At 33.8% G+C, this 122397-nt stretch overlaps 9 protein-coding genes and 1 long non-coding RNA gene across 35 annotated transcripts; 6 read left to right on the forward strand and 4 right to left on the reverse strand.

The window, feature by feature from the left end:
• Positions 1-15813: 15813 nt before the first annotated feature.
• On the reverse strand, positions 15814-18040 carry LOC123906804 (ankyrin repeat-containing protein BDA1-like). 2 transcript variants are annotated; one of them, XM_045956800.1, is made up of 3 exons: positions 17351-18037; positions 16533-16741; positions 16266-16437 (listed from the first exon to the last, which is right to left on the reverse strand). In XM_045956800.1, the coding sequence occupies exons 1-3, from the start codon at positions 17948-17950 to the stop codon at positions 16404-16406; spliced, it is 843 nt and encodes a 280-aa protein (XP_045812756.1). In that variant the 5' UTR covers positions 17951-18037; the 3' UTR covers positions 16266-16403. The 2 variants fall into 2 exon arrangements, with proteins under 2 accessions (XP_045812755.1, XP_045812756.1); XM_045956799.1 differs by having other exon boundaries at positions 15814-16741; positions 17351-18040.
• Positions 18041-21228: 3188 nt separating this feature from the next.
• Positions 21229-22464, forward strand: LOC123904377 (zinc finger MYM-type protein 5-like). The gene has a single exon (XM_045954051.1). The coding sequence runs from the start codon at positions 21229-21231 to the stop codon at positions 22462-22464; it is 1236 nt and encodes a 411-aa protein (XP_045810007.1).
• Positions 22465-32516: 10052 nt separating this feature from the next.
• On the reverse strand, positions 32517-34099 carry LOC123906805 (protein JINGUBANG). The gene has a single exon (XM_045956801.1). It carries the CDS (start codon positions 33939-33941, stop codon positions 32610-32612), a length of 1332 nt encoding a protein of 443 aa, XP_045812757.1. The 5' UTR covers positions 33942-34099; the 3' UTR covers positions 32517-32609.
• A 5715-nt stretch (positions 34100-39814) lies between these two features.
• On the forward strand, positions 39815-42340 carry LOC123906807 (L-type lectin-domain containing receptor kinase S.4-like). 2 transcript variants are annotated; one of them, XM_045956803.1, is made up of 2 exons: positions 39815-40006; positions 40166-42340. In XM_045956803.1, exon 2 carries the CDS (start codon positions 40390-40392, stop codon positions 42124-42126), a length of 1737 nt encoding a protein of 578 aa, XP_045812759.1. In that variant the 5' UTR covers positions 39815-40006; positions 40166-40389; the 3' UTR covers positions 42127-42340. The 2 variants fall into 2 exon arrangements, with proteins under 2 accessions (XP_045812759.1, XP_045812758.1); XM_045956802.1 differs by having other exon boundaries at positions 39815-42340.
• Positions 42341-42527: 187 nt separating this feature from the next.
• On the reverse strand, positions 42528-50553 carry LOC123906808. 17 transcript variants are annotated; one of them, XM_045956820.1, is made up of 15 exons: positions 50361-50544; positions 47775-47890; positions 47363-47579; positions 47057-47166; positions 46932-46973; positions 46679-46763; positions 46193-46299; positions 45969-46106; positions 45305-45673; positions 44970-45220; positions 44668-44880; positions 44500-44592; positions 44319-44420; positions 43884-44225; positions 42528-42772 (listed from the first exon to the last, which is right to left on the reverse strand). In XM_045956820.1, the coding sequence occupies exons 2-15, from the start codon at positions 47851-47853 to the stop codon at positions 42770-42772; spliced, it is 2151 nt and encodes a 716-aa protein (XP_045812776.1). In that variant the 5' UTR covers positions 47854-47890; positions 50361-50544; the 3' UTR covers positions 42528-42769. The 17 variants fall into 17 exon arrangements, with proteins under 17 accessions (XP_045812776.1, XP_045812778.1, XP_045812775.1 ...); XM_045956822.1 differs by having other exon boundaries at positions 47775-47932; positions 50361-50533; XM_045956819.1 differs by having other exon boundaries at positions 46679-46820; positions 50361-50528.
• Positions 50554-58828: 8275 nt separating this feature from the next.
• Positions 58829-61301, forward strand: LOC123906811. Of its 2 annotated transcripts, XM_045956823.1 has the most exons (5): positions 58829-59187; positions 59688-59729; positions 59862-59930; positions 60029-60094; positions 61181-61301. In XM_045956823.1, exons 1-5 carry the CDS (start codon positions 58891-58893, stop codon positions 61193-61195), a joined length of 489 nt encoding a protein of 162 aa, XP_045812779.1. In that variant the 5' UTR covers positions 58829-58890; the 3' UTR covers positions 61196-61301. The 2 variants fall into 2 exon arrangements, with proteins under 2 accessions (XP_045812779.1, XP_045812780.1); XM_045956824.1 differs by lacking the exon at positions 59688-59729 and having other exon boundaries at positions 58830-59187.
• Positions 61302-65423: 4122 nt separating this feature from the next.
• Positions 65424-68423, forward strand: LOC123906812. 3 transcript variants are annotated; one of them, XM_045956825.1, is made up of 5 exons: positions 65424-65700; positions 66009-66062; positions 66360-66428; positions 66521-66586; positions 68155-68423. In XM_045956825.1, exons 1-5 carry the CDS (start codon positions 65455-65457, stop codon positions 68167-68169), a joined length of 450 nt encoding a protein of 149 aa, XP_045812781.1. In that variant the 5' UTR covers positions 65424-65454; the 3' UTR covers positions 68170-68423. The 3 variants fall into 3 exon arrangements, with proteins under 3 accessions (XP_045812781.1, XP_045812782.1, XP_045812783.1); XM_045956826.1 differs by having other exon boundaries at positions 66363-66428; XM_045956827.1 differs by lacking the exon at positions 66360-66428.
• Positions 68424-70483: 2060 nt separating this feature from the next.
• On the reverse strand, positions 70484-80649 carry LOC123906813. Of its 3 annotated transcripts, XM_045956828.1 has the most exons (18): positions 80348-80649; positions 79174-79289; positions 78655-78979; positions 78347-78456; positions 77918-78248; positions 77426-77535; positions 77000-77330; positions 76525-76628; positions 76123-76447; positions 75827-75933; positions 75420-75750; positions 75123-75229; positions 74719-74781; positions 74120-74519; positions 71956-72085; positions 71560-71883; positions 71344-71445; positions 70484-71187 (listed from the first exon to the last, which is right to left on the reverse strand). In XM_045956828.1, exons 2-18 carry the CDS (start codon positions 79250-79252, stop codon positions 70786-70788), a joined length of 3681 nt encoding a protein of 1226 aa, XP_045812784.1. In that variant the 5' UTR covers positions 79253-79289; positions 80348-80649; the 3' UTR covers positions 70484-70785. The 3 variants fall into 3 exon arrangements, with proteins under 3 accessions (XP_045812784.1, XP_045812785.1, XP_045812786.1); XM_045956829.1 differs by lacking the exon at positions 79174-79289 and having other exon boundaries at positions 80348-80592; XM_045956830.1 differs by lacking the exons at positions 75420-75750; positions 75827-75933 and having other exon boundaries at positions 80348-80593.
• A 7505-nt stretch (positions 80650-88154) lies between these two features.
• Positions 88155-90891, forward strand: LOC123906815. 3 transcript variants are annotated; one of them, XR_006809031.1, is made up of 5 exons: positions 88157-88585; positions 89077-89140; positions 89454-89591; positions 89688-90003; positions 90453-90890. It is a non-coding gene; the product is annotated as an uncharacterized LOC123906815 (long non-coding RNA). The 3 variants fall into 3 exon arrangements; XR_006809032.1 differs by having other exon boundaries at positions 88155-88585; positions 89077-89134; positions 89454-90003; positions 90453-90891; XR_006809030.1 differs by having other exon boundaries at positions 88156-88585; positions 89454-90003; positions 90453-90891.
• Positions 90892-104850: 13959 nt separating this feature from the next.
• On the forward strand, positions 104851-106112 carry LOC123906816 (metalloendoproteinase 2-MMP-like). The gene has a single exon (XM_045956831.1). It carries the CDS (start codon positions 104914-104916, stop codon positions 105949-105951), a length of 1038 nt encoding a protein of 345 aa, XP_045812787.1. The 5' UTR covers positions 104851-104913; the 3' UTR covers positions 105952-106112.
• The last annotated feature ends 16285 nt before the right edge of the window (positions 106113-122397 follow it).

Raw genomic sequence — 122397 nt, forward strand, 5'->3', positions numbered from 1 at the left:
GATATTAAAAACTTAATTAAAAAGACTCTAAAAATAGCGACGGATGAAGACTCATCATGATGATTTGTGCTACCTTGTACTTGCAGTTTAATATTAGTTAAATTTTTTAGTTTCTATTGTCTTTCTTAATCTTTATTGTGTTATCTTATGAGGGGGTAAAATTTGAACTAAGGCTTATTCTAGGATGGAAGATCATGAAATGTCTCTCATTAATAAGACATGTGTTTTGTGGACCAGATTGAATGTGTACGTGATATTATGGTGTATTATCAGTATTATATTATTTTTTAGTTTTGAAAAAAAGATCCCGATTTTTTTGGAAAAAAGTTTTCGATCTCTTTTGGGAAAAAAATTTTCGATTTTTTTTTTCGGAAAAAAGTTCCCGATTTTCAGGGGAAAATTTTCGATTTTAGATAAAAACAATTCTGTTCTGAACAAAAAAGTTTCCGTTCTTTTTTCGGGAAAAAAATTCCGATATTTTATTCGGAAAAAATTTTCGGATATTTTCCGGAAAAAAAAAGTTTCCGATATTTTTCTGGAAAAGTTCTAATATTTTATTCGGAAAAAAAGTTTTAAATATTTTCTGTTTTTTCACTCTTTTTTGTATAAGCAATACTTTTTCAGATGAACATTTCGAAATTATTTTCTCCAAAAATTCGGGAACTTTTTTCCGGAAAACATCGGAACTTTTTCCAGAAAAAATCGAAATCTTTTTTTCGGAAAAAATCCGAAACTTTTTTCCCGAAAAAAGAACGGAAACTTTTTTTTCCAGAAAAACTCCGGAATTGTTTTTATCTGAAATCGAAACTTTTTCCCTAAAAAATTAGGAACTTTTTTCTGAAAAAAAAATCGATAATATCCACCACATCAAACATCATAGTCAACACTCATAAAATAGACATTTTTCCTTTGTTTGCACAATATGACTTCACACAATTCTGTTAATCTTTACAAAAATCCAGTTTCTCATAGAACTTATCTCTGTTAAAACACAAACTTTCACTTCTAAACACTTTCTTCAAAATGAAAGAAACATTATCTAAGATGGCAGAAGAGTTACTAAACCCCAACTTTCTTCCTGTCAAGTGACATGATGTTTAGCACGTCATCCTCAACATCAAGCTCAGAGTCACACACACATATGAATATAAACCAGTTTCAGCATCAAGAAGCACATACCAAAACCATTTTCAATAGATATATTGTCATCACAACAGATCATCAAGCGAGAGGTTTCAGTAACGAATTCGAAACAGTCAGATATAATAGTAATAATCACCTTTTTGAACATCACATATCTGAGCATTATCACATCTGATCACAACACATCTTATCATATATAGTACTTCTCAGCAGAGTGCACATCCACACAAACAGTCATATCATGACCAGTTCTCTTTCAGTCACACTTTGAGCAACAGCTTGGTCAAGTGGAAGATCATCAGGATCAATTTCTTCCACCACATTCAAAACATAAATGCTCAAAACCACCATCAGGTTGATCTTCAACCTCATCAAGTTGAGGACTCTCAGAACAATATCAGCCTCGGTTTGGGGAATCACAGAACAGATTTAAACAATACTAACGGGTTGGTCTAGGATGGTTCAACATCCGATATGACATCAGACTCAGGTGAGGTTTCTTTGGGGGACACAACCACAACTTTAGTGGGGATGACAGAATGTCAAAACCAACAACTTTGGAAGATGACACATGAACAATTTAAAAAAAAAAAAAACAATGTCATCAACAACCACAACATTCATGATAGATTGACCTATGATTTTTAAGTGATCTAGGTTTATCTAGAATTACAATTTCAGAGACAGATCTCACAGATGTTCCAACACTACCCACAACATTTGAACCGATAGAACCTTTAACAGAGGTAATCACATTTGATTCAACATTAGGGGTGACAACTAAATCAATGAGGTTATAAAAAAAGCTTGGTAGGTTCATTAACATCATCAACAGTAACATAAATAGACTTTTATAGGTTCTTTTGAAAGATAGGATTAACCTGGATAATAGATTTAGAAACAGGTTTCCTAGATGATGCAACATTGTGTTCAACATTGTGTTCAACATTGTATTCTTTCAGCACCTGCTTCATCCACAAGAGTTGTGAATAACTACTCTCAGCTGCTATGTAATCAACCACTGCACTAGACAAGGATACACTATTTTGCTTCTTGATAAACCAGGAAATCAGATTATTCTCCAAAAAGAAACAACCTCCATAAGTACTTTTCTTATCATCACCACTTCTTATCCAATCAACAAGACAATACCCCACCAGTATAGAATTTGTATCATGAGAGAACAGAATATCATAGTCACAAGTACCAATAACTTACTTCATATCAAACTCAGATTGCATCTGCTGGCCAATGTTGGACCATCTGGTTCGACACTTCTCCAAACACAATCTTACCAACAATAAAGACTCTTGGAGAGTCCTTCCAAAAATCTGTAGAGAAAAATAAATTCTCTCAAACTCAACCATTTAACCACTTGAGAAATATGTGAATAACTGATATAATTATCCAGCTTGACATGGCTAGAATCAACCATTCCTTGTAGAACTACATTCTCTATCATGACCTTTTGAATAGGCAAGATGTCATGCATAGCTAGAATATACTACAAGATCAGAACCTCCACATTCTGATTCACATAGTCAAAAACGCCTTTTCTGACCGTACTGCTTGAGCACTCTTATGCACAATCCCAAACACCTTCCACAAAACACCCATCAATAATTATGATGTTCCAACATCATTTGGGTCATCAGCCTCTGATTTCAGAACCCAGTTCGTTGGTTCTTAAATCATCATTCAAATGACTCATTGTGCATAAACATCCTTCAAGAAGCTCCTAACAGAGTACCACCAGTGCAGATCATATTGGTTTTTCAAAAACACCTGAATACAATGGAGAGAAATAAACTCTCATAAAAGAATCACTGGGAAAAATAAATTCCCTCAAGGCTGAGAAAAATAAATTATCGGGTATCATGATGCCGCAACATTCATTAGCACATTGTATCATACAAATAAACGATATTGCTCCCCTCAATATCAGAGATGAGTAAAAATTTTAATCAATTAATTTTACTCCCCCTTAGAACGTGCATATCAGATAATTACATCCATATCATGTCAGAGCTTTTACTCCCCCTCAACATATGACAAATAGAATTACTACATGTATTCTGATGATCCAACATCAAATAGCACATCCACCACTAACGCGTCTGGTAGCACACCAAAATCAAATAAGCACTTGATGCTTCAGCATATAGTAAAGCATTGAGCCACATCAGACAAACAGTACTACTCCCAGAAAAATACTCAGTCTCTCGTCAAAGTATTCACCATTAGTCTTATGCATAACATCAACAGAGGAGAGACAGATATCAGCTCCCATTAAAGAAATTATAATTTATCAGATAGGATTACCTTCTCATACAAGGTAGGACATTTGATTTGACATCCTTCTTCTACACATATCTGACACCAGCAGATGACACTCAGTCATTACAGCTTACCACAAGTCATTCAGATTAGGTCAGTGGCTTGACCTTGTACCCCACCTTGAGTAGAACCAACATCCTTGGCTGAAGAGGCAGATCCTTGAGATATAATCCCTCTTCAGCTGCAGGTCTAACTATATCAACAAGATTGCTCATTTGGATTATATTTTAACTGCAAACTCTTGGCTAGGCTATTTGATATTTCAAGCATCTACTGCTCATATATAATAAATATAGGGAGATTATATGGTGCAGTCCCTTTTTGGACTGTTTCGGTGCATTCCTTTTTTTTTTTTACTACTAGAATTTAATTTAATTCCCACATCAGCGCAGGTCCATGGTGAATCTTTTTTTTTAACAAACTTTTCTTTATTGCATATGAGTCCCCTATCAAGTAAATATTCATTTACAAATTAAAAAAAAAAACAAATTTTATTAATCTCGTCATCCAATTCATCATACTCGTCCTTATCATACGCGGGAGTCAACTCATTCCTCCACCTCTCAATCTTCGTATTCATCCCTTCCGACCAATTACTCTCCGACCAATCATCAACAGCGATTTCCACCTTCTTTTGCGATGGTGCTGGTATAGGATATAATCCCTTTACTATCGCCGCCGCAACAACAGACGGTGAAGGTCCAACATTAGAATTACACAATGAATCGTCATTTCCCCAATTTCTCTGCACCGGCACACTCACTTCTGATTCCTCATAACTGTTATAATTGTCATAACTGATTTTTCCGGCGTTGCATAATCATTAATCGTCGAATCTTTTCTCTCACTCTGGCAACGTTGAAGTGCCACCATCTTTGAATCCGATATTGTTGAATCCGTTATTGAATGATTATCATTGTAATTGTAATTATAATTATAATTATTAATTTTCTTCGGATCCGTTGAATCCCAATATCCAGCCTTCGATGTACTTAATTTCGAATATAAACGGCATGCTTCTCATCGAGCTATCGAGAATTGCAGCGCCAATGTTAAGAATCCCTTCAGGACGACCGGAAGGTCTACGAATATGAAAACCGACGAATCAGAGTTTAGGTTTCCGATTACCGGAGTTTAGATTCAATTTTAGTGACTTTGATGAACGCATATAATGAACATAAGTTTCAATTTTAGTGATTTTGTTGTTTTTTGTTTCAACTTTAGTTGTAATTTTGTTTTGATTGATTTACAATCACAATTAAAAACAATTTAAACATTGAGGTAATTTTGTAACTTTTAATATGGTAAACACTTAGTTGAAATATCAATAGATATAAAGAAACATGATAAGTACCATATAACTGCTATGTACCATATAATTCAAAGTGAGTTAACACTGCATTCTCATTAACCAGATTAGACCTGCACCAAAATAATCCAAATAAGGGCCGCACCATAAATATAACATCGATGGCTAATTAGTTTCTTTGGTTTTGAAAGTGTTTTGTTTTTACAGCAGGGGCATTTTTGTCATTCCAACAATAAAATTAAGGGTAATTTAGTAATAACAAAAGTCGTTTCTTCTTCCTTCACTTTCTCTCTCTTCATTGCAACACCACTCGTCAGTCATCCGCCGCCGTCACTCCGTTCATCCTCGCCACCACGCCATCACCCAATCATGTCGTTCACAGTTCCATTCTCATCCCCACCGAATCACTGGATCGTCCACCACCACCACCATTTTTCTTTCCGATCAGCTGCAACCAACGACGACTTTACCGTAGAACTTCACCTTCACGATGTTGCTCTTATCGGTCCGTCGTTGATGACCATGCCGTCGAGCTTATGTGTGTTAGAGAGAGAGGGGGAAGCACGGCGAGAGAGATCTAGATCTGAGAAATTATTAACACCGATTAACATGACACGGTAAGTTCTTAGAAATTATTCCTTCTTTGTTTTCTTTAATTACAGTCTTTCTTTGTGCAAACTATAGAAATATATTCCAATCTATTCTCATAGTCACTTGTCAAGTGAAATTTGAACATTCAAGATTGTGCGTTCATACATTTCAAAATTGGTTTCTCACTAAGGTGGTTAATTAATTTCATGTAGATCTGTTGGGTTATTGACTTGTCAGGCGCACGACATGATGGCATTGGTCCCATGTATTATGTAATACATGAGACTATAGTGGAGGAATTTATGCAAGGAAAGAATGTAAATGTAAAGCTGCAAAGTCAATGCTCTTTAGCTGACTTGTGCAACACATGCTTCCATATTTCTTTTTCAATATCAATTCCACAAGACAAAATAGCTTGTCACACTGGTTATGCATGGCCCAACCCGAGAAATGTTTATGGAGAAAATTATCACTTCAATTATTGATAGTCGATTTGATTTAATAGTGATTGACGCTGAATTTGATAGGAAGTACCGCAGTTCGATCCCTCACAACTGTGATTGAGAGGAAACTGAAACAATCAACCCCAAACCAGATTTAACTGGTAATGAAAGCCAAAAATTAAATTTAGAATATTTTTTTGATATTTATTGAGAGAATATTTTAATTGAGAATGATAAATAAATGTCAATTATTGATGTATACTTAATTTTGAGAATATTATAATAATATAGATTAAATTTGAAAAATTCATATAAACCCTAAAAAATCTCCCTCAAATATCTATAAAAAAAAATCTCCCTCAAATATATAGTTCCAACAAATCATAAGAATTTTATATTATGAAAAACAAATGAACCATCTAAAATTCTTATCTCCAAACTCCTCCATTTCTTCTACTTGTTACTTCCATTTTATCAAAACTAGGGGTAAACCCGTGCGTTGCACGGGTTCGATTAAAATACATAATTAAAATATTTTTATAAATTAATAATAATAATTGTGATAAGTATAATCACACATTCGATTAAAATACATTGTTAAATACTTTTTACGATATGGTTATATTCAATATTATATATGTGTAAAAACAAAAAAAGTTGTTCAGAATTAAAATAATTTTTATTGAAATGATGTATCATAGTTTATTTTAATTGTGTTATTGTATAAAATCTTAGTTTTCATTATATGAGTTACAATTTTAGTCACAAATCACTTTGCTTTTTTATTTTTAATATATCCCTTATTTATTTATTTTCAATAAGAGTTAGATGTCATACATACTTATACTTGGTGAAAATATTGCTCATGAGTAATGTTGAACTAAGAAGTATGGTGGTTTTGACATTTTTTATCATGTGATCTCGTGTTCTGAAAATTACCTATCAAATAGCAACGTTACTACTTACTCCTTTTTCTCCAATTTAATATGCCAAATAACTTATCTACTTACCTCCCTCTCGTTCTCTTGAAGTTTCTTATCAATTATTCACTTGGTGAAATTTTATCCCGATTTTATTAGTCTCGATTTTCAGGAGAATATATCAACCCAAAATTTAATTATGGGCTCGATTAAAATACACATTTAAAATATTTTCATAAATGAAAAATAATAATTATGATAAGTATCATTATATATAATTAAATGATTGATAATATTTTAAAATATAGTGAAATAGTAGGTTTAATATTAATTTATATTAAAAATAAGAGGGTTTATATGAAATTTTGTATTGGTTTATATAATTGATTTTTTATTTTTATATATATTTTTGCTCAAAAATATATTTTAAAGACAATTAATATAGTTTTTAATGATCTCTTATAATATTCCGTAAAATGATCTCTTATATTATTTATAATTGTGAAAAGATGTATTATATTGTATCTTAATTGTGTAATTTTAATTTAATTTTTTTAAGGGTCTCATTAGTGCACTCACAAGTTGTTTTGTTTTTTATTTTGGTATATTTTTTATTCTTTTCAATAAGAATTATAGCAGCAGTCATTCTTGCTAAAAATATTGTTTATGAGAAAGAAAAAACCAAACTAAACTTATAGAATGTGATATATATATATATATATATATATATATGGGGGCTGCTAACTTAGACCCTGGGTCTAAGTTAGCAAGGTGCACCTTTTCAGTTGGACAAAAATACCCATTTTTTTAATTTTTGAAAGAATAGAGCAACAGGGGCATTTCTGTAATTTTACCCAACAATACACGCTCCCCCAACTTCTTCCCCCCCCCCCCCCCCAGGACGCGTGGCAGCGTGTGATTGCACAAAATCCGCGCGCGTGCATCACACGCGCCGACAGGCGCGCGTGGGTGGAAGGATGACGCGGAGAGAGAAAACTTTTTGAAAAGGCAGGCCATGTGTCACGCTATTATTGGCTGCGTTAATTTTTTTCCATTTAATACTTTAAACTCGATTATTTCGTCGTAAATTAATTTTTTATTTTTTATACCAAAATTCATAATTTTTTTTCTCTACAAATAGAGACTTGGTTCGTTTGATTTGGACACAGAAAAAAAAAACCCAATTTTTCACTACCTTAATCTCATTTTTCACTACCTTACATCAACTCACTGAAACCATTCTACCAGGAAAATGGTTTCAGAGTACAAATCTCTGAAACCATTCTACAAGCTAAATGGTTTCAGAAGCAAATAACTAATAATCAACTTACTGAAACCATTCTACCTGCAAAATGGTTTCAGATTACAACTCTCTGAAACCATTGTACCAGATAAATGGTTTCAGAAGCAAACACAATTAATAAATTACTCACTGAAACCATTCTACCAGTAAAATGGTTTCAGAATACAACTATGTGCAACCATTCTACAAGCTAAATGGTTTCAGAAGCAAATAACTAATAATCAACTTACTGAAACCATTCTACCAGCAAAATGGTTTCAGATTACAACTCTCTGAAACCATTGTACCAGATAAATGGTTTCAGAAGCAAACACAATTAATAAATTACTCATTGAAACCATTCTACCAGTAAAATGGTTTCAGAATACAACTATGTGCAACCATTCTACCAGTAAAATGGTTTCAGAAGCAAACATTAGTTTTTAATTACCGTTTTATCTCATTTAATTAACTAAAAATAGTTTCAGGTCTCCAAAAATTTCATAAAATATGTTCCAGAATATTATCTACTATTTTCCTGGTATAATGGTTTCAGTGAGTTGGTTGAGTGGTGCGTGTTAAATTACAACACACAAGTAACGTATTTAGTAGACAAAAAATGAGATTAAGGTAGTGAAAAATTGTGTTTTTTTTCCGGTGTCCAAATCAAACGAACCAAGTCTCTATTTGTAGACAAAAAAAAATTATGAATTTTGGTATAAAAATAAAAAATTAATTTACAACGAAATAATTGAGTTCAAAGTATTAAATGAACAAAAATCACGCCCAGCCAACCATTGTGTGACACGTGTCCTACTTTTAAAAAGCAAATTTTTCTCTCTCCAGGTTGTAATCCAGTGTGGCGCAGCCGCTGGAATCTGATGAATCAGTATGATATGGGCTGTCTGATTGATCAGACAGTCTTGATGAGATCAGATCTTGGCTGTCTGATGGAAATCAACGGTCTGTAACCATGGTCCTTCGGTACACGCGCGACACTGGATCCGCGTCTATTAATGGGTATTTTGGGAAAATAAGGTGGGGGCGCGTGTATTGTTGGGTAAAATTACAGAAATGCCCCTGTTGCTCTATTCTTTCAAAAATTAAAAGAATGAGTATTTTGGTCCAATTGAAAAGGTGCACCTTGCTAACTTAGACCTAACTAGGGTCTAAGTTAGAAAACCTCTATATATATATATATATATATATATGGTAGTTTTGTCTTTTTCATCTTTTGCTTATATTCCATGAAATTATGTATAAAATAGCAAAACGACTTATTATCTTCCATCCAATTTATGTTTTCTTATATTTTATGAAAATAAAATTCTTGTGCTGATATATTGACTTCTTTTAAAATTTTACGTCAAACTTTCACTTGGTTGAGTTTATTTTAACTACCAAAGAAATTGCAAATGAATGCATGCAGGTTTGATTAGAACATACTTAAAATATATTATTACAAATGAAAAATAATAATTATGATAAGTATAATGACATATATATTTAAATTATAGTAACATGATTTAGTTGTAATTCTGTTATATTAAAAATAAGAAAGTTGTTTAGGAAAATGAGATTTTATATTGTAGATTAAGGACACAAAGAATATAATTTTTAGCGATTCTCTTATAATATCTCATAAGTTTGAAGAGATGTATCATATTTTATTCTAATAGTGTAATGGTATAAAATAAAATTAAAAATTTAAGTGTGTTCGTATAAAATAATAAATAAAAGGAAAAACTAATATATCTCATAAGTTTGAAGAGATGCATATTTTCTTTTTATGGATCGTATTGGAGCAGTCGTAAGTTGTTTTACTTTTTTACTACGGTGTATTTCTTATTATTTTCAAAAAGAGTTAGAGGCGGTTTGCTATCAATATTGCTCGTGAGAAAGATTGAAATAAGTTTCAATTATAGAATATAATGCGATTCATAGATATTAATTTTTCCTTTTTCATCATTTGATCACATTCTTTGAAAGTATGTACCAAATAACATAGCCGCACACTTATTATACTCTATGTAATTAAACATAACTTATATTTAACAATAATACAATTTTTGTGTTGATATATTAACTTTTTTTCCTCTCAAACTTTTACTTGGTGAAATTTTATCTCAACTTTTATTTGTGAGGATTTTTTAGTTTATTGTCCAGTTTACCTTTTTTTAATTGCATAATATTTTTTTTAGTTTTTTTTTTCTTTGCGAGGTTTACCTTCATCCAATTTTGTTTATGTAATTGAAGTGTGGATTGTTTAAATAATTACGAAGAAATTTATTAGTGTAATTCAATAATAATCATCAAATTACCAAGAAATATATATATTTCATCAATCAACATCACCATTGTTAGTGCAAATCAATAATAACCATCAATTACTAATATATAAATCGTTATATTTAACAACGGAAAATGAGCACACAAAATAAAAAGAAATACATATATAATTAGTATAAAATGTTAAGAGTTGGTAGACTAATTTATACTTATAGAGTAATTTTTACCACAAATTTTTTAATGATTTATTATCGTTATAAGAAAATTGATCTTCTCATACATTCATTTTTCTTATTGTAACTAATTTACAAATGAATTAAGGTGGATTTGTGGTTTTATTTTCACGGTTACTTCAAAAGGCAAATTTAATTGAATATAAATGAATAACTGCTCTATCACAAAGAATAGGTAATATCAAAATTAAAATGGTTTTTTTCCTGTTACAATTAAAATGATGGTTTTGTTGTTTTAATAATTTTAGTGATATTTTCCTTGAAAAAATAAGTGATATTGTTGTAGGGTTGTAAGTAAAAATTGTCTTCAAACTTGTTTGATACTTTACTACAGATGAATAAAAAAAAATAATTAGTTTGTAAAAAAAAAATTTAGTACATATAAATATGGTATAATGAAATGTACAAAAAAAAATTGGTATTATGAATAATAACATAACATATAGAGGAAATGCACTCAAAGATATATATACTCATATAAATTGTCGCTTTTCATCGACTTTCTGGAGCATCAATATGAGTATATATATCTTTTATCCTAATTCACATGAAAAAATTGTCATATCTACGTTAAAAAATAAAAAAAATAAAAAATAAGAAAAAAGTTAGAAAACAAACATTATATCAATAAAAATAAGGATGTTTAAAATTTTCACACAATATGTAAGAGTAAGATAATTAATAAGTTCATGGAGAGGACGAGCCTTATCGAAAGCTGGAAAAGAGATTATGATAAAGTCAGTGCTTCAAGCCATCCCAGCTTATGTTATGAGTATGTTTATCCTCCCTTCTTCTTTTATTGATGATATTGAAAAAATGATAAATGCCTTTTGGTGGGGAGGTGGTAATGGTAATAGTAGAGGTATTCATTGGTTAGCATGGGAGAGACTTGCTTGCCCCAAAGATAAAGGGGGTTTGGGTTTTCGGAATTTTGAAGCCTTTAATATAGCTATGGTAGCGAAACAAGCATGGAAAATTTTACAAAATCCAGATACATTGGTGGCTAGACTTATGAAAGCAAGGTATTTTCCACGATCTACTGTGTTGGAGGCGTCCTTGGGCTATAATCCTAGTTTTGCATGGCGTAGTATCTGGAAAGCTAGACAGGTTCTTTTACTTGGGTGTAGGTGGAGGATTGGTGGTGGGGACAAGATTCACGTCATGACGAATCCTTGGTTACGTGGGAATGGAGAACGCTGGATTCCTTCGCCTCAACCTGAAGGAATGTATAAGTTATTTGTTAGGGATCTGATGATAGATGATTATAAAGCTTGGAATGTGACTAAAATTCGCATGTTATTCTCAGTCCAGGTGGCAGAGAGGATTATTGCGACACCTCTCATTGGGTCGGTTTATGTGGATAAAATGGTTTGGGAGGAGGAACGAGATGGGTGTTACTCTGTCAAATCCGGGTACAAGCTTGCTATGAAGTGTATTTTCCGTACTGATAAATACCATGTGAAAGGTAACTGGAAAGAAATATGGAAAGCCCATGCTCCACATAAAGCGCGTCATCTTCTTTGGCGATTATGTAGGGGATGTATTCCAACAAGGCGTCGGTTATTAGAACGTCATGTTGACTGTGATGTTCATTGTCCATTGTGTGAAGATGAGGTAGAAGATGATGTACACGCTTTTTTCACCTGCGCTTCTGCTCAATCCAGTTGGCAAGCAGCTGGACTGTCATCTGTCTTGGGTTCCGCAGCTTGTCAGCAAGGTAGTGCGGCAGATAGAGTGTTTGCCTTGTGTCGGAATGAGGATTACGCTACCATAGGTAGAGTGGCTATGCTGTTATGGAGTATATGGCATAACCGGAATGATAAAATTTGGAACGATAATGTTAGAAGCCCAAACCAAATTGGCCGGGCTGCGTTTGATCAGTGGAACGAGTGGATTGCCGTCCATAAATTGCGAAGTAACGATGATCATGATGTTCCGCCTGTCAGCACCATTCGGTGGGAAAAACCTCGTATAGGATGGTTAAAGTGCAATGTAGATGCAGCATTTTTTGTCGGTGCAGGTAGGACCGCGATGGGTGCTTGTTTTCGTAATAGTTCTGGTGAGTTTATGGCTGGAATTACGCAGTGGCAGCAACTGACTTTATCAACAGAGGAGGGTGAAGCATGGGCACTATTGCAAGCAATGAATGAAGCTAAGAGTAGAGGTTTTGAAAGCGTCCAGTTTGAAAGTGACTCTCAAGTGCTGGTTGATGCTATTCGTACCAAACGGCGAGGCAATTCAGAGTTTCTTTCAATCGTTAACGAAATTATCCTTGTTATGTTATCATGTGTGAACTTTGAAGTTAAGTTTATTAGGAGACAAGTGAATTCGGTTGCTCACACTTTAGCTAGGGCGGCCAATTCCTGGACTAGTTTCCGTAGATTTGAGATTATTCCTTCATGTATTGAACTTTTGATATTTAATGAAATGCAGTAAGTTTGTTTGGTTCAAAAAAAAAAAAAGATAATTAATAAGTTGCTATATATATATAGAAACTAATAAATTGTGAAGAGATGAAGAACCTATTGAAGAGCTGCCATCCAATAGTTGATTGGGGAAAAGTGATGATGAAAACTCAAATTTGCACTACAAATTAACATTTAGCATTTGTGCACAAAATCATATATTTATACACACAATGGTTAGGGATGATAAAAAATGAAGGTTTAAAGAATTGTATGATAAATTTATTTGTCATAATTAAGGAATAAGAGTTAAGGAATATGAAAGAATGGTAGTTTAAAAGTTTGTGTGACAAAGTTAATTCTTTTTTTAAAATAATAGCACAATAGTAATTAATTAATAAACAATATAACTAAAGTATTTTTTTTTCATAAAATTTATTTATTTATTTTGTCAAGCATGAAATTTTTTTTAGGAGTAATTTTTTTATTTGGTTTATTTATTTAAAGTAAAATTTTGCAAATTGCAAATCATATTTACGCATGCATGATTTATATTTTATATTTGGTAGTGTAAAATATGAAAGAGCATATATCTATTCATTGTTCTTTTGTAATTTGGTAGTTTAAAAGTTGGTGTGACAAAGTTAATTTTTTTTTAAAATAATAGCACAATAGTAATTAATTAATAAACAATATAACTAAAGTGTTTTTTTTTCATAAAATTTATTTTGTCAAGCATGAAATTTTTTTGAGGAGTAATTTTTTTATTTGGTTTATTTATTTAAAGTAAAATTTTGCAAATTGCAAATCATATTTACGCATGCATGATTTATATTTTATGTTTGGTAGTGTAAAATATGAAAGAGCATATATCTATTCATTGTTCTTTTTGTAATTTGTCTTTTTTTTCTTTTCTTTCTTTCATTATTATTGAGAGCCATTATTATTGTAACATATAGATAATTACTTTGGAGGATGAATGGACACACAAAATAAATTGTGGGACAAATTTTAAATAGATATGAGAAGCTCTCTAAAGCATGTCACATCATCACAATGAAGGCCTATGAGCAATTCAACCTTTTTTAATAGAGATTGTAAACTTTTTTTATAGAGTGCCACATCATCACAATGTTTGATTGTGAGCAACTCAACATTCTTTTTACTAGTAAAAGATTCTTCCGTGTCATTCCATCCAAACTACCAAACAAAACCTACATCTGCAAAAATGAGAAATCTCGAGTTCAAACACAAACCATTACAAATTTGATCGATACAAATTTGATCGATATAACTACTAACTGGGCTATAGTTACATGACCTTCCAATTGTATTCATATCTCCACATTTTTTTGATATAAAAGAAATTCCATTTTGCCTTTTTGTTTTTAAAAATATTTGTTTTACAATAACCAACCAAGAATATTTCTTATTCAAGGTTTATAGATTGTTATGTTCTGGACTAAGTCGAGGCTAACTCTCATATTGGGTCGAGTCACTCTTAGTTACTACCTAGTTTCAAGTGGGACTGCTCGATGAAAATAAAATGGCAAATCGATCCAAAAAAACTAAAAACATGTAAAATAGTTTCTGCACACAATTAATGTAATGCAGGATCAATGAGCTAATAAATACATGTTGATGGATTCAAGCTTCAAAACATATACAGAGAAAACAGAAAATCAATCAATCATCATTTTATTTTAATTTAAAAGACAGACACCAATGAGCTAATAAATACATGACATTATTTTGATGGCAGTGAGTCATCCCTTAACTTTGTTGACTCTAATGGAATTCAAAGTGATATCCCTTAACTTTGCTGACTCAAATTAAAAAGTCTCTAAACTATTCTTTCATCCAACTTATTGATACAAACAAAAAAATTGAGTTATTGATGAATATGTTATAAGTTTCCATGTTGCCATAACCTTTCCTTTATTCAGCTTAAATACATAATGTATTATAGCTTATAAGGTGTATAAATAGAGAAATTTTTATTCACAAATCAAACATGCACAATGTGATGGATCACATATTTATACATTTCATAGTGATAAAACTAATCTAATTGTAAGTGGTTACAAATCTAAACCAACTCAGTGAGACAAAACAGTTAGTAACTAACATTGAGTTAGTTAGCTAGCTTGTTATACAAGTAATTGTTAAATCCTTCTCAATTTTGGAAAACAAGTTTGAACATTTAAAGGCAATGTTTGGTAGAAAGTGAATATAAGAAAGATTAGGAAAACCAGAACGGAATGAAATTTTGCGTTGTTACAATCTGTTTCTTGTGTTAGGTGCCAAGAATATATAATAGATCTTACATAGTCTATTTCCTGTAATGATTTTTTCTCGTTTTCGGAATTCATTTTTCTTATTCCTTTTGGTTGAAAAATTTATGGAAGATACTAATCTCTGACATTATAACAAATCAGTAACAAAGCATTCTGATTTCTGAAATTACTTTGTAATATAGGTCCCATGCAACAAGGCTCGAGGAATTTGATTTACACCAAAAAAAAATGACCAAGACTAATAAAAAGCATTTGAAAGAAATATTTTCATGAAGTTAATCTACTATGAAGAATATATAAGCCACTAAGTTTGGTCTAGTGGTGAGTTTGGGTTAATATGCATGAGGTTCTAGGTTCGATCCTGATCATCTACAGCCATTGTAAACCAGATAAATGTTCCATTATAAACCAAATTAAATGAAGAACATATAGCCATAGTATAAAAGAAATTTAAACAATTAATGCTGAAAATTAGTCTTTCTTTTGAAGGATCGGAGTTATAGAATCAATCTTTGCAAAAGACCATCACACTCACACATCATGCTGCTGAGTAATCAATTTTCATCCAAACAACAATTATGCACTTACATTCTATAAAAATACAAGATATGATTAAATTATTTGAATACAATGACTTATAATTTGCTAAGGAAAACAATGAGAAGGAGAAAATTGCAAATCCAATCCACGTTGAGGTATATTGTTGTTTGTGAACCTGCCTGACATTGGTTTGAGTTGCAGATGTACGTCAAGAGTGACCGTGCCATCATATTTATCTCGTGACAATAACCTTCCTCCTATTGAGCATCAATTTAAGTCTATAATACTGTGAAATAATGATGACAACAAGCATGACAAACAGATATGTCAAAACGACTACGGTATTGGAATGTGTAGGGGATATCATCCACATAGAATATAGATAACTAATGGCAAAACAACTCATTGGAAGCATGAGCAATGGTGAAGATACCATCATCCCTCTTGGGGCCATAACAAGTATTATTATCATTGATATCGAAAAGGAAATCATATTCAAATATGAAAACCAAAAGAACACACTTTTTGACATGACCGATTTCCCAGCACTTGGTAGTGTAGAAGAGATAGTAGAATTGGAGGAAATGATGTTTGCATTGTTGTCACTAGCAGCATCAGATTGATGTAATCCACCAGGGGGACTCAGTACTGTTTGATAGGTAGCCGTTACAATAAGAGTGAAAATTATCAATAAAATGTTATGTTGCTCATCCGATACAGTACTTCTAAAACGATTTAAGTACCTGGAGCAAAAACCTATAATGGTGATCGGTGAACTAATCCTTTCTGCTTGTGTTCGAGAATTGATGACTTCTGAGCCAGGTTTTACTCCAGAACGAGACAATAATTTTTTTATTTCTTCACTTATTGCCATGTCTAATGTTGTTTTGTCCTTCAAGTTCTTTGCGTTCAGATATATTACTGGAGAACGTATCAACAACAAAATCGTTTTCTGTACGCCATCAAGTAATTAAAGAACAATACATTTGTTAGAGATCATTCTTAATATTAGCAACTAAAAATACTGCTAGTAGCTACCGTTGGTATTTAGAACATTTCTTTTTTTTTTTTTTTGGTATAAAAGAGGGTCGAAGCCCAAGCTTCATGAGAACATATTGAAGGAGATGAAGAAAGTTAAGAACTAACAGTCAGTTAACGTTTTTCATAAAACTAACAGAAAGATAACGGAAAGGATGAATATATATGATATGACCAACATAACTATACTTAAGGGACCAAAATGGAGCAAAAATTAGTTAAGGAATCAAAATAAAACAAAAAAATAAGTTAAGGGACTAAAATAACAATTTAATTTTTTTTATTAACAACTTAAAATAACAAGTAACAGTCCATCGAAGATAACTCAATTGGTATGTAAAAAGTAGAAATCCAGACTCGAATCCTCATACTCCCACTATTTCATCTTAACAAATGAAATTCTAACCATTATACTGTTCGACAAAAAAAGAAGTAACAAACATGATATATATATATATATATATATATATCAATTATAAGAGATTGAAATAATATAGTACAAATTAAGGGAATACTAAATTACCTTTGGATGGTTATTTTGTACTGAAATGTGTAAAATGGTGTTGTCATCCTCATCCTTCCAATTTAATATTTTTTTTTCTAAGCTCTCAGCATTTTTGCCAGCATAATTCCTAAGGAAGGAAACAAGGAGATGAAGAGCATCATAGTTGTTATTTTTGGCAGCTATATGCAGAGCAGTCTCACCCCACACAGTCACGTCTTGAAGGGAATCCGGACAAGCACGGATGAGCACAGCTAAAATATCAACATCTCCAATTTGACTAGCAAGATGAAGAGGAGTCAACCCTCCCTTCCCTTTGACTCTAACAAGTTCCTTATTCATGTCAACAAACCACAACATCATCCTCTTGTTTTGTATCGCAAGGGGGATAGGGCTCAATCCTTCTGGATTTAGTTTCAAAGCAAATGAAGGTTTCCAATTCATAATCTCAATGACAAAAGGGATATGCCCCTTAGATGCCGCGATATGCAAAGGAGTTTCAACTAATTGTTCTGAATCTATGTCCGCTAAAATTGATGGGTTATTTTTAAGTACACTGTAGAGGAGGTCTATATTACCCTCTTCAGCTGCAGGTCTAACTATATCAACAAGATTGCTCATTTAGATTATATTTGAACTGCAAACTCTTGGCTAGCTATTTGATATTTCGAGCATCTACTGCTCATATATATAATAAATATAGAAAAGTATTATTTAAACACATCTTTTTAACAAAAATACAATAAAAATACATTTTTATCTTTTTTTAAATATTATTTATATGTTTCGATAACCGTGCTATGAGTAAATAGAATACCATGTTGTATTTTTGTTTATCTTTTTGACGTTGATATAACATTACTCTTTTACATAAATGTTATCTAGACATTCTATATCCAACAAAAATACAACAAGCAGGGGCATTTTTGCCATTCCAACAATAAAATTAAGGGTAATTTAGTAATAACAAAAGTCCTTTCTTCTTGTTCAAAAAAACAAAATCCTTTCTTCTTGCTTCACTTTCTCTCTCTTCATTGCAACACCACTCGTCCGTCATCCGCCGCCTTCACTCCGTTCATCCTCGCCACCACGCCATCACCCAATCAAGTCGTTCACCAATTCCAGTTCTCATCACCACCAAATCACTGACTCGTCCACCACCACCACCGTTTTTCTTTCCGATCAGCTGCAACCAACGACGATTTTACCTTAGAACTTCACCTTCACGACGTTGCTCTTATCGGTCCGTCGTACTGCAACTACTGATGACCATGCCGTCGAGCTTATGTGTGTTAGAGAGAGAGAGAGAGGAGGAAGCACGGTGAGAGAGAGATCTAGATCTGAGAGTTGCAAAGAAATTTGTTGCAACGAAGGCAATAATAGTTGAGCTAAATTATGCTATGGAACCTGAACAATTATATTGATGGTGCTATCAATGATACTTTTAAATTCAGAAGTACATTGATCAAACATTATAAAGTTAGGAGAAAGACATCACATTTATGGTAGATAGGGAATAGGGACCTGATATATAAGTCAATCTTATGGACATAATCAGAGCGATCGTTAAGATGATTTCCAAAGCAAAAAAGAGAGATGTTCTGGTGTATTTGCTGGAGATGACAGATAGGGTATAATAATAATTCTGCACACATAGAGTATCAAGTGACTAACAACAATATAATAAGAGATAGATCTTTATTAATTGTTATTCGATGAGTTGTTGTATACATAAATACATTATTTCTAATATTTTTGATGTATATATGTTACACATGCAATCATTCGACAATTAGCCCAAAGTGTACCAGACAAGTGTTTATTCTATATTTTACTGATTGCTGCAAATCTGGACAGATAGTTGAAAAACTATCCGAACAAATATGACCAATACAAGACACGTTATAAAAACCCTCAAAAAGGTTGAACTATGATTCAACTATTAGACTCGTTAGAATCAGACAAAGTATATGATATTCCAAATGTCATACAATGCCGAAGATGTATGGTAGTTGGAATATCATATACTTAATGAGTCTAACTAGTTGAACCTAGGTTTAATCCCGTTGAGAATTTTAATATGGTGTCTTGTACCGGTCCCTATTTGTTTGGATAACCCTTCAATAATCCCTCTGGATCTGCACCAATCAGATAAAATATATAAATAAACACTCATCTGATACACTTTTGGCTGACTGTCGAATAATTGTCTCCAAAAATATTAAAAATAATACATTTATATATGTCAACTCATCAAATAACTATGAATAAGAAAACCTAGCTACCTCTTATTATATCATTGTTATTTGTTAGTCACTTAATACTGCATGTGTACATAATTATTATTGTACTTTTCTGCTCATCTCCAGGAAAAAAAATGCACCGGAATATCTCCCTTTTTTGCTTTGAAAATCATCTTAGAGATTGCTTTGATTATGTCTGTAGGAGTGACTTGTATATCACGTTCTTATTCCTTTATCTACCATTTTGGAGATGTCTCTTCTCCTAATATTATAATATCTGATCAATGAATATAAAATCATCATTGATAGCGCCATCAACACAACTTTCAGGTTCCATAGCATAATTTAGCCCAACTATTACTGCCTTCATTGGAACCCTTCTTGCATTCCTCATTGGTCGACAAACCATTGTTGAGAACCTATTTCAAACACACACAAAAAGTTTCATTTTTAATACGATGATTTTACAAAAAAACTAAATTTGACTTTGAGTGACATGACACCAGTATCCAGTGTCAACCAACTTTAAGGAGTGATATGCTACGCTTTTCAACCATAAAGCTTTTCCAACTGTGGCAACACATATTTACAACTTGTAGCTACAATTTTTGTTCGTATTGTATTTTGACTTGTTTAGCCGCATATGCATGCTTTCTTTATGTTTTTGCCTTTTGGGGTGAGTACCGCTTATACTTCAACCCGGCTTGTGGGTAAAGTACTATTTGTATTTTCTTCCATTGAAAAAAAAAAAAAAATATCGCAGCCGATGCTTTGCTTCCCCATGAGATTATAGGGTCTTTGGAAGATGGAGATGGTGGGGAAGATGCTGAGTTGCAATGGAAGAGAATGGTTGATGATTTGCTCAAGAAAGGAAAAATAGGAATTGTCAGGGCCGGCCATTGGGCCAAGCTGCCAATGCTAGGGCTTTAGGCCCCATATATATTTTTTATTTTAACAAGGCCTCAAAAAAAAAAAAAAAGCCTCCAAAATAGGAGTAATAAGTTGCACGCGTGTGAAAAGGAAGGAGAGAAACCTAACGCACGCGTGACTTCCATCGTTTCAAATTTTGGCCGCTTTTCTTGGCTCTAGAAACTCTTCTTCTTCCACAATTACTCACTAACGTCTCTATTGCATCAATTTCTCCAAAAAAATCTCATATCATTTAATTTTCCCATCAAACTTTCACTTTAAAAGAAGGAGATGTCTTCCAACTTTCACCAAGGTTCTTCAACTCTCTTCCAACAATTCTGCAAATTTATACAAACTCAGTTCTTAAAGGCTTTTCAATTTCTGCAATTCTGCAATTCTAGTTCTGTTGTGATACTTCAATTCTGCAATTCTAATTCTGTTGTGATACTTCAAGGCTTCAATTCTGCAATTCTAGTTCTGGTGTGATACTTCAAGGCTTCAATTCTGCAATTCTGGTTCTGCACTTCTTCAATTTCTGCAAATTTATTGTTGTTTCTGTGTTTTCTGTGATTCTGTCGGCAACAAAAATTTCTACAAACAGGTTCCTTCTTTCTTTTAATCTCTTTTATTTTCTTTAATATATTTGTTTAGTCTATTGTAGTTGTAGGTAAACAAGTTATTTGCTTTAGCCTGTTTGTTTAATCTTTGATTGAGTTGTTAATTGTTTACTTATTTTAAAATCTATAAATGTCAACTCGAAAATATGAATCGGGCTATTCAAAACTCCTAAAAAAGAGAAAAGTTGAAGCTTTGATTGAATCACAAAAGGGGGCTTTATTAAAATTTGTTAAAAAAAGTAAAAATGAAAATATCGGTGATTGTTCGGTGACTGGACAAGTTAATAGTGTAAACCAAGCTGAAAATGTAAACCGAGAAGATATAGTTGACGAACAAGTTAACAATATAGATCGTAATGAAAACCGAGATGAGATAGCTGACGAACAAGTTAACAATATAGCCGCTAATGAAAACCGAGAAGAGATAGTTGACGAACAAGTTAACAATATAGATGCTAATGAAAATAGGGAAGGAATAGCTTGTGAAAATGAAACTACAGTACCGATTAATAGGCAAGATTCTATTGATTCTGACACCCATGTAGATAGAGAAGAACTATTAGAAGAATCATCTCAAAAAAATATATATGACCCAAGTCAATGGATAACTATTGACACAAAATTGAGAGATTTATTAGTAGAAAATGGTCCTGTAAAAGTTACCGATATAGATTTTCCTAAAGATGCATATGCAAGACGCTTTTGTTCATCACTTTACATTCAACAACTGTCTAATGGAGAAAAGCGTGAAAGAAAATGGTTAGTTTATTCTCAAAGTTTAGATAAAGTGTTTTGCTTTTGTTGTAAATTGTTTAAAACTCTTCCTAGTACAAGTAAATTAGCTCATGAAGGTAGTAATGATTGGAGAAATATTAGTGCTAAGTTGAAGAGTCATGAGATGAGTAATGAACATATTATTAATATGAGTTCATGGATTGATTTAGAAATGAGATTATTAAAAAATAAAACAATTGACAAGCATGTTCAAGAAAGAATTGATAGAGAAAGAGAACACTGGAGAAATTTATTATTTAGAATCATTGCGGTTGTTAAAACTCTTGGAAAAAATAACTTAGCATTTCGTGGAACAAACGAAAAGATTTATCAAGAAAATAATGGGAATTCCTGTAATGCATTTGTCGCTTATAGAATAATGTTAACGATTCCTGTAACTGTTGCTTCAGCAGAAAGAAGTTTTTCAAAAATAAAATTAATAAAATCTTATCTAAGATCAACAATGTCTCAACAAAGATTAAATGGATTGGCGTTATTATCCATTGAAAAAGAAATGTTAACTCAAATTGATTATAATAGTTTAATAAATGATTTTGCATCTCAAAAAGCTCGAAAAATAAAATTTAAATAAATATTATAATAATATTTTTTTATTAATATATAAAAGGCCTCAATTTGAAATTTGCTTTAGGCCTCGTATAGTGTTGGGCCGGCCCTGGGAATTGTCTTGCTGATGCTTTGCTTCCCCATGAGATTATAGGGTCTTTGGTGTGATGCGAGTATGTGTGGGATCCCCATGGAATTGTCTGTGGTATTGGGATTGTCGGTGTCTTAATTGAGTAAAGAACCTCGGAAAGGGAAGATTATTACTTTTAAGGCCGAGCCTAAGATTATTACAAGTACTGTAGCAAAGTAGTAGCTTTTGGTTTTTCACCAAAATAGGTTGGTGAAGACCGACCGGGAAGCCAGAGAATGTGAAACAGAAAACAACGTGGCAAGGGAAAGGTACATTTTTTGTTCCTGTTAGATTTTTTTTTCAACATGGGCCTCATGTATATTGGCCCGTTTATTGAAATGGTGTATTTTTTTGTGTTGAAAGCTATTTTAGGTTACCAATTGTCGGTCGTTTCAATTGTGATTGATGCTGAACTTGATACAGAGGATCACGGTTCGATCTCCAGCAAATATGATTGGGAGGAGACTGGAACCACTTGATGTTAGAACTGACCCTCGAACCAGATTAAACTGGTGGTGAAAGAAAAAAAAAATAGGTTAAATTTAAGTTTTTTTTTTAATAGTTTGAGGTTTTAATTTTTTAGTTTGAAAGAAGATTGAGGAGAATATAAGAAGATTGAGTTTAAAATAACTTTCTACATATCTTTTAACCCCTATCCCCCATTACAAGTATGAAACTCATATAAGTCTTTTTCCTCACGTTAGGCATGAAAGAAGAAAATGTTTAGATCCATTATTTGTGGTCCAAGAAAAATATTTTACACGTTGTTTTACTTACTTTTTAAGTCATGGTTTTTTATTGAATTTCCCCTGTAAATTTCACACCACAAGAGTTTGAAAGAAAATTTTGTAGACCAATGTTTACGAACCTGGATTCCATGCAGTTAGGGAGTGGTGTATTCATGCAGTCAATTCATTATCTACCATTTGATTGAAATCAAATGATCCCGATTTAATATTATAATATATACCAAAATATGTTGATCAGATCTAATGGCTATGATTCACCTGTAGTCACTTTTTGACTGCAGAGAATCCATATTCAATGTTTACTCGTCAAATAGTTGTCTATTTTCTTCATCAAAACTAAAATGAAGAATCGTGGCTAAACACTTATACTATAGGTGTTATTCTATCTCAGAAAAATAGGAAATTGATACAAGGTTAACGATCCAACTTTACTTAAAAGTATAAAATCTCAAGTTTCTTTGTCATAGGAAAGTTTAGATTCTGTTTCACACGTGGGGCAAATGAAATGCTGAAAAATGGTGAATTACGTGATTTTAGGTACCGGTCCACGTGCGAGGCGGATGGAAGTGAGTGTGGGGCGGGTGTACTCTTGTTCTTGTACTTTGTGCGGGGAGCATCAGCCACATATTTGGTATATATATTTGCGAACTCTGACATAATTTTGTATTTGTATCATCTTCAATTTTCTCTCACGTTTTCTCTCATTTTTTCTTAATTCAAGGGTTGATTTTCTCTCATTTTTCTCGCAATGTATAGAGTATATGTTATTGCAACTCCAATTTAGAACCAAAACATATCAAAACCAATAAAAAGAAAGGACAAAGATGATCTTCCATAACAAAATAAAGGAAACATCTCATTCTACATAACAAACTAAAAGTAATGAATAGAATCAAATCAAAGGAACACATATTTGCCAAACTTTAATGTCACAATCAAGACTACCACTATAATCTAACATCAAGGCCTAGAAAATAAATCAAAATAACAGCAAATTTCCATAGCATAAGAGGTTACTTTGATAATTTCAGGAGACGCGGGAAGATTTTTAGGAAGCACGTAAAGTAAATTTTTGTTTATAATAACCTTCTATCTCATTTTTTCCTCCAAACTACTCATATAGAACTTCTTAAATAAATACCCACTTTAACACAGATTAACCTTTACCATTTTTTCATTTCTATTTACTTCTATCCACTTAGTTTGTTTTGCGACTTATTCTCCCACCTCAATCTCTATATATTTAGGTCATTTTGGTATAAAATAGAGTACAACTTATAATGGATACTACATCCGTCCCAAATTGAGTGACACAGTTGACTATATTGCACTATTCACACATATTGTTTTGACCATATTTTTCTACTAACAAATAAAAATAAATATTAGCATATAAGCTGTTGTTGGATTCGTCTCGATCAGTATTTTCAAAATATCAAATTTTTATAATTTTTACTATAATATAATTAAAAATATTAATCGTCAAAGTTATGTATCGGCTTGCGTGAAACAGTCAAATGTGTCACTCAATTTAAGACGGAGGGAGTAGTTTATACTAAGTTATTATAGAAATATTCCTTCTTTGTTTTCCTAGATTATTTCTTTGAGCAAATTATAGAAATATTCCAATCAATTCTCTTAGTCACTTTGAAGTGAAATGTGAACATTCAAGATTGTATGGACATACTTCACACAATTCCATGTAGACCCATTGGGTTATTGACTTATGTGTAGTATGACACTGACACATTATGGAGGAATGAGATGTGCTATATAGACACAAAAAGGTTGGACAAAAATACGATATCATATTTTATTCAGTCACAGTACGGATATTGAGATGTGCGACAAATATTAAAAAAAGTAAAATGTGTAGTTTTATTGTATTTTTGTCAAAAAATTGTGTTTGAATAACATTTATCATGGAGGAATTTACGCAAGGAAAAAAATGTAATGTAAAGCTCCAAAGTCAATGCACTTTAGTTTGACTTGTGCAATACATTCCACATTTCTTTTTCAATATGTTTTCAACAAGACAAAATAAGTGCTTGTCAACATTGGTTTTGCTTCTTTTGCCTGGCCCAACCCAGCTCAAGTGCTCAACAAAATAAAATAAAATCACGATAGGTCGGCTGATGGAGAAAATTATCCCTTTAATCTCTACCTTTTAAATTCTACTCACTCTAATCCTTAATATATAAAAGAAAATTATTTTTTAAATTCATAGATTAATTGATGTATTTAATTTATTTTCTAGACCAAATAAATCAATTATTTTATAAATCTAAAAAGTAAATATTTTTCTTATATTATATACTAGAGAAATTAGTAGTATTTTTTAGTATTTTGGTGAATATACTCACGCGTCTTAATATTTTGTTTGCGAGTTTGAAGATAAGAGAAGGAGGGGGATTTTCGAGAAAAGGCAGTTTTTGAAAGAAAAAAAATTAGAGAAATGTTATATATTTATTGATAGATTTTTTGACTTGTGATCCGTTTGTTTAAACTATTTGTACTTCAATAAAAAGAAATTCCATTTTTCCCTTTTTGTTTTTAAAAACATTTTTTTTTAACAATAACCAACCAAGACTGTTTCTTACTCAATATTGATACATCGATCGATCTATTATGAACTAGGTTGAAGCTCACTCTCATATGAAAAATGTTGGATTTGTTAGGTGTGTATTGATCATATGTAAGCTAGTTAGATGCAATGCTCATGAGCAAGCTTGCCAAGCCTATGAGCCAGGCCTGCTGTCAAGGCACGCGCGTGCTGCAGCTGAAGCTTAAGGCGCAAGTTAGCTTAGTTTGAGTTTGTTAAGTTTGTTAAGTTTGTTAAGTTTGTTGTAACTAACTTGTATCTTGTACATTGGCTATATAAGGCCTTGCTATGATCAATGAAAGTCAAGAAGTACCATTTGCCTTATCAATTGGTATCAGTTTACCTTCTAAAGATCCAGCCTTTGCAATAACCGTAGTTAGTTACAAAGTTTTTCATCGCGTTCTTGCTTGAAGATTCCATGGCGGATTCAAGCAACTACCTGCAACCATCAATTCCCAAGTTTGATGGTCACTATGATCACTGGTCGATGTTAATGGAGAATCTCTTGAGATCCAAAGAGTATTGGAGTCTCATCGAGGATGGAGTAATTGAGGCTCCTGCAGGAGCAACTCAAGATCAAATTGAAGCTGCAAGAGAGAGCAAGTTGAAAGATTTGAAAGCAAAGAATTTCTTGTTTCAAGCAATAGAAAGATCCATTCTTGAAACAATCCTCACTCGCGGTATTGCAAAAGAGATATGGGATTCAATGCGCCAGAAGTATTGTGGATCCACCAAGGTCAAGAGAGCTCAGCTGCAAGCTCTGAGGAAAGAATTTGAGATGCTGAACATGCGAATTGGTGAGTCTATTGATGAATACTTTTCAAGAACACTGAGTATTGCCAACAAGATGACAAGCCATGGTGACACCATCACTCAGAGCACAATAGTTGAAAAGATCTTGAGATCTTTAACCTCAAGGTTCAACTATGTGGTGTGCTCAATTGAAGAGTCTAATGATACCACCACAATGACTGTGGATCAGCTGCAAAGCAGTCTGCTGGTTCAAGAACAAAGAATGAAACATCAGAAAGATGAACAAGAGCAAATTCTGAAGGTTTCTAATGGTGGAAGAGGCTCAGGAGGTAGAGGAGATAACTCTAATGCAAGGGGTCGTGGTAGAGGCCGTGGTAGAGGAGGAAGAGGAGCAAAATTCAACAAAGAACTGGTTGAATGTTATAAGTGTCACAAGTTAGGTCATTTTCAGTCAGAATGTCCTAGTTGGGAGGAAGACAATGCAAACTATGCTGAGTATGCTGAGTTTGATGATAGGGGAGAAATCTTGCTAATGGCTCAAGGAACAAAGTCTAATGAATCTCAAGATTCAATCATTTCTGATGCAAAGAATGAGCTGTGGTTCTTGGATTCTGGCTGCAGCAATCATATGGTGGGAAATAAGAACTGGCTCTTTGAATATGATGGCACTTTCAAAGATTCAGTTAAGCTTGGTGATGATTCAAAGATGGCAGTTGAAGGAAAAGGTAACCTAAAATTGCATATTGAAGGTTTTACTCAAGTACTTACAAATGTTTACTATTTGCCTGGCCTGAAGAATAATTTGTTAAGCATAGGCCAATTACAGCAAAAGAACCTAACTGTTATCTTTAAGAATGATACTTGCAAAGTTTTTCATGAGGAAAAAGGGTTGATCATGGCCACACACATGACAATGAATAGAATGTTTGTTATCAAAGCACCAGTTATAGTCCCTCACTGCATGAATGCTTCAAGTGATGGCAATGACAATGCCAACTTATGGCATCAGAGGTATGGCCATCTCAGTTTCAAGGGTATGAATGTGCTGGCTCATAAGGAAATGGTGATTGGTTTGCCAAAATTGAAACAGCCAAAAGAGGAGTGTTCCAATTGTATGAAGGGTAAACAGCAGAGACAAAATGTGCCAAAGAAAAGTTCATGGAGAGCTAGTACCAAGCTTGAACTTGTTCACTCAGATATATGTGGTCCTATTAACCCTGAGTCAAATGGAAGAAAGAGGTATTTCATGACTTTCACAGATGATCTAAGCAGAAGAACATGGATCTACTTCATGAATGAAAAGTCAGAAGCTCTAGCAATGTTCAAGAAATTCAAAGTGATGGTTGAAAATGAGGCAAAAGAGTCCATTCAGTGCTTAAGAACAGACAGAGGTGGTGAATATACCTCAAATGAGTTCAGTGAATTCTGTGATCTTCATGGAATTAAGAGGCAACTCACAGCTGCTTATACTCCTCATCAAAATGGAGTATCAGAAAGGAAAAATAGAACCATTATGAATATGGTTAGGTGTATGCTTAGTGAAAGAAGTGTACCAAAAACTTTTTGGCCTGAAGCAGTGAATTGGTCTGTATATCTGCTTAATAGATCCCCTACTTTTGCAGTGAAAGATGTCACACCTGAAGAAGCTTGGAGTGGGATCAAGCCATCTGTAAGCCACTTCAAAATTTTTGGCTGCATTGCCTATGTGCATATACCAGATAATCTGAGGAAAAAGCTAGATGACAAAAGCATAATATGTGTTCACTTAGGTATAAGTGAAGAATCAAAAGCATACAAGCTGTTTGATCCTGTAAAGAAAAGAATTCTTGTTAGCAAAGATGTTAGATTTGATGAGAAAAAGCAGTGGAATTGGGAGAACAAGGTAACTGAGAAATCAAATTCAAGTCAGCAAGTGATTGACTGTGAAATTGATGTAGAAACTTGTTCAACAAGTAGTCATCATGATCATTCAAATGATGCACAAGTTCATGCACCTGATGATGCTAGTAATGCCAGCAATCCCCTCAGTGAAGAAATGGATCTAACTGTATCTGATTCAGAAGAGGAGGGAAACAATGAGGTAAATGAACTAGGCAAAAGAGTTTCAAGGAAACCTAGTTATTTGAATGACTATGAGGTTGGAGATTATGAAGCAGGAGAAAGTAGTGACAGTCAAGCCTTTTTCAGCCCTAGTGAAGATCCAATGACATACAATGATGCAGCTAAACATGATGTATGGAAAAAGGCTATGGACACAGAAATAGCAGCAATTGAAAGCAATGACACCTGGGAACTAACACATTTACCTGCTGGAGCAAAGAAAATTGGTGTTAAATGGGTTTATAAGACTAAGTACAATGAGGAAGGAAAGATTGAGAAACATAAAGCTAGATTAGTTGCAAAAGGGTATTCTCAGCAGCATGGCATTGATTACAATGAGGTATTTGCACCTGTGGCCAGATGGGACACCATAAGAACAATACTAGCTATAGCTGCAACAAACCACTGGTATGTGTTTCAGCTTGATGTGAAAAGTGCCTTTTTACATGGTGAATTAGATGAAACTGTATATGTGGAGCAACCATTAGGCTATCAGAAGAAAGAAAAGGAGATGGTGTATAGACTGAAGAAGTCTCTCTATGGTCTGAAGCAGGCTCCAAGAGCTTGGTATAGCAAGATTGAAGCCTACTTCTGCAGAGAAGGTTTTGTCAAGTGTACTCATGAACACACATTGTTTGTAAAGAAAGAATCAGATGGGAGAATCATTATTGTGAGCTTGTATGTAGATGATCTCATCTTTACAGGCAATGATCAAAACCTATTTGATAAATTCAAAACATCAATGGAAAGAAACTTTGCTATGACTGACTTGGGCAAGATGAGATACTTCCTTGGGATTGAAGTAAAACAAACAAAAGAAGGGATCTTCATGTTTCAGCAGAAGTATGCTTGTGAGGTTCTAAAAAGGTTCAATATGGAAAGCTGCAATAGTGTATGCAACCCTATTGTGCCTGGAAACAAATTGAAGAAAGATGAAGATGGAATAGCTTGTGACTCAACCAGCTATAAACAAATGGTGGGTTGTCTGATGTATCTGCTTGCCACTAGACCTGATTTAGCATTTTCAGTTTGTTTAGTAGCTAGATTTATGGAGAGGCCTACAGAACTTCATGTTGCAGCAGTGAAAAGAATACTTAGGTATGTGAAAGGGACTGTGAGCTATGGTTTGTGGTTTGAAAAGGGAAAGGATGATGAGCTGGTTGGATGGTCAGATTCAGATTATGCTGGAGACCTTGATGATAGAAAGAGTACATCAGGGTATGTGTTCATGATTGGTTCAAAAGTTGTGTCCTGGTGTTCCAAAAAGCAGCCAATTGTGACCCTGTCAACAACTGAAGCTGAATTCATAGCAGCAGCCAACTGTGCTTGTCAAGCCATTTGGTTGAATAGAATACTTGATCACATCAGCAGCAGGAAAAAGGATTGTATTACATTGTATTGTGACAACAGCTCCACAATCAAACTGTCAAAGAATCCAGTGATGCATGGAAGGAGTAAACATATTGATGTTAGGTTTCATTTTCTCAGAGATTTGACCAAAGATGGAAAGGTACAGCTGCTACATTGCTCATCCTTTGAGCAAACTGCAGATATTATGACTAAGGCCTTATCCCTTGAGAGTTTTTGCAAGTTCAGAGATATGCTTGGATTGTGTAAGCTTGAAGACATAAACTGAAGCCTTGACATGGTTCAGTTTAGGAGAGGCAATGTTAGGTGTGTATTGATCATATGTAAGCTAGTTAGATGCAATGCTCATGAGCAAGCTTGCCAAGCCTATGAGCCAGGCCTGCTGTCAAGGCACGCGCGTGCTGCAGCTGAAGCTTAAGGCGCAAGTTAGCTTAGTTTGAGTTTGTTAAGTTTGTTAAGTTTGTTGTAACTAACTTGTATCTTGTACATTGGCTATATAAGGCCTTGCTATGATCAATGAAAGTCAAGAAGTACCATTTGCCTTATCAGGATTATATATATGAATAGTATGATTTGGCCTCCATATTACTATTCTTACCCCAACTACACACGATACCTCTCGCAACGCGTTTAATTGAAAGCCCAGTTCATTGCTCATGATCACCCCAAAAATTATTATCTTCTTGATTGGGGCACATCCTTTCACATTCCCGGTTCCTTTAATATACCGATTACCTATTTTAAAGTCTCATATTAGTTGCGAGATTATGTATTTATAAATAAGGTCAATTTTCACTTTACAAGTCAATTTTATAGAGTTGAGCTAGTCTCAACTTTTAATTCTAAGATGGTATCAGAGTCTCTCCACCTCATCCGTCTGCTATTAGATTTCTGATCGGTCCGTCCACCATTTATATTTGCGTCCCAAGTCCAATAGTGTTGGGCGAGAGGAATTGTGTTAAGAAGTCCTACATTAGTTGCGAGATGACATGAATATGTGTTTATAAGTGAGGATAATTCTTACCTTACAAACTGATTTTGTATGGTTAAATTAGAGTTAACTCTCAATTGTAAGATTATCATGCATTTTATTTCTCTCCAATTTGTTTTTATGTTGGTTATATCATAATGCTCCTCTAATATGAGCAACCACTCAGATATTGAAATCAATTAAGCTGGATTAAAATTTTTTTTACAAGTAAATACTTCCTCCTAATAGGCATGAAAGAAGAAAAATATTTAGATCCATTATTGTGGTCCAAGAAAATATTTTACACGTTGGTTTACTTGCTTATTAAGCCATAATTTTCTATTGAATTTCCCTGTAAATTTCACACCACAAGAATTTGAAAGAAAAGTTTGCCTTTAAGTTTCTAGATAATGTGTCCTTTGTCCCAACTTGCAATTTGAAGTCTCATACACACAAGAAAGGACCAATGTTTACTCATATAATTTTGTCTCTTTTCTTGGTAAAAAAAAGAAGAAGGGAGGTTATAGGCAAATAGATTGAGTGTAGTTATTAATCCATATACAGTCAAGCTGTAATCATCGGATTAAAATCTTCTGACTAAAATTAGACGGTTTGCATAAAAGTTATGATTTTGAATTCAGAACATTTCAATCAAAATTCGATGAAACTACATGCAATCATGAATGACAATTGTACCTAATCTGGGAACAGATTGTCTGCAATGTAAAGCTTCTGCAGTACAATCCTAGCCATATGTCTAATGCTACATTCAATTAGTCAAATATGATTAAAGATATAGATTAACACCGTACACTCTCCAAGTGATAATTTAACCGGAGAGAATCCACTCCCACCTAATCTTCATACACTTTAGATACTATTGTATCTTGGGAAATTAAAAAATTGATACATAGTTACTTAAAAAGCATGAAAACAAACTTCAAAATATCTATCTATAAACTATGGTTAACAATTGGAACTGAAGTTGCAGTTGTACAATTTTTTAAAACTTTGAAAGCTACATTGATCATTGGATTAAGATGTGTAATACATGTTCCTAATTCAACCTAAATTTTTTTGATCCACTCTTTAGATTTTAACCGGAGAATGAATTTGAGTTAGAGACGAGTTTGTTTGAATATATAGATAGGTTTGACTCACTCTTTAGATTATACTCAATCTTAACCTACTTACAAATTTTGGTCGATCTAATTACTTAGACTCTACCTATCTATATATTCAAACAAAATCGATATTTTTTAAGTTAAATGAGATAGAATCAAGACGAGTCTTACGTTTGGGTTGAGTCATCTTCGCCCCAAACAACAATTCACTTCATCAACCACATTTTCTCGCAATATATAAAGTATATGTTATTCCAACTCCAATTTAGAACCAAAGCATATAAAAACCAAAAAAAAAGGACAAAGATGATCTTCCATAACAAAATAAGGGAAACATCTCATTCTACATGACAAACTAAAAGTAATGAATAGAATCAAATCAAAGGAACACATATTTGCCAAACTTTAATGTCACAATCAAGACTACCACTATATACAAGATAAGAACTACAATCATCATCGTCATCATCCCCACCATTCTTACCTCTTTTAGAATCATCTATCATTGCCAAACACTTAACTGGTTTTCTATGACCTTGCAAAACAGCCAAACAACTATAACTTTTTTCATCAATTCCTCTTTTCCATATCCTAATACTATTATCAGCTGATCCACTACAAACCAAATTATCCATCGCAACCAAACACAATATAGCCTTAGTATGCCCTCGTAGGGCGCCAACCAGATTCATCGGACCTTGACCCAGTTCAGAACAATTTTCAACATTGTTGTCGATTTTCTCCCAAACTAAAATTGATCTATCACAAGCACCAGAATACAAAATTGACCCATTTTTATTAAGTGCTAAAGCATTCACAGATGATTTATGCTTCTCCAATGTTCCTATCAAAAAGTGCTTTTTTTCACCTTCATGATTTTTTTTCTTCCAAATTTTGATCTTTTTATCAGCTGAGCCAGTATAAACAATTCCATCAGATGAAACAACAATTGCATTGATTGCATCTTCATGTGCATTTTTCACTGACTCTAAACACTTAAAATCAGAAACTCTCCAAATCTTGAATGTTCTATCCCACGAAGCAGAGTACAGAAAAAAACCATCTTTTGAAATAGCAAGAGAAGAAACAGCATCAACATGATTCACCCATGTACATTTCTTATGTCTTCGAACTTCGACATAATTTTTCGATGAAAAAAGCTTCGAAAATCTATCATTGAATGTTGGAAGTGTTGCTATACATTTGAATAGTCTCTGATCATGATTAGTACTATCACTAGTTGCTGTTATTTTCGTTGTTGTTTCGATTTTCCAAACTCGGATTTTATGATCTTGATGAGCACTAAATAACATATCATTAACAACAATCATTGACTTAATGGTTGATTTTGATCCATGACTAATTGAAACCAAGTTGTTTGTGTTATTTGAGGATTGAAGGGCAAAAGGGTCTTTATCAAATCTTCTTATTTCACTATTGGAAGAGCCACTATAGAGAAATTTGCTATGAAGAGTGAGGGAGAAGATGGGAGAAGAATGACCGTTGATTGTTGTAAGAAGTTTGTGATGTGTGGTTTGAGATTGTTGTGAGGAAAGAGAAGGAACAGAAGGAAGACTTGGTTGTGAAGAAATTGATGAAGAAGTTGATGATTCTGAATGAATATGATCATGGGAGTGAGGTTCTGTTTTTTCATGCTGTTGTTGGTTTTGTGAGTAGCAACATAAAGGACATTGAAGAAGTCCCATTTATTTTGATGATGTTGTTCTTTGAGATTGTTTGGTTGGATTTTGGGTTTTGTTGGAGTTTGGAAGAGTGGTTGGGTTTTATAGAGACAAGTTTGTGTAGAAAATTGAAATTAATTAAAGTAAGTAACTGTTCATGTTAGCAATTTGTGTTTAGAAAAATGGTCAATCAAGGTGTTGCCGGTGACACAATAATAGAGAATGGATTATACTCTCTATACCAAATTATACATCACTCTGAAGAAAAAATTTATATCAAATTATAAGTCGTTTTACGATATCAATGAAGTATTGAATGTTATTTTTCTTATTGGAGAATGTTAACTTGTACCCTTAAGGCACATGTTAAGGAAGTAAAAATAAAAATTATTAAATGTTAATTTGTGCATTTTGACTTTTAAAGCATTAAATTTCTTATATCATTAAATGTTGAATTTCTATTTTGGTGTATCTTAACATGTGCCCTTTAGGGCACATGTTAACAAAACCCTTTATTATTATATCCATAATTATTTATTACTTTATCTTCTTTTAATTTTTCAATTTATCTTTCTCATACAATTAATATATATATATATATATACACGTAGGATAATTACACTTGAATGGAAGGCAAACGGGCAACAAGCTGCGCCGCTAACCCTTTTTGAATGGCAAAACCAATCCTTTTAAATACTACATCTAGAGACCTCGGAGACACCACATTGCTAATATTGCTATGCATGACTCTTTGAACTCTTTTCAAAATATTCACAATTTTATAAACTGACTCATAATTTTTTTTCATACAACATTAATTGTATTTCTTAATATGCGTAAAAGCGTCAAAGTAACATACATTACGATACAGAATGAGTAGTATTAAGGATTAAAAGTTCACAAGACAATATTAAAATTATGAGTAACATATACCTTGTGTTAGTACGGTTACAAATTTGAAATGAGTTAATGAGAATTATACAAGGCAATTACTTGATTAAAAGTTTAGTGCAAAGCAATGAGAACGTACATTTTGTCTTGTAATGCAGAGGTTAAAGATAATTCTGAAACCTGATTAAAAAAAAAAATTGAAAAATTTAATGTAAATTATTAATTTATGTAAACAAAAAAATATTGATAGAGTACATCAATACAATATAAATTTAAAATCCGTAAAATCAAGAAGCATAAATCTCCGAATAAACTAGAAATATCCATGTTAATAACATTAAACAACAAATTGCATAAGTCTACATATTTGACTATATTGAAGTGTCCGGAATATCCATATCACCAGATCCGTAGCATTATTGAAACCAAAGTCATTGATTGAATTTACACTAGATCAAACTTAATTCTTCAACCTGAAACAAATAAACACCACACTAAGGTGAAAAAATAAAATACACTACACTAAAACGAGAAAACAAAATATTATGTCAGTTAGAGTTAGAAGAAAAAAATTAGTTAGGTTTCATAATTTTTGTGAATTAGTGTTATATGGAGAGAGTAATTTGATGTTAGAATCCTTCCTATGATTTTTTTTTTTTCTTTTGTATTTTTTTTGTATTAATTTTTTTTTTTAGGGATATGAAACTCCAATTATCTAGAGTTCGATCACAAGGTTAGAAACATATAATTAAAAATGGTTCCTATCAAAAATTGAATTTAAATGTTGCCAAACAATTCATTCTAAAGAGAGCTTATTTCAATCGGATATCTTAATTTTCTTCCGATGAATAGTAACGTGTATTTGGCTTATTGACACCTTTTAAGTCAAATCAGATTTGGACAATAAAGAATTTACATTATTTGGGTCAACAAGTTAGACTACATACAAAGTGGAGATCAAAATCATATAGAAAGGGCTCCAGCGTGGAATTTGACATGAAATTCTTTCTTTCTTTCTTTTTTGTTGTATTAGTTTTTAGTTTAGCCCGTTTTCGATGTAGCCCCTTGATTGAAAAGTTACTTTGCAATTTAGAAGTACTTAGTTTGAAACTTGACATTAGAAAAAAAAAAAAAAAACTTTTTAGTTTCTCATAGAAAGGGATGTTAATGTAGATTGAAATGTGATATTATTTTCATTTTAATTTTTATGTATTAACTTTCTAAGTTTTGGGTATTCGGCCCTCTTTTATATAAATAAATAAATAAATAAAATTCTGAGTGGAAATAATTTCAAATTGAATTGGAAGATAAATAAAATCTAGCTAACTGAAAAATATTCTACCTACCAATTAAATTCGAATTATTTTGAACAATTTTTTAGTACTCATATTAACCATTTAATTTATGCACTTTATTAATATAAAATTATTTTCATGAAAGAGAATTTGATGTGGAATTTTGAAGAAAATGCACAATACTTCCAAATTAATTATTGGACCCATTGACAAGTTGGAAAAAGCTTTCCAGCACAAAAGATTAGTGATACAGATACTATGCAGTTTTTTTGGTGCCACTAGCTGGTTTTGCTTAGATAAAGCCAGATGATTCCACAAAATAGGTAAGATATATACAAGTTGGGAAATTTCCTAACCTTTACTTTTTTGGTGAAAAATATGGAAGCTACTAATTAAAGATAATCATATCCAATAGAAATCAGGTATGTTTGGTGTATGATCAAACACCATGTTTTTATATTGACTTATGATAGTTATGTATATCTTGTTTGGGACCCAAATGCATTATTCTAATCATTTTCTTACCACTTGCACAACAATAGCTAATATGCATATTTAATTTATAAGCCAATCCAATTCCATCATTCAGCATAGATATAGGATCACTTTTGAATATATTTATTAGAAATAACTAGTGGTTAATTTGTAGATTAGGCCATGAATTTTTGTTTATATATTGTCTAGATTGCTATTGTCTATAAAAAGTGTATAATTTTAACTGTTCTTTCTGTTTTAAAATAATTGATTCATTTTAATTTTTTATAAAACATTAAAATTTTTTAGTTATAGTTTAAATTTATATTATTTGTATCACTCTCAATTCAATATTTTTTACTTTATTAAAAATATTTTTCTCATTTTCATTTTTTAATCTGTGTAAAATTATCAAGAGAATTACAATATTCTAAAAATATCTTTGGGAGATGTTTGTAAGAATTAAGAAATTTGTTTTACTTCAAGAATATGACAAAGCACATATAGATATTAGTAAAACTTTAGTCAAAAGTAAAAAAACCCGTTCTCTTGTCTTTTGGCTTCACTTCAAGAACACTGCAACATTTTTGTTAATGAAAAAAAAAAAAAATCTCCCCACACCCATGTGTTTCTTTTCTATTCATGGGTGTTCATTTTTGTCCTTGGATAAATATTTCGGAATGCATTTTTTAAAATTTTTTTGTCTTGTAAAAAAACTTTGGAATATAATTTCCGAAATTTTTCCGAATTTAAACTAGAAAAACTTAATAAAATTTTGGAAAACGCGTTCCGAAGTTTTTATGCAAGAGAAAAAAGAAAAATGGGGTAGAAAGGAAACACGGGAAGAGAAAAATTCAAAAAATGATTCATTGATTAGAAAACCCAGCTCCAAAATGGATTGGGCCAAAAAAATAGAAGGGATTTCTGCTATCCACACCCTATTGTGTTTATTTTATTTTGGTTGTAAACCAAGTAACAATTATTAGAAGAAATTCACACACACAATCATAAGATCTTGGATTCGAATGATAATAAGGTGGCCAAATGTATTTAGTGGTCTTTTAAGTTTTTAAGTTTTACTATGTAGCAGTTAAATCTTTTTGAGTTTTTTAGATAACAACTAGGTCCTTGAAGATTTTAGATAACAAATATGTCCTTTACATTTTTAAATTGTTGCACCGCTACTATTTCGGTTAACCTCTGTTACCTTATTGCATTGTAGTCGTTAATGTTGTCTTCCACCATGGTATTGGTGGATATTTTGATAAACTAGAATGGTAATCATGCAACAAGTTTTTGTAACAGAAGATAACTGAAAGAGTAATTGTGCAACAAGTTAGAAACTTAAAATATCTATGTTTATTAGAACCTAAAAGAAAAACTTAATGACTCTTAGATGCATTTGGCCTAATAAGATTAAAAACATGTTACATGCACATGAAATATAAGTACCGAACCCAAAACTGCTTAAGGTTGTGATTGGTAGAGGTGAAAAAGAAGAAAGAGATATGATCCCCTTTAACTAGGTTTGAGATATTAATATGTTTTTGCAAATCCTGAAGCCAAAATCTTTGGCAACATATTCTTGCATAAGGTGAATTATATGTAAGATGTCTTCAAATTCAAATATCTAACTTTATATGACTTTCAACAAATCATTTGTAAAATAATATCACATATAGAACAAGATTCCACAATAGTTGTTATTAAGAAATATTCGTGAGTTATACTAACTCCTTCCGTAACACTTTATAAATAAAATTGTATTTTAGGTTTATCATATATTTAATGCATCTAATATATAATGACCAAATACATTAACAATCTTTCGATTTCTAAGTTCTAGCCAAATGCATTCACAAGAAAACAACATATTTGATGTATCCCACGTAGTGTTGTCGTGCACAATTACACACAAAACAAAGCTATTTATTTATTAATTTTTTTGACAACAAGCTATTTATTTCTTGGATATAAACTAATAAACCATACCATTACTGAAAACAAAGTTCCAATTCAAGCGAAAATTAAAGAATTTGCTCAAGATAATTATATCCACTACAAACTACATGAGATGGCGCGGGTCTCTTTTAGCTTAACTAAGGTCTTAAGTTCGATCTCTGTCTTGGGCATGCAGCAGTGTTAAAACTCTTAGGAAGAATTTGCCACCCATTTGGGTCCACAAGTCTCGAGAGATTAGTCTCTGCAGTTGCGCAGAGAGATACCCGGTTTACACCAAAACTAAGCAAAATGACATTTTGCTTTTTGTACTCGGTACCGTATTCGTACCTATGCATATTCCCATGTGGACATATAGTTAAGTAGCTTCTTCCCACTTAAGTCGTGAAGGAGAGATTTATTGGCCGAGTCCCTTCACACGCTTGTTTTTAGAAAGAAAAAAGATACTCCCTCCGTCCCAAAAAGAATGACCCATTTTGAATATATGCACTATTCATATATATTGTTTTGACCATATTTTTCTACTAATAAATAAAAATAAATATTAACATATAAGATGTTGTTAGATTCGTCTCGATGAGTATTTTCAAAATATCAATTTTTTATAATTTTTACTATTATACAATTAAAGATATTAGTCGCCAAAGTTATGCATTGGCATGCGTGTTTTGGTCAACTGGGTCATTCTTTTTGGGACGGAGGGAGTAGTCATTTAATGAACTTGGCCTATAGCTAGAAAATGATGGTACCATCTACTTATTAATAAGTGAAGAAAAAATAAGTAGAAGCCAATTCAATGCTGGCCTATTTACTTTTGTCATGTGTTTTGGGTTTTTCAAATTCTTCATTTTTCATTTCTAGTCATCATCCTGTCTTAATAGGGTGTAGGGTCATACAAAACTTCAAATATATCAAAACTTTCACACTTGATTTAGTGTATACAATTTGAATTTTCGACCGTATACTCATTCTTGAAAGCTACCATTACCTTGAAAGCTCCCAAAAGTCCACGCATGGGAAACTAGAGGGCTGGCTCAACACGTGTAGAGGCCTAAAGCAAAAAATTTAGTAATAAGACGTTAAAATGTAAAATTTTACAGGTCTAAAGATCGAACCTTGACGTCCACAAGTCTTAGCTCAACTGACAAAAAATGCCAAAATTATTAGGCTGAACGTCATGTTCGGAGTCTGAACCCCGACTTTCTCACTTGTGTGTGTGAGTTTATAATGGTTTTGCCATTTCGTCTATCTACCAAAAACAAAAAATCGAACCTTGACTAAAATATATGAGGCCTTAATCCTAATCAACTAAGCTAGACAAATATTTATGAAAATTTATCATATTATATATCTATAATTAAATTGGACTTTTTGGGCCTTTTCTCCCCCCCAAAGTTGAGGCTTAAAGCTCTTGGTTGGATTGTTTGGCCCTTGACTGGCCCTACAATATACTCATTCCACATTTTGCAAGTAAACCAACCCTCTATATTTCTCTCTACCATACATGCAATTTCCTTATCTGAATTATCTTGTTCATCATGCCAACCCTTGTTCAATTCTTGATATCAGTTTTGATACAGTTGCTTTTTGTGCAAGTTTCATCCCAAGTTAACCAGTTCTTGTATGCAGGATTCAAGGATATTGGTCCCAACAATCTAACCTTGGATGGATTTGCAAAGATAGAGAAAAATGGGATAATAAGATTAACAAATCATACAAACAATATAACAGGTCATGCTTTTTATCCATTACCTTTTCAGCTAAAGAACTCAACAACTGGTAACGCTTTCTCTTTTTCTTCATCTTTTGTTCTTGCTGTTGTCCCTCAATATCCTAACATAGGTGGTCATGGCATGGCTTTCACAATAGCAACTACTAAGGATCTTAAAGGTTTACCTATTCAATATCTTGGTCTATTCAATTCAAGTAATGTTGGTAATTTCTCTAACCATATTTTTGCTGTTGAGTTTGACACTGTCCAAGACTTTGGATTTGATGATATCAATGATAACCATGTTGGAATAGACATCGATGGTTTGAAATCCAATGCATCTGTTATTACTAGCTATTACACTGACAATGATGATTCCACCAAACAATATTTTAATATCAAAAGTGGTAAACCAATTCTAGCTTGGGTTGATTATGATTCTTCATTGAATCTTGTTAGTGTTACACTTTCTTCAACTTCAAGCAAACCCAAAAAACCAACTTTGTCATTTCATGTGGATTTATCACATGTTTTTCATGATACTATGTATGTTGGATTCTCTGCATCAACTGGTTTGCAGCTTGCTAGCTCTCATTACATCTTGGGATGGAGTTTTAGAATCAATGGACAAGCACCGTCACTTGATTTGTCTTCACTTCCACAACTTCCACAACCAAAGAAGAAGAAAACTTCTATGATAACTGGTGTTTCGGTCACGGTTTCGGTTGTTGTATTGTGTTCTATAACAATTGGTATTTACATTTTCAGAAAAATCAAGAATGCTGATGTAATAGAATCGTGGGAGCTTGAAGTTGGGCCACATAGATACTCCTATCAAGAGCTCAACAAAGCTACAAAAGGTTTCAAGGAGAAAGAGTTACTTGGGCAAGGTGGTTTCGGCAGAGTTTACAAGGGGACATTACCAAATTCAGATATTCAAGTAGCTGTTAAGAGAGTTTCACATGAATCAAATCAAGGGCTAAGAGAATTTGTCTCCGAAATCGCTAGCATAGGCCGGCTTCGCCATAGGAATTTGGTTCAGTTACTCGGATGGTGTCGCCGCAAAGGCGACCTCTTACTTGTGTATGACTTCATGGCTAATGGAAGCTTAGATAAGTACTTATTTGAAAAGACAGAAATTGTGTTAACTTGGGAACAAAGGTTTAAGATAATAAAGGGTGTTGCTTCAGCTCTTTTGTATCTACATGAAGGCTATGAGCAAGTGGTAATACATAGAGATGTTAAGGCTAGCAATGTTCTTTTAGATTTTGAACTTAATGGAAGATTAGGTGATTTTGGTTTGGCAAGGTTATGTGAACATGGTGATAATCCAGGTACCACTAGAGTGGTAGGAACCTTAGGCTATTTGGCACCAGAGTTACTTAGAACAGGAAAAGCATCTACAAGTTCTGATGTTTTTGCATTTGGTGCATTTCTTCTTGAGGTTGCTTGTGGGAGAAGGCCTATTGAGCCTAAGGCATTACAAGAAGAGTTAGTGTTAGTGGATTGGGTGTGGGAAAGGTACAAAGAAGGAAGAATACTTGAAGTAGTGGATCCTAAATTGAATGAAATTTTTGATGAAAGTGAGGTAGTGATGGTGTTGAAATTGGGATTGATATGTTCAAATGATGTTCCTATTGTAAGGCCTAGTATGAGGCATGTAATGAGGATTTTGGATGGAGAAGTTGAGTTGCTTGATGACTTGAGAAAGCCAGGAGCTATTGATCCACAAGAAGGGTTTGATGAATTTTTGAACTCTCTTACATATTCATCAATTGATATCTTAAGTTCAAGCTCTTATCTTGAAAATAGATACACTAATACTTGTTATGCCTCATTCGAAAATTCACCTCAATCACTTCTCAATACTAGAGAATAAACAAGAAATATGAAAATTTGTATAAATATTATTAAGATATAGTGTAAAATATTGAAGTGTAATGTTTTCTTTGATGTGTAATTATTGACCCCTGCAGTTTATTTTACATGTGCATGGATTGTTTTCTTTGCACTTATATGTAAAGTATTCAGATTTTTGACAGAGGGTTTTTAATCTCCTTAGATGCAATAATATAAGATTCCAAGATATAAGATATAGTTATTTAAAATAGTAGGAGAATTTTTATCTAATACTGTTAAATATTTCAATTACAAATATTTTTTTTATACTTTATAGAATTTGCAAGTATATAATAAATTTTATTCATTACACTCAAAATTCTAAAAACATATATAAATTATAATAACATACATGTAGTTCAAAATATTAATAGTCTAATGTCAAATGTGATAATAGGACTCCAAATTCATAATATCATAAAATTCGTCTTCTTCTGAAGAGGGTTCAATCTCTCAATCAAAACGCACATTATACAACCAAGTGTTGTTTGATGTTTGATATAAAATTAGAATATATAATCTTAATTATAAATTTATAATCCTAAAAAGCATCATACATTGCTACTACCACCACATGATCCTCTTGTGTTCAAAAGCAAATTAGGCTCACTTGCAACGTCAACCTACTGAAATTACAAAAAGAAAATACTTAATTAGTTAAAATATTTGACGAAGCTTCCACAAGCAAAAAAAAAATCCAAAATTACATCAACAAACAAATTAAAACAAGTACCAAAGCGAAGAAACAAAATTACAAGAAAAACATTGCCTTCTAATTTATAGAATAGATTCTGTTGCTTTATTTTGAAAAGGCGAAGCACTTCTATTAAACTAACAGAAGCATTGGCACAAGAAGTGCACAATGACGATAAGATCCAACGACATTACAAACAAAGTCCAACACAAGATATGAACAATATAGAAGACCTTGATTGAAAATTGAGGAGCATACTGACAGTGACATTAGGTAACAATATTAGTGATGGATATATGAATATTATGTGGATAAGAGAATAATAATGGAAGTAATAAAGATGGAAAGCTTATGATTAATAATACTGGAAAAAAGCCGTTCAAAAAACAATAATACTGGAAAATGAATTACAATGGAGAAATTGATAGAAAGAGTAAACAAACTGTTGGCCTCAGGCAACTAACAGCCCAATAAGCACGGAGAGTGCTCCCAAAGTCACAACATGTGACCCCACCCAAATAACATAAAACTTGGATAAAGATTATTCTTTTACTGACACCACTTTTTTTTTTTGACGATACTGACACCACTTTTATAACCTCAATTCCGTGCATTCCGTGCCATACTTAGCCACACATCATTTGCATTTGCAATTCCTTTTCCTTTCTTTCTGTGATACATTCTCCAAACTCTGGGTTTGGGCCCCAAGTCAAGGCCCACTTCCTGATCCACATTTCTATCAATTAGGTTTCACACGATTTATTTCCTCATCCAACAAAGGAACAACATTAGGTGTTGTATTAAACAGGCACTTTGAACATTTTCTTGATATGCAGGATGCTATTGAGAAACTATTTATTTTGGGTGAATAAATTGAGGAGTATACTGACATTAGGTAACAACATTGGGTTTCACAATTTATTTGGGTGCTAAGTAAATTTAAACTACGTGCTTATTTTTACCTTTTGTTTGTTTTTTTATAAATCAAGAATATATTATTTAGTCAAAGAAAGGAACAAAGATAGGCTCATAAAAGAACTTACATTTGATGAACCAAAGATGCTGGCCACTTGATCAGGAATCCTTCCTTCTTTCATAATAATGTAAGCTTTGAATGCTTCCATGGTGTTTTGAACTTGAGATTCCAAGTGCGTGTACTTCTCTTGCCAAAAGTTAGAAGATGATGTTGCAGCAGCGGTCGAAGAATTACCCAAAATTGAAAGTCGAACTCCATTATTTTTAAATGTATTAGTAGGAGCTGCTCCCATACCCATGCATCGCACTCTTCCAGGGTGCTCAGGCCCTAACACTTTACCGAGAACATCATTAGGAGAAATTTCAGATTCATGAACACTGCTTTGAGTCAAACCCACTTCAATTTGTTCCTATTAGTATACAAGATCATTAGGTTAAAAACTAGTATGGTTAAACTCCATGCAAGCAACCTTAAAACAATAACTTTTTCATAATAAACTTACCACTATATCCTTTGCTGCATCATTTACAAATGACCCGTCCTTTTTTTTATGGGTTTCAATGAACAATTTTCCACGACAAGGTTGTTCTCCAGTTTGCAAAAACTAAAATGAAAAAAGATGTCAAAATAGATAGTAAATTATATTAAATGGTAAAACATATGAAGTTAATTAGTAAAACCACCATCTCATGTCTTTTTCTCGAAAGAGGTTTAGAACCACCAGTATGAGGAATCAATTGCTTGCTTCGATTTTCTTTATTTTTTCGACAACGCTCCTAATAAAAAAAAGTTAATTTATTAATCATATAATTAACCAAAACAATAAATCAATCAAAGTAGTCAAGTTTTACCAGTGTTTCTGGTTTCAAACGATAGTCAACAAAATGAGCCCATTGAATTGGGTCAACACCAAGTGGAATGTTACTTGTGATTTGATCTCGGGTTTTGGATGGATCATAGAAACGAGTCCACAAATTTTGTCTATGTGCAGCCCACTTTTTTGCAATGCTAAGTTTGCAATATCTCTTTGCAAGGGCTTCAGTAGTCCTAAATTGAAATCGAGGCTTTAAAAAAACAAAGTCAGATTTTAGGCATTTCAATAATTATTTTAAATTAAAGTAAAGGAAAAGCTATAAATGTATGATATTAATACCTCTATGTTTTTTTCAAAGCAATTATCAAGGTAACTTTTGGGCATGCCCAATTTTCCCAACCACCTTTCGTAATTAATTGGAAATAAGTTGGGATTGGTTGCTAATGTTCCACAATATCCCGCAAGCAAGCCTTGTGCTTCACCATATGCAGCACCTTGGTCATTAAAGTGCACAATTACATGTTCCCCGATAGGTAGGTCATTGACTTGCCAATACTTGAGTTTTATCCTCTTAATAGCTCCTTGTGGGTCTTTAACAATAAAATAATTTATTTTGTTACGAGTATCATATAAAAAATATAACAAATAAAGAAAATATATAACACATCATATACCTATTGCTTCAACAGTCCAACAATCTGCAGACTCGCGCCCAACACATTGCCTAGATGTGTGAGATTGTTGTGGAATTTCATAAGTTGAGGACGAATTTACGGGTGTTGTATCATTCAGTGTAGCATATGATGATCCTTCAACTAGCGGTGAAGAGTAAGTTGGAGCTTGAGTTGGAGAATGTCCAACATGATGAGTTTGAGGTAAAGAATGGGCTGAAGTTGGAGTTTGAGGTGAAGTATGAATTTCAGATGGAACATGAGGTGCTTGAGGTGATGTATGAACTTGAGCGGGAGCTTGAGGATTTGTTGCACACTGAGTTTGCTGTGCTGATTTTAATGTATTTTTTAAACGCTTTTGCTTTGCCCTGACTGCATATTCATGAAAAGGAGAAAACATAAGAGGTGAAATGCAAAATGAACATTCACTATATTGGAACCATTTACATTTAAATAAATAACAAAATAAACTATAGTTATCTAATCAGACATGTGTATTTGTTTCAAAGACGACAACCATATTTGAGTCAACTACATCATTGAAATGGTTTGCAGCCAATTGCACATGCTAATCATCAATGATATTATTTAAAATGCAACAAGCACAATATGCGCCATTACAGCATGCAGCAAGCACCATATGCAAGCATTTTATAAAGTTAAATACCTGGGGAAACCGAAGTATGTGCTGCCGGTGGTGGTGGAACAATGCATGATAGAGGCTCTGGTGGATCACTACGACCTCTCCCTCGACCATGTTTAACCAGTCCTTTCCTTCCAACTCTGTTATTGTCATTCTTGACAACTGTAGAACAAGAAATGATGAGATCCACATATATGCATCATATGCAATTACACCATACAACAAGTACAATATGCAAAGTGAAATACCTGGGGAAACCAAAGTATGTGCAGGTGTTGGTGGATCAATGTACGATTGAGAAGGCCCTGGTGCAATACAACGACCTCTCCCTCGACCACGTCTAACTCCTCTACCTCTGATTTTCATGTTAAAGACATTTATATACAACATGGTCTTAATTTTTAGTATATTATGAAATATATCAATATACAACTACAGTTTCTACTGGTGCATGGTAAGAACTCTGAGTTCTTTGTTATTTTTAGGGTGTTGCTGACAAGGGCCCTCATGACACATGTTAAAGAACAAAATATAGGAACGTTGTCTAGAAAAGAACAGTATTTTAACTTTCAAGGAATCGAATACCCCACACTTCCGAGACAATATTTCTATTTTTCTATTCCTTAACTTGTGCCGCTAGAGCACTTGTCAGCATTTGCATTTTATTATTTCTTGGTAAACCAAACCATATATGATCAAACAGAAATGAAAACAGCAAGTGACCAGTGACTTACGGGTTAGAGATGCCCTCTACATGATATCCTACGCTTGATGATCTCGCATTGTTGGAAAGTCCAAAATTGGATCCAATATACTTTTCTGTATTAATTGCATTAGTTACTTGCTGCTTGTGTAATTGTGATTGACAAATTTTATCTACGATGAGTTGCAATTCTTCATCATCATTATTGTCGCAGTGTTCATCATTATGTTCAGAACTAAAAGAAGTAGATTTCTGCTTATTATTAAATGTATCAATCCCCTTACCCCGTCTTTTCTTTTGAATTCTATTCTTGTCACTCTTGACACCTGTAGAACAAGAAATAGGGAGATCAACCAATATGCATCATTGCAACAAGCACCATATGTAAGGTATTTATAAAATTAAATACCTGGGGAAACCCGAGTATGTCCTGGTTGTGGTGGTGGATCAATGCACAATGGAGAAGCCCCTGGTGGATCACTACAGCCTTTCCCATGACTACGGGTAATTCGTCTACCTCTGATTTCAATGTTAAAGATATTATATACACAACTTGGTCTTATTTTTATGAGTAGATTACGAAAGATCAACATATACAAACTACAGCTTCTACAAATGCATGGCAAAAAATTTATAAATCTTTTTCTATTTCTTGGTAATTCAAACCATAAATGATCAAACAGAAAAGAAAAACAGCAAGTAACAAGTGACTTACGAGCTAGAAGAGATGCCCTCTAAAGATATAACTTTTCGCCTATCAGTTTCATCAGCTGCTTGCTCAAGTAGTTGCATCTCTTCATCTTCACTATCATTGTAGTTGTTATCTTCATTCTGTTCAAAATTAAAAGGAGCAGATTTCTGCTTATTATTTAATGCATCAAACCCCTTTACCGGTCCTTTCTTTTGAATTCTGTTCTTGTCAATCTTGACACCTGTATAACAAGAAATAGTCAGTTCCACATAGTAGCTGCAAAGACAAGACTTCACAAAGTTGAGAATTTGTTTTTGAACCACTAGTAATGCTAAAAGGATGACATACATAATAAACTACTACAAATGCAAAGACAAGAGTTCACAAGTTTGAGAAAATTTGTTATTTCAAACCAAGCATTTACAGAAGTGCATACCTAGAGAAGTAGAAGGTTTTGGTGGATTACTGCTGCCTCTCCCTCGAGCACGTTTAGTTCTTCTACCTCGGGTTGCCATGTTATGATATCTTGAAGCAACTTGGTCTTATTTTCCTCTATATGTTAAAAAATCATCATTGTTGAAAGATGCCCATTTACTACAACAAAATGAATTTGATAAAAGGAAAAAAAAATGGCAGTACTAAGAGATAAACTTAAATTGCATGTATAATTTCAATAGGCAATGTTACAAACTACTATTGGAATCTGTATCATATAATTTTTATATGTATCATTGATTATGTCCACTTCTTTCATTGGGGGTATTTGTATCAACAAAGAAATCTCCTTCGTCTTCTAGAAGACATTGTGGACTCTTAAGGATTCATGATCTTGGTAATAATTATAAGCATCCTTCTCATTCAATTCATCTTGCTCAACATTATAGCTCTCAACTACAAAGAGTTTTTGTCTAAATTTGCAAGCTGTCCATTAGCCACTAGCTTTACCTTTGTGTTGTGGTTACAGATATTGTATAGTACACTTGTGCCTCTATAGCTAATACAAAAGGCTCATTTAAGTGCAGCCCTGATTTGGCCTTAACGTCAACTAACTAATATCTCTGCTCTACTTTAACTCAATTGATTGGGTCAAACCAGTGATACCATAAAAGAAGTACCTTGTTTTTGAATTAATAAATATGATATTTCCAATATCTCTTCAATAATGGGGCATAATAGTCCAGGTCATTCTCACCATTTCTGTTTAACTATGAAACACGGACAGGTCGAAACTGCTTTTGTCTAAAATTTAGGACACATCTAGATAAAATTAAATATAGGCATAATTTACTATTTATAATGGATATAAACCAAGAATCAAGATGACCACCAAATGAACACTAGGATGAAATGAAGATGAAGACCATAATAGATGAAATAGGAGACTGATAAGGGTGAATTGGGCAAGAAAGATGAATACCAGATAAGTTGAAATGTGTGTATGCAGGTAGTCATGGGAACCTTTATTTTTATGAAGACATGGAAAATTTCTATAGAACTAATTGAAGTACTATTATATTACTTTCAAAAGCTTTTTTATTTCTGATTTTTTTACCGTGGGAGTGCCTATGGAGTGAGAAGCGTGTCAAAAGGAAGATCAAAAAGATTATTTGGGGACAGTTGTCTAAGGTGTCTGATAAGTGTCGTACGAGTATCAGTATCTATTTCGTGTCACACGCAGACACGACTAAACCCAAGAGTTTTGATGCTTCATAGCTGTTTAACAACAGAGAACTCATCTATTATAGTTGTTTCCTTCATAAACAATTAGATACCATTTGATCCAAGTATGCATAAATGTTCTGCTTGCACATAACCAAAAACAAGTTTTACATTGGCAAATATATCTATAAATTTAAAGCACACCGCATGCGAAAATTTTAGCAAACCACAAACTACAACCCTGATGTGCATCCATGGTCACACACTCTTAAAAGCTAACAAACTCAATAAAACATCCATGACTTGAATTAGCTGTGATAGTAGCCCAATTTGCAAAATGGCTCCGGAAGAACGAACTAGGCTCAAAAGGGTTGTTCATAAATCCTTGTAGTCAAAAGACTTTGTAATTTGGGCCTTTTGTTTTCAACTGTGATTCTTGTATCCACTGCTGCCCACTACACTCTCTGTCTCTTACATTACTTCCCCAACCCCGGCTCACTTTCATTTTCCCCTAAATCTCTTTCATTTGATTTACTCTTAATCTCTTCAAAAACCCTAAATCTCTTTCATTTGATTTACTCTTAATCTCTTCAAAAACCCTAAATCCCTTTCATTCTACTGTACAAGGCTTCTGTTCAATCGAACCCTGAATCCATTTCATTCTTTTTTTTGGGTTAGCAAATCCATTTCATTCTATTACACGAATCCTAAAACCTTATCAATTTAAATCGACCCAAAATGAGGCTTTCATCTCCACTAGGCTCTCTGTCTCTGACAGCCACCAATCTGAATTATCACATTTTCCTCTCACAATATTCTTCAACCTTTGTTTGTCATCCCACAATCCCATTCCTTTAAAGTGCCCACACATTCTGTCAAGAGAGCTACTTATATATTGTAGTTCCCTCGATTTTTTTTAGTTTTTTTGTCTAGTAGCCCAGTGGCTAAACTCACACTATAAGTGTAGTGAATTGGAGAATCCAAGGTTCAAACCCGGCCCCTCCAATAATATGTCCCTACTAGTAACTACTAACTGAACTACACTTACGCTAGAATCTGCAATTGTTATTTATGTTAGACTAATATTTAGTCTTTGTATATATATTGAAGATAATTACACATGAATGAAATTGAAAAAAGAGTTACTACTCTGTTCTTTTATCTTCCTTAACCCTAACCCTAAAATAGTGTAGCAGCAGCCTAACAAACTGGTTTTATCAAAGATCCATCCATTACATCACATATCTCTTAACCTACTCAAGAAACACTATTTTTTTTCACTTTAAACCTTTGAAGAGGGAAAATTGTTAAACAGATGAAATGTAAATAAATAACGAAGAATGTTGGAAACAGAGATGAATACCAGATGAGGAACTCTGAATCGAATTTCCGGCTTTGACGAAATTTCAAAATCTGAAATTGCACAAAAGAGAACGCAGATTGATCGGAGACGGGTCGGGTCGGAGAATACAGATCGGAGATTCGAAAGGAAAGTTCAGAGAGGAAGAGCCCCGCGAAAAGAAAGAAGGATGAAAATGTAAAAAGATGTGAGATTTATTTATATTTATTTATAAAATAAAATAAACGATTGAGATTTTTTGACACAATAAACGATTGTGATTAAAAGAAGTAAAATTAATTAAAGATAATACATTTTTTGAGCTAGAAATAATTGCAAGTTTTTATTTTATTTTTTTGAAGTAGAAGTAATTGCAAGATTAGATTATTTTATTTTATTTTTTGGTATAAATTTCAAGTTTAGATTTAGAAGAAAAAGAAATAGACTTGTAAAATTTAGGGTTTAAAATTGGAGAAAATATAGTCGTTTCAAATTTATGAACTTTATGAACGATAGAAAAATTATACGTTCGAATTTCAAAATCAATCAAATTTATCCTTGGACACGTGGTTGATGACGTGGAAGGACGCATAACCAGTTAATGTGACACATCAACACCGTTAACAATAAAGTTTATGGAGGGACTCATTTGATGTAACTTTCACAAAATCAAGAATATTTTACCTATCTCAAGTAATTCAAGAACAAATCTGGTTGACGCCGGTAAATTTAGGGTTGAATTTGCCTATATAATCATATTAGAATTAGAATTTAACTGCACCATGTAACCAAAAAAAAATATTTAACCGCACATTCTCTTATTACTATTGTAATCAATGTCGAAAGTTGTTTTTGTATTTTTACAAGAAACTTATTTTAAGAAATAAAAAAAAAAAGGTTAAATAATTGTAATAAATAAACTTATTTTGCGGTGAAATTGATTTTTTTTTTTATTTGGTCTTAGTTGAAGCGGTAAAGCCACTGAAAATAAACTCACATAATTGTGAGATTCCGGTTTCGAACCCGGATCACGACGTTCGGCTTAACAATTTCGACATTTTTTGCCAATTGAGTTAGGACTTATGGGACTGAAATCGATTTTTAATTGAGCTAACAAATGATATATTGACATATGTCAATATAAGTATTTATCATAAAAGGCAAAAAAAAATTGTAATAAATAAACAATTTTAGTATTTTCTTGATTACAAGAAAGCATAAAAATGTGTCGGCGGTCATGCTCTCGAAGTTGAAGCGAGTTTATGCTGGCGAAACATGAAGGAAGTTTGGTATCGTTAAAATATGCCGCTTGTAACTCCCACCGTACCTGCCACCGGAAGAAGACGGCGAATATTATATATCGGGGTTGGTGACCCCTTACTTGACATCAGAGGAACGTTTGCTCTTCCGTCGACTTCGGGTGGTGATGGAGGGACTCAGAGTACAAGTGAGAAGCAATAAGATGTTTCGGATGGTGGACGGGGACATTTGTTTTTTATTTTTGAAAACTTGGTATCTGGCCTTAGGACCGACTAATACAAGGGGACCAATCTCACCGCCCACTTGTGGGGGCCCCATTTAAAGCCAGAGTTTTTTTTCATCTGTGTGGACGTAGCCCACCGAAATTGGCACCAGTGAGAATCAAACCTAAGACCTTGAGAGGAGCATACTCCAATGGCCCAAGCCAACACTACTAGACCAACCCCGAATGGGTTATTTTTTTATTTTTTTATTAAAGTTTACAAATTACAATGATAGTTTATTTTTATTTTTTGGACTAAATAATAATAGTTTACTTAACATCTGATTAATTAGATGATTTAATTATTAATCATAACATTTTGAAACATTTTAAATTAATTAGGTGATTAATCATAGTAACTTGTTTGAGGTGGGATTGATAGCTCAACTGGTTGAGTTAAGAGTTAAAGAGTTCGAAGTTCAAGTATTGCGTTTTTTTTACAGTTAGCTTTCCGTCTAAAAAACATTTTTTTAAGCAAAAAGTGGGCAGAAGGAAACCCTCTGCACCACCCCAAATAGATTGAGAAAAAAATTATTACAAAAAAATTGCGGAACATCGACTAACTCAGTTAAACCGCACAATATGGCATTTAAAAGTAACTAGGGATAAACCCGTGCGTTGCACGGGTTCGATTAAAATATATAATTAAAATATTTTTATAAATAAAAAATAATAATTGTGATAAGTATAATCATATATAGTTAAAAGATAGATATTAATTTAAAATATGATTATATTTAATATTAGTATATAAGTATAAATTAAAAAAAAAACAAGTTGTTTAGAAATATGAGTTTTTTCATTAATTTATATCGTAGTTTTGTTTATAATTTAATGTAATAGATCTCTTATAATATTTTAGAATCATATTTTATTTTAATAGTGTAATCGTATAAGATTTTAGTTTTCTTTATATGAATTGCAACTGTATAGTCACATGTACCACTTTGCTTTTTATTTTTGATGTATTTTTTTTCCAATAAGATCTTAGTTTGAATGTTGATTTTCTTTATAAGATCTTAGTTTATTTTTGTTATAAATGTGAATATTTTTTGTTGCCAATATATAAGTTTGGATGATGATTTCATATATATGAATTTAGGCTTAGTTATTTGGCTCAGGTAAATAAAGTTTATTATTTTAGACACTACAAGAAAAACTGGATTTATTGGCAGAAATTATCCCTCACTAAGAATTTCACATGTCATCTTATTATTTGCTTAAAAAAATGTTATATTTTTCTTACAAACATCTCACTATTTTATTTTGAGCCGTAACCTAAACATTTTTTTAACACTTTATAGAATATGTACTTATTTTATTTAAATATTTGCATTATTATTTAAATCAAATCAATAATTTTGAAATTTTTAGTGAATTTCAGATCACATGCACACACTATATGTAAAGAATGAGATTATCTAAATCACCTTATTATTTTGCATGTAATTATGTTTTAATATCTACAGTTTCTACAATTTCTAAAATTTATTTTGACGTATGAGCATCAACAATTTATATAGTTGATGATTTTTCATCTTAATCTTGAAAAATTATAACTATTTACTCTACCCCTTCACACAATTTAAGGTCTCTCAGATTTATAAAAAAGACGATTCTTGTTCTGATAATAAATTGTTTCTATTGAAGTTTCTTCTCAAACATTCACCTGGTAGAATATTTATATCCCATATTTTATTGGTCAAAAATTTTCATAATGTTTTTAGCTAGCGGTTTTATTTATCTTCTTTTTACTATGCTTAATTCATTTTTTTTATCTTTCATTTTTTTTAATGATTTTTTTGTCCCCTCATTTTTTTTTGTCTTTTGCTATTGAATAATTTTTATTAGGGTTTTCAGTATAGTTTAGTAGTGCTTATTAGAATGCAATACTCTTTTTTTATAGAGGGGTACTTTTTTTTTTTATAATATAGAGCAGTACTCTTAAATCATATTCTCAAAATATTATGCACAAAAAATTATTAGATCGAATTGTAATCTTGCAAGATCATAAAAGCAATATAAATGATACAATTTATAAATCCAGTAACCTGGTTACACATGCAAATTATTAGAGTTGATGTCTTGAAAGATTTTGAGAACGTATAAAAAATTGAAATTTATAAACAATAAAAGACATATATGTAAACTAATATAATTTTTTAATCATTGAATAACATAACTGATATTCAAGAGATTGACTCATCAACTACCACAAAAACCAATACTTGAAATGTAACCATCAACCCATAAGGTATTCAATGCAAAAAGTTATTTCATTCTAATAGAAGGTGAATAATATGTAACCTTTGAATAATGAATAAGAATAGTAAATGTCATTATATATACATAATATATTTTTTATGTTGAGCATACATATAATTTATATATACATACTTTAGTGACGTATTTTCATTTTTTTTCTTTTATAATTTTGATCCTCTTTTTTTATTTTAGCACCATTAATTTACATTATTTGTTACTTATTAATTTCCAATACTTCCAAGGTATGCATAGATATAATATATCATATATAAACGTAATATTATGTTACTTGCATTTTATTTTTTACAATATTTGCATTTGTTTTAAACCCATTATAATCTGCCTAGATATAATTTATGTTAGTCTCAAGACCAATGATTTGGATGATGAAATGGACACAAAATAAATTTTAGAGTAATGTTTAAATATAGCTAGAGAAATTTTTCTCTAAAGCATGCTACATAGGCAAAAATATGGAGGCTTCAAAATAACCAAGAGTAAAATACACAGCTTGTTGAAGACGAACCGTCACATACATGTTATTGGTCATATATCTAGCTCCAAAAAATGCATGTTGATTTTGACCGCACACATAACTCCATTATAGAAAAACGTAATCCACAATTATTAGAAGACATAATTCATAATGATTATGAATGAAAAATGTAGAACATAAAGACGGTTGTAGTTAGCACTTTTTTTTTTACCGGAAAGTTTTAGCACATATACAATGTAATATCCACAATATTATGAAATAAAATAATGGAAAAAGATTTGGTTAATCTAAATATATAGTGACTTCAGCTTCAATCCTATAAGAAAAGCCAATGAAAAATTTGAAGAGTATCATCAAATAGTTGTTTGAATAAAGCGATGATGATCCAAAATCAATTTTTTTTATTATAGATAGATAGATAGATAGAAAGTTGTAGAATTGTAAAAGTTATATTATTTATTTATTCACCTAGAATAAGAAGTTGCATGAAATTTTTTAGAAGTGTCAAATCATCACAATGCTTGCTTAATAGATAGAAGATAGATAAATAGATATGAAAATTGAAAATAAATACAATATTCTAACAATTACTTAAAGCTTGCAACCGTGGAACAAAACACTAAATGATCATTTTCAACCTGAAAAAAGATAGAGGTAATTAAAAAAGTTATTAGATATGATGTCTTATAAGATCATAAGAGCAATCAAACAATTATAATTTACAAACTTAAATGAAAGACAATTATCTCATACCTATGTATATCAATTTCTTAAACATTGAGTCGCATGCTTGGGAATGTAACTATATATATATATATATATATATATATATATATATATATATATATATATATATATATATATAGAAACACACACTAATAAATTTATGTAATCTTTAAAATATACTCATAACGCAAAAAAATGAGAGTTTGAAACGATGATACTTAGCTTGTTGAAGTTCCTTTGAGCAAGAAACACATTTCAGTACAAAGAGGTTGATAGATTAAAGAATGAACACACAAAATGAGTATTACAATTGCATGATGTGAGAAAGTGGATATATTATTGCACATTTATACAGGATACTACTCAACTACAAATATGTTTAATTTTGTAAACGTTTTTTATATATGAAAAGTTGTGCTCTTTCAAGTTCTAGAGGATTAACACAATCATAAATTATATGAAAAATTTTCCGTTTTGTTTTAGGAGTATTTAATTTTAGTTGGTCCCTTTTAATTTAATTTTTCATTTTTTCATTTTTTAGTATTGATATATCCTTTTGTAAGCAATTTTATTAGAGGTGCCACATCATCACAATGAAGGCTTTGGAGCAACTCAACCTTCCTTTTACTAGTAAAAGATATAGTTTTGTCTTTTTACACAATTAAAAGTAATATAGTTAAATCCAACTACAAGTGGTATTAAAGCCAACCGACCAACCCTAACAGGTAAGAAAACAACCAAATCAAACACCAACTCATCGAACGCTAACCAACGAACCTGCGTACGGGCACGAAACCAAATAGTAAAAAAAAGGGGTGTGAGCATTTGTTAAGGTATGAAAAGGTGATTGAACCGACCGCCAACATGGTGATATTCACGTACCACAACCCCTATGATAAATCACAGCAAGTATAAACAGCCCTTTCGAGCCGAACAAACTCAAGCCAAATCTAGACGAAAACGGAACACGAACATTGCGATAGGGTAACCATAATAAGAAACAAACCAAACAAGGTAGAAAATTTTATCTTGACCTTGTTTTACATAAACCATCATCACAAATCTTTCACCGGTGCAAAACCCCCCGTGACACCATTATGACAATCAATTATACGATGTTTTTAGTACTATTTTAGAGTAGTTTTAGTAGCAATTGAAGACTAAATACAAACAAATACCTAAAGTTACGAAGTTACTTATTCAAGAATCAAGAAAAGTGGAAAATGCATAAAAAAGGGCAAAAAAGGAAGGAATTGAAGAATCCATCGTACACACGATGGATAGCCATCGTAGAACGATGAAGAAATACTACATCGTATAAAAACACCATAACTTGAGCTACGATTGTCGGATCGAGACCCGTGACCATGCATTGGAAAGCTAAGAAAAAGAGCTACAACTTTCATGTTGGAGAAAAAAAAAATTATGGACGCTATCGTAGCCAGCAGCGGAACTAGGGGGTGGCTGACATGGGCCACGGCCCACCCCCACCCCCCAAAAAAAATATTTTTATAAGTATAGAGTATTAGTTTAAGTGTATTATTAATGATTTTAATTTATTCGGTATAGATATTAGTACAAATATTAATGAAAATATTAGTTTAAAGTTTATTATTGATGATTGTAAGTCACTTGATACGCATATTAGTTCAAGTGCAAATAAAAAAATTAGTTCGTAAATTATATATAAAGTAGTAAGCTATAAGCTCATAAAAAAATGTTACCAATTTTTTTTCAGTACAAACTCATAAATTATAAGCCATAAATTTTTTAGCGGCCCACCCAATAAATTTTTCCTGGTTCCGCCACTGATCGTAGCTACGATGAATTACATCGTGACCACGATGAGAAGAACAAACTGCGCAACAAACTTGATTCCATCGTACCATGATGAGATTGATCGCAACACGATGAAAGGCGGTTTAACAACAAAGAATATCTGAAGCAAATCTTTCATCGTGCCACGATAAGATCCATCGTGGCCACGATGAGGCGAATTTGAACGCCATCGTGGCTACGATGGGTCGCAAGAAAAAGCCCAAACCAAGCTGAAAAACTATAAATAAAGCTCTTCTCCTTCACAATTATTCGTTCAAAAGTTTAGAGAGCTATAAGCCTTTAAGGAGCAAAGGAGGAGGAGCAAGGAGGGCTAAGGAGCTCTCAAGGGAAGGAGACTCTCCCCCACCATCGGGAGACGAAACTTCCTCCGCAAGGAATCGATGTTGTTTTTATGAATGTTTTCTTTATTTGTTCAATATGCTTAATAGTAGCTAAGTCGCTTCAGGTTAGGTCGAAAAGATGAACTCCCTTATGAACGCTCAGGCATGTAATTTGGTTCAAACAAGACTATATATAATTACTATTTAGTTATTATCTGTTATTGTCTCTGCTTATTTATATACTTTCATATATGAATGACCACATATTTTGTTAGTAACTAGAGTTGAAGTGGATCCCGTGACACATATGAGACTCCGAACTAAAGAGATAATATAAACAACCAACATGAGACCATTAAATTCAGTATCCGAGGTTAGGTTTGTGATTAAGATTAGCAAGGTATGAGAACACGTGACAACTTGTTAAACGTTGAACTCGAGGGTAAAGATACTATAAAAACATAATTTGTTAAACGTTGAACTTAAGAGTAGAGATACTATAAAAACAATGGGGAAACCTACCAGCGGTTGATTTCACTTAGTCAATTGCAATAGATGTAAGGAATGGTAACACTGAACTTATCTTAATAGAAATTAATCTACCAGATAATAAAGTAAGCATATATAGTGTCAGTTACCGAGCAGGAATAAGGGAGGGATTCGAAAGCACTTAACCTACTTTTATCATCTTGAACTCTTTCTTTTATCTTTAGTCTTATATTATCTAACTTCTGTCTCAAAACTTTTTTCAAACAAACAAAGCGAAAACAAAACTATCTTAATTCTCAAACGAAACTAGTCGCCTTGACACGATCCCTGTGGATACGAGCTCATTCTAAATACTAAAATGTGAATTATTACTCAACGACAGACTAGTACACTTGCCAGACTGCAGTCACACCACCACGACGACAAACCAAAACCCAAACTTTCTGCTCCAAAATAAAAACAAACGATTCTTAAAACACTGGAATAAAAAGTGATCTCAAAGCAAACCGACAACCACCACTATGACAGTGGTGATGCCAGATGATGAACCAAATCTAAAATCGGAGAGGAATGAAACCAGGCGTTCTAGATCAAATCTAAAAAGTCGCCAAAACCTACCAAACATAATGTTAGTGAGACTTGTTTCTATGGTAGATAATTTTCTAAAGTTTTTTCTTTCTTTGTTTTGCCAATTTGTACAAAAAAAAAAATTTACAAAACATAAATGTTTGTGCATTTTTTCTTGAAACTTAGTATGTTTTTTTAAAAAAATTACTCAATAATAGCACATTATTATTTTTTTAATTAAATGTTAGTATTATCTTTATTTAATTATTTTATCTCAAAACTCTATTGCTAGCGGGTAGTGATAGTAAGTAGAGTAGCTTAACATACAGAATGTCCGGCGCCGACTCCAACCCTGACATAAAACCCTCTCTCACCGACGCCGAGATTTCTCGCTTCATCGCTCTCATCGATGTCGATAGATTACGCTCTTATAACTACACAGAGGATGAGAAATCTCGCCTTACAGCTCTCTTCGATTTTAATAATATCACAGAGGATGAGATATTTCGCATTGTCACTCTCTTCGACCCCGACCTTGTAAACCCAGCTACTCTTACCGTCTTCATGATTTTCTTTTCTTCTATGTTCTTGTTTTCTGTGGGTGCTGTCCTCCATGTCACGTATGAGGTATATATCAACTGCATCGTGTGGTTTTTTTTTGGAATTTGAAGTCATAATTTATTTATTAGGGTTTCGTTGATTATTACTAGGTTTAAATGTGACTGTAGTCCCTACGATTATAGTGTTTTTCAGTTTTATTCCTGTAATTATTTTTGTTTGGATTCATTCCTGCTGGGCATCACGTGGTTTCAGTCCCCTCCCGATCAAATCCGAACAAAAAAGAAAAAAACTTATAGGGCTAAAATAAGAAAACACTATAATTGCAGAGACTAAAATTATATTTAAACCGGGTTCGATTCCTGGGTGGAACAATTTCTTGGCCAGACTTTACTCACCTCGCGGCCGAACTCTAGACTACTAGTTCCCTTTCCCCTAGGAACCGGAGGGTTATAAACAAAAAAAAAAATTATATTTAAACCTTGTTAATATTATTTTGCTATTAGGATATATTTTGTGTGAACTAATGGTTTTATTTTCTTTATTATATTTGTTTTGGTCCAAAGTAGAATCTCAAAAAATTGGTATCTTTTGCATACAATGCTGCTCAGGTAACAAATTGATTGTAGATGTATCAAATTTTTGTTTCCAAAACACTCCATACATTTGTTAAAAATTAAAATTAGTATGCCGGTCTGTGATAATAGTCTGATAATGGTTTGATGTTATTAATAAATATTCAGAAGAAGAAGGTGCAACTTTCAGAGAGGTGCATTAGTTTGTCTAGATATTCAAGAACTCTGGATTTGAAGGTGTTGTATATGCAAAAATATCCTGTTTTCCTAATTAGTAATTTGATATTTAACACGTATTGTAATTGTATGCTTAATGATCTCGTTTTCACCTCCAGGGTCTTAAAGACATTGGAGAAACCTACTTTGCAGAAACCTGCACGGTCTTTAGACAGGAGTCACAGGTCAGCTTCAGATTCTATCATATCAGTTTTTGTTCTTTGACTAAGTAATAGCGGTTTTATTTCAACAAAAAAAGAAAAAATAATAGCGGTTTTGTAGCACCAACGCGTGGTTGAGTGGCCATGCACCCATGGCCGTTACAGGTTGGGCAGCAGTGGCACATTTTAGTAGCTTAAGAGTGGGGTAAAGGGTGAAAAGATTCTAGGTGGCTTGGACAAGTTTTATAATGTAAGGATGTACCATGGCAGACAATAAGCGAGTACCCTGACCAGTCACCCAACAATATCAAACTAGATGCTATTGCATTCACCAAATGGATGTTACTTTTCTCTGTGACACAAAGCATATACTCTTGGCATGTGTTCCTCGGTTATCGAGTTTGGTACTACATGCATAAGTAGTGTATGTGAGCATTCCATATTGTCATGCATTTGCTATAAGTTTGATTCAATATCTTAACTCCTAATGTCAAAGAATATACTGATATGAGTTGTTGGTGATGCTATATCCTCTTAGGTGTTGTGTTTGTTTAATCTTCTTATACTTGATTTATGATGCGCTCACTTCATCTTTGTATGTGTCTCTGTTTTATACTACACCAATTATGTGTCACAATCATATGCTAATGTGATGAAATATGACTTGAGGATTTCTTAGTTCTTTCTGATAAGTTTTTGATGAAAGGATTCTGATCAGGATTTTGGTCAAAATTTTAATATCACCTTTTTCTTCACATGCTGATTCATATCATGAGAAGCTTTTGTTGATATTTCTGATTAGTCTGTAAGTTCTATATAAGATGTTTTTGCATAGGTAACTGAATACACTAGTTTTTTTTTGTTTTGTTTACCAACTAGTTACATTAGTTGACAAAATGAAACCATGCTGAAGTCAAATTTCCTCAGTATTCTTTATGTTCAATCAGTTTATCACAAAAATAATTATAACTAAGAGACTGAATTGAGAATACTAGTTGATCCCAAGAACTTGATATTTGTTACTGTTTCTTTCCCTGTGCTCATGGTTCATGACAACTCTATCTGCTTCTGCTTGCATTATTTTGATTCAGTGATGCTTTGGTTTTGCAGGACAACTTCAAATAGGTGTTGATGGCATTGGCAAGGTCTTTTCTTATATACCATGATTACCTAGCTTTTTGGAACACTTGTCAAATCATAATTTACATGTTAGAAGTGATTAATTTTCTCATATTATTCTTAATTTCTAGAGTCAATAGAGCAAAGATAAATGTTTGGTGAACACCCATAGAGGTGTACATGTGTTGAATTATGTTTTTAATATGGGTGTTATTGACGTTTGTCTTTAGAACATTTGTGATTGATTACGCAACTTTCAACTCAGTATTTCTATATTTGATTTAAGTGTCTCAAAAACACTTATTCAAAAGCACTTGTTGTTTGTGTAAAAAAAAAAAAGCCCCCCAAAAATTCTGAATAGAATTAAAAGGCTAAAATATTCTGAATATAATTAAAAAAGGAAAGAGTAAAGCCCCCCAAAAATTACATAAACTGGGTTCAAACAGAAAAATAAGAACAAGGCATAAACTGTCCTTTCGAGCCAAACAAATCCAAACCACTACAAACTTCTTGCCAAATCCAGATGAAAACGGGACAAGAAGGTTGCGACAGGGTAACCAAAATAAGAAACAAACCAAACAAATAGAAAATTCTATCTTGAACTTGGTTTTACATAAACCATCATCACAAATCTTGCACCAGCTTCAGCACTCCCAAACAGCAATGAACCAAAACCTAACTTTCTGCTTTGGAATAAAAAGGAACAATTCTTAAATCGTCGGAATAGAAGTGATCACGGTGGTGGTGCCTGATGAATGAAATTTGAAACCGAAGAGGAATGAAACCAGGTGAGCTAGATAAAATCTAGAAAGTCACAAAAACAAACTCCATCGTTCAGATCCGAACAAGGATGGTGCAGAGGGCGGAAGTCACTCCTCGCACCACCGCTGATGAATGTTACATGGTGAAGAGAAGGGTTGTTTGGATGTAGGGGTTGAGTGCGATAGGGTTTCATAAGAGAGAGGCCGAAACAAAATTTTTAGAGGGAGAGAAAAAATTTCCCAAATAAATTTAAATTTCGTCTGAAAAACAATCAAAGGGACTAAATTTAGTAACATGAGTAAACTATAAAATTTTTAAAAATATTGTTTGAAATGCAGAGACTATTGTTAAAAAACAAGCAAAAATATAAGGATCAAATATATATTTCACCATGTTTAAAAAAAAAACTCAATCATATGAGAATAAGTAAGAGCAAATTTTGATGATTTCTTTTTTTTTTTTTTTTGTAATTTGGGATAAAAAAAATTGTTTTTTTATTTATAAATTGAGACATACTAGTGTGTGTCTATATATATATATATATATGGAACCTAAGGGTAGTTTTGATCTGCTAAAAAACAGGGGACTTGATTGGACAACTTTTGTTGTACTCTGTTTGATTTTAAACTTGTTATGAGACTGGACAAATTAGGTAGTAAGGGACAGGACAAAAACAATCAAAGGGAGAGAGGCCGGAACAAAATTTTTAGAGAGAGAGAGAGAAAATATTTCCCAAATAAATTAAAATTTCGTCTAAAAAACAATCAAAGGCACTAAATTTAGTAACATGAGTAAACTATAAAATTTTTAAAAATATTTTTTGAAATGCAGAGACTATTGTTAAAAAAGAAGCAAAAATATAAGGATCAAATATATATTTCACCATGTTTTAAAAAAAAAAAAACCCAATCATATGGGAATAAGCAAGAGTAAATTTTGATGATATTTTTTTTTTGTTGTAATTTGGGATAAAAAAATTGATTTTTTACTTATAAATTGAGACATACTAGTACACACACACACACACACACACATATATATATATATATATATATATATATATATATATATATATATATATATATATATATATATATATATATATATATATATATATATATATATAGAACCTAAGGGTATTTTTGATCTGCTAAAAGACAGGAGACTTGACTGGACAACTTTTGTTGCACTCTTTTTGATTTTAAACTTGTTATGGGACCGGACAAATTAGGTAGCAAGGGACAGGACAAAAACAAGTTTTTCTGTCTCTCACTATACCACATGACAACTTTTTGTCCACAATACAACTATAAAAAGTACGAAAATATTCAATTTATTTTCGAATACAAAAATATTATCGCCATATATCTCTCCGGTACAATTTTTTCCTGTTCTCTATTATCTTGTTCCGTCCAGTTTTTGCTGTTTTACGAATCAAACGCACCATAAGTTTCTATTTTATGTTGCTTTCTGCAGTTGATGAAAATTAATAATACAAAAAAAATTTCTATGTAAGATCATAAATTTTTGTATGATAAATGTGCAAGAATTTTATCTTCAGCTTCATTGTTGGTTAGCCACAATATTTGTTATTAAAGTGAAAAATTAACAATCTTGCTTGACAAATCTCGTAACACTTAAAGTTGTATCTTTGAGTGTAAGACAAGTAGGTACTCATGTTATACCATACTATGAGAAAAAGGAATATCCACTAACACTAGTTACAATGGAGTGTTGAATCTCTCTTTCAACAGTTGAAACCATTGCATTTGATATGTTGAATCTGATATGGAAGAAAGAGGTGATGAAAAGTTTAAACTGTGTTGAACTCTGCAAACCGGGACAGCTGGCGCGTTTTAATTGATCCAGACAGGCGCGTGTGGCACACGCGCCGACAGCACGCGTGTGGAGTGGTTACGCGGAGAGAGAAACTGTCCTAAAGATAAAAGGCAGCGATGTGGCAGCTGCTGATTGGTCCAGTGGATTTTTATGATTTTTATCCTTTAAACTCAATTATCTCATTGCAAATTAATTTTTTATTTTTTTATTTTTTTACCAAAATTCGTGATTTTTTTTTCTCTACAAATAGAGACTTGGTTCATTTCATTTGGACACAGAAAAAAAAACCAAATTTTTCACTATCTTAATCTATTATTATCTTTCTAATTAGTCTTTATTTTGAAGTTTTAATCTTTTTTAGTGAAATGGATCCCAACAATTCTTCTAATTATCCCAACAATTCTCAAAATCCCAACAATTCTCAAAATCCCAACAATTATCAAAACTCCAACAATTATCAAAACCCCAACAATTATCAAAATCCCAACAATTATCAAAATTCAAATCAATTTTTCAATCAACATCCTCAAAACACACCTAATTTTGGTTTAACACCAAATTTCAACCAATTATCCTTTGTTCCAAACTTTCATCCATATTATGGAACTATGCTGAGAAATCCATCTCAAACACCCCCGTTTAATGGTTATATGCCGATGGTTAATGAAAATTTTTCGAGTGGTGGTACAACTAACTACGTTATTTGTGTGATGTATTGCATTTTAAATTAAGAAAATAAAAAAAAATATTTAAATAAATTTTGTTAAGTGTATTATTTTAATTTAATTTTAATCGATAATTATAATGTTATTTAATCATAAAAACAAAAATTAAAATTTAAATAAGAATATGAAATAGAAAGTGGTGGGGTAGAGAAAGTGGTGGGGTATGATGTTGAATATAAAAACCATTGGAGAGGGTAAAAGTTGAATGTGTGTTGAATGATTAGGTGGAAGAAAGAGAAAATGATGTGGAGTGAAAAAGTGGGTGTTGAATATTTTTTGGTGTTGAAACCATTGTAGATGGTCTAAATTTTACACCGTTAGTATTAAATATCAACCATGTTTTTCTTATAAAAAACAAATATTAACATGTTTTCTGTCATGTTATCCTATCACCCCACTTTCTTAATATAACATGATAAAATAATATTGTTGCTTGTTGCTTATTGGATGATCGTGTAAAACTATTTTATACGGTTGTTAATCTCCATCAAACTCATACTATGTACACAACATAAACTTTTGTGAATTTTTTTTCTTCATAAAACCTGTTTTAAAAAAGACAAGAAAAAGAAATACTCAAAATAATTACATTATTATTATTATTACTATATGGACAAAACTTATATGCATTTCTTTAGATGCAGTTTTTCTGTTCTATCACAAAAATGTAGTTATTTATATTTTTTAATTAAAAAAAGAAAAAAAATTGTTTTTAAATAAAAATAACTTCCCCATGTATTTACCACAAGTCATTATTATTATTATTATTATTATTATTATTATTATTATTATTATTATTATTATTATTATTATTATTATTATTATTATTATTATTATTATTATTATTATTATTATTATTATTATTATTATTATTATTTATTTATTTATAATTTCAAAACTCAGCGGGTAGTGATAGTAGCGTATAGCATAGCATACAGAATGTCCGGCGCCGACTCCGACCCTGACATAAAACCCTCTCTCACCGACGCCGAGATTTCTCGCTTCATCGGTCTCGTCGACATCGATAGATTACGCTCTTATAACTTCACAGAGGATGATAAATCTCGCATTGTTGCTCTCTTCGACCCCGACTCAGCAATCCCAGAAAAGCGTATCGCCCTCATGATTGGCATGTCTATTATGTCCCCATTTTATGCGGGTTTTGGCCTCCATTGCATATATAAGGTATATATCAACTGCATTGTGTGGATTTTTTTTTTTTGGAATCTCAAAGCCTAATTGAATTCAAATCAAAGAATAATTCAATTGAAATCATAATTTATTATTAGGGTTTCACTGATCATTGCTAGGTTTAAATGTCTGATTGGTAAGTCCAACAAGCTTGCAGAGACTAAAATTATATTTAAACCTTATTATTATTATTATTATTATTATTATTATTATTATTATTATTATTATTTTGCTATTAGGATATATTTTGTGTGAACTAATGGTTTTATTTTCTTTATTATGTTTGTTTTGGTCCAAGGTAGGTTCTCAAAGATTTCCTACCTTTTGCATACAATGGCATTAACATTGCTGCTCAGGTAACAAATTGATTGTAGACGTATCAAATTTTTGTTTCCAAAACACTCCATAAATTTGTTAAAAATTAAAATTAGTATGCCGGTCTATGATATACTAAAAACAGGAAACGGAAATAAAAAACAGAAGAGGAAACCAAACATGTTCTTATATTTAGAGCTGATTTTTAAATTACAATCCCCAAGACCCCAACACATTTCCTCGTTCATCTGGTGGCGTAGTTATTGATGTTATCTTTTGCATTTTCCTATTTTAGATAATAGTCTGATAATGGTTGATGTTAATTAATAAATATTTAGAAGAAGCAGGCGCAACTTTCAGAGAGGTGCATTAGTTTGTCTAGATATTCAAGAACTCCGGATTTGAAGGTGTTGTATATGCAACGATATCCTGTTTTGCTAATTAGTAATTTGATGTTTAACATGTATTGTATGCTTAATGATCTCGTTTTCACCTACAGGGTCTTAAAGACATTGGAGAAACCTACTTTGCAGAAACCTACACGGTCTTTAGACAGGAGTCACAGGTCAGCTTCAGCTTCTATCATATCAGTTTTGGTTCTTCGACTAAGTAATAGTGGTTTTATAGCACCAAAGCGTGCTTGAGCGGCCATGCAGCCCATGGCCGTTACAGGTTGGGCAGTAGTGGCGCATTTTAGTAGCTTAAGGGTTGGGTAATGGGCGAAAATATTCTAGGTGGCTTGGACAAGTTTTATAATGTAAGGATGTACCATGGCAACACAAATCAAACTAGACACGAGTATGATCTATTGCATTCACCAATGGACGTTACTTTGCTCTGTGACACAAAGCATGTACTATGTGCATATGAATGTATACATAGTAGAGAATGTTAACATTGCATTCTCATGCTTTTATTATGAGTTTGAGTTAATAACTCCAAATGTCAAAGGAATATACTGATCTAAGTTGTTGGTGATCCTATATGATGTTAGGTGTTGTGTTTGTTTAATATACTTTTAGTTAGATTTATGATGTACTCACCTGATCTTTGTATGTGTCTGTGTTTGGGTACTTGTGATAGGGTACTGCACCAATGATATGTCACAATCATATGCTAATGTAATGAAAAATGACTTGAGGATTTCTTAGTTATTTCTGATAAGTTTTTTATGAAAGGATTTTCTGATTAGGATTTTGGTCAAAATTTTAATATCACCTTTTCCTTCACATGCTGATTCTCATCATGAGAAGCTTTCTATAAGATGTAGCATCATTAATTGCATGTTGTTATGCTTTTATGGGTTATAACCACCACTTTGAATTTTTTATATGAGCCTTTTCTTGATGATTTTGTGGAACATTTTGTCGATATTTCTGATTAGTCTTTAAGTTCTATGTAAGAATCTTTGAGATGCTTTAGCCTAGGTAACTAAATACACTAGTTTTTTTTTGTTTGCTAACTAATTACATTAGTTAACAAAATGAAACCATGCTGAAGGAAAATTTCCTCAGTATTCTTTATGTTCAGGCAGTTTGTCACAATATAATTATAATGAGGCTAACGTATCCAGGGGTCTTTTAAGTTTCGCGTTAGTAACCGTTAGATTTTTTAAGTTTTTTAGGTAATATTTAGGTTCTTTAATTTTTAAGTAACAAATACGTCATTTACGATTCTAACTTGTTTCAATCAATTAGGTAACTCTTAGCAAGTGCTACGAGTGCTTCGTACTATATAGAAGTATTTGTTAGCATGTTGAACCGTGGCTGTTAACATTGACATTCACTATGGTGGGTATTTTGATGAAAAATGCACCTATGTTGGAGAAGATTAACAAAAGAGGTAACGGCTTTGTAACGGAGCATAACTAAAAGAATAAAGGTGCAACAAGTTAGAAACTTAAAAACCTGTTTGTTAGCTAAAAAAAACTTAAATGACCTAATGTTACAAATATGAAACTTAAAAGATCCTCAGAGGTATTTGACCTTATAACTAAGTGACTGAATTGAGAATACTAGTTGATCCCAAGAACTTGATATTTGTTACTGTTTCTTTCCCTGTGCTCATGGTTCATGACAAGTCTATCTGCTTCTGCTTGCATTATTTTGATTCGGTGATGCTTTGATTTTCCAGGACAACTTCAAATAGGTGTTGATGGCATTGGCAAGGTCTTTTCTTATATACCATGATTACCTAGCTTTTTGGAACACTTATCAAATCATAATATACATGTCGTAGCAGAAGTGATTAATTTTCTAGAGTCAATAGAGCAAATATAAATGTTTGGTGAACAACCATAGAGGTGTATCATTGTTGAATGTACCCATAGAGGTGTTATTGAAGCTTGTCTTTAGAACACTTGTGAATCATAACTTTTAACGAATTGATTATGCAACTTTCAATACGGTATTTCTATATTTGATTAAGTGTCTCAAAAACACTTGTCCAAAGGCACTTGTTAACATTGATCTTTTAATTTTAATATTCGACGGGAGATTATGAGTATATGTTGTAACATTCTATATCTTTTTACTTTTAATTTTAACATTGATATTTTCATTTTAATATTTGGCACAGAATTAAAAAGCTAAAATATTCTGAATATATTGAAAAAGGGAAAGAGTACAAGATGTACAAAGACCCCCAAAAATTACATAAACTAGGTTCAAACAGAAAATAATAAGAACAAAGGAAAACAGTGCAGCCCAAACACACACAGAGTACAAGAGAATTAGCCTATTATTCATTATTTAACAAACTAGGTTACATAGCTGTGCGTATGCACGGGACTCCCCTTCGGCGTGTCATATTTCCACAGACGCTAGTTTAACATAGTCACAAAAGCAAATCCAAGGAACAAAGAGGTAATGAGACTGGAACCATAATTAGCACTGGCAGCATTGATTCCGTCTATTGGTACCTTGGATGCACTGTCCATGATCTTCTCCGTAGGCAATTTCTCGGCTCTAGAAGTAGCAGTAGGAATAACTTCAGAAGTAGGAATAAACCCAGAAGTAGGAATATGCGGAAGCGGAAGGGAAAGGGTTTTACTTGTATTGACAGTGATTAGGAGAAGAATTAAGAGCAGTTGAAGTTTATATGAATAAGACTTCATCGTGTTAGTTAATGCAAAGATAATTGTAGTACGTACTTACATACTATATATAGATTGATGAATTAAGCATAAGGTTGGTTGTTGCTACAAATTGCTCCAATTGACTGATTCATAAGCTTTTTAAGTCCACTTTAAAGATAAAGCAGACTCTCTTTCAATTTCATAGCTAGTTCAATCATCTCATTTATTCCAATCACCCCATCTACTCAATGTCTGCCATTAGTGATATGACAATTGATAACAGGCGTGCCATGGCGGACCATTTATCATTAGTGGTCTATCGTGGATTAATGCTTAAAATTATCAGAAATTCTAACGATTGTCGATAATATTTTTTAAGATAAAAAATCGCACAACTCTTGTAATGTTTATGGCTAAAAGAATGACATGATTGAAGTCAATTTAATACGAGTTACATTTTTATTTTTCGTTGTTTTAGTCAAATCGATATTAATCAAGTCATTATTTTATTCGTAAAAATGAGAATAACCATTAACTTATACTTTTAAACAACAATATATGTTCGTCGTTGAAATTTTAAATATTTTTTAAGAGTGATTCATATTAGAATTTTCCTTCGCAACAACATTAATTCTTTAGCATCCATATAAATGTATTGTGTAAATTGTAAATATTAAATATCAATAGTTAATGAAAAATCACACACATAATTTGAAGAGCCGAAATTCTGGTTATGGTATCGGCTCTAGCCATTTCACCATTTTTATCATTTGAGTTAGAATTTGTAAACAAAAAAATTACACTCCTACTACTTTCGTTCTTAAATATAATATCTCTTTGAGAAAATCATGAAGATTAAGAAAGTTGATTTGAATTGTGAACAAATTGTGAAAAAATTTATAATCACAATATTTGAATTCAAACTCTAAGCCCTAGGATTTTTCTTGACTTTGGTGACCCTCCACAACATAACTCACCTTAACTTTTCCTTTATAAAAATAAAATAAATAAAAGCAGTAGTTCATTTCCATATTTGGCAAAGCTCTAGTTGATGTACGAATTGAGCTGATAAATGTAGTAGTAGGAAATATAAGGACTACTACGTCAAATTTGGTAGCTAATTAACAGGTAATCTCTAAAAAAAATAGCTACAAATTAATTACAAAAGTAGTCAAAACATGAAATGAGCAACAAATTAGTTGCTAGCTAATTTCTAGCTACTCAATAGTAAAATGTTTTTAAAAATTATTAATCTTAAGAACATAGTTAAGATATTGTCATATTATAGCTTTGATTTATAATTAAATTTTTGTAGCTACCTTTATTTAGAAAACATTTCAACCGACATGATACAAACTACAAAATGTTATCAAAATGAGGCGGGTGAAATGGTGAGTGCAACTTCTGCATTTCACATATCCATAAAGTACATTCAGATGCAGTGCTTAAAAAAGAAACATAGTATGTTCAGTTGCAGCTAATAAATTTATATGTAAAATATACATAGCATAATATGCATTAGCCTTAATCAGTAATACCATAGGTAATCAATGTTCACATGCCCTGTAGAAGCAGTTGATTATCCTTGATTCCCAAAACAGCCAAAAACCAAAACTACATCAGGCATAAAACAGGAGCAACAAAAGATACTCGAGTTAGATAATGCATCTATCTCAACAACTCAATCATCATCGTTCAGCCTCACCGTCTTTCTCAGCTACTTTGCCTTGCGATAGTGCTTCTCGCATGGAGCTACCAATCATAGAAAGGATGGGCTGCAACATAGGCGCCAATTGCGTTTGCATAAAAGAAGTCATTGCTGTATTTACAGCTTCCTTAATATATTCTTCTGTTGGAGCTGCAGTGTGAGTGCGGGGAGCTACAGTGTGAGTGCGGGAGGGACCAGCGGCCTCTGGATCTGAAGTAGACATAGGTCCAAAAGTGCCAGTATCTAAGTTACGACCCTCATAACCATAAGTTCTCCTCTTCTTATTCATACCTGACACCTCTGCCCACACTTCTGAATCAAACTCTGGATGCATGGACATGTCTTCTCCATACTTTTCCAACATTATGGTGTCATATAACTCCTAAAAAACATATCAAGAATAATTTTATCACATATAGAGATATGTAGCATCCATATAATACATTTTTTTTATAAGGCGAAGAGCATCTAGACATGGACCAAGCAGACTTCGCCCTCATATAATACATTAACTTTAGCCAATTTTATTTTAACTTACAATTAATTTCTTCGAGCGCCGAGATATATATCCCCCATCTTTCCTCTTATGAACATGATCGTAAACATCTCTATAGGAAACTTCTTGCTTTATCTCTTCCTCCTATAATTAGCATTTATTGGAATTAGAATATAATACATTTTTTTTTAGTTGAATAGAGGGGCAAAGCCCAGAATATAATGCATATAAGTATATGAAAATATTATACATATTTACCATCCTCTTCTTATGTTCTCTAAAGCTTATTGAGCCTCCAGTGTGCAACGCTGAATCAGGTTTGGAGGCTCTATTACATCGATTAGCATCAGACATCTTCGTCCACTCTGGTTTCAACCAAATGTCAACCAAACCATTCCATATTTCTGGCTTCAGTCCTTTGGGCCCATGCCCCTTAGTATCGGCCAAGTTTGTTGAGTTCACACGTCGTAAGGCCGTTTTTCTTGCATTTTTTAAATGATCAGGATAGCGGTCCATGCATGTTCTTTCCCACACCATTCTTGCAATATTGCATTCAGAATCTGATGCAAACTTATATTTACCCTGCACCAATATAATATAAATAAATTTATCTGCAGACAAAAAAAGATGAAGCTAGAAAACATAACTACTGACCATGAATTCTTTAAATAACTCATCCTTCTTTTCAATTGGATAAGCTTTCCACTTCGCAGCTGGAATAGGCATCTGCCCGATCACAGTAGATATAATATCACGGGTAACACTTTGGGGAACAAACCTCCTCCTGCAAGCGGGATTTAAACTCTAAGTAAGAAATTGGTTTAGCAAATTAGATATGGCATGACACCACTAATATGACAAGGTTCTCAAAGGAGTTGTGCACTGCCATCAGCTAAGTTGGCTATTGACAAAGTCTACTGGTCAGTAAGTGGATGTGCAGACATGGACATGATTAATTTGATGTCATGTTGCTATACAGGATGGTGTGGATGTCATATCCATTTCCATCATGGAGGTAGTGCTGATTATGTTTACCACTCGTTATCTACTCTAGCTGATAGTTCCATCTTGTCATACAATTTATCACTGAAAGAGGTAACAGACCATAATGATAATTGAAGTCAATAATTTTATGATATTATATTTGTATATTCAATGTTGTCAGATAGCAGCTATAGCGCTATAGCCTAACGGAATTTGAACAAATCACACTATTATTCTGTGATACGCTATTTAGTACAAAGTGTTGTCAAATAGAGGCAGTATAGCATTGTATTGTAGGAAAATTTGAAAAAATTGTTATTTTCCGTGATTGACAACACTGGATATATTTTTTACTGCTAGTACTGACTGAGAACTTTTGACTTCCAACAACCAGATTAGTAACACCAGCGATTAGCACTGGCCAGGAAGTATCACAGTATTGAATTCTGCAAATCCCTGATTTTGAGTGCAGAATTTCCTGTTCTGTAAACTAAACATCCATAATGAGAATACGAGATTTTTCCTAATTCACCTTACTAGCAATAAATGTCATATGAAGAACAATTACTAGCACAAAAGTGTAGAAATCAGGTGTAAGCACAATATCATTGTATTCTGCATCACTTACATTTCATCAACCTCTCAAGTCAGAGAGGACAGATAAAAAAAGTAAAAAGAAGTCAGATCTCTTCAGTCCAACGTCGGCAACAAAAATTATTCCAGCAATACAAATTTTCGAGTTCCTCTCTAATCACATGTACTTGGAACAGTATTTTTGGCAATAAAACAAGTTTCTCAAACAAGCAAGCATGAGTTGTAAAATGACATTTAAGATACAATTTGAGATGGCGCATCTGAAGCAAGTATATGGTCTTGAGCAAATAGTAATACATTAGTACAATTAAAATGATTTTGGTCCAAGAGACTTATGGGTTAGAGTTGTCCTCAATTTTTATTTTTTAACTGTATCTAATTTGTATTCTGTGTTTCTTCAATCGGTTTCATTCTAATACTTTACTTTTTTAGACTTTACCAAATGAATTCTCAAGGTATGTTCGCGATTTCAACTTTAAAAACATCATCCTTGAAGTCCCAAGAAAAAACAGCTCAAAAGTTCACTTGAAGTATCCAAACAATCCTTCAGAAAATATTCAAATTGTTGCAGGATGGAAAAACTTTTGCTTTGACAACGGAATCAAATTCGGAGATAGGCTCCGAGTTCAGTTCAATCGTTTTTATCCGAATGTTGGTCAGGTTTTTAAGGTTACAAACTAATTTCAAACTTATTTCTTATATGTGCTACCTAATGTTTCATTATCGGTTTCTATTTTCCCTTTACATTGTTCAAAACTTAGACAACTACAAGTTGTAATTCATTTGAATTTTCATCTGTTGAGTGAAGTTTAAGTTGTAATGGAGTTGTTGACAATGATATTTGATCAAAAATGTTGTGCGCATCTTAGTTTACTTTGATGCCTAATTTTAGGTTATCTAAGCAAATGTATGATTGACATTTGAATTTTGTATTAACCATGCTTTGTGTCTATGTTGTGATTCGTATTAATATGTTATGTTACTTTTTATGTTAATCTTCTTTGACATAATCATATTACTTAATGTATTAATGAATATATAATTTGATTTTTTTGGAATGTCGACTTATCAAAGTCTAACTTAAAAAAAATAACCCGTAACGTTACGACCCGTGCGATAGCACAGGTCTATTACTAGTTTAAGATACAATTTGAGATGGCGCATCTGAAGCAAGTATATGGTCTTGAGCAAATAGTAATACATTAGTACAATTAAAATGATTTTGGTCCAAGAGACTTACGGGTTAGAGTTGTCCTCAATAGATATAACTTTTCTTCTATCAATTCCTACACGAGATCTTCCACTCAGAGGCAGTGAAGTTGGGTCGTTAGCTGGTGAATAATCAGTAGAGTTTGAGACAGAATCTGAAGAAGCACTGTCCATGCTCCCATGGTTGGAAACTCCGGAATCGCCTCTATTACATTGCTTCACATTATTTGTGTCATCTACTTGATGCCTGAGTGGTTGTTCAATACTTTTCTCCCCAATGAGCTGCATCTCTTCATCTTCACCATCATTGTAGTCAGAGTATTTATCATTCTCTCCAGAACTAACAGCAGCAAATTGCTGCGTATTATTTAATGCATCAAGCCCCTTAACCAGTCCTTTTGATTGCATTTTGTTCTTGTCATTCTTCATACCTGTAGAAAAATGCAAGTTGTTAAATAACACATGCCAAGTGCTGCAGATTATGCCTACCATATATATACAGACAAGATTTTATATAAATGACATGTTGGATGTTTCCAGGCCACACAACTCACATCACACTTTGACATATATTATTGTTAGCAGAAGACTACATCAAAATCAAGAAATAAAAGGCTATGCAGAACTCACCCATTGCGGCAGAAGTATCACCTCTGTCATAGACTGTGGCGTGACCATTGTCAGCTGCGGCACCTTGCAGTTTCATGATAATAAAGAAAACCATTACATCATTAGTGCAATGGAAAATTACTGCTGTGCAATTCTAAGCTTATGAGCCATTATGATAAAACAAAAATAAAGGAGAAAACAGGGGAAATATCTAGAGAACAATAAATAAGACAGTGATATATTTGATTAAATGTTCCACTGTCTCAGTATAATGGGTTTTCCTTATGTTATTGGCCAGATTACAATACAAGCAAGAAGGCAAAAATGTTCACATCATCATATGCCATTATAGCATGCAACAAGCACCATATGCCGTTACAGCACGCAACAAGCACCATATGCAAACATTTTACAAAGTGAAATACCTGGAGAAACCGAAGTACGTGCTGTTGCTGGTGGATCAATGCATGATTGAGAAGGCCCTGGTGGATCGCTACGACCTCTCCCTCGACCATGTTTAATTCCTCTACCTCTGATTGTCATGTTAAAGATATTTATATACAACTTGGTCTTATTTTTATGAATAATATTATGAAATATATCAAATATATAGACACTACAGATTCTACAAATGAATGGCAAGAACTGTATAAGTTTTTTGTTTATTTATTTCTTGGTAAATCAAACCATAATGGTCGTGTAGAAAGTGACAAATGACTTACAGGTTAGAGATGCCCTCTACAGACAAGATGTTTCTCCTATCAGCTTCTATGTGGGATCCTCCACTTGATGGCCTCACATTGTGGGAAAGTCCAAAATTGTCCCCAATACGTTTTTTCACATTATTTGCAATAGCTGCTTGCTGCTTGCGCAATTGTCGTTGGTAAATTTTCTCCATGATGAGTTGCATCTCTTCATCTTCATCATCACTATAATCATTGTATTCATCATCATGTTCAGGATTAACAGCAGTTTCTTTCTGCTTATTATTTAATGCGCTAAACCCCTTAACCAATCCTTTCCTTTGAACTCTGTTATTGTCATTCTGGACACCTGTAGAACAAGAAATAATGAGATCCACATATATGCATTTACATCATGCAACAGCACCATATGAAAAGTGAAATACCTGGAGCAACCAAAGTATGTGCTGTTGGTGGTGGAACAGTGCACGATTGAGAAGGCCCTGGTGGATCGCTACGACCTCTCCCTCGACCACGTTTAATTCCTCTACCTCTGATTGTCATGTTAAAGATATTTATATACAACTTGGTCTTATTTTTATGAATAATATTATGAAATATATCAATATATAGACACTACAGATTCTACCAATGAATGGCAAGAACTGTATAATTTTTTTGTTTATTTATTTCTTGGTAAATCAAACCATAATGGTCGAATAGAAAGTGAAAAATGACTTACAGGTTAGAGATGCCCTCTACAGAAACGACGTTTCTCCTATCAGCTTCTATGTGGGATCCTCCACTTGACGGCCTCACATCGTGGGAAAGTCCAAAACTGTCCCCAATACATTTTTTCACATTATTTGCAATAGCTGCTTGCTGCTTGAGTAATTGTCGTTGGTAAATTTTCTCCATGATGAGTTGCATCTCTTCATCATTACTATAATCATTGTATTCATCATTATGTTCAGGATAAACAGCAGTTGCTTTCTGCTTACTATTTAATGCACTAAACCCCTTAACCAATCCTTTCCTTTGAACTCTGTTATTGTCATTATGGACACCTGTAGAACAAGAAATAATGAGATACACATATATGCAATTACATCATGCAACAAGCACCATATGAAAAGTGAAATACCTGGGGCAACCAAAATTGTTGTTAGTGGTGGAACAGTGCACGATTGAGAAGGCCTTGGTGGATCACTACAACCTCTCCGTTGACCACGTTTAATTCCTCTACCTCTGATTGCCACATTAATATATTTATAAAAAACTTGGTCTTATTTCGACGAATATATATTATGAAATATATCAATATATACAAATTACAGTTTCTACAAATGCTTGGCAAGAACACTAAATGTTATTTTTTTTGCTAACAAGTATCCTAAGGGCACATGTTAAGTAACCAAGTACAGGAATATTGTCTTGAAAAGAACAATATTGTAACTTTAAGGAATTACACACACCACTTTCAAGACAATATTTCTATTTTTTGATTTCTTATCATGTGCCTCTAGAGCACTTGTTAGCATTTTCCTTTTTCTATTTCTTGGAAAACAAAACCATAAATGATCAAACAAAAATGAAAAGGCAAGCGAACAGTGGCTTACGGGTTAGAGATGCCCTCAACAGATATAACTTTTCTCGTATCCGTTTCTACATGATATCCCACGCTTGACGACCTCACATTGGGGGAAAGTCCAAAATTAGATCCAATATACTTCTCCACATTATTTGCATCGGTTGTTTGCTTCCTGTGTAATTGTGGTTGAATACTTTTCTCTGTTACGAGTCCCAATTCTTCATCTACCCCAGCATTATTGTCATAGTATTCATCATTTTGTTCAGAATCAAAAGCAGAAGATTTCCTTTTATTATTTAGTGTATCAACCCCCTTACCCCGTCCTTTCTTTTGAATTCTACTTTTGTCACTTTTGACACCTGTAGAACAAGAAATAGGGAGATCAACCAATATGCATCATAGGCAATTACAACATGCAACTAGAACCACATGCAAGCATTTATAAAATAAATACCTGGGATAACCGTAGTATGTGCTGGTTGTGGTGGTGGAACAATGCACGATTGAGAAGGCCCTGGTGGATCACTACGACCTCTCCCTCGACCACGGGTAATTCGCCTACCTCTGGTTTCCATGTTAAAGATATTTATATACAACATGGTGTTATTTTTATGAGTAAATTACGAAATATATCAATATATACGAACCACAGTTTCTTCAACTTCATGGTAACAACTCCAAGGGTCTTTTTTTAGGGTCTTGCTAACAAGGCTCCTCATGACACGCGTTAAGGAATGAAATATAGGAATATCGTCTAGAAAAAAAACAATATTTTAACTTTTAAAGAATTGAATACACTACACTTCCAAGACAATATTTCTATTTTTTTATTCATTAACATGTGCCGCTAGAGCACTTGTCAGCATTTGCCTTTATTAATTTCTTGGTAAACCAAACCATAAATGATCAAACAGAAATGAAAAACAGCAAGTGACCAGTGACTTACGGGTTAGAGATGTCCTCTACAGATATAACTTTTCTTGTATCAGTTTCTACATGATATCCTACACTCGATGATCTTGCATTGTTGGAAAGTCCAAAATTGGATCCTATATACTTTTCCACATTATTCGCAACAGTAGCTTGCTGCTTGTGTAATTGAGAATGACAAATTTTATCTATGATGAGTTGCAGTTCTTCATCTTCAGCACCATTATTGTCGCAGTGTTCAACATTCTGTTCAGAATTAAAAGCAGTAGATTTCTGCTTATTATTTAATGTATCAGCCCCCTTACCCTGTCTTTTCTTTTGAATTCTCTTCTTGTCATTCTTGACACCTGTAGAATAAGAAATAGGGAGACCAATCAATATGTGTCATATCATATGCAATTACGTGCAACAAGCACCATATTCAAGTATTTATAAAATTATATACCTGGGGAAACCAAAGTATGTACTGGTTGTGGTGGTGGATCAATGCACAACTGAGAAGGCCCCGGTGGATTACTGCAACCTCTCCCTTGACTACGAGTAATTCGCCTACCTCTGGTTTCCATGTTAAAGATATTTATATACAACTTGATCTTATTTTTATGAGTATATTACGAAACATATCAATATATACAAACTACAGTTTCTAGAAATGCACGAAAAGAACTCTATAAGTCCTCATTTTTATTTCTTGGTAAATCAAACAACAAATGATCAAACATTAAAGAAAAAAGCAAGTGACAAGTGACTTACGAGCTAAAAATGCCCTCTAAAGATATAAGTTTTTGCCAATCAGTTTCTGCAGGGGACCCTCCACTTGATGGCCTCACATTGCTGGGAAGTCCAAAACTAGCTTCAATACAATTTTTCGCATTATTTGCATCAGCTGCTTGCTTCTTGACTAATTGTCGTTGATAAATTTCATCCATGATGAGTTGCATCTCTTCATCATCATTGTAGTTGTTGTCTTCATCATTCTGTTCAGAATTAAAAGGAGCGGATTTTTGCTTATTATTTAATGCATCAAATCCCTTTGCCGGTCCTTCCTTTTGAATTTCTTCATTGTCAACCTTGACACCTGTATAACAAGAAAGTGAGTTCCACATACTGGCTGCAAAAACAAGAGTTCACAAAGTTGATAAGATTTGTTTAGATCCACCAGTAATGCTAAAAGGATGACATACATAATAAACCTCTACATATGCAGAAACAAAAGTTCACAAATTTGAGAAAAAAATTTATTCCAAGCCAAGCATTTATAAAAGTGAATACCTAGGGAATTGGAAGGTTGTGGTGGATCACTGCGACCTCTCCCTCGAGCACGTTTAGTTCTTCTACCTCGGGTTGCCATGTTATGATATCTTGAAGCAACTTGGTCTTATTTTCCTCTATATGTTAAAAAAAACATTATTGTTGAATGATGCTCATTTACTAGAGTAAAACGAATTTGATATATATATATATATATATATATAAACCTAAATTGGTAGTAATAATAAATAAATTTAAATTGCATGTATAATTTCAAAAGGCTAGGTTACAAACTACTATTTGAATCTGAATCATATAATTCTCATATGTATTATTTATTATGTCCACTTCTTTCATAGGGGCATTTGTATAAACTAAGAAATCTGATTGATCTGCTAATAATTCATCTTGTTCATCATTGAAGCTCTAAGCTACAAAGAGTTTTTGTCTAAATTGGCAAGCTACCCAATTTAAGCTACAAAGAGTTGCTCATAAACCCTTTATAGTTAAACAACTTCGTGTAATTTGATCCTTTTGTTTTCAATTCCAATTCTTGTGATTTCAGCAAGGTACTTATATATTGCAGTTGCCTCTATTTGACTTTTATAAAGAATCATAATTTAAGTTATTTCTCTCTTCATTTATCTTCCTAAACCCTAACCCTAAACACTGTAGTAGCAGCCTAACAAGCAGGGTTTAGTCAAAGATCAAGAAGGAAATCCCTCCATTACATCAGGGCCGGTCCAACAAGTTTAGGGGCCTAAAACAAATTTTATAACGAGGTCTTCGAAAAACATCTCTAACCTTAAAATTTAAATTTTTTTAGTATAGATTTGAACTGATGTCCTATAATCTAAGCTCAGTTGGTAGGGACATCGCATTTTATATGTAAGGTACGGGATTCGAACCCGAACACCTCACTTATCCACCTAAGGATGGAATTTCTAGCCACCAGGCTACGTTACCGGAAACTAAAATTTTTTGGGGGGTTTTTTTAGCCCAAAATTTTGAGTTGCTTGAGTCGCTTGGCCCTTGGGCCAGCCCTGCATTACATCACATCACATGTCTCTTAACCCCTAACCCTAACCCTAGAATTCTATAGAAATGAAATTTCTAATCAGTATATGTTAAGCAAATGAAATGTAAAGAAGTAAATAAGAATGTTGAAAACAGAGCAGTGTATAGAGATGAATACCAAATTTGAAACTCGAAATCGAGTTCTTCAAAGCTCCACGAATCTTCAAATCTGAAACTGAAGAGCTTCCATGAGAGAGTGAAGAATTGAGAACGCGGATTGAACGGATACGGAGAGATGGTGAGAGATCTATCGGAGAAGGGACAGATTGGAGAATACAGATCGAATAATCGAATGCGATGGCAAAAGCTTGTCGTTCAGAGAGGAGCAACGCAAAAAGAAGAACGATAAATTAATTATTAAAAGATACTGTAGTTAATCCGTAGTTAAAATAATTTTAAAAAATAAAAATAAAAAACTCGTAGCTAACTTCTACCAAAAATTCCATAGCCAATTAAGCCACTAATAAAATTGGCAGCAACTAGCAAGTTGTCGCAAAGAGTTAAATTTGGTTAACCGATCTTAGTTGGTTCAGTGGTGATTGACGTTGAACTTGGTAGGAAGGACCCCGGTTCGATCCGCTGCAACTGCGATTGAGAGGGGGCTGAAACCACTTGATGCCAGAACTGACCCTCGAACCAGATTAAACCGGTGGTTAAAAACGAAAAGAGTTAAATTCGGTTGTAAGGAATAAGGATACTGCATTAGACTTGGGCATCATCAGTTTTGGTTGGGTTCGGGCCGAAAATCACAAAATCGATAAAAACCACAATCATTTAATTTGGACCTAATTCCGACCGTCTATATATTTGGTTTGTTCGGTTGGCGGGTCGTATGTGTGGTGGATAGAACGGATCGGTTATTATGGGTTAAGCTGAAACTTTATATACATTTAAAACTCCATTATCCACTTGATGCCAGAAATGACCCCCGAACAAGATTAAACTGGTGGTGAAAACAAAACAAAAAAAAACTCCACTATCCAAAAATTCCTAATTTTCAAATAGAGTTCAATATCTTGTACACAATGTAACAAAGGATAAAATAACTAAATGAAAAAACAAAGAGGGTGATATATATGTTGTTACTTTGTTTCAAATTTGTAAATCTAAAAACAATAATGATCAAATATAATAGAAATATAAATGTATATTTTGCACCTCCTTCGTCAAGATATTATAAGCTAGTAAAATATAATATTTATCTCTTATATCAAAGATGAATAAAATCAGTAAAGCGTAGAGTATACGAGATTGAGAGAGGGAGAGAAGGAAAATAATTAATTCGCATCTGGTTGTTCGGTCTGTTTTGGTTACGAAGAGATAGATTTTTAGAGGCTTGCACCCGCCCGTATATGCAACCATTCATGTCCCGAGACCCGAGCCACACCCGACCAGATACTTTAATGTGTTGCGATTATATTAGTTTCGAATCGGGTCGCGGATCCCTGCTCGACCCTATACTGCATTATGATAGCATTTTTTAGAGACCTGGATTGTGAGTTCAATTTCTTGCTTCACAATTATTTGCAAACTCACAATCCAGATCTCTTAATTAGATAACACATTTATATACAAGAAACAAATTAATCATCTTTAATTGTCTGCACTGAAAATTAACTCTTTGATAGCATGAACTTGGTATATATGCACATATCTTGTTTGGAGATGGTCTTTGTGTCTTTCTACTACTAACATTGAAAATTGATATTAACACTAAATATGGTGATATTTTTTTTTTTTTTCTTCTTTCCACTAACATTGAGAATTGACAATAGTCGTAAATAGAGTGACATTTTATCTTCTTTCCTTAGCTATTTTTTCTATTCTCTTTGAACTTCTACATTTTTACAATTGAAAATTGATAACATTAATTACAATTACATATACCACTCATATTCCTTTTTCAAGTTCCTTTACCTTGAATTCTCTACCCTCTCAATCCATATGTATGAGGTTGAGTGTAGGTTGAGACAGAAAACAGAGATTGAGAGAGAGTGGAGGATTCAAGACATGAAAAAGAAATATGAATGATATATATGTTATTCTAATTAATATTATGAATTTCAAATTGCAAGCATGCCAAAGTCCAAGAGAAGAAGTAGCTTCAAAGAGGGAAGACAAAATGCCACTCTCTTTACGGCTACTGTTGGAACATTGTTGAACAAGTTAGCAACTTAGCTACTTGTATGATGAACTTGGCATAGATGTAAGAAAGGGAGACCGCACACAATGTCGAATATCACACGCGCGCGCCGCCGCCGTCCGTCCGGTTCGGGCCTGGGCTTGGTGATATCTTAATTTTTAATACTCAAAAGTGAAAAAAAATTAATTAAAAATTAATTTTCACTAAGTGTGCTTACCGTTTCAAATGCGCACATGTTTTGTGTGCTGAATGTCAAGTCAAACGGAATTGTTACCGTTATTATTTTGAACTCAGTCATAACTGAGATTCCTGAAATCATGGCCACGTTTTTGATGTGCTGGCCCTGATTCTCTCCCACTTCTTGCTCCACATCAGTTGCATTCTTTCCCTATAAATACACATCAGTTCTCACAATTATTTTTCACGTTAAAAAAACTGCAACTCTCTCTTCTCTCTCTCAATATTCTTACTTCAAATTATTTTTTCTTGTTGTTTCAGAGAAAGTGGTTTACCACTTCGAATTGATATTTGCATATCAATCTAGACTGGTTCGTAGTAACCATCGGAGGTGTTTTTCTGGCCGTTTTCTACAGTGCAGTAGTTAACGGTATTTCGCTTGAATTGGCTGTTTTATCCTGGGGACTTCACGGTTGATAGTCTACCTTGCACAATTTGGATAGTGCCGTGAAACGTCTTAAAGAGAGCGTATCGAACCGCGACTCGGCCGATAAATTCACAGTTGCTATTATTTTCAAAAACGATTTTCAAAACCGAAAAATAACAATTTTAAGACGTTTCAAACTATCATGGCAACTGAAGAAGTTATCGGTAATTCTGCTGTTGGTAATACTGAGAAACCGTTTATTTTTGAAGGTCTTCATTTCAAACGTTGGCAACAAAAAATGTTTTTCTTTCTAACTTTGAAAAAATGTGCCTACGTTCTGAAAGAGCCTATTCCTGTTGTTCCTGAAATCCCTGCTGCTTCTGGTTCAGGAACAAAGAACCAAACGGTTACCAACGGTGAAAAATCTGTGTCTGGTGAAAAAGATAGTGACACAGACCAGATAAGAGCCCAGGCTTTGCAAGCTGAAAAGGAAAAACAAATTTGGATCAGTCATGATTATGTTTGCAAAAACTACATAATTAATGGACTGGAAGATGACCTGTATGATTACTATAGAACATACAGTACTGCTCGTGATGTTTGGGAAGCATTGTCAAAGAAATATGATCCTGAAGAGGCTGGTGTGAAAAAATATGCTGTGAGTCGGTACCTGAAGTACCAGATGGTGGATGAAAGGTCTGTAGAGGTGCAGTCTCATGAACTCCAGAAAATAGCTCATGAGATAATAACAGAAGGTATGCCTTTAGATGAACAATTTCAGATTGCTGTGATAATAGACAAGCTGCCCCCTGGTTGGAAAGATTTTAAAAATCAGCTTCGTCATAAAACAAAAGAATTTTCCATCGAGAGTCTGATTACTCGTCTTCGCATTGAAGAAGAGGCTCGAAAACAAGATCAGAAAGAAGAAGAAAAAATTCTCGTTGTCTACAACAACAAAAAGAAATTCGGTGCGGCTCTGAAGCCTACGGGCAAACCTCTTAAGAATCAGAACCGCAATCAAAACCGGATTAAGAATGGGAACCCACCTAGGGCCCCATCTGTAAGGCAGCAACAGCCTCCACCTCCTCCTGTGAATGAATCTGGTGAATTCCTCTGTTTCAATTGCTGGAAACCAGGTCATGTAGCAAGAAAATGTAGAGGCAAGAAAAGGTCTAGACCTGCTGCTTTGAATGCTCAGGTAAATGCTACTGATGAAGCATATACTGCTATGCTCACCGAAATTAATATGGTCGGTGTAACTGATGGATGGTGGATAGATACTGGCGCCACTCGCCATGTCTGTTATGAACGTGCTATGTTTAAAACATACACGAGTGCTGAGAACAAGAAAGTGCAGATGGGCAATGCCCACACTTCTGATGTTGCTGGTGTTGGAGAAGTTCAGCTGAATTTCACCTCAGGAAAGACTCTGATTCTGAAAGAAGTTTTACATGTTCCTGAGATGAAAAAGAATCTTGTTTCTGGTTTTCTTTTGAATAAGGCTGGGTTTAGTCAGACTATTGGGGCAGACTTGTATACCATCACTAAGAATGGTACTTTTATTGGGAAAGGGTACGCCACTGATGGCATGTTTAAATTGAATGTTGATTTGAATTTGAATAAAATTTCTACTTCCGTTTATTCCTTGTGTGATTTTAATGTTTGGCATTCTAGACTATGTCATGTTAATATTCGCTCTATTCCAAATTTAAGTCACTTAGGATTAATTCCAAAATTAAATTTTGATAATGTAGAAAAATGTCAATTTTGCAGTCAAGCTAAAATCACTAAAAGCTCACATAAATCAGTAATTAGACAATCTGAACCTATGGAACTTATACATTCTGATATATGTGAATTAGATGGAACTTTAACTAGAAATAACAAACGCTATTTTATCACTTTTATAGATGACTGTTCTGATTATACATTTGTTTATTTAATGAAGAATAAAAGTGATGCATTTGATATGTTTAAAGTGTTTGTTAACAAAGTTGAAAATCAATTTAATACGAAAATCAAAAGATTTCGAAGTGATAGGGGAACTGAATATAATTCTAGTTTATTTAATGAATTTTATAAACAACATGGAATTATACATGAAACGACTGCACCATATTCCCCTAAAATGAATGGTAAAGCAGAAAGAAAGAATAGGACTCTTACTGAACTTGTCGTTGCTATTATGTTGAACTCTGATGCCGCTGCCCATTGGTGGGGGGAAATTATTTTGACTGTTTGCTTTGTATTGAATAGAGTCCCCAAGTCTAAAGAAATGATCTCTCCATATGAGACATTAAAGAAAAGGCAACCAAACTTGTCTTATTTGAGAACTTGGGGATGTCTAGCATATGTCCGTATTCCGGATCCGAAGCGAGTTAAACTTGCTAGTAGAGCCTATGAATGTGTATTCATTGGTTATGCTGCAAACAGTAAAGCATATAGGTTTTACGACCTGAATGCAAAAGTGGTCATAGAATCTGTTGACGCAGATTTCTATGAAAATAAATTTCCCTTCAAATCGAGAAATAGTGGGGGCACCGAACAGAGTAATATTCCTAAACAGAATCACATTCCTGTGATACCAAATATGGATAGCAATGATGAAGTAGAAACAGAACTCCGAAGGAGTAAACAAGTAAGAGTTGCTAAAGATTATGGGCCAGACTATGCGGCCTATACATTAGATGAAGATCCTACAAATCTTCAAGAAGCCTTGTCATCGATGGATGCTGATCTTTGGCAAGAAGCTATAAATGATGAGATGGATTCTCTTGAATCCAACAAGACATGGCACTTAGTAGACTTGCCACCAGGCTGCAAACCAATTGGTTGTAAATGGATTTTGAAAAAGAAACTAAAACCTGATGGTATTGTTGATAAATACAAGGCTCGCCTTGTAGCCAAGGGTTTTAGACAAAGAGAAAATATAGATTTCTTCGACACTTTTTCTCCTGTCACGAGAATTACATCCATTCGAGTACTTATTTCAATTGCTGCGATTTATAACTTAGAAGTACATCAAATGGATGTTAAAACTGCTTTTTTAAATGGTGACTTGGAAGAAGAAATCTATATGGAACAACCTGAAGGGTTTGTAGTACATGGCCAAGAAACTAAGGTCTGTAAATTAGAAAAATCTCTTTATGGTCTCAAGCAAGCACCGAAGCAATGGCATGAAAAGTTTGATAATTTAATGGTATCAAATGGGTTTAAACTCAACGAAAGTGACAAATGTATTTATTACAAGTCATATAACAACATTTGCACTATGATATGTCTCTATGTGGACGACATGCTCATCTTTGGATCAAACCTTTCTGCCGTAAATGCTGTGAAATCACTGTTGTGCAACAACTTTGATATGAAAGACCTTGGTGAAGCGAGTGTGATTCTAGGAATCAAAATCACTCGTTCTGAAAAAGGGATTTCCTTAGACCAATCTCACTATGTGGAAAAGGTTCTAAAGAAATATGGATACTTCGACTGTAAAACTGCGAATACTCCTTGTGACGCCAGTGTAAAATTATTTAAGAACACTGGTGATAGTATTAGACAGTCTGAGTATGCGAGCGTCATTGGCAGTCTTAGATATGTCACTGATTGCACTAGACCCGACATTGCATATGCCGTGGGACAGCTTTGCCGGTTTACCAGTAGACCTGGTAATGAGCACTGGGAAGCTATAAATAGAGTCATGGGATATCTTAAAAAGACCATGAACCTCGGATTACATTATCTGAGATTTCCTGCTGTACTTGAAGGGTACAGTGATGCTGATTGGAACACCTTGTCAGATGATTCCAAAGCAACGAGTGGCTTCATTTTTAGTATAGCCGGAGGAGCTGTATCATGGAAGTCTAAGAAACAGACCATCTTGGCACAGTCCACTATGGAGTCTGAGATGATAGCACTAGCAACTGCTAGTGAAGAAGCAAGCTAGTTGAGATGCTTGCTATCCGAGATTCCCCTATGGGAAAAGCCAATGCCAGCTGTGTTGATCCATTGTGATAGTACCGCGGCTATCGCAAAAATTGAGAACCGTTATTACAACGGTAAAAGACGTCAAATAAGACGAAAGCACAACACCGTGAGAGACTTGCTCACTAAAGGTGCTGTTAGAGTGGATCATGTACGCACTGATGATAACTTAGCCGATCCTTTGACGAAAGGACTAGCTAGAGAGAAAGTCTACAATACATCTGTTAAGATGGGACTAATGCCTACTATGAATTACTTATGATGGTAACCCAACCTAAAAGACTGGAGATCCCAAGAATTAGGTTTCAATGGGTAAACAACAAGTCATGAGTAATAGGGAATGAACATGCAAGTATAAGAAGCATGTATCCTGAAGTGAAAAAGGATGAGTTAATAAAACTCTTAATGAAATCTATACTCTGTGTCAGAGGAGTACCACACTTCAGGGGTACTTTAGATAGACTCACCTATATGAATGTGGAACTGAGGCCGGTTCCTATGGAGTTTATGGGGCGAACTCCTAGAACGTTCATGAAACTGGGATATACGTGCAGGGCCAGAAATGCACGGGCTAAGAAAACACCTTAGGAAAAGGTTATTTGCGGGTTTGAGAAAAATCTGAGATAGAGTTCAAGACAAGCGTCACTCTTGTTAAATCGGGCTCTTACTCGCTATGTAAAGGTTCAAGACAAGCGTCACCTTTGCTTATGCATAATCTTAAAGAAACGTTTATCGTTACTTCTGAAACAACTTTTTTAAATTCAAGTGGGGGATTGTTGGAACATTGTTGAACAAGTTAGCAACCACTACTACAAAAAAGAGTTTTAATAGCACCCATTTAATAGCGCTTATTGAAAAAGCGCTATTAAAACATAAGCCGGAGCCATTATTATAGCGCTTTTAGAAAAAACGCTGTTAAAGCCTCGAAACAAAGTACACTATAATAGCATTTTGTTAAAAACCGCTATTAAAGCCTTAAACGCACAGCTTTATAATAGCGCTTCTGAAAAAAGTGCTATTGAAGTTTATACCCTATAATAGCGCATTTTACGTAACCGCTATAGTAGATGAAATTGATAAATAAAAAATTGTCGTGCGTGGGTCTCGAACCCTTGACCCCTTGGTTGCTAATAATGATATAATATTTTTTTTTTACAAAATATAATATATTAATTAAATAATAATAATAATTTAAAAAAAAAAACTAAGATCTATCAAATTTTTGAACCTCCCAATCTCAATCCCACGATCTTCTAACCACTTCAAGCAAACATTGAACTCAAACCCTAGAAACAAAATCAATCTTCTTCTAGCTTCAAACCTAAAGGAATCGAACTTCGATAATAGTCGTTTCCCTGTAATCAAACTCAGAGCAATCGAAACTCAAAGATGTTGTTTTCCAAGAGAAATCGAAGTTAGAGCAATCGTTTCCCATTAATCGTTGGTCTTCTCCAATCACACTCGTCAATCCTAATATCCAAGAACCCAGAAACCACCGTGAACCCTATCCCATAATCCATAAATTCTCTTCTATCCAAGAACCTCAATCCAATAACCCACCGATTTAACTGTCGGAAGTCATACTCGTTCGTCGCCGTGCTCTTACAACTCAAACTGCCATCATTAAGGTATGTTTAGGATAAGTTACAGTATATGTGCGATATAACTCAAATTGCCAGCAGCCAACTCTGGTTTATATCTTAATGTGTGTATAGTGCATGTTGGAAATGTCTGGTAATTGCTCATGTTACTCTGAGTGTAGTAATTGCTACATGGGTAATAGTCTGTGCTTCAGTTGGAACATATTCATCTCTAATTTGTGCAGGTGCAGATGAGCTGACTTGACACCTTTAGAATTTTTTTTTCACAATCTTTAATAGTATGTGCCCCTGTATTTTTTTCACTTGTTGGTAGAGTTTAGAATTGTTGATTCAGTGTGTGTGTTTTGTGTGTGATTGTTCATTATTTTTTTGGATCCTAGTATTATACTTAGTTTCTTATTCATGGATTTTACAATCTTTTCGATTTCGTGTTAATTATACCAAGTGATTACTGCAAACTTATAAAGGGTATTATTTGGAGAAGGTAATTTCTTATTTTTTGTAATGGGTTTGTGTAGGAAGAGGGTTTATTGAAGGACCTCAATTCACAAGAAGGTGACAATGAAGATGTAAAGAGTTACGGTCAGACTTTATAATATGCAGATATTTATAATTATAAGTTATCATTAAGGGTTAATTTGTTTGGCAGGGTGGAGGGTAGGATTGAATTTTTCTGCTTTAGGCTGCTCATATATATTAGAGCATAACTTTGGCTTAATTTAATTTATTTGAGATCATTTGGCAAATGTAAAGTACTTTTCTAAAATCTTTTTTGGGAGCTCGAGATTCATTGAGTTTCTCACTTAGAGATGTTACTGACATTATTTATTGATCACACTTTAATCAAAACAGATGGATTATTCATCGCTTGTACTTTGTTTATTTGATATTTTAGGTGTTGGGGACTTTCATCACTGAATGGGATGAGGGAAAGGCTAACTGTGATATACTGCTTTCAACAAAGGAGTCTGCACGAATGTATGCAGAATGTCTGGCAGAGCTTGCTGTTCATTTAGGCTTCGATGGGTGGCTAGTATATATTTCGTCATCTCTCTGTGCTTATAAAGTTTCTCTTCTTGTCTATTTGAAATTTCTATTAATAATCTGTGTATCCTTTTCATTGTGGCAGGCTTTAAGAATAAAGCCATAAGATACATGTGTTAAAAGATTGACTAGTTCTATATCACAATATATGGTTTGGTACTTCTTTCTACAATTGATATCTTTTGTACATATGCTCCAGGTCTTGATCTGTCATTCCAGTGGAATAATTGATTAAATTAATAAGAAATTATTAAGTGTAATTATTACTTGTTTTGATCATTTTGGTTTTGTAGATTTGGCTCCAAAGCATATGAATCTTTTGAGTATATTGTTTCAAAAGTGCCCAGTCTAAGGCTTCATGAGCAATCAACGTACACCCAACAAAATGGAGTTCAAGCCAGGTATATGTATTTCCTTTCTAATTTTTGTCCGCATTTCATTAATTTTAGTTTAAACTTTGAACAATTGAAATATATTTTTGAGCAAAAAAGAAGACAGTGAATAGGTGTTTATGTATGTCCTACGATGTTTTCTCTCTAGGCCTCCCATGTATCTTTTATACCCCAAATATTCTAATTTTGTCCTTGCTAAAAACTTCGGTTCGCAAAAACCGAAGTTTTTTCTAGTTCAAATTCAGGGAAAATTCGGTTAACAGAAACCGAATTTTTTTTTTCAAGGCAAAAAAAAAATCGGTTCATAGCAACCGAAGTTTTTTTTGAAGGGCAAAAAAGTAAAATCCAAGGGGGAAGAACCATGGGGGGCCTAAAGAGAAAACATCATGTCCTACTGGTGTTTGCTTATTTCTGGTTTTTAACATGTTCAAAATCTGCCTCTGCTGCCTTGTTTCTAGTTTTTTAGTTGACAGTTTTTGCCCTCGACGTTGGATCGCTTATAAGTTGCCTGTCTTGGTGTTTTCTGGTGGTGTTGCGGCTGCGTTTGTCCTCTTGCTATGTGCAGCGACATTGCATTTTTGCTGCTAGTTTTTTATTTTTATTTTGTTGTAATGTCCTATATTGTTTATGAGATTTATAACTAGTTTTTGGATCAATATATGTTTTGGCCATTTAGAAATATATGATTCTAGTGTTATAGTCCAGTCAATATGGAGTCTTCGTTTGTATATGTTTTGGCCACTTAGTCTTGTGTGATTCTAGTGTCAATATTAGTGACTGGATTGTGTTGTAACAAATGGATTGTGACTATGTATTTGATTATGATTAATGAAAATCAAAGGTATTTATTTTTTAAATTCCAGAGAATGTCGAAAGCAAAAAAAAAAAAAAAAATGATGACATATGATAGCGCTTTTCGCACAGGCGCTATTAAAAGTTTACCCAGATTATTTTTAAAAACAGGACATATAATAGCGCATTTGTGACACGGTCGCTATTAAATATGTACATATGACAGCGTTTATAGAACAAAGCGCTATTAAAGCTCAGTTTCAAAAGATATCATGGGCAGTGTTAAACAGCATACTATAGCGCGTTTTACTAAAAGCGCTGTTAAAAGTGCACATTTGATAGCATTTTAAAACGCTATTGTAAGCATCCAGACTTATAATAGCGGTATCAGTAATAGCGCTTTAAAGAATTTGAAAAAGTTCACATTTAAGTCCCACATTGGATGGGTCACTACCTTTAGTAGTGTTTATATACCACAAAGTGGCAACCAAGGGTGTGCCCTTGGGGTACCCACTTTTGTAAGAAAGGGAGACCGCACACAATGTCGAATATCACACACGCGCGCCGCCGCCGCCGTCCGTCCGGCCTGGGCTTGGTGATATCTTAATTTTTAATACTCAGAAGTGAAAAAAAATTAATTAAAAATTAATTTTCACTAAGTGTGCTTACCGTTTCAAATGCGCACATGTTTTGTGTGCTGAATGTCAAGTCAAACGGAATTGTTACCGTTATTATTTTGAACTCAGTCATAACTGAGATTCCTGAAATCATGGCCACGTTTTTGATGTGCTGGCCCTGATTCTCTCCCACTTCTTGCTCCACATCAGTTGCATTCTTTCCCTATAAATACACATCAGTTCTCACAATTATTTTTCACGTTAAAAAAACTGCAACTCTCTCTTCTCTCTCTCAATATTCTTACTTCAAATTATTTTTTCTTGTTGTTTCAGAGAAAGTGGTTTACCACTTCGAATTGATATTTGCATATCAATCTAGACTGGTTCGTAGTAACCATCGGAGGTGTTTTTCTGGCCGTTTTCTACAGTGCAGTAGTTAACGGTATTTCGCTTGAATTGGCTGTTTTATCCTGGGGACTTCACGGTTAATAGTCTATCTTGCACAATTTGGGTAGTGCCGTGAAACGTCTTAAAGAGAGCGTATCGAACCGCGACTCGGCCGATAAATTCACAGTTGCTATTATTTTCAAAAACGATTTTCAAAACCGAAAAATAACAGCTACTATCAATTCCCAATGTTAGTTGGAAGAAGATAAGAGATCGACATCTTTTTTTTTGAACAAGAAAGATCGACATCTTTAGTGCTAATATTATTTCAAATGTTAGTGGGAGAAAGAGAAAATACCATATGCAAAAGAAATTCGTGCATAAGGTTGAATTCGTGGTATCAAGGAGTTAATTTCCAATACATGTACTTAGAGATGGTTTAACTGTGACCCCACTTGCGTAGGGGCGGGGCCAAGTTAATGTTAGAGGGTGCAATTGCACACCCAGAGGTTTAAAACTACACATACCATCCTATAGTTTTTTTTTTTTTTTTTCCATTTTGAACCCGCTAATATTTTGTTTTTGCACACCCCGACTCAACGGATCTATGAGAAGAAAATATAGGGAAGAAAAAACTTGAAGATAAAAAAGCATTAAAAAAATTAAGAAGAAATGTATAGATCTAAGAAAGGAACATAAGCAAATGGCGGCGGCCACTGTAAACATGATAGACATGATAGACAGTTCAAAACATGTGCATATCCAAGATTAGGAGAAACCTTTATTATGTTATACTCTCTGGGTAATGATCCATGAACATGTTATTTCTTTGAATGACGAAAAACAGAAGAATGTGTGCTGGACGCGGATGAATTACTAAAAATGTACCAAAGTATAATAAATATTAGGTACAAAGAACAGGAAAATCTCCATCGCAGATAGCCAAAGACATGAGAAGGAATTTTTTTATGTCAGCAGAAGAAGCCCAAGCCCACGAAATTGTTGATATGGTCTCGACAGATCTATGAGAAGAAAATACAGGGAAGAAAAAACTTGAAGATAAAAAAGCATTAAAAAAAATTAAGAAGAAGGACGTATAAATCTAAGAAAAGAACATAAGCAAATGGCGGCGGACACTGTAAACATGATAGACAGTTAAAAACATGTGCATCTGCAGTTGTTAGTACTTATTAATATTTAGGGTTTCAAGCAATGATACAACTCATAAATAATTTGTCCCTCTATACCAACAATAAATTGATCCAAGTGGTAAGAGTCTTGGTCTCCTTAAACATGTGGTCAAAGTAGGCATGGCAACAGAACCCGTACCCGCGGGTACCCGCCCGAACCCACCCGAGTTTGACGGGGAAAAACCGATTTGACCGGGTTTGGGTTCGGGTTTGGGTTTTCCCCGATTACAAAACATGGGAATGAGGCGGGTAACGGAGATATTGGTACCCACCCCGAACCCGTCCCCGAACCCGCCCGTTTATATAAAATTACTATATTACCCATATTTATTTATAATGTCACAAATCATATAACTCATCTTCTCGCTTCCCAATTCCCACTTCACGTCTTTGCCACTTCCCACCTCCACCTAATTCTCTTTCTCACTTCCAATAATTTCACTTCCCAACAAGCAGTAATGATTCATTCTCTCTCAATTCCATTCCAAACTTTTCAAGTTCTACACATCTTATATTGCTATGTTTCATTTATGGTTTTGATAATTTTGGTTTGATATTTTGGAATATCATTTAATTTGTATGTTTAATGCATTGAAATTTTGGTTTGTACTTTATTATTTGAAATTTTTTGTATTGTATGTATGTCAGCGTTCGGGAAAATTTTGGGTTCGGGTAAGGTTCAGCAGGACAGGGCAAGGTTCGGGGATACCCGAACCCATTTGGGTAAACCCGAACCCATTTGGGACGGGGTTTGGGTTCAATTTTTCATCCCCGTCGGGTAATGGGCGGGGAACGGGTATTTATCAATGATTCGGGTATGGGGAACGGGGAAGGTAAAAACCGTACCCGCGGGTACCCATTGCCATGCCTAGGTCAAAGGTTCGATTTTTGACTCATGCGTAAGGAAAAAATTCGGTTGGGAGGGAAGAATCCACGAACGCGTCAAATAACTTGGTTTCAGTTTATTTTAACCAAAAAGAAACAATCTGCCTCTCAGTTGCCATATTCAACTCATTCTGACCCAAAAGTAACAATCTTAAAAGCCACACCAATATTGCCAACCTCTTGTTCCCTTGCGTTTCTTTTCCTGAAAAACATTTTGGCATAGAACGGTAAACTTTATCTAATCTTTTTTATATAATCATTTTACATTTATCTATGTTCTAGCGGATTGTTGGTAAACCTCAAATGCCAAACATTGTTTTTTTCTTTCCCAATTGACAAAAAACTGTCATCGCAAAAAGGAAGAATGAATTCTCTCAATTTCTTTTTTCTCAATTTTCACATCTCAACTATCAATCAACTTTCCTCCATCTCTTTTAAATTTAAATATTGTTTTATATTTATGATTTAATGGTCAATTATTCATATTATTTCCTCAATTTATTTTTCAACTTGAGAGAATCATCTCTCGCAAGAAGGAAAATTGAGTCTTTTTGCGACTATTAGAAGACTAACTTCTTAGACTCTACAAATGACTTCCCTTCTCTAATCATAATTTTTATCACCAAATTAAGTTCACCTAGTGTCTATCCAAAACCGAGTTTTACTTGAATAAGCTGTCAGGCGAGAGGTAATGGCAGAGTGTGAAAAATACTTTGACGGTGTCGAACATGATTTTTTTATTTTTTTATTTTTATATAAAATTTAAGAAAATAGCACACAAGTGGTGGGTGAAGGTTTTAAATTGTGGTTCACATCCGTAATTATAACTGCATCGTAACCGCATCAGACGATTTTAGCCATGTTCCTTCGATTTTTCTCACAAAAAAAAAACATTTATGAAACTCAAATTCTAATGAGTGTCAAATCTAATGAAAAATCTTACTTTTAACACTTTATCAACCGTACATTCGAATAAGTGGCATAGTAATGTTATTCTATATAGTCTGTGAAATTTCAAAATAATTTCACACCGCAACAATCATATTGCGCGTTGCACCCATAATAATCGCAATTACACCCACCACAACTGTTAGTTATGAATATGACTTCATCGTGTTAGTTAGTAATGCACAAAGATAATTGAAGTACATACGTACTTGTATATCTAATTAAAGAACAATATATAAATAGATTGATGAATTAAGCATAGGGTTGGTTGGTTGGTTCCTACGTACTCTCTCCGTCCTAAAATACAAGCAAAAATTGGTTAATAAAACTGAATGTATTTGATCTAAATCATTAACCAAATAGTATATTAAGTTTCTTTGATTCACATTTGCTTTTATTTTAAGACAAGGAAGTACTTGCCAATTTGATTATTCTCGGTCTGTCGACAATTTTGTTTATAAAGTATAAAGGAGGGAGTATGTAACAGTGGAATTGACTCAGTGTGGCTAAACTTTGTGAATATTGATCCTATATTTTATTTATGGCTTTGTCCTCAACCTTGGAAGTAGAGTTGTCAAAATGGGCGGCCCGACCAAATTCGGGCTGGTCCGACTTCGGGCTAAAAAGTCTGGATAAAAAACGGGCTACCAAAATTAGTGCCCGAGCCCGGTCCGGTACGGGTTGTCGGGCCGCCCGGTTTATTTTTTTATTTTTTATTTTATATTTAGTTCTCAAATTCAACATTATAAATATGATCAATAATTTTCGCGCGTCCTATTTTTACTCATCCGCTACTTATATATATATATATATATATATATATATATATATATATGAGTCAGGATCCGTTGACACCAACTAGTTTGACACCAAATGTTACACCTCTCAATAACGTTTTAACCGATATAAATTTTATAAAATCCACCGTTGGATTGAAAGTTTACATCATATAGATCATTTGTGTAAAATTTCAGACAAATCCAAAATCATTTGATATGCTATTGAGACACATAAAGATTAACGGCATTTAAAAAAATACAAAAACCGTTAATTTTGATGTATCTCAATAACATATCAAATGATTTTGGATTTATTTGAAATTTTACACAAATGATCTATAACTTTCTCGCGCGCCCTATTTTTAGTCATCCGCTACTTATAAGTTTCTTGCGCGCCTTATTTTTACTCATCCGCTACTTACGAGTTTCTCGCGCTCCCTATTTTTACTCAACCGCCACGTACAAGTTTCTCGCGCGCCCTATTTTAACTTATCCGCTACCTACGGGTTTCTCGGGTGCCTTATTTTTACTCATCCGCTATTTAAGTAGCGGAGGTGTTTTATAATTTATATTACGAACTATGTTCAAATTCATCCAAAACAAATTATTTATATTTATTTTATTTTTTTCGGGTTTGTGGGCCGCTCGTGGCCGATTCGAGCTAGCCCATATTTTAATCGGGCTTTATCGAGCCGGGCTAAAAAGCCCGAAAATAATTCGGGCTAGGATTTTTAAGGCCCGAGCCCGAAAAAAATTGGACTTGGCGAGCCGGCCCATACGGACTAGCCCATTTTGAGAAAATTTCTCAACGCACCTCAACATTTCTCCCCCACTCCCTAACGCACCTAAAAAAATTCGGAAAATACGTTTCGAACTGTTTTTTAGTGTAAAATTTACACTATAAAAAATTCGGAAAACGTTTTCCGAATTTTTTGGGAAGTGGGGGAGAAAGTGATGAGTGGGTGCGTTGAGAAATTTTCCCATTTTGACGTCAACTTGGAAGTATCTTTAGTTCCTGGTTGGTTCGCTGCATATTCCTAATGTTGACTAGGAATAGGTACGTTTGGTTTTTTTCTTTATTCGGTAAGTTGACTAGTAATAGTCGTACTTTTGGATTTTTTTTTGGATTATTCGGTAAGTATACCCAAGACGGGTGGATTAGTGCACTCTCTCTATGATAAAATAAGCAAAATGCAAAAACACAATTAGAGGAGTATACATAACTATGAAGTCCCGATACATGATACGATACCGATACAATACGACACCGATACGGTGATATAGGAAAATATTCAAAATTCTCGATACGATACAGCCGCGATACGTTATTTAAAAATTAAATTTAAAATTAAATATATATAAATGCACAATATACAAACATAACTAAAATCGATAATGATAAAAAATCAACATTCAAATTACTCAAATTGAGCAAACAAGTAACATTTACATATCTTAAGTTAAGTATTATCCAAAAAGGGAGCGTGATGAATAATTTAACTGGTTAATTAGTTGAACTAAGACTTAAGGAGTTGGAGATCCAAGGTTCAAGTCTTGACAAGGAGAATAACTAACATAACAATATAATATACTAACAATTTGCTTATAAAAAAAATACGTACTACCCAAAGAAATAGTTGGTAACATCATACTCTAACATTCAATACTTAAGAGAAAACACGAATTGTATTAGTATCCTTTCCTACGTTTTCATCATCAAAGAGCATTAATTGTCAGATACTTTTTCGATACGTGTATCAGAGAAGTATCCGACACGTATCGATTATATATTTTTTTAAAAATAATATTAATTTCCGATACTTTTCCGAAATGTGTATCGGAAAATATCAAACGAGTATCGGTATTAAATACATATCGAACACGATAGTTCGTTATTTTTAGAGTATAGGAGGACTTCACATATACATCTCTAAAAAACTACATTCCAAAAAAGTGAGGAAAGAAAAACAAAGCAAGTGCTGCAACTAGCTAGCTATAATTAAATATTAAATTATAAGAGTGGGGAAAAGCATCTTTGAATGAACAAAAAACAGTGGGCTATTAAATAACAAGACATATACCCCAATTCCAAAAGTTTGTGGAAAAATCCAACCAAGTGAACAACCAACTAGTTGAATAAAACAAAACTCGTAGCAAACCAAAACATCTTTTGATCAAAAAACAATGTACCCAATTCCAAAATGAACAAACTAACTAGCTATGAAATATTCAATTAAATAAACTACTTGCAAGAAGCACACACGAAAGAACTTGAACAGAGTTTTAAATAAATAATGGTTAAACATTTCTTTAGTACATTGAACAATACAATAAATAATGGTTCCAACCCCTCCTGATGGTAGTTGCGGGTATCGAACCGTGATCCTCCTTGCTAAGTACAACGACAATCACCAATACACCAACCAACTATTCGCTGAGATAATCTATTCGTTCTATGTAAATCTGTGTACTCTAATTATGCAAAGATGCGTCACTGTCTGTAAAAGTTACATTATTTTAGTTCATTGAACAATACCCTATTAATGCACATTCTGGTCATAATCTGGATAAGTACACAACAAACACAAGGTATATGACAAATTTCGAAGTTGTATATAAAGGACCAACCTTAACTCACATTTCTCAAATCACAAACAGCAATATCACAATTAGTACTAATTAACAATGAAAATGAGAACCCAAAAAAACCCTTACATTCCTCTTTTTACTATCTTTTCTATTTGCACAAATCTCTGAATCCGCCCTTCCTAAGTTTCTTTCTCCTGATGCCTTAAATGGTTTTCTCAAGAACAATAAATTTTCATTAGCTGAAATAAGAAAGAAATACGATTCCTTTCTTAAAATACCAAGAAAATCAGATGGGCGCAGCATTGATTTTACTAAGCTGAATAAAAATGGCGAGAAAATTAGAGCGCGTTTGGAGAAAACCCAAGAGCGTTTGGAGCAAGCCCAAGACGTCTACGATGCCATACAAAATTTACAAAACTACGGCTTCTTAAACACTTCCTTATTGCAATCAAATCCCCCAGATAAATTGGAAATTACTGATCTACAATCTGCAATGAGCAGAATTCAGGAAAATTTCAATCTCACTAAAGGAAAGTTCGATCAAGATACAATTAATATCATTTCAAAGTCACGTTGTGATTTTCCTAACAAGATCAATGGAACCAACACATTAACAAAATTAATCAACAAACAAATATCGCTTAAACTGTGGTGGAGGAATGAGAAGAAAAACATCGTAACATATGCTTTTGGCAATAATGTTCCAGTAAATGTCAAGTATTTGTTTCAAGCCACGTTTATGAAAAGTTGGTCGAAGAAGTTGATGATCAACTTCATAGAGACGAAATCGTTTAAGGATTCGGATATTCTTATAGCGTATGTTAAGGTTGATGCAAAAGGTGGAGTGGTGGGGAGTTGGAAATGTATATTTGGATAGAGAGGAGCAGTGGTCGTTGTCGAGCGAGAGAATGATGCGAAAGTCATGAATAACATGGATTTAGAATCTGTTGTGATCCACATGAAATTATAAGTTAATAGTATTATGGAATAAAAGTTACTTCATAAATTTATCGTGCATAAGTGAAACAAGTCTTTTACAATGCACAAATTTGTTTTAATAATCAATAATTGTTGTGTGTAATAATAAGTAAGAATGTAAAATGATTTTATTTTTCACTCGGTGTATGTTAATCTTTGAATTGATTACTTTTGTGAGAAATTGTTATTTTGATGAATTTGTAATGTAATTTTTCTTGTTTTTGTTTCTACATTAATATTTTATAATCTCTCTATTTATTATCTAATTTCTATCGAATGAATTCTTTCTATTTAACAAATTAATATTTGTTACTTTAAGACATTAATCTAAATCAAGACATTTGGTATAAGTGGTTAACGAACTCAACCTAGCATTGAGCTCAAGTGGTTAATGAACTCCACCTAAGAAGAATTGTTTGGGAGAACCAAAATTCGATAGTAAGAATAATTCGATAGTAGGAAACGGATAGTAGGGATTATTTTGTGAACCCGAGTTCAATAGTAGGAAACGGTCATCAATAAAGAAAATGCCACATAAGCCATCCGTTAATTGACAAGATGAAAACATACGGTAGGGACCAAATGTAGTAACGGAAAAAAAGTGTAGGACATTTTTACACCATAAAAAAAAGTAGGAACTATTCTTGACTATAGCGTAAAATATAGCGATTAAAAACATATTTAATTCATGCTCCACCTAAGGCTAAACATCTTTTATGGAGTATTAGTAAAGGTTGTTTACCAACTCGTATGAGGCTTCAAGAAAGGCACGTACATTGTCCATTATCATGTCCGATTTGTATCCATGACAACGAAGATGATTGGCACGTATTATTTGGTTGTGTTACTAGCATTCATGCACGTCAGGCAGCAGGGCTGGAGCATATTTTACAGCCACTGTTGCAGCAGCATGGCCATGTCAAAGACATCATTCATGCGTTATGCAATTCTGCAAACAAAGAGACAGCAGGTATCTTTGCCATGCTAATTTGGGTGGTGTGGCATAATAGAAATAACAGAGTTTGGAACGTCACGCACGAACCGGGACGTGATTTAGGATTCAAGGCTCGCCATCTTTGGGAGGAATGGCACTCGGTCCAGAGTTTGCAGCAAGGGAACCGAATTGAACATATGCAGCAACAAGCGTGCTGGCAAAAACCAGATTTTGGTTGGTATAAGTGTAATGTTGATGCGAGTTTTCACAAAGAGCTTAACGAGACTAGCACAGGGTGGTGTGTGCGTGATCACACATGAGACGATTTGTACTAGCAGGGACTACTTGGATGGAAGCTGCCCCATTATAGAAGGGGAGTCCATAGCCTTACTTGAAGCTTTAAGAACATTGGAACAAAGAGACATATCTCAAGTTATTTTTGAGACGGATTCTAAAAGCATGGTGGATGCAACTCAACATTTACATGGCAGTAGTTTCGAGTTTAGCTCTTTCATATGTCTTATTAATAATATATTGTTATGCAATCCAAAAACTTTATGGTTAAGTTTATTAAGCGGCAAACGGACAATATTGTCATACACTTGCTAGGGCGGCCTTGTCTTGGTCTAAACGCTGTATCTTTGAGACATTATCACTTTGTATTACTCCTATTTTGAATAATGAAATGATATAAATTATTAATTGTAAAAAAAACATATTTAACCATAATTATTACAATGACTTATATTTAGATGTAATTTTTCTTTCTCAAAAAATACTTACTATTAGGTTAGGAACGGAGGAAATAGATTTATTAATCTAATTACGGCCAATTCTAACATGAATAAGTGCATCAAGTTGTGCATGGTGCACAAGTAGCGATTTATATTATAATCAATACGAATTTTACAAAATTCATCGTTGGATTGAAAGTTTGTATCATATAGATCATCTATAAAAATTTTGAATTTTTTTGAAAATCATTTACTATGTCATTGAGACTCATCAAAATTAACGGTATTCAATAAAAAGCCATAAACCGTTAATTTTGATGGGTCTCAATAACATATCAAATGATTTTTAAAAAAATTCAAATTTTTTATAGATGATCTATATGATATAAACTTTCAATCCAACGGTAGATTTTGTAAAATTCGTATTCGTTATAATATAAATAGCTACTTGTGCACCATGCACAACTTGATGGAGTTGTTCATGTAATTACATATTAAAACGGAGTTTCTTTAAGCAAGCGTGGAAATTTCCCTGTCCTTAACCTATAATTCTCTTAATCTACCCATTAAATAGTCGGACCTAATTAGTAAGGTATGATAAGTAACTATTCTCATTCTATTTTATCATATGTCTCTCTTGCATAAACTTTTTTTTTTCAACAAAGGGGCTAAGCTCCAAGAAAATTAACTAGTAAAAATAGTATATGCGGGAGGAAATTAAAAAGTTCTATAATTTGAAGATATGAAAACGTTTTGTCATCATGGACACTTCACGTCAATAATAAGCTTGACACATCAGTTAAAAATTGACGAAATTGATTTCGGTGACTAAAATTCAGAAAAATCTAAAATAAGGGGATCATAACTTCAGGTTTTTCAAAATATGGATAAAAAAGTTGGCTTGTAAAATAAGGATCAAAATTTCAAAATTTTTAAAATAGGGGATAAAAAAGTTGGCTTTTAAAATAGGGGATCAAAAGTTCAAGTTTTTCAAAATAGGGGATCAAAAGTGCATTAAAGCCTATTAAAAATAAGTAAATTAGCTAACTCTTAAATATTCAATTAAAAGAGTTTGGAAAAACATCTTTGAACAAAAAAAAAATTAAATAACCAAACATAAGGATGAGATGGATAACTCAACTGTTTAAACTAGTTGAGCTAAGGATTAAAGAGCAAGAGGCCCAGACAAAAGAAAAAAATTAACATAATATTGTAATACTAACAACTAACGTCGTTGCTTATAAAAAAAAGGAGACATATACCCAATTCCAAAAAGATCCACATGCTAGCTATGAAATATTCAATTAAAATTAAATTAACCACTTGCAAGAAGGCCAATAAAAAAAAAACTCTTGCAAGAAGCATACACGAAGCCTTCATAAAAAACAAATTTTCTCTCAAAATAAAAAATAATACTCAAAGCCTTGCTTTGTTTACTAAACCTCAGAGCCTTTTCTATACCCGAAAATAAAAATCATTTTTTATTAACTTTACATTTTTTCTAAATCGCTTACACCCCTAATATAGGGCCTCTTAAAAAAGTCTTAAACATGAGAGTTTTAAAAAATAAATATAGGATAGTAGTATTAGTAAATTAGAAGATATAAAAATTAATTATATTAAATGGAAATTCCGGTGGAAAACAGGGGCTGCCCTATGTCATGTGCAATGATATAGGGCCTCTTAAAAAAGTCTTAAACATGAGAGTTTCAAAAAATAAATATAGGATAGTAGTATTAGTAAATTAGAAGATATAAAAATTAATTATATTACAGGAAATAGTAAGGTCCACAAATCAAGCCCAATAGAAAGATTTAATGGCTTAATTAACATTGATAGCAATTGAGAATCATTTCTTGGAGGACCACTACAAGAAAACCTCAAATTACGAATAGAAGTTAGTGGCAAAAAATTCCGCCACAAAGTTACTCACAAAATTTTCTGCCATAAAATAATAAAAATCCGCCAGTAAATGTTTCCGCCATAAAATAATACGAAGACTTGATTGATGAATTTGTTTAAAAAAATGTTAGAAGAATGAATCGTTTTAAGTAGATAAAAGATATTTTGTTGTTTTTTTTGACAGAAAAGATATTTTGTTGTTATTATTAGACTATGAATCATTTTTATATTAATTACACGAATAAGAATGATTATTTTTTTTATTAATGAACCACTTTTATATTTTGCACAAAATCTCCAAAAACTCGAAGACACCTTGGTGAAAAAGATCTACTTACTCAAATTACTCTACAAATACAAGACTCTAATGGTGCCACTAGAGGAGTATATACAGACTCTAAAAAACTACATTCCAAGAGTGTGGAAAAACAGGTAGTATTTAGCATGGTCAAGCAATAAAATTAAACATTTTAATTTTCAATACATTAATTTAATGTAATTTTATAAAAAAATATTCCATTATTTAGGAAAATAACATGTGGCATAAGACACATATTAAGAATATAATTGTAGTAATACTTTGTATTATTTAATATGTTTAAAGAGGAGCCCAATAATACACGTTAACATGTACCTAAAAATGAAGCTGGATCTCTTTATTTTGTACTCTTTCCATTTTCTTCGTTAGTGAATAGTTTTAGAAATATAAATGCAAAAAATATGACATTAAATGAGTTAAAATATCTTTTATATATCCTAAAATTTTAAAAAACTTTAGTAATAGAAGAAACAAAAATTATAAAAAATGGGGAGATTTAAAAATTATACAATAACACCAATCGTTAGTTGATTCAGTGGTGATCGATCCCCGGTCCAACAATTACGATTGGGAAGGGAGCTGAAATCACCTAATACCAAAATTGAACTTTGAACCAGATAAGGGCTTGTTTGACCTAGCTTTTTTTAGAGCTTATGCAAATAGCTTATGCAATTTTTATATATTATCATAAATTTGTTAAGGTAGTTTATGATAAAATAACTTATAAACTTATAATTTTCACTGGTATAAACTTATAAAATAATATAAAACCTAATTTATATTGGATAAACTATTTGCATAAGTTCTAAAAAAATTGGGGCAAACGGACTCCAAACGGATGATAATAGCGTAATAATTATGTCACTTTTTAATGCAAAAGTTGCGTCACATTATTTTCGTACATTGAACAATACCATATTAATGCACGTTCTGGTCCTAATCTGAAGTCTGAAGAGAGTCACCACAAAGAAACACAAGGTATATGACAAATCTCCAACTTGTATATTATGATGAAAAGTTTTTTCCGTGGTTCCGGTCATTCTTTGAGCTGTGGTCACTGTTCAGCAGTCTCTCTCGTGTCTGCTTCTTGCAAGTGGTTTTGATATAATTTAAGCTTATATATGAAAATGATTTCTAGAAATATGTAGTTCTTGTAAAAAAAATTATAATATCTGTACTATTTTCATATTTTTTTACCATGATATTAATACAAAGTTTCCACTGTCGTTAATAATGACTAATTTTCGTTGGAGAACCTATGGAGTACACAAGTTGAATTATCCCCACCCAACCGAATTTTCTTACTACATGCTTAAGGAAAACAAAAAAAACTCTTACCATTTACCGTTACTCGTTAGTAAAAGTTACATTACTTTAGTTCATTGAACAATACCCTATTAATGCACATCCTCTGTTAAGAAGTCCCACATCGGTTGAGAGATGACCTGACTAAGTGTTTATAAACTGGAGACAATCCTCACCTTACAAGCCAGTTTTGTAAGGATGAGTTAGGCCCAATATTCAATTCTAAGATGGTATCAGAGCCTCTCCAAGATCCGTTGGGCCACCCGATATCGGGCCACCTACCATTTATATCCGCGTACCAAGCCAAATAGCGCTAAACGCGAGGGTGTGTGTTAAGAAGTCCCACATCGGTTGAGAGATAGCCTGACTAAGTATTTATAAGGTTGAGTTAGGCCCAATACTCATTTTCTAAGATCCTCTTACTCCTAATCTGGACAGTACACCACAAACACTAGGTAGGTGTATGACAAATCTGGAAGTTGTATATAAAGGACCTATCTTAACTCACATTTTCTCAAATCGATCCCAAACAGCAATATCTCACAATTAGTACTAAAACAATGAAAATGAGAACCCAAAAAACCTTTACTTTCCTCTTGTTACTATCTTTTCTATTTGCATATCATGTCTCTGTATCCGCCATTTCTTATGAACCCATAACTAGTTTTTTCAAGAAAATCCCTTCCTTTCCTAAAAAAGTCAGCATTGATTATGAAAAGATGACTGAATATCTCAAGAAAGCTCAGGAACCAATAGATCCAAAGAATTTCAAAGACTACGTCGATATAATAGAAACTTTAGAAAACGACGGCTACTTAAACACTTCCTTTTTGAAATCATATATCCCAGATAAATCGGAAATTTCTCTCCAATCTGCAATAACCAAAATTCAGGAAAATTACAATCTCCCAGTTACTGGAAAGCCAGATCAAACTACAATTAATTACATTTTAATGCCACGTTGTGATGTTCCTGACATCATCAATGGAACCAACACAGTGACTAAATTTGTCAACCAATCAACTTCGTTTAAACCATGGTGGAACAATGACAAGAAAAACTTAACTTATGCTTTTCTTCCTAAGAATGAAGTTCCAGACACCATTAAGTCATTATTTCAAGACGCGTTTAACCGTTGGTCAAACGTGACAAAGTTGAACTTCACAGAGACTATGTTGTTTAATCGTTCGGATATTCGTATAGGGTTTTTTAACCCGGATGCAAAAGGTAGAGTGGTTGGGGGCACTTATATAAGGAATAATACGGGCCGTGTACTTATATATTTGACTAAAGAGATTTTGGTGAATCTTGAATCGGTTGTGATGCATCAGATTGGTCATTTACTAGGGTTGGGGCATTCTCCTGTGGAAGAGGCTATTATGTATCCGATTATGTTACCAAAAAAGAAGATTGAACTGGTAAATGATGATTTGCAGAAAATTCAACAAATCTATGATGTTAATAAATCCTCCTCGAATCTTGTTGAATCCTCTGCAAATCATCAACACTCAACGGCCCTTAACATAGTTCTTGTTCTTGGTTTGACTAGTGGCTTCCTTGTTACCAGACTTCTTGATGTGTGTATGTTTTATTGTTAGCTTACTTGAGTACTATGAAATTGTAAGTTACTAGTATTATGTAAAATATGGCAAGTTTATAGGTACAAGTGAGATTAACTTTTCACCATGCATAAGATTGTTTTGATGATTAGATCAACAAGTCTCATCATTGGATCAAATGAGATGTGACGTACGTGACATATTGATTTAATGTTGAGACCTATTGATGTTGTGATAAAAACAAGACTTAATTAGTCTATTGGTCCCTTAAAGACATTTCAGGTTTCACATTGGTCCCTTAAAGAAAAAAAGGTCTGGATTGGTCCCTTAAAGAAAAAAAAGCCCGGATTGGTCCCTTAAAGACATATATGTTTGCCATATTGGTCCTTTCCGTTAAATTTTAACTCCAAATATAACAAAAAATTACAATGGTTAAAATTTTAAAAATTAATAAGATTTTTGGTGGACCACTTACACTTAATGACATCCACAATTCAGTCAATTAAAACTAACGTTTTTTGTAAAAATTGACGGAAAGGACCAATGTTAGAAGCGGATGTGTCTTTAAGGGACCAATCCGGACCTTTTTTTCTTTAAGGGACCATTGTGAAACCTAAAATGTCTTTAAGGGACTAATAGACTAATTATGCCTAAAAACAAGCTTGTGCATGGTAAAAAACTTGTATCACTTATGCATTTTTTAATAATAAGAATGTAAAATGTTTTTATTTTTCGCTTGGTGGACAACAATCAGGGACGGAGGCAGATATAATATAACAGTATGAAAGGCACATGCGTTTCTTTTCCTGAAAAATATTTTGGCATAGAACGGTAAACTTATCAAATCTTTTTTATATAATCTTTTTACATTTATCTATGTTCTAGCGGATTGTTGGTTGGTAAACCTCAAATCCCAAACATTGTTTTTTTCTTTCTCAATTGACAAAAAACTGTCATCGCAAAAAGGAAGAATGCGTTCTCTCAATTTCTTTATCCTCAATTTTTCTCAATTTTCACATCTCAACTATCAATCAACTTTCCTCCATCTCTTTTAAATTTAAATATTGTTTTATATTTATGATCCAATGGTCAATTATCCACATTATTTCCTCAATTTATTTTTCAACTTGAGAGAATCTCTCTCGCAAAAAGGAAAAGGAAAATTGAGTCTTTTTGCGACTATTAGAAGACTAACTTCTTAGACTGTACAAACGACTTCTCTTCTCTGATCATAATTTTTATCACCAAATTAAGTTCACCTAGTGTCTATCCAAACCGAGTTTTACTTGAATAAGCTGTCAGGCGAGAGGTAATGGCAGAGTGTGAAAAATACTTTGACGGTGTCGAACATGATTTTTTTATTTTTTATTTTTATATAAAATTTAAGAAAATAGCACACAAGTGGTGGGTGGAGGTTTTAAATTGCGGTTCGCATTCGTAATTATGACCGCATCATAACCGCATCAGACGATTTTGGCCATGTTCCTTCGATTTTTCTCACAAAAAAAAACTTTATGAAACTCAAATTTTAATGAGTGTCAAATTTAATGAAAAATCTTACTTTTAACAATTTGTCAACCGTGTACATTCGAATAAGTGGCAATGTGGCATATATAGTAATGTTATTATATATAGTCTGTGAAATTTCAAAACGATTTCACACCACAACAACAATATTGCGCATTGCACCTGTAATAATCGCAATTACACCCACCACATTTGTTAGTTATGAATATGACTTCATCGTGTTAGTTAGTTAATGCACAAAGATAATTGAAGTACATACGTACTTGTATATCTAATTGAAGAACAATATATAAATAGATCGATGAATTAAGTGTTAAGAAAGTGATTAATTCATCTTGAATATTAGTTTGTTTAGATATTGTTAGAATTAGTTACAACCAACTTGTTAGTTAAAAGTTTGTTAGTAACTAACTAGGTAGTTAGGGAATTTGTTTAGGCCTAAGGGATGAGCTTGCTTGTTACACAAGCCACCCTATATAAGTGCAACTAGTGCATTCTTTTGTAATCAATTTTTGTGGCCCATTAAGGAAGAATAAAATTCTCTATTTTCCCTAACTTTTTTAAGTTCAGTTGTTAATCAATTTCATCAAGAAACTAGTTCATCTTGCATATTGCAGTTTTTGCAAAACTGCTAGTGTGCTCAAGCTCAAGCCTGCGTGCCTGCTGAGCTTGCCTGCAATCCTGCGTGCCTGTGCCTACAATTCATCCTCTGAAGCAATTCAGAGTCAGAGGCAACATAACCTCTGAACGTTGCATCCTCTGAACCAAGCAAATTCTTGCTTCTGCTGCGCCAACAATTGGTATCAGAGCGTGGTTCAATCACAGGACAAGAGTGAATTGTGAAGGAATCAAGTGGAGAAACACAAAGTGAAGCTGTGTAGATTGATTTCTTGAAAATTCAAGATGAACACCCAAGGTTTTGGTACAAACATTCTGATTCTTGATGGAAAGAATTGGGATAGATGGAGTGCAGTGATGAAGTCCTTATTTGGAGCACAAGAGTGTCTTGAGGTAGTGGTGAATGGATACGATGAGTTGGGAGCAAATCCAACTAATGATCAGAGAAACACATACAAAGAAAACAAGAAAAAAGATTGCAAGGCTTTATTCTATATCCAGCAAAATTGTGATGCACAACATTTTGAAAAGATTTCAAAATCAACTAAGTCCAAAGAAGCTTGGGATATACTCGAGGGTTACCATGATGGTGGAACCAAGGTCAAGAAGGTGAAATTGCAGGCCTTTAAGAGGCAATATGAGTCTATGGTGATGGAAGAGGATCAAAAAGTAAGTGATTTCTTCTCAAAACTTCTTGCACTTGTTCATCAAATGCAAAACTGTGGAGAGACTGTCATTGATGAAATGGTAGTAGAGAAAGTGCTTAGATCCTTAACTCCAAACTTTGATAATGTAGTAATAGCTATAGAGTATGTGAAAGATACAGCTACTATGAAAATTGAGGAATTACAAAGTGCTTTGGAAGCACATGAGATTAAAGTTCTCAGTAGAGGTTCAGAAAAGAAAGAACAACAAGCCTTGCAAGCTCAAACCAACAAGAAAGAAGATAATGGCAAGAACTACAAAAAGAAAGGCAAAGATAAACCAAAGTGGCTTAAAGATCAGAGTTCAAAAACTGATGACAAAGCTGAATCCTCTAAAGGAGGAGGTTTTGCCAAAGGTAAAAACAAAAAGAAGAACTTTGATAAAAGCAAGGTGAAATGCTACAATTGTGAGAAGCTTGGCCACTTTGCTGATGAGTGTTGGTACAAGAAAGATCAACAAGAGGCTAATGTAGCAGAAGAAAGTGATGTCAAGTCTGTCTTAATGATGGCTAATATAGGGGATGAATGTGAGAAGAATGAAGAATGGTTTCTTGATTCAGGATGTTCAAATCATATGACACCACATAGAGAATGGTTAACCAATTTTGATGCAAGCAAAAGGTCTAGTATAAAACTAGCAGATGGGAGAAAACTTGCTGCTAAAGGTATTGGTAACATAGTGATCAAAAGTAAGAAGGGAGGTAAAGTGATCATCTCTGAAGTGTTATATGTCCCTGGTATGAATTGCAATTTGCTCAGTTTAGGTCAATTGGTGCAAAGAGGGTTCTCTGTAAGCATAGAGGACAATGCACTGAAGCTGTTTGACAAAATGAAGAACTTGGTTCTGATGTGCAGCTTGTCAAACAACAGAACCTACAGGTGTAAAATCTCAAGTGTAGATATGATGTGCATGTCTACCACAGTGATTGATGAGGTTGAAGCACTTTGGCACAAAAGGTATGGACACTTAAACTATAGAAGCCTCAGTGATTTAAATTCTAAGGAATTGGTGTATGGCCTGCCTAAGTTTAAGACTAAGAAGTCCATATGTGAGATATGTGTGAAGAGTAAGCACAGTAGAAAACCTTTTGTAGCTGAAATTCCTAAGAGAGCTAGTGCTGTATTGCAAGTTATCCATAGTGACATCTGTGGTCCATTTGAAGCTGCTTCATTAGGGGGAAGCAAGTATTTCATCACATTTGTTGATGAATATAGCAGAATGATCTGGTTATACACTTTGAAGTTAAAGAGTGAAGCTTTAGAAGTGTTCAAGAAGTTTAAAGTCTTAATTGAAAAAGAAAGTGAGAAATCAATTAAGATCTTGAGAACAGATGGTGGTGGAGAGTATACCTCAAGAGAATTTGAGAACTTCTGTACTAATCAAGGCATTACACATGAAGTTACTGCTCCATACACACCACAGCACAATGGACTAGCTGAAAGAAGAAACAGAACATTGTTAGATATGGCAAGGAGCATGATTAAGCAGAAGAATTTGCCACACAAGTTCTGGGGTGAGGCAGTACTTACTGCAGCCTACATTCTGAACAAATGTCCTACTAAGAAACTGAAAGTTGTGCCAGAGGAAGCTTGGTGTGGGAGGAAGCCAAGTGTGAAACACCTCAAGGTTTTTGGCTCATTATGCTATAAGCATGTACCGGATGCTAGAAGAACCAAACTTGAGGATAAAAGTGAAATAATGATACTCATAGGATATCATCCAACTGGTGCCTACAAGCTATACAATCCAATTACTCAGAAGGTTCACATTAGCAGAGATGTAATTGTGAATGAAGAAGAGAAATGGAAATGGGAGAAGGAACCAGTGTACAATAATGAATTGCAGTCAACCTTCATCTATCCAAGTTCAAGTGATGAATCTGATGGAGGTGATGAAGGTGAACCTGCTGTTGAAACTACTCAGAATCAAGGTACTGATAGTGATGGTAATATGAATTTATCAAGTGATGATGATGATAGAATTCATATGATTGCAAGGACTCAAAGAACCAAACGTGTACCAGCTAGATTGAATGATTGTGATTTTACTCAAGACAATGCAGTGAATGATGAGGGTGATCTCATTCACTTTGTATTACTAGCTGATTCTGAACCATTGAACTATAGAGATGCTTTGAAAAGTAATGTGTGGAAGAAGGCAATGGAAGAAGAGCTAAGGTCAATTGAGAAAAATCGGACTTGGAAGCTAGTTGACTTGCCAGACAAGAAAAAGAAGATTGATGTGAAATGGGTGTTCAAAGTGAAATTGAACCCTGATGGCACAATTTCAAAGCATAAAGCAAGGTTAGTTGCTAGAGGATTCTTACAGAAACATGGAATTGACTACAATGAAGTGTTTGCACCAGTTGCTAGAATAGAGACTGTGAGGATGATGTTAGAGTTGTGTGGTCTAAATTAGTCCCACATCGCTTATTTTATTTCTGTTATGTCTCATTAAGTGCTATATATATAGACATCTTGTAAACTTCTAAATACCAAGTAATAAAGCTCTTCTCTAGTGCAACCGTGGACTAGGCACACACACTGTGTGCTGAACCACGTTATATCTTTGTGTCCTTTTTCTCTTTTTCTATTCTTCTCATTTCTTCTACTATTATTATTGCTCGATACTAACAACTGGTATCAAGAGCCTTTGGTTATTCCAAGGGAATTCCTTAGTTTAGAGGAATTAGTGGGAGTCTTCTCAGTTTAGAGGAGATAGTCGAGCAATGGCGTTAGAAGAAGGGAAGGTGAAGATTGAGAGGTTTGATGGCAGAGACTTCAGTTTCTGGAAGATGCAGATAGAGGATTATCTATACCAGAAGAAGTTATATCAACCCTTGTCAGGGAAGAAGCCAGATGACATGAAGCAGGAAGATTGGGTTTTGTTAGATCGACAAGCTCTTGGCGTGATCAGATTGACATTGGCCAAGAATGTTGCATTCAACATTGTGAACGAGACGACTACTGCAGGTTTGATAAAGGCGTTATCAGATATGTACGAGAAGCCGTCTGCAGCCAACAAAGTATATTTGATGCGGCGGTTGTTCAACCTCAAGATGGGAGAAGGTATTTCTATAACTAATCATATTAATGAATTTAATACTATTCTCTCCCAGTTGGAATCAGTGCAGATTAAATTTGAGGATGAGGTGAAAGCACTGATCCTATTGTCATCACTACCGGATAGTTGGGATGCAACTGTTACAGCAGTCAGTAGTTCTACAGGGGATAACACATTGAAGCTCAATGACATCCGTAACTTGATCTTAAGCAAAGATGTTCGCAGGAGAGCCTCAGGGGAGTCTTCCAGTCATGTTTCTAATTCAGCATTGAATACTGAAAGCAGAGGAAGGACAACTCAAAAGTCTCAGAATGGTCGAGGTAGATCAAAGTCAAGAGGGAAAGGTCAGACAAAGTTTCGAAGTGATATTGTTTGTTGGAATTGTGACAAGATAGGCCACTTTACCAATCAGTGCAAGGCACCAAAGAAGAACAAGAGTCACAGAAATAAAAAGCATGATGATGATGAATCCGCAAATGCAGCAACTGATGAATTTGATGATGCATTAATATGTAGCTTGGATAGTCCTGTTGATTCATGGGTTATGGATTCAGGTGCGTCATTCCACACCACTCCTTGTAAAGAATTGTTATCTAATTATGTTTCTGGAAGGTTTAGAAAAGTTTATCTTGCAGATGGAAAACCTCTTGACATTGTCGAAAGGGGCAATATTGACATCAGGACCTCTAGTGGAACTCTTTGGACATTGCACAATGTCAGACACATTCCAGCCTTAAAAAGAAATCTGATATCTATAGGGCAGTTGGATAGTGAAGGACATTACACCACTTTTGGAGATGGAGCTTGGAAGGTAACAAAAGGTAATCTTGTTGTGGCTCGTGGTAAGAAGCAAGGGTCTCTTTACATGGTTGCGGATGAAGATATGATAGCAGTTACTGAGGTTGTCAATAATTCATCCTTATGGCATCAAAGACTTGGGCACATGAGTGAAAAATGAATGAAACTTATGGCAACAAAGGGTAAGTTATCAAACTTGAAGCATGTTGATGTTGGTGTCTGTGAACATTGTATCTTTGGAAAGCAGAAAAAGGTTAGCTTCTCAAGAACAGGGAAGAATTCCAAAGTTGAAAAGCTAGAATTGGTGCATACAGATGTTTGGGGACCAGCTCCGGTGAAATCTATTGGAGGCTCATGCTATTACATCCCCTTTATCGATGACTCCACCAGAAAGGTATGGGTTTATTTTCTTAAAAATAAATCAGATGTGTTTTCTGTATTTAAAAGGTGGAAAGTAGAAGTTGAAAATCAGACAGGTCTAAAGATTAAAAGTCTGAAATCTGATAATGGTGGAGAGTATGATAGTCAAGAGTTTAAAGATTTTTGTTCAGAACATGGGATCAGAATGATTAAGACAATACCAGGAACACCTGAACAAAATGGTGTTGCAGAAAGGATGAACAGAACCTTAAACGAAAGAGCTAGATGTATCCGGATCCAATCTGGTTTGCCTAAAGTATTTTGGGCAGAAGCAATAAACACAGCAGCATATCTCATCAATAGAGGACCATCAGTTCCTTTGAATTATCAATTGCCGGAAGAAGTATGGTCAGGAAAGGAGGTAAAACTTTCACATTTAAGAATCTTTGGTTGTGTTTCATATATACTAATTGACTCTTGTAATAGAGATAAACTGGACCCGAAAGCAAGAAAGTGTTATTTCATTGGTTATGGATCTGACATGTATGGCTACAGGTTTTGGGATGACCAAAACAAGAAAATCATCAGAAGCAGGAATGTCACTTTTAATGAAAATTTATTTTATAAGGACAGACTTTCTGCAGAATCTGTGGGTGCTAGTAAAGTACCAGAACTTCCTGAAAAGGCAACACTTGAAGAAATTTCAGAAAGTGATATAGCCATTAAAAGCCAGAATACAGGTATTGAGGTTGAGTCAGAATCAGAACCATCAACTCCTCCGAGAAGATCTAGCAGAATGTCAGTACCACCAGATAGGTATTCTCCCTCATTACATTATTTGTTGTTAACTGATGCTGGTGAACCAGAATGTTTTAGTGAAGCTATGCAGGGGAATGACTCTATTAAGTGGGAGCTAGCAATGAAAGATGAAATGGCATCTCTTGAAAAGAATGGAACGTGGTCTTTGACCAAGTTGCCAAAAGAAAAGAAAGCTTTACATAATAGATGGGTCTACAGGTTAAAGGAAGAATCTGATGGTAGTAGAAGATACAAGGCGAGACTTGTGGTGAAAGGGTTTCAACAGAAACAGGGAATTGACTTCACAGAGATCTTCTCTCCTGTCGTCAAGATGACCACCATCAGAGTTATCTTGAGTATTGTAGCTGCAGAGAATCTTCACTTAGAGCAGTTAGATGTCAAAACTGCGTTTTTACATGGAGATTTAGAGGAAGACATTTACATGACTCAGCCAGAAGGTTTTGAAGTTCCAGGCAAGGAGAATCTTGTATGCAAGCTTAATAAGAGTTTATATGGCTTGAAACAAGCACCGGGACAGTGGTACAAAAAGTTTAATGAGTTTATGAGTAACTCAGGATTCAACAGATGTAACATGGACCATTGTTGCTATGTTAAGAAATATGCTAACAGTTATATTATTCTTGCTGTGTATGTTGATGACATGTTGATTGCAGGATCGAATATGGCAGAAATCAACAGGTTGAAGCAGAAGTTAGCAGAAAACTTTGAAATGAAGGATCTTGGTCCAGCTAAACAAATACTTGGTATGAGAATTCTCAGAAACAGATCAGAAGGAACTTTGAAATTGTCTCAGGAGAAATATATACACAAGTTACTTGATAGATTTAGCCTTGAAGATGCCAAGACCAGAAATACTCCTTTGGGATCTCATTTGAAGTTTTCAAAGAGTCAGTCTTCGCAGATAGATGAAGAAAAATGTTACATGTCAAAAGTACCATATGAGTCAGCAGTTGGGAGTTTGATGTATGCTATGGTGTGTACCAGACCTGATATAGCACATGCAGTGGGAGTTGTCAGTAGGTTCCTATCAAATCCAGCAAAGGAGCATTGGGAAGGTGTAAAATGGATACTCAGATATTTGAAGGGTACATCAGAGATGTGTTTGTGCTTCAGAAAAGGTAATATCTCCTTACAAGGTTTTTCAGATGCAGATTTGGGAGGAGATTTAGATACTCGAAAAAGCACCACCGGTTACATTTTCACTTTGGGAGGTACGGCTGTGAGTTGGAAGTCTAAACTTCAACATAGTGTTGCTCTCTCAACCACCGAAGCCGAGTACATAGCCATCTCAGAAGCAGCTAAGGAGATGATTTGGTTGCAGAATTTTCTCAAAGAATTGGGGAAAGAACAAGATGATGCTCCATTGTTCAGTGATAGTCAGAGTGCTCTATCTCTTGCTAAGAATCCAGTCTTCCATTCTAGATGCAAGCATATTCAATTGAAATACCATTTTATCAGGGAGCTAATAAATGATGGAGAGTTGTCATTGCTAAAGATCTCAGGATCAGAGAATCCAGCAGATATGTTAACCAAGACTGTCACTACTGACAAGCTGAGGCTTTGCATAACCTCAGCTGGCCTTCGAGGATAATTGAAGACGAAGGCGTTGCACTAGGGAATGAGCAGATGAGCTCAATGTTTACAAGAAGTTGTTGTTGTTTGAAACTTAGACCCCAAGTGGGAGAATTGTTAGAGTTGTGTGGTCTAAATTAGTCCCACATCGCTTATTTTATTTCTGTTATGTCTCATTAAGTGCTATATATATAGACATCTTGTAAACTTCTAAATACCAAGTAATAAAGCTCTTCTCTAGTGCAACCGTGGACTAGGCACACACACTGTGTGCTGAACCACGTTATATCTTTGTGTCCTTTTTCTCTTTTTCTATTCTTCTCATTTCTTCTACTATTATTATTGCTCGATACTAACAGATGGTTGTAGCATTGGCCTGTAAGAACAAATGGAGCCTGTACCATCTGGATGTGAAATCAGCATTTCTGAATGGTCCACTTGATGAGGAAGTGTATGTGTCACAGCCTCCAGGTTTTGAAATAAAAGGAAAAGAATCAATGGTGTATAAGCTGTATAAGGCACTATATGGCTTGAAACAGGCTCCTAGAGCATGGAACAAAAGGATTGATGACTTTCTGATTCAGATAGGGTTTAAAAAGTGTGCTGCTGAGTTTGGTGTATATGTACTGAAGCGGGTGGAAAAATGCGCGAGCGTAAAACGCTCGCTTAGATAGTAAAGTCGCCACCGAACTTTATTTATTCCCAAAGGGAAAGGAAAATATCGATAAAACCTTGAAAGAATGGAAAAATGGTTGTCGCAACCATTTTCGGGTTCGGGAGTCGATTATGTGAGGAGAAGGTATTAGCACCCCTCACATCCGTTGTACTCAACGGGAACCTTCTCGTTAATTTTAGGGTTAGAAATAGTGTTTTAATTTATTTGCTTGCTTTTTATTAATTATTGGAATTATTTACAAGAGGGAAAAAAAAAGAAAAAATAGTTTTTTTATTAGTGTGCTTGACAAGATTTTGAATCTTGCTCCTACGTATCCCCGGGTGCAATGGAGAAATCAAAGCTACACGCAGTTCTTTGTAGAAAATAATTGTTGGTTGGTTGATTTTATTTATGAAAAAAAGTATTGGTCGTGTTCGGGCGAAAAATGTTGGATTGAAAAGACGGACTCGCATTTGGGCGATGATACCCGTTTGAGAAATAATTGAACGCACACGGGCGTGAAAATAAGGCGTGAAAATAATGTTTGTGGGTTGAAATTGATTTTTACTATTTTTAGGAGAATGACGATTATCTGAACTGCAAGCCAAACGGCAGGAATCCAAATAATCAGGAAATGGGAAAGCCAAACGGCAGTCCACTCCTTTTTCATTCGTATATTTATTGAAAATTCATTTGATATAAATTGAAATTAAAAATTGATGTTCACTATTACTATCATTTTTATTGAATTAAATAAGTCACCTAAACAAATGGAAAAGAGAAATAAATAATAAAACAAAACTAAAATAAAAATTAAAAAAATAAAAAAAGTAAAAATTAGGAGGAATTTTGTTGTTATAACAACAAAAACAAACAATATTCTACAGAACAAACATAAACACGCATGCATACATAAGAATAAGATAAACAGGGTCTGACCGAGAGAGAGACGCCGCGGGAAAGATCGCGGCCGAGAGAGAAGATGATGGTCGTCGGCCTTTGAAGTTGGTTCCGGTGGTACTCTGTTCTGCAGCGGCGGCCACGGCGATGTGTGCTGGTGGTATCGTTGAACCCGACGGCGGCGGCGGAATTTCTTTCTCCTCCTTTCTCGTTCTGTTTCTGTTTCTTTCTTGGTTTTGTTTTATGTTTGGTTAGATTGATGGAATGGTGTTGTGTGGTAGCTATGGAGTTTTGATGGTTGGTAGTGATGGTGATGATTATAGTGGTTTGTGAGAGATGATGAAAATGGAGATGGTCATGTGGTGGTTTGGAAGAGGCATAGCATCACTATAACAACATTCTTTGTCTCTCAAATTTTTTTGGTTCTGTCCCTATTTTTTGCGTGTGATTTTTGTATATGTACCCTTTCTCCTCCTCCCCTTTTACGTAAAAACCTTTGTTATATATAAGCAAAAGAATTAGGTTTAGACTTTAATGTTGATTGTATCAATTTTGGAATGAAATCTTATAATTGATGCTGATTGAAACTTGGGGACAAAACTTGTATATAAAAAAAAGAATGATAGAAATTTTCCTTTTTGATTTGAACAGCGCACTTTTTCTTTCCTTTTTGTGATTTTTTGATATTCTTATGAGTTTTTATTCTTTTATGACTTAATTACAAAAAGACAAAATAAAACTAAAAAAAATTACAAAATAAATAAAAACACTCAAGTGGGACTCATACTCATAATTACTTGGAAGACTCTTTTCATTACCCAACATTTGAAAGAAAACTGCATCGAAAATAATTAAAAGGAGCGTCAAAATTTGGGGTATGACAGCTGCCCCTATTTAAATATCTTTAATCTCTTTAGTGATAAAAGATAGTTAAATACAACAAGACCCCGAATTTTGTCCGGGAAAGTGAATGAAGATGGGACTCTAGATCATTAGCAAAGATGGAACTCTAAATTACCAATCAATGGGAACAAGACTCTAAATTAACGGTCAACAGAAATGAGCTTCTAAATTATCAGCGAGAATAAGACCCTAAATTGCTAGCCAAACGAGGATAGGACTCTAAATTACTAAATGAGAATGAGATTTCCAAATGAGGATGAGACTCCGAAAACACTGAATAAGGATGGGACTCTAAAAATTGCCAGATAAGGATGGGACTCCGAAAATGTTAAATTAGGATGAGACTCCAAAATTGCTAGATAAGGATGAGACTCTGAGAAATGCCTAAATAAGTATCGAACTCCGAAAATATCAAATAAGTATGGGACTCCGAAAACACCTAAATAAGGATGGGACTCCGAAAATTTCAAATAAGGATGAGACTCCGAAAAAAAACAAATAGGATGGGACTCTGAAAAAACCAAATAGTGTGGGAACCGAATAGTGTGGGACTTTGAAAAAAACCAAATAGTGTGGGCCTCCGAAAAAACTAAATAGTGTGGGCCTCCGAAAATTTCAAATATGGATGGGACTCCGAAAACATCAAATAGTATGGGCCTCTGAAAAAAACCAAATAGGATGGGACTCCGAAAAAACCAAATAGTGTGGGCCTCCAAAAAAAACTTAATAGTGTGGGCCTCCGAAAAAACCAAATAGTGTGGGCCTCCGAAAAAACCAAATAGTGTGGGCCTCCGAAGAAAACCAAATAGTGTGGGCCTCCGAGAAAACTAAATAGGGTGGGACTCCGAAAAATATGGTAAATAGATCTTTGCGGACTCGAGCGTCATCGCCATGATCGAGAAAATAAGCAGATTCGAGCATCATCGCTTATATTGAAAAAGTAAACCGATCTTTGCAGACTCGGGCGTCATCGCTATGATCGAGAAAAGAAGCAGATTCGAGCATCATCGCTTATATTGAAAAAGTAAACAGATCTTTGCAGACTCGGGCGTCATCGCTATGATCGAGAAAAGAAGCAGATTCGAGCATCATCGCTTATATTGAAAAAGTAAACAGATCTTTGCAGACTCGGGCGTCATCGCTATGATCTAGAAAATAAGCAGATTCGAGCATCATCGCTTATATTGAAAAAGTAAACAGATCTTTGCAGACTCGGGCGTCATCGCTATGATCGAGAAAAGAAGCAGATTCGAGCATCATCGCTTATATTGAAAAAGTAAACAGATCTTTGCAGACTCGGGCGTCATCGCTATGATCGAGAAAAGAAGCAGATTCGAGCATCATCGCTTATATTGAAAAAGTAAACAGATCTTTGCAGACTCGGGCGTCATCGCTATGATCTAGAAAATAAGCAGATTCGAGCATCATCGCTTATATTGAAAAAGTAAACAGATCTTTGCAGACTCGGGCGTCATCGCTATGATCTAGAAAATAAGCAGATTTGAGCATCATCGCTTATATTGAAAAAGCAAACAAATCTTCGCAGACTCGGGCGTCATTGCTACGATCGAGAAAATAAGCAGATTCGAGCATCATCGCTTATATTTGAAAAGATAGGTTGATCTTTGAAGACTCGGGCGTCATCGCTAAGATCGAAAGGCAAGTCGTCGCCTCAGTGGGTGCTTAGACTAAAAGGTAAACAGATCGTCGCCTCAGGGGGTGCTTAGATCCTAAAGACCAATTGTCGCCTCGTGGGCTCTTAGACTAAAAGATAAATAGATCGTCACCTCGAAGGTGCTTAGATCTCAGAGGCAAGTCGTCACCTCGTGGGCTCTTAGACTAAGGGATAAACAGATCGTCGCCTCGGGGGTGCTTAGATCTTAAAGAGAAGTTGATTTGATCGAGGTGATGGCTTTAGCAGAAAGTGAACAGTCACACAAGATCTCCACATATGCTATGTATGCATGATTTTTGGTGTACTAATGCATGATGAATTTTTTGCTTGGTTGCATGATATGTCCGTATTCTATGTGAAATGCAGATAAAGACGGAGCTTTGGGGATTTCGATGATCATTGAGCCTTGAGGATAGCAATGAAAATTGGGCTTTTGGGTGAAAGTAGTTCCACTTTTATTGAAAAATTTGGAGGTCTTGAAACGCAAACATGATGCTAGATGCATGAATGATATATTCTGATGGATGCAGTGTGATGCATGATTTGATTCTTAAGTGATGCAAGTATGAATGATGCAAAATGCATGGTTATGGTTTGAATGTTTTTTTTTTTGAGAAATTTCCCCGTGATGGGAAACAGAAGGGTTGGGAATGTTTTTTTTTTTACATGATTTCCCGACTCTCATGTTCACTCAATAATTGCAGATGCATGGCCAAGTTTACTTGAGCAGCTTGAAAGTATGGAGCGGAATTGCCCCTGTTGTAGATCATTTTACCCCCCTTTTTTCTTTTTTTTAAAACATCCCTAACTTTTGCCTGGACCGCTCTTTCGAGTTTTCAGTCCACCGGGAGAATATTTCCTTTTTTGGTGCCCCTAATTTTTGCCTGGACCGCCTTTTCAGGTTTTCGATCCACCGGGACGCTCTCTATTGCCTAAGTCGCCCTTTCGGGTTTTCGACTTAGCGAGCATTTTTTTTTTACATATCTTTTTATTTGGGCCTTGTATTTTGGCTGCATTAAACTGTGAGCGAAGACTCTTCTTCATCCATGGGGTGATAAACACATGTTGCCCCGGTATTTGAATCCTTGAAAGGCATGCCCCAGATTAAATCGTTGACCTAGACTGCCCCTAATACTTGATGTTGAAAAGTGTGCCCTTGATTGATTAGCGCTTTGAAGATTTGATCCATCCTTAGAAACATTTTGGCCTCAATCAACAAGATTTTCGGATAATCTGCCCCTTGATTATAAGGATGTACTATTGATTAGCAGGACCCCTAGGTTATTTGCCCCTTGTTAGGAGTGTCTTGAAATGATTCACCTTTTAATCAGACCCTTGTTGAAATTTCCTCAATGCTAAGTATTGATTTGTGAGTGAAATTGTTTCTTTCGAGAAGTAATTTTAATGCAACTCACATGCAAGTTTTTTAAATCAGATAATGTTACAAGGAACATGATAGAAAGAAAATGATTAGCAATGATTCACAAACATGAGGAGTCAGTTTAACAACAATTTTGCTGAGTATGCTTTCATAGTTAACCTAGCTTCAATTAGGTCTTTTGAGGGTTATAACGTGGCCTGGTTCACGGTTTTTGAAAAAAGGATTATAAGGCTAAAAAATTTGATTTTAACCCACCCATTCTCCTTTAATGTCCTCCATTCCTAAATTCAATTAACTCAATGGATGCATTCAGTTGGCAAGAGAATTTTGGTAGCTATGATGACCGAGGTAGATACAATGGTCGAAGCACGGATGAAGTTTTTGAGGTGACAATCACTTTTTTTTCCACAAGCTTGTTCCATTTTTTTTTAATCCCTTACTTTTGCATGGACCTTTTCTTTTGAATATGTGGTCCATCGGGATGCCCTGATTTTTTGCCTAAGTCTCTTTTCAATTTTCTTTTTTTTACTTAGCGGACTCTTTTTTATTTTTTGGAACAACTCTGGTGAGATTTGCTTTAGATTCAGGAAGCTTATGACTGTCATATCAACCATTATGAGTTTTATCTTCTCATTATTTTTTCTATGTCAAATGATGTGCACGAGAAAGATAACATGCTTCAACCTCTTGGTGGAGTGATTAGATGGATCGATTCTCTTACATTAGGATGTACCATTGAATTAATTGAAGAACTACCCTGCCCCCGGATAAGATTTAAGGGTTTTTATAAATAGAAAGAACACCAACTTCGGGCTCAAGGGGGTTGTCTACGGATTATCTCCTTATATCTCCAGTGTTTGGGAAAGTGAAACAATGCCTTACATCATCAGTTTGGTCTTACTAATAAAAGCATATGTCAACAAATTCAGTTATTTTATTTCGTCATCCTCCCCCAGGTTTGTTAACATGAGAAAAGTGGAATGAAAAAGTGAGAGATAGCGTAAGAAGAGAGTGGATATGGAAAAACATACATGTTGATTTCATTAAAAATACTGATTGAAAGTACAATTTTTAAAAAACAAACAATACTCAACAAGAAAGAAACTACAACTGAAAATAACAAGTCTAATGACCCTGGGGATGAGCCTCCTTATTGATTCATTGACTTTGAAGATGCCCCTTGTTGTTCTTGCACTTAACTAGGTAAGGAGTCACCACTTACGAATCAGGTTCCTCTTTGAATGAAAGCAACTTGCGGTCGATAAGCTCCTGAACCTTATGTTTAAAACCCCTACAATTCTCAATGTTGTGTCCGGGTGCCCCATCGTGATAGTCACATCTAGCATTCTCATCGAAACCAGGTGGGTAAGGTGGTGTCACGGGGGGAAGAGGTTTTAGTTCGACCATCCCTTTCTGGATTAAGTACGGCAGTATTTGACCATACGGTATGGGTACATGATCAAAGTGTGTGTGTCTCCTCTTATGGTTACTTTTCAGTCCATCTTGGTA

This window comes from Trifolium pratense, linkage group LG2, assembly GCF_020283565.1.
Source record: "Trifolium pratense cultivar HEN17-A07 linkage group LG2, ARS_RC_1.1, whole genome shotgun sequence".
In the NCBI taxonomy this organism is placed as follows: Eukaryota; Viridiplantae; Streptophyta; class Magnoliopsida; order Fabales; family Fabaceae; genus Trifolium; species Trifolium pratense.

Excerpts from the sequence above, each read along its gene's own strand:
- LOC123906807 (XM_045956802.1), top strand. The coding sequence starts at position 40,075 with ATGCCAACCCTTGTTCAATTCTTGATATCAGTTTTGATACAGTTGCTT.
- LOC123904377 (XM_045954051.1), top strand. The coding sequence starts at position 21,229 with ATGTCAACTCGAAAATATGAATCGGGCTATTCAAAACTCCTAAAAAAG.
- LOC123906812 (XM_045956825.1), top strand. The coding sequence starts at position 65,455 with ATGTCCGGCGCCGACTCCGACCCTGACATAAAACCCTCTCTCACCGAC. Across the intron at positions 66,063-66,359 it reads GCATTAACATTGCTGCTCAG|AAGAAGCAGGCGCAACTTTC; the intron begins GTAACAAATTGA and ends ATAAATATTTAG. Across the intron at positions 66,429-66,520 it reads CAAGAACTCCGGATTTGAAG|GGTCTTAAAGACATTGGAGA; the intron begins GTGTTGTATATG and ends TTTCACCTACAG.
- LOC123906816 (XM_045956831.1), top strand. The coding sequence starts at position 104,914 with ATGAAAATGAGAACCCAAAAAACCTTTACTTTCCTCTTGTTACTATCT.
- LOC123906811 (XM_045956823.1), top strand. The coding sequence starts at position 58,891 with ATGTCCGGCGCCGACTCCAACCCTGACATAAAACCCTCTCTCACCGAC. Across the intron at positions 59,188-59,687 it reads TCCTCCATGTCACGTATGAG|AATCTCAAAAAATTGGTATC; the intron begins GTATATATCAAC and ends GGTCCAAAGTAG. Across the intron at positions 59,931-60,028 it reads CAAGAACTCTGGATTTGAAG|GGTCTTAAAGACATTGGAGA; the intron begins GTGTTGTATATG and ends TTTCACCTCCAG.
- LOC123906804 (XM_045956799.1), bottom strand. The coding sequence starts at position 17,950 with ATGAGCAATCTTGTTGATATAGTTAGACCTGCAGCTGAAGAGGGTAAT. Across the intron at positions 16,742-17,350 it reads TACAAAATAACCATCCAAAG|AAAACGATTTTGTTGTTGAT; the intron begins GTAATTTAGTAT and ends GATGGCGTACAG.
- LOC123906813 (XM_045956828.1), bottom strand. The coding sequence starts at position 79,252 with ATGGCAACCCGAGGTAGAAGAACTAAACGTGCTCGAGGGAGAGGTCGC. Across the intron at positions 76,448-76,524 it reads AACAATTTTGGTTGCCCCAG|GTGTCCATAATGACAATAAC; the intron begins GTATTTCACTTT and ends CTTGTTCTACAG. Across the intron at positions 75,934-76,122 it reads GTAGAGGGCATCTCTAACCT|AGGTAGAGGAATTAAACGTG; the intron begins GTAAGTCATTTT and ends CATGACAATCAG.
- LOC123906808 (XM_045956804.1), bottom strand. The coding sequence starts at position 47,853 with ATGGCAACCCGAGGTAGAAGAACTAAACGTGCTCGAGGGAGAGGCAGC. Across the intron at positions 46,300-46,678 it reads GTAGAGGGCATCTCTAACCC|AGGTAGAGGAGTTAGACGTG; the intron begins GTAAGTCACTGG and ends CATGAAAATCAG. Across the intron at positions 44,226-44,318 it reads ATGCAGCAAAGGATATAGTG|GAACAAATTGAAGTGGGTTT; the intron begins GTAAGTTTATTA and ends GTATACTAATAG.
- LOC123906805 (XM_045956801.1), bottom strand. The coding sequence starts at position 33,941 with ATGGGACTTCTTCAATGTCCTTTATGTTGCTACTCACAAAACCAACAA.